At 47.5% G+C, this 144,179-nt stretch overlaps 1 protein-coding gene across 1 annotated transcript; it reads left to right on the forward strand.

Annotated features, from left to right (window-relative positions):
* Window positions 1-13,482: 13,482 nt before the first annotated feature.
* On the forward strand, window positions 13,483-86,407 carry GABPA (GA binding protein transcription factor subunit alpha). The gene is made up of 10 exons (XM_063956378.1): window positions 13,483-13,669; window positions 50,501-50,598; window positions 65,062-65,206; window positions 76,804-76,888; window positions 77,646-77,888; window positions 79,447-79,641; window positions 80,348-80,404; window positions 83,099-83,242; window positions 83,531-83,723; window positions 85,426-86,407. The coding sequence occupies exons 2-10, from the start codon at window positions 50,522-50,524 to the stop codon at window positions 85,652-85,654; spliced, it is 1,368 nt and encodes a 455-aa protein (XP_063812448.1). The 5' UTR covers window positions 13,483-13,669; window positions 50,501-50,521; the 3' UTR covers window positions 85,655-86,407.
* Window positions 86,408-144,179: the final 57,772 nt, after the last annotated feature.

Genomic DNA, 144,179 nt, shown 5'->3' on the forward strand with positions numbered 1-144,179 from the left:
TCCGACCACTTGTCCAAGAGGTCCCACTGAAAGGTTCTTGCATGGAACCTGCCGAATGGAATTTTGCTTCGTAAGAAGCTACCATTTTTCCCAGGACTCGTGTGCAGTGATGCACCGATACCTGTTTTGGTTTCAGGAGGTCTCTGACTAGAGATGACAGCTCCTTGGCTTTCTCCTGCGGGAGAAACACTTTTTTCTGTTCTGTGTCCAGAACCATCCCCAGGAACAGCAGGCGTGTGGTAGGAACCAGCTGTGACTTTGGAATGTATAGAATCCATCCGTGCTGTTGTAGCACTTCCCGAGATAGTGCTACTCCGACCAACAACTGCTCCATGGACCTCGCCTTTATAAGGAGATCGTCCAAGTACGGGATAATTAAAAACTCCCTTTTTTCGAAGGAGTATCATAATTTCTGCCATTACCTTGGTAAAGACCCTCGGTGCCGTGGACAGTCCAAACGGCAGTGTTTGGAATTGGTAATGGCAATCCTGTACCACAAATCTGAGGTACTCCTGGTGAGGATGGTAAATGGGGACATGTAGGTAAGCATCCTTGATGTCCAGGGATACCATGTAATCCCCCTCCTCCAGGCTTGCAATAACCGCCCTGAGCGATTCCATCTTGAACTTGAATTTTTTTATGTATGTGTTCAAGGACTTCAAATTTAAAATGGGTCTCACCGAACCGTCCGGTTTCGGTACCACAAACAGTGTGTTTTTTTACCTTGTTGAAGTAGGGGCACCTTGACTATCACCTGCTGGGAATACAGCTTGTGAATTGCCTCTAGCACAGCCTCCCTGCCTGAGGGAGTTGTCGGCAAGGCAGATTTGAGGAAACGGCGGGGGGGAGACGCCTCGAATTCCAGCCTGTACCCCTGAGATACTACTTGAAGGATCCAGGGATCCACCTGTGAGCGAGCCCACTGATCGCTGAAATTTTTGAGGCGGCCCCCCACCGTACCTGGCTACGCCTGTGGTGCCCCCGCGTCATGCGGTGGACTCAGAGGAAGCGGGGGAAGAATTTTGATTCTGGGAACTGGCTGACTGGTGCAGCTTTTTCTCTCTTCCCTCGTCTCTGTGCAGAAAGGAAGCGCCTTTGACCCGCTTGCTTTTCTGAAGCCGAAAGGACTGTACCTGATAATACAGTGCTTTCTTAGGCTGTGAGGAAACCTGAGGTAAAAAATTTTCTTCCCAGCTGTTGCTGTGGATACGAGGTCCCAGAGACCATCCCCAAACAATTCCTCACCCTTATAAGGCTCTATGTGCCTTTTAAAGTCAGCATCACCTGTCCAGTGTCGGGTCTCTAATACCCTCCTGACAGAATGGACATTGCATTAATTCTGGATGCCAGCCGGCAAAATATCCCTCTGTGCATCCCTCATATATAAGACGACGTCTTATGTTCGCAAAATAGTATCCCTGTTTGACAGGGTTACAGACCACGCTGCAGCAGCACTATCTGCAGGTCTCAGTCTAGTACCTGAGTGTGTAAATACAGACTTCAGGATAGCCTCCTGCTTTTTATCAGCAGGTACCTTCAAAGTGGCCGTATCCTAAGACGGCAGTGCCACCTTTTTTGACAAACATGTGAGCGCCTTATCCACCCTAGGGGATATCTCCCAGCGTAACTTATCCTCTGGCGGGAAAAGGTACGCCATCAGTAACTTTTTAGAAATTACCAGTTTCTTATCGGGGGAACCCACGCTTTTTCACACTTCATTCACTCATTTGATGGGGGAACAAAACACTGCCTGCTTTTTCTCCCCAAACATAAAACCCTTTTTTAGTGGTACTTGGGTTAATGTCAGAAATGTGTAACACATTTTTTATTGCCGGGATCATGTAACGGATGTTCCTAGTGGATTTTGTATATGTCTCAACCTCGTCGACACTGGAGTCAGACTCCGTGTCGACATCTGTGTCTGCCATCTGAGGGAGCGGGCGTTTTTGAGCCCCTGATGGCCTTTGAGATGCCTGGGCAGGCGCGGGCTGAGAAGCCGGCTGTCCCATAGCTGTTACGTCATCCAGCCTTTTATGTAAGGAGTTGACACTGTCGGTTAATACCTTCCACCTATCCATCCACTCTGGTGTCGGCCCACAGGGGGCGACATCCCATTTATCGGCATCTGCTCCGCCTCCACATAAGCCTCCTCATCAAACATGTCGACACAGCCGTACCGACACACCGCACACACACAGGGAATGCTCTGACTGAGGACAGGACCCCACACAGCCCTTTGGGGAGACAGAGAGAGAGAGTATGCCAGCACACACCAGAGCGCTATATAATGTAGGGATAAACACTGAGTGAATTTTCCCCAATAGCTGCTTGTATAAACAATATTGCGCCTAAATTTAGTGCCCCCCCTCTCTTTTTAACCCTTTGAGCCTGAAAACTACAGGGGAGAGCCTGGGGAGCTGTCTTCCAGCTACACTGTGAAGAGAAAATGGCGTCAGTGTGCCGAGGGAGATAGCTCCGCCCCTTTTTCGCAGACTTTTCTCCCGCTTTTTTATGGATTCTGGCAGGGGTAATTATCACATATATAGCCTCTGGGGCTATATATTGTGATTATTTTGCCAGCCAAGGTGTTTTTATTGCTGCTCTGGGCGCCCCCCCCCAGCGCCCTGCACTCTCAGTGACCGGAGTGTGAAGTGTGTATGAGGAGCAATGGTGCACAGCTGCAGTGCTGTGCGCTACCTTGGTGAAGACTGAAGTCTTCTGCCGACGATTTTCCGGACCATCTTCATGCTTCTGGGTCTGTAAGGGGGACGGCGGCGCGGCTCCGGGAACGAACACCAAGGACGGGTCCTGCGGTCGATCCCTCTGGAGCTAATGGTGTCCAGTAGCCTAAGAAGCCCAAGCTAGCTGCAAGCAGGTAGGTTCGCTTCTTCTCCCCTTAGTCCCTCGTTGCAGTGAACCTGTTGCCAGCAGGTCTCACTGTAAAATAAAAAACCTAACATATACTTTCTTTCTATGAGCTCAGGAGAGCCCCTAGTGTGCATCCAGTTCGGCCGGGCACAGAAATCTAACTGAGGTCTGGAGGAGGGGCATAGAGGGAGGAGCCAGTGCACACCAGATAGTACCTAATCTTGCTTTTAGAGTGCCCAGTCTCCTGCGGAGCCCGTCTATTCCCCATGGTCCTTACGGAGTTCACAGCATCCACTAGGACGTCAGAGAAATTAACAATAATATAAAAACAGGCAAAAAAAAAAGGGGCGGAGGCATCAAAAAGGGTCAGCAGTATTGAAGATACAATGCAATACACAACACCAAATGAAGGTTCTCTGTTCTAGCAGGAAGTGGTAAGAACTAGTAGATGGGACATAATGGGAAGCATAAATATTAAACCAAAGGCTCCATATTACAAAAGGTGTAAGAAGTGCGTGTTGAATACTTGAAGCCCTGAGTTTCCATGTTGTAACTATGTTGAATGAAAGACAAATCTTTAAGTTGGGAAGGAGGATCCAATCTCTTCCAATATTGGGTAATTGCGGCCCTAGTAGATATAAGAATATTGGCAGTAACATATTTGGTATGAGATGGGACAGAAGAGGGGACTTGATGTGATACGGCAATCTCTGGAAGGTGAGGTAGAGATACTTTACTGTATTTTTCTCTAACATCCATAAGGGATATTGGTGAATTAGTACGATGGGGTATAGACGGGGTCCAAAGGAGCCGGTGCACTTTAAATTTCTCTTACGTCCTAGGGTATACTGGGAATCCATTTAGTACCATGACACGGCTTCTAAACAGGGCGGTCTGCGTCTCTCAACTGTGTACGGACACAGTACCCAGACTGGCAACAAAGCCATAAAAGGAGTCTGTCTCCATTTCTCTTACTTCCTAGAGGATGCTGGGTTCCACATTAGTACCATGGGGTATAGATGGGTCCACTAGGAGCCATTGGCACTTTAAGAGTTTAATAGTGTGGGCTGGCTCCTCCCTCTATGCCCGTCCTACCAGACTCAGTTTAGAAAATGTGCCCGGAGGAGCCAGCCCCAGCTAGGGGAGCTCCAAGAGCTTCTTTAGTTTTATTTTTTTCTAAGAGTTAGTTAGGCACAGGGAGAGGCTGCTGGCAACAGCCTCCCTGCTTCGTGGGACTTAGGGCGGGGGTCGTATCCGCCCTGAGGGGTTCGAGCCACTATCTCCGCTGACAGGACACTGAGCTCCTGAGGGTTTTGATAGTTAGCCGCCCCCAGGCGACCGCTCACTCCGTCGGCATGCCGCCACCCCCTAACAGTGCCAGAAGATTCTGGTGGCGAGTGAGTCACCGGCCCCCACAGCAAGTGGGGAGCCGGTGTGAAGATGGCGGCCACAGGGTGGGAGCGCAGTACTAACTGTGCTCCGGAGGCTCAGCGGTACACAGTGTGGCGCTATGAGGGGCGCCGTGAGCCAGCGCCTATACACTACACTGGCCACCAAGGCTGTCAGGGACCACGGTAACGCTGCCAGCACATTTCCTCAGGCCAGTATAAAGAAGTGAAGAGTGGGAAGCAGCGCCATGTTCAGGGGGCGGTGCTTTTCCTCAGAGCGGACCCAGCAGCGTTCAGTGCCATTTTCCTGCCTGCAGATCCAGTACAGAGACACTGACAGGGAGAGCTGACCCTCCACGCAACTCCAGCTATCCTGTGCGGTATCAGGGGGTTGTAGAAGTGGGGGGAGGCTGTGTAAATACAGTGTAGTCTATTAAGGTACACAGTCAGCGCCAGGTAGTTGTATTATATCTTCCTAGGGAAGCACTGTGTGTGGGTTGGCTCCAAACTCTGTGTTTCTCTGTGGCATACTTGGGGAGAAACTGTGTCTGACATTTTCCTGTGTGTGTGGATGTTTGTTTCTCACATAGCCATGTCTAGGGGCTCTGGGGGTCATTCCGAGTTGATCACCAGCTGCCGTTGTTCGCTGCACAGCGATCAGGCTAAAAATCGCCATTTTTGCACATGCGTATGCACCGCAATGTGCACGCGCGATGTACGGGTACAAAGTCCTTTGTGGTTTTGCACAAGTTCTAGCGAAGCTTTCAGTCGCACGGCAGAACGCAGGAAGATTGACATGAAGTGGGCGTTTCTGGGTGGCAACCGACCGCTTTTAGGGAGTGCTTACAAAAACGCAGGCGTGTCGGGGGAAACGCAGGCGTGGCTGGGCGGGTGTGTGACATCAAAAGCCGTCCCTCCGTCGTTAGAATCAACGCACACGAAGAGTAACTACAGGGCTGGTCTTGTTTTGCACAAAATTATTTTGCAGCCGCTCTGCTGCACAAGCGTTTGCACTTCTGCAAACCGAAAACACACTCCCCGATGGGCGGCGACAATGCGTTTGCACGGCTGCTAAAAGTAGCTAGCGAGTGATCAACTCGGAATGACCCCCTCTGTGTCTTATGCTGCAGAGGACATTTCCTCGCAGGAGGAATCCATTCCATGTACACAGGAATGTAATGTTTTGTCTCAGATCCCTATTACTGAGCCTGAATGGTTGACCTCTATTAAGGGAATAATCTCTCACATCTCTGCTAGGATAACTCATACTGAGACTGAAAATCAGGTATTAAAGAAGTCTATAGCAGTTTGGTCAAGTTCTGTCCCTATTCCTTCAAAATCCCCTAGCATATACCCACAAAAAACGTGCACTTGCCCAGATTATGCAAGATGACACGGATACCGACTCTGACACGGCTGATGGTGATGGGGATGTGCTGAGGGGGGCGGCATCCTTGGCTAAGGGGGTGCAGCTCATGATTGAAGCTATTAGAGATGTGTTAAACATTTCTGATACAACACCTGAGCAGGTTGAGGCTTACTTCACAGATAAGAAAGCCTCGCTAACCTTCCCTGCGTCTAAAGAATTAAACGCTTTATTTGAAAAATCCTGGGAGAACCCGGAGAAAAAATTCCAGATCCCCAAAAGGGTTTTGGTTGCCTTTCCTTTCCCTGAGGATAGAAAAAATGGGAAAATCCACCCATAGTTGACGCATCTGTTTCCAGACTGTCAAAGAAGGTGGTTTTACCTGTCTCTGGGTCTACCACGTTAAAAGAACTGGTTGATCGTAAGATTGACACGATGCTCAAATCCATATACACTGCTTCAGGGGTGGCGTTGAGGCCCACTATTGCCTATGCATGGATTTCTAAAGCTATAGTAAAGTGGTCAGGCACGTTACTAGAGGATTTGGATTCAATGGATAGAAGTGACATTGAATTATTTTTACGTAACATACAGGATTCTGCAGGGTTCATGGTGGAATCCATGAAGGACCTGGCTACGCTGACTGCAAGGCTATCTTCCATGTCTATCTAAGCTCGCAGTGGTCTCTGGCTACACCAATGGTCTACAGGCGCGGAATCCAGGAGAAGTGTGGAGAACCTACCCTACACAGGTCAGGCTCTATTTGGGGAAGCATTGGATGCGTGAATTTCCATGGCAACCGCGGGTAAGTTGACTTTTTTTCCCTCAGCTACGCCTTCTACGAAGAAACCCTTTTCTTCATCTGCATCGCAGTCCTTTCGGACCGCTAAGACAAAAAAGTCTAAGCCTCCTACCACCTTCTTTAGAGGTGGTCGTGCTTAGACAGTTTTGCTGGCAGACGGGCTATCCTACAGGAAGCCAACCAAAGATTGGAAAAGTCACAGGTCATTGTTCCCGTTCCACCTCATATGCAAACCAAGGGGTATTATTCAAACCTTTTCGTGGTACCGAAACCGGATGGTTCGGTCAGACCGATTTTGAACTTGAAATCGTTAAACCCTTATCTGAGGGAGTTAAAATTCAAAATGGAGTCTCTGAGAGTGGTGATCTCAGGTCTGGAGGAGGGAGAGTTTCTGGTATCCCTGGATATCAAGGATGCGTACCTCCACATTCCGATTTGGCCGCCTTACCAGACTTATCTCAGATTTGCACTGTTGGACTGTCACTATCAGTTCCAGGCACTGTCATTCGGCCTCTCCACGGCACCAAGGGTGTTCACCAAGGTGATGGCAGAGATGATGGTTCTCCGCAGACAGGGGGTGAACATAATTCTATATCTGGACGACCTGCTGGTAAAGGCATCGTCCAGGGAGAAGTTGTTACAGTCCATTGCTCTGACGACTCATCTACTCAGGGAGCACGGTTGGATCCTGAACCTTCACATTTGGAGCCGACAAGGAGATTGTCGTTCCTGGGAATGATCGTCGACACAGAGGTGCAGAGGGTGTTTCTACCGGAGGAGAAAGCGTTGGTGATTCAAACAGTGGTCTGGGATGTCCTGAAACCAGCCTGGGTATCGGTTCATCAGTACATTCGCCTTCTGGGGAAGATGGTTGCCTCCTACGAGGCTCTACAGTACGAAAGATTTCATGCTCAGTGATTTCCAACTGGATCTCCTAGACAAGTGGTCGGGATCTCACCTACACATGCACCAGAGGATACGTCTGTCGCCGAAAGCAAGGATTTCACACCTCTGGTGGCTGCAACTGCCTTACCTTCTGGAGAGCCGCAGGTTCGGGGTTCAGATCTGGATCCTTCTAACCACGGATGCAAGTCTCAGAGGTTGGGGTGCAGTCACCCAAGGAGAAACCTTCCAAGGAAGGTGGTCATGTCAGGAATCCCTTCTTCCAATAAACATCCTGGAGCTAAGAGCCATGTACAACGGTCTTCTACAAGCAGCACAACTTCTGCAAGATCAGGCCATACAAGTGCAGTTGGACAATGTAACGATGGTGGCCTACATAAACCGACAGGGCGGAACGAAGAGCAGAGCTGCAATGTCAGAGGTAACAAAAATACTCCTCTTGGCACAAAGGCACGCAGTGGCGCTGTTGCCAATCTTCATCGCGGGAGTGGACAACTGGGAAGTGGACTTCCTCAGCAGGCACGATCTCCATCCAAGAGAATGGGGCCTCCATCCGGAGGTGTTCACGGAGGTGACCAGTCGTTGGGGCGTACCTCAAATAGACATGATGGCCTCGCGTCTCAACAAGAAACTTCAGAGGTACTGTTCCAGGTCGAGAGACCCACAAGCAGTGGCGGTGGATGCCCTGGTAACACCGTGGGTGTTCAAGTCAGTGTTTGTGTTCCCTCCACTTCCACTCATTCCAAGAATTCTAAAGCTTGTAAAAAGAACAAAAGTTCAGGCGATCCTCATTGCTCCGGACTGGCCAAGGAGGGCTTGGTACGCGGATCTGCTGGATCTACTGCTGGAAGATCCAAGGCCTCTTCCTCTTCAGGAGGATCTTCTACAACAGGGGCTGTTCGCTTATCAAGACTTACCATGGCTACATTTGACGGCATGGAGGTTGAACGCCAAATCTTAGCTCGGAAGGGCATTCCGAACAAGGTTATTCCTACCCTGATACAGGCTACGAAAGGAGTTACGTCTAAACATTACCATCACATTTGGAAAAAATGTGTCTTGGTGTGAATCCAAGAAGTTTCCTGCGGTGGAGTTTCAACTTGGACGGTTTCTCCTCTTTCTGCAAGCAGGTGTGGCTATGGGCTGCGTTTAGGATCCATAAAGGTACAGATTTCGGCTTTATCCATTTTCTTCCAGAAACAATTGGCTGCCCTCCCTGAGGTTCAGACCTTTTTGAAAGGGGTTCTGCACAGCCAGCCTCCCTTTGTGGCGCCGACGGCACCCTGGGATCTTAACGTGGTGTTGCAGTTCCTGCAGTCGGATTGGTTTGAGCCCTTACAGGAGGCTGAGGTCAAGTTTCTCACGTGGAAGGTTGTCATTTTGTTGGCCTTAGCTTCTGCTCGACGTGTGTCGGAATTGGGGGCTTTGTCCTGTAAAAGTCCCTACTTAAACTTCCATGAAGATAGAGCTGAGCTCAGGACGCGTCAGCAGTTTCTTCCAAAGGTTGTGTCGGCTTTTCATATCAACCAACCTATTGTGGTGCCAGTAACTACTGACTCCTCAATTGCATCAAAGTCCTTGGATGTTGTGAGGGCTTTGAAGATCTATGTGAAGAGGACGGCTCGTCACAGAAAATCGGACTCTCTTTGTCCTTTATGATCCCAAGAGAATTCGGTGTCCTGCTTCTAAGCAGACGATTTCTCGTTGGATCAGGTTCACTATCCAGCATGCATATTCTATGGCAGGATTGCCGTGTCCAACATCTGTTAAGGCCCACTCTACTCGTAAAGTGGGGTCTTCCTGGGCGGCTGCCCGGGGTGTCTCGGCTTTGCAGCGTTGGAGAGCGGCTACTTAGCCTGGGACGAAGTTCTACAAGTTCGATACTTTGGCCTCTGAGGACCTAAAATTTGGTCAATCAGTTCTGCAGGAGCCCCAGCACATACACAGCAACCAGCTCACCTCTTCCCCTGCACAGCACACAGAGTCACCGGCACTCACCTCCCCCTATCCACGCAGCACATAGTCACCGGCGCTCACACAGCAGCACATACACACACCTGCCAGCTGTTGGATCCCCCTTATAAGCAGCCAGAGCAGATACGCTGTTTTCCGCAGACTCCCTGGGAGTCTTGCACACTGTTCCAGGGAGCTGCGCCATCATGCAGGACCCTGTGAAGCCGCTGCATGTAACCAGGAGAGGAGCGGTAAGGCTCCACCTCCTCTATTTAAAGGGACAGGATCACTCTGATTGCTGCTGCAGAGCGCGTCCCGAGGGACCCTCCCATTTTAGATAAGCAAGTCCCAGGACCTCAAAAGCGGGTAAAATGCGCAATATAGCCCGTTTTTGCGATCACTGCAATGGCTGTCGGGATTATTACTGTCGGTATTGTGTCCGGCTGCAAATCATACTGAACCCGTTGATTCCTATGGAGAAATATACATGTAATGCAGGAAACTGCTCCGTGCAGTATTTTCTTACAGTGGATGTCTATTCTCATGTCTCGTGTATACTTCCGTATACAGATCATTGTACCTTGGCTTACCCTTGTATTATTGGCGGCCTCCAAGCTGATGGTATCAATAGGCAATTTGTATATTCTCAGCACTTGATCATTTTACGAATGCCACTTGAAACATGGATTGTTTGCCAATATCAAGAAGATTCTGTGAGTGGGCGCTGCAGAATGTACTCCTGCTGCTCTATATGCAAGTGCAGGAGGCACATACTTTCCATGCTTTTGAAAAAACATTTTAGAGATTGTTCAAAGTAGCACCTTGGAGCACTACTAAAGGGTGCATGTCCTGCTAAACCCAAGAAGCTCATCTAGCTCCACCAATGGGTGAATCTAGTGCTGCCCAATGCTAGATGGAACTTTGTGTGTGTCTGGCCAGAGGCTATAGAGTGTGGCAGGGCAAAATGGTGATTTTTTTTTTTTTTTTTTACAGTAACAGTGCTAAACAAGCTGCAGCAGCAGTGAAAACAAGATAAATAAAACAAAGGGAAAAGCCCTATCAGTACGATGTTTTATCACATTGATACAAGTTTGATAGATTTTTGATTGTTACAAAGTTGAAAGACTATCGAAAATCTAAAAAAAAAATATATGAAAAGAACAATAAAAATGAGTTGTAATACAAGACTTCATCATGTGAATAAGCCCGCAGTTCAGGAGGCACAGCAGGAAGACAAGCGGTTAACCTGCTTTCCTGTGAGGGAATCGGTACGGGATCCCAGCGTACGGGATGCCGAATGTCACTATACCGACATCGGCATCCTAGAATGCCGTTTGCGGGGCAAGCGCCAAGAGTCCCCTTGCGGACTGTGTCGTGGACACCCACAGAGGGAGAATTACCTACTTTAGCGGTATTCCGGAGGAGGGATAGTACCCCTGCCTGGATGACGGCGTCGGTATTTTGCCTGCCTGGGGGTAGTTTAACCACATACCCCTGTGAGGCAGGCTGGCCTCCCAATATTCCCGGAAAGTAGGCAGCTATGTCCTCATCCCACTTTCAACAGCATCATGAGGTCCTCTGCAGAAAAAAATTACCCCACTTCCATTAGACAAACTTCTGCCTCCAGAATTCTGTCCCAACTACACCTGGGGCCGGATGTAATGGCTTGCGAGACGGCCGGAGCTCCGAGACTCCAGCCGAACTAGTACGTTTTTTTTAAATAAGGCAAACCTGGTTGGTTTTGCCTTGTAAACGTTCGCCCGCAGTCTCGAAGCTCCAGCCGTCTTGCTGAAACCCTTTTTATTTACTAAATGCATAGCTTGTTACATATTTACATCAAAGTTTTTTTTGTTAAAAATTTTTAAGAAAATATATTCTATGTTCAATCAGTCTTAGTAGCCTGATGATACTGTATATGTGGTGGTGGTGATGAATATTCTTCCGCTACAATTTGACTACATTAAATGTACTGTATTAATTAATCTACATTATACACAATACTATACATTTGCCATTTATGAAGGAGTCAGAGTTAAAAGCTTGGCGTAACAACTCCATAGCCCTGCAGCAAATGTCACAAAACTTGCATTCATGTGACCGCCAGTGCCCAGTAGCAGCAGAAAAGCAATATGATAAACCGCCACCTCTCAGAGGCAGAGACACGATCCCATGCTCATCACAGCAACCTCCTCCTGTCTGACCTATCTTGGCCTGAATGTATCTTTAAGGCCTCGTCAATACAGCTCTCTATCACCACTCTACTTCTGCCTCCTCTCCTGCTATACCTATAATGGTTCCACATCCCAGTTACTGTAGTATCCAACTCAGACTCCACTTACAAAGCCTTCAGCCTCTTACCCACCCGTACATCTCCAACCTCAGCTCTGTCTGCGAACCATCCCACCTCTGCCCTACCAATGACCACCGAGTCACCTGCACACTGGTAGCCACGTTTCACTCCTGCCTAGGGATGGCCATGGACCATAGATGATTTAAAATCATTGATGGACTATGGCCGATGTTGAATACTTTAACAATAAATGGGGGAGAACAAGATCGTTTCCTGCCATCGATGAACAGATAAACTAGGTAGGTTTTTTGTTCCCCTTCTACATTGTGTAGGGACACAGAGCATAGCTCCACCCCCGACACTAGGAAAGCCACATCCCCAGTCACTGATTGGCCAGCAGCTTACTCCAGAGTAAAGGGATGGCCATCGGTGAGTGAAACCATTGACGGTTTCCTAGCAGATGGTTTCACACCATCAATGTTAGCCAAGGATAACCCATCAATGTCTATCCCTACTCCTGCCTCCAATACTTGTTCCATGCTGTCCCTCACTTAAAGAACCCGAAAACAATGCTTCAATCTCTGAAAACTCACATTTGCTAAAGCCTACCAGCCCTCCTCCACTAGCACTCCCACAACCCTCTTCATTTTGTGCCAAGCCATACCCTAGGGGTAGTCATCGGAAACCAATGGTTCGCAGCTATTAATGTTTTTGATCGGATGGTGAGGGTGGCATTTGATTGCAGTATTGTGATGGTTGCCAACATAGTAAGTTTCTTTCTGATGTGTGATGCAATACACCACAGGCAGAGCCCAATCAGTGTCAGTGCAAATCAGCGGTCTTTTATAGGTATGGAAATCAGAAACCGATGGTTAGCAACAATTGACGTTCTTGAGTCAATAAAAATTATTTTTCCATTGAATACAGGATTTACAATAGTTGCCAGCCATTGGATGATTCTTTCCAATGCCTGTCCTATGACTATTAGTTTGTTTTCAGCTGCAGACACCCAGACAAGGTTCCCGCCACACTTGCACGTATGTGAACCTCCAGCTTCTTCTCTGCATGCTCATAGTTTAACCATCAGTGGTTATACCATTGACTGTGAAAATGTGATGGTAACTAGCCATAGCATTACATGAGTCGATGTAGGAAGACCGACCACCATTCAATGCCACGCTTCCGATGTAAGGATGGACATTGAATTAAGCTGCCATGGAATGGTGTGGAAGTGGTGGCCATTGGATGTGGAAATACAGCTGAAGGTAGGTTGTTATTGCACATACGTGATTTTTTTTTTTTTTGGTGCTTACGTAACCCGTCGCCATGTTTTTTTCCATTGAATTCTTTTAATGCAATGGTTAGTTAACATTGCGTCCAAAGTTTCGATGATGGAAGCAATGCCATTATATGCTGGCGGGCTTCCAATGGCCATCTGTGCACTCACTAGGGATAAGACATTCTTGTCCCATACCTATCACTTTTTCCTACAATATGGCGCAGCGCAACATTACGTAGAAAGTGCACTACAATACGGCGCTGCACAACATTACGTGGAAACTGCGCATGTGCAGCGCTGCGTGCTATTACCGGGGAACAGCGTGCTCTTTTCTCCTATTCTAGCCTTTAACTGATCCACAAGAGCAATCAGTGTTGCCCACTGCTTATGTTCTATTACCCAGCTGTTATTCCCCTTCCCCATGTTATCCTCTCTATAGCCCCTATGCTTCCAGCCTATAGCTGCATCAGGCTGGGTAGCGTCTAGTTACCCTTCGTGGAGGGGACCTTTTCCACAAGCCCCTGGGGAACATAGACACAACGAAATCAGCAGCGCTAGAGAGCGCAGTGCATGCTGGGAGGATCCTAGCTCCGCCCCGTCTCATCCGCTCGCCGTTCCCGCCATCTCCTCCCCACCACACCAGATCCGGCGGAAGTGCGTCGCGCGTGACTTCCGTCTACGTAGCCTCCTCCTCTTTCCGTCCGGGCAGTGTTGTGTTTCCGTTGGGCGCGCTGCTGCGTGTTGACGCCGCGGTTCATTTCCGTGAGTGGAGGCCGGGGGCCGCCGGGAGAGTCACAGGGAGCGAGGCGGCGGGGGCGCGGTAAGAAGAGTGGGTCAGGCCTTCTGTGGGTGTTCTCTGTGTAGTACAGTCACTATGAGCCCGTGTACTGCCTGCGGGGGAGATGTACTAAGCCTTAGAGAGAGATGATGTACCAGCAAATCAGCTCCTCACTGTCATTTTTCGAACACAGCCTGTGACATGGAAGTTAGGAACTGATTGCTACTTTCTCTCTCTCCACTTTAGCTTTCTCCAGTGCTTAATGCATAGACACCTGTGTATCTCCCCTGTGTGTGTGTGTCTCCTCTAGGTATAAGTTTGCTGGCTGTTGGGATTCCGACGTTCAGGAGACCGACTCCGGAATCCTGACAGCTGGCAATGCTGGAACACCGGCGCAACAGGACTGTTCCTTCTCGTGGGTGTCCACGAGACCCTTAGAGTGGCTATAGAACTTGTGGCGAGCCACCGAGCCCACACACCGTGGTGAGCGCAGCGTGCCTGCAAAGGGACTCCATGCACTTGGCCAACTGGTGGCTGGGATGCTGCTGTCGGTAAATCATACTGAACCCTCTCATCTGTGTGTGTCTCCCGTGTGCTGTCTGTGTGACAAGTCCCAGCATGACTCCTGCCCATTTCATCACCATACTGAGTTCTTTTCCTTTGATGAGGTTTTGCATATTGCCATATGTGGTTTATATTACACACGTGTGTGTGTGTGTATGTATGTGTGTATATATATATATATATATATATATATATATATAGTCCCTATGACTACTTTTCATAAGGTTGACACCAGAATGTTGGATAAAACTTTGGGTACACTAATCCTAAATAGAGATGTAATTTAAACTAAATCTAGATAAATAGATATCCCAATATGCTGATGATAGACGTGTCATGGTTAAAATTGATTGTCGGCTGACACCACATGACATGCTGACCATATAAATGTTATGCTGCTATTAACATGGTAACTGACAGCGTATACCAAATCTTGATACAGTGCATGTGTATAGTGATGCAGCAGGGAAGGTGTTTCATATAATGGATAATAAGAGTTGCGCATTCCAGGTTTTCCATCCCTGAGTTGCTGTGTGCTTGCCGGGTCGGTCACGGGATCTCGACATCCTGACTGTCGGCAGGACAGAATCCTGTGACTCTTTAGTAAGAATGCTAACCCTCCCTACCTGTAGCCTAACCCCCTTTCGCAGCATTCTGACTGCCGGCATCCCAAGCAGAAGGATGCCAATTACATCCTGTGCTGATAATGTTTGTCCACCATTTCCCTTTTTATGTGATGGGGCATGGGTGCCATGAGACAGCAGTACTTTTCTTTTTGATAAAATGTAGCTGGCATGGTCAATGCTGTATGCAGTGTATGTAGGTGGCTGTTTAGGACAGTAGGAGTTTTCTTGATGTGTTGGGTTCGGTGCGTTTGTTACTGCAAAAGTCTTCATGTGCTGTTTGTGCTGTGTTTTAAGATATGCTATGAATACTCGGGATCTGTATGAAAAATCATCCGTCGATATAACGACAGCGGGATCACGGGCACCGGGGTGAGCGCTAGTAAGCACTTTGTTAGCACGGTGGCTCACTGCACTCGCCACAGGTTATGTTCTCCCTCCATGGGTGTCGTGGATACCCATAGAGGGAGAAAAGCCTGTAGAGCCGGTATTTCACTGCTAGTCTGGGTTCTGGTGTCGGCATTGTGATGTCAGGGATCCTGACTAGCGGTATTGTAACTGCTTCCCGTATACTCATGTACAGCTGTTTAAGTCTCCCCGCCCCCCCAGAATGTGTTAATTTAACTCTCGAGTCAGCCCCTATATGTGTATAAAAGTTTGCCAATAACGCCTTTGTATGTATACCATTTTTTTTATTTCTTTTATTTGCGTTTAATAGAATTGGAGAAAGACACCCTTTAAATCTGTGTAATATACCTCTGCAGTGTTCGCAAATACGCGCTATAGCGCGTATTTTACCCGATAATTGACAGCGGTGACTCAAAAAAACAAAAACGCAGGGTCCCACAGGACGCGCTCTGACCAATCAGCAGCGCTGTCCAAGCTGTCCGTCACTTTAACTTTCCAATGGCAGAGGAAGGGGAGGAAACCATGGAGAGCGTGATCTCCCGCCTTCCCCTCTCTGCTCTGTACGGGACCCGGCCGGAACATCCAGCCCGCTGTGTGTGGCTGGGGGCTGTCATCTCCGGCCGGGCATGAAGCTCTGCCACATCGGTCAGCGGAAGAAGCGGTTCGCAGGGATCAAGACCGGGAAAGATGCAGGTGGCTGGGGGCACTGGCGCACGTAGGGGAAATGTTGTTGTGTGCTCTGAGTACCTACCCCCCGCAAGTCCGATCCATGCTGCTGCTGCACCAATAAGATGCAGCCGCAGTGAGGCACTCGGGGCTTTAGAATCAGGGATCGCGGCAGGGGGGTAGCCATGGAGTTTTAGGAAAGCTGCTGCAGAGCAAACTGTAGCTTTTTACAGCGCAGCAGCTGACTGACTGTACTCCTCTCCTCAGCTCCGGACACAGGGTGAGAGTGCGGGGCCAGTGAGTGAAGCTGGTGGTGGTTGGTCTTGCTGTAGGGGTGACTGGGGGTCTGTGGTGGTGGCTGCAACTTGTAAGTGTTCTACCTGGCGCAATGTGTATAACGTGCTGTACCCAGCGCAATGTATATAACGTGTACCCAGCGCAATGTATATAACGTGCTGTACCTGGCGCAATGTATATAACGTGCTGTACCTGGCGCAATGTATATAACGTGCTGTACCTGGCGCAATGTATATAACGTGCTGTACCTGGCGCAATGTATATAACGTGCTGTACCTGGCGCAATGTATATAACGTGCTGTACCTGGTGCAATGTATATAATGTGTACCCGGCGCAATGTATATAACATGCTGTACCCAGCGCAATGTATATAACGTGTACCCGGCGCAATGTATATAATGTGCTGTACCCGGCGCAATGTATATAACGTGTACCTGGCGCAATGTGTATAACGTGCTGCATCCGGCGCAATGTGTATAACGTGCTGCACCCGGCGCAATGTGTATAACGTGTTCTACCTGGTACAATGTGTATAACGTGCTGTACCCGGCGCAAAGTGTATAACGTGTTGTACCCGGCGCAAAGTGTATAACGTGTTCTACCTGGTGCAATGTGTATAACGTGCTGCACCCGGCGCAATGTGTATAACGTGTTCTACCTGGTACAATGTGTATAACGTGCTGCACCCGGCGCAATGTGTATAACGTGTTCTACCTGGTGCAATGTGTATAACGTGCTCTGCCTGGTGCAATGTGTATAACGTGCTGTACCCGGCGCAATGTGTGTAACGTGCTGTACCCGGCGCAATGTGTGTAACGTGCTGTACCCGGCGCAATGTGTGTAACGTGCTGTACCCGGTGCAAAGTGTGTAACGTGCTGTACCCGGTGCAAAGTGTGTAACGTGCTGTACCCGGTGCAAAGTGTGTAACGTGCTGTACCCGGTGCAAAGTGTGTAACGTGCTCTACCTGTGTGGTGTAATGTGAATTGGTACTGTTATGTAGCCATGCTCTTTCCCCATGAAGCCACATCCCTAAATTTTTGGTGCGCGCCTTCGGCGCGCACTGTCCTTGATTTAAAGTATGGCGTGGGGGAGCACCAATTTACTTTCTCTCAAACAGCACTGAAATGTCTAGTTACAGCTCTGGTGCAGAGTGTCCTGTATGCTACACATCCCAGCAGCATTGTCACCCCCTCCTCCCCCTCGCAATACTTTTGTAGTGTCGAAATCAAGTCTGTTTTTATATTTGAATAATTAATAAGATTAATATGAACCTTCATTCCGATGGGACCCAGAAAAGGACAGGTAGGACCCCAATTTTTAAAAGGGAGGGGTCCGTGGGACCCACTTTTTTGGGGGCTCAGCGCAATCACTGCCTCTGGGTATGTACCACCTATTAAAGAGCCCTAATTTCCTTAGTGTTGGGTTTGAAGCATTTTATAATTTGTCACATTAGTTAATATTGTTCCGGACCTGTTAATGGGGGGGAATTCATTTTAATGCAATGGGGTCAATTCTATTCGGCAACTAAAGAATAGCGCCGGGAATTAGCTCCCGACGCTATTCAATTCAGCTAAAGTTAAGTCGGCGATGTCCCGTTCTCGCCGACTTAACAGGTAGTTTTGTCGGGAGAACGGGCATTCTCCGACTTAACTACCCGGCGCGAGGCTGATTCCCGACAGAATCAGCCTCGCGCCGGCCGCGAGGCAGCACTTTTGTCGGGTTTATTCTCTCATCCCCCGGGGATGAGAGAAGAATTCCCGACAATTGCGGGCAACTAGTAGCAGAATTGAATAGCGTCGGGAGCTAATTCCCGGCGCTATTCTTTAGTTGCCGAATAGAATTGACCCCAATGTTGTTTAGCTCTGGGAATAAGTTCCTGGAAATTATTCAGTAGTTTTATTGCAGTTTACCGTGCCTAATGCCCAAACTACAGTGCATTCGATTGAGTACACCCCCCCACCCCCCAAATCCCAATGTGATTTTAGTATTATATAGACATAAAATTTGCAAAATATGCTTTTTATCATGATTATGTAGGTAAGTAGGGTCTATGTAACATACACTGCAGTGTTTGCAAAAACACGATATAGTGATTTTACCCTGTTTTGGTGACCAGGGACTCGCATTTAAAAAATGGGAGGGTCCCTGGGACGCGCTTTGCTACAGCCAGTAGCTGGATGCTCTATGTGCTGGCTGCATGTTATAAAAATAGGAGGTGGAACCTTGGCAGTTCTCTTTGGCGTCCCATCTGGCTCGCATGCTTTGGGGTCCAGACTTGATGGTACAGCTCCTTAGAGCCATAGTGTAAAGGACCTGCATCAGTGAGTTTGTGCAGTGACTGTTAGAGAGCTGTGTGTGTAGCGCCCACGGGACTTTGCGCAGTGGCGGGAACTGAGTTCTCCCGCAGCAGGGGTTTTTCTCAGCGGTGGGGGCGGGTACGATCGTGTGCTGATCACCGCTCTGAACATAACGAGCGGCAGCTGTGTCAGTGCTGACTAGACCCAGGGAGTGCTCAGCGGGGGCCTGAGCAGAGAGACTGGTGCTGGCGGAGAGGCCGCCCCAGTCCCACACAGGTTATATTGGTGGGCGCCGGTTTGGCCCTGGCTGAGGAGCTTTTCCTGTCTGAGGAATAGAAGGCCCTTGGGCTCCCCTACCCTGCCACCCACTCCCTCCTCCCAGCCCGCGGATCTGTAGCAGTGTGTGACAGCGGAGCAGAAGCTGCAGAATGTGATGCAGAAGTTTTGGGGTACGGGCAGCACTGCGTGCGGGGCCTAGTACATGGGGGGCTGAGGAGGTAGACCCTGCAGGCAGCCGGGGGAAGGGTTAGGACTCATGGGTAACGGTATGACTGGTGGGGCGGGGTGGTTAGAGACAGATGGGTTACTTTGTGCTTGGATACATCCATACCTTCATTATAAAAAGACATGGCATGGATCACATGATTATCTGAGTACAACCCAAATAACGGGACTACAAATTCCAGAAATCCGCAGAGACAGTTATTGGATCAGAGGGACTAGAATTCAAATACAAAATTATATCACAATTTATATTTCTTGCAATTTTTTTAATTTTTTTCTCATTTTACAACATTTACATTCTGTGTACATTTTTGGAAGGGTCAGTCGCAGGGTGGAAAGCCTGTAATATTCCTCATACAGTAGGATGATAAAATCATTGCAGTACACGCACACCTATGTTACAGCGCCCCCTGACTATCCAAATCTGAGTGCAATCCTGAGCGTGCACAGAGCAGTCACTGGCGCTGCTCAGAGAGTAGCACATGTATTACATATGGTACAATCCCTCCATCACAGCACACCGGATGTATGTATATGTGTGTGTACATTACACACACACTAGCCCCATTACTGCCTGCCCCTAAAACCCCCTCCTTGCCCCCAACACTGCCCCAACTGTTATCTACCCTTTTTCTCCTCCCCAACACTGCCTGTCCCTAACCCTCTCCTTTCCCCCAACACTGCCCAGCTGGTATCTACCCTCACCCTCTACATTCCTTACTACTGCCTGCCTCTAACCCCTTCCTTTCCCCAAGTACTGCCCCAGCTGCTATATACTCTTACCCCCTCCCTAGCACTGCCAGCCCCTAACTCTCTCCTTTCCTCCAACACTGCCCAACTGGTATCTACCCTCACCCTCTACATTCCTTACTACTGCCTGCCTCTAACCCCTTCCTTTCCCCAAGTACTGCCCCAGCTGCTATATACTCTTACCCCCTCCCTAGCACTGCCTGTCCCTAACCCTCTCCTTTCCTCCAACACTGCCCAACTGGTATCTACCCTCACCCTCTACATACCTTACTACTGCCTGCCTCTAACCCCTTCCTTTCCCCAAGTACTGCCCCAGCTGCTATATACTCTTACCCCCTCCCTAGCACTGCCAGCCCCTAACCCTCTCCTTGTCCCCTAGCATGTCCCAACTACTGCCTGCCTTTACGCCATAATATGTGATGGAACCCAGAAATAGTGAAGTAGTACCCCAATTTTTTAAAATGAGGGGTCCTTGGGACACACAAATTTTTTCGCTCAGCGTGATCACTGATACACTATGTAGACAACATTGATTGGACACCCCAGCACAAGCAAAATGTTGTGCTTCTGCAGCAGACAGCTATTCCTGAATGTATATAAAACGGGTAAAGGGGCGCTAACTAGATAATTTGCTAATTAAATGGCTTGCCGGAAGGAGCTAACAGAGTTTGAAAAGGGGATCATTGTCTGTAGGAGTGTGAGGAGCATTGCGGATGTTAGGAAGGTTCCTAAATCCACTGTCTTTTGTCATTAATGCGTGGAAGAACGACTGTCATTGCAGCTCGCCCTGGAAGACCCCCGAAACTGCTAAACAGGGAGTTGGGAAAGAACAGAGGTTGTCCAATGCATACCATTTTACACGAGTTCCAAATGGCCACTAATGTGCTGGTTTAGATAAGAACACTTCGTAGGGAGGCCCATGCACTTGGATATAATGGGTGAGCAGCGGCTCATACACCTAATCACAAGAAAAATGCGGCCCAGCGCTTGCGATGGTGTAAAGAGCACAAAAACTGGACAGTGGAACAATGGCGGCGTGTGTCATGGTGTGACGTATCATGGTTTACACTTTTCAGATTAGATGGATGGGTTTGTGATTGGAGATTGCCAGGAGAACGCCTGATAGCAGAGTGTACAGTACCTACAGTTAAGCATGGAGGTGGTGGCGTTATGCTGTTGGGCTGTTTCAGATGGTTTGGCATGGGTCCACTAGTTGTAATGTATGGTCACATTAACTGAGAAGTATAAAGATGTTCTCGATAACTGTTCTCTATATTGTGGTAGTTCTGTGGAAACAAAGGATGTTTTTATCGCTGGACTGGTTTACTGTACAGAAAATTCTTTCCACTCTTTGGCGCCTCTTCTGGTCAGGCGCTCTTCATGGGGGCCGAGCATGATGTCAAAGCTCCCTGGCTAAGATAGCGTGATTAGAGCTCCACCGTGTACGCAACTGCCGGGGAGTTTCTCAGACTCTGCTGTGGCTGCTCTGAGGGGAGTTAGTCACTTGTGACAGTCATCTGGTCGTGTGCAACGGGGGTGATCGCGATATAGCTGCGGGTGAGTCTAATGCTGGGTACACACCTAAAGATATATCTGCAGATCAGTTGTTCTCCAGATATATCTAAAGCCAGATCCCGCAGTGTTGTGCATACACACTGCCCGATCCGTTGGGGACTGACGTCGCGAACTGGGAGGGCATTTACACATACCCGTCCAGTTCAGCTGTCAGTCACAGCTCCTGCTGCTTGTGTAAGGGCAGTCGGCTGACCGCCTGTAAACACACATCAGCGTGTCAATATATCTAATGCCGTTGACTGTGCAGCAGGGCCGACGCGATAGGTCTGTGGCTGACAGTTCACAGACCTATCGCTTGTACACATTGGCCGACGAACCCGCGATTCTATTGAACGGCCGATATATATCGGCCAGTGTGTACCCAGTTTAAGTGCTGTGGGGGTAAGCGGGTAACAAGCAGGTGTTTGGCCTTGCTGTGGAGGTGTTCGCGGCGTCTGGACGTGCTGATAGTGGTTGTGTTTTTCCTGCGGTTGGGGCTGATGAGATGGCTAGACCTGTTGTGACCACGGCTGGGTTTTCCACGGGGGATCAGTCTGGGGATGGTGGCTGGACCTGCTGTGAGCACGGCAGGGGTTCCCGCGGGAGTGGGGTAGGGATGATGTAGTTGGACTTGCTTGGTGAATGGGTGGTTCCTGCAAGGGGGGGTAGTTTGCTGACCATCTAGTACGGGCCTGGCCAACCTGTGACTCTCCAGATGTGTGACACTACACATCCCAGCATGCCCTGCCACAGTTTTAGCATTCCCTAATAGCAAAACTGTGGCAAAGCATGATGGGACTTGTCGTCTTACAACAGCTGGAGAGCCACAGGTTGGCCAGGCTTGATCTAGTAAATGGCTGAAGGCTAACAAGCTCTTTGTGGATCCATGGTGTGGAGGTTTAGCAATTGGTGGCTTCTCAGTGTTTTATAATTACCCGGCGCAGTGTGTAAGGGGCACTACCTGGCACAGTGTGTATAAGGGGCACCACTGTGATGTAATGTGAATTAGTACTATTATGTGGCCACATACCTTTCACATGAAGCCACGCCCCTAAACTTTCACTATCCCTTCTATGAATATGGAGTGTGGGGGCGCACAAATGTCTAATTACAGCTCTGGTGCCTAGTGTTCTGTATGCTATACAGCCCAGCGGCATTGTCATCACCTCACCTGTCGTCGTTCCCCTTCCCACCTTGCAACACTTTTTGTAGTGTCTAAACCAAGTCTGTGTTTTTTTATTTCTCTAACGTCCTAGTGGATGCTGGGGACTCCGAAAGGACCATGGGGAATAGCGGCTCCGCAGGAGACTGGGCACAAAGTAAAAGCTTTAGGACTAGCTGGTGTGCACTGGCTCCTCCCCCTATGACCCTCCTCCAAGCCTCAGTTAAGATTTTGTGCCCGAACGAGAAGGGTGCAATCTAGGTGGCTCTCCTGAGCTGCTTAGAGTAAAAGTTTTTAAATAGGTTTTTTATTTTCAGTGAGACCTGCTGGCAACAGGCTCACTGCATCGAGGGACTAAGGGGAGAAGAAGCGAACTCACCTGCGTGCAGAGTGGATTGGGCTTCTTAGGCTACTGGACATTAGCTCCAGAGGGACGATCACAGGCCCAGCCATGGATGGGTCCCGGAGCCGCGCCGCCGGCCCCCTTACAGATGCTGAAGCAAGAAGAGGTCCATAAATCGGCGGCAGAAGACTTTCCTGTCTTCATAAGGTAGCGCACAGCACTGCAGCTGTGCGCCATTGCTCTCAGCACACTTCACACTTCGGTCACTGAGGGTGCAGGACGCTGGGGGGGGGCGCCCTGGGAAGCAATGAATTTACCTTATTTGGCAAAAAATACACCACATATAGCTCCTGGGCTATATGGATGTATTTAACCCCTGCCAGTTTTCCAGAGAAAAGCGGGAGAAGAGCCCGCCGTGAAGGGGGCGGGGCCTATCTCCTCAGCACACAGTGCCATTTTTCCCACACAGCTCCGCTGGTAGGAAGGCTCCCAGAATCTCCCCTGCATCCTGCAACTACAGAAACAGGGTAAAAAAGAGAGGGGGGCACTTATTTGGCAAAATAACAGATATAAGCAGCTATAAGGGATAGACACTTATTGTAAGGTTGTCCCTATACATATATAGCTCTCTGGTGTGTGCTGGCAAACTCTCCCTCTGTCTCCCCAAGGGGCTAAGTGGGTCCTGTCCTCTATCAGAGCATTCCCTGTGTGTGTGCTGTGTGTCGGTACGTTTGTGTCGACATGTATCAGGAGAAAAATGATGTGGAGACGGAGCAGAGTGTCTGTAACAGTGATGTCACCCCCTAGGGGGTCGACACCTGAGTGGATGTACTGTTGAAAATTACGTGACAGTGTCAGCTCTATATAAAAAAAACAGTGGTTGACATGAGACAGCCGGCTACTCAGCTTGTGCCTGTCCAGACGTCTCATAGGCCGTCAGGCAGATGGCAGATACAGACGCCGACACGGATACTGACTCCTGTGTCGACGGTGAAGAGACAACCGTGATTTCCAGTAGGGCCACACGTTACATGATTGAGACAATGGAAAATGTTTTATACATTTCTGATAATACGAGTACCACCAAAAAAGGGGTATTATGTTCGGTGAGGGAAAAACTACCTGTAGTTTTCCTGAATCTGAGAAATAAAATGAGGTGTGTGATGATGCGTGGGTTTCCCCCCGATAACAATTAATAATTTCTTAAAAAGTATTGGCTGCATACCCTTTCCCGCCAGAGGTTAGGATGCATTGGGAAACACCCCCTAGGGGGGATAAGGCGCTCACACGCTTGTAAGAACAAGGGCTCTACCCTCTCATGAGATGGCCGCCCTTAAGGATCCTGCTGATAGAAAGCAGGAGGGTATCCAAAAAAGGTATTTACACACATACTGGTGTTATACTGCGACCAGCTATCGCCTCAGCCTGGAGGTGCAGTGCTGGGTTGGCATGGTCGGATTCCCTGATTGGAAATATTGATATCCTAGATAAGGATAGTATATTATTGCCTATAGAGCATTTAAAAGATGCATTTCTATATATGCATGATGCACAGCGGAATAATTGCCGACTGGCATCAAGTATAAGTGCGTTGTCCAATTCTACCAGTAAAATGGTCAGGTGATGCGGATTCCAAACGGCATTTGGAAGTATTGCCTTTGAAAGGGGACATTTGGGGTCGGTCTTTTAGACCTGGTGGCCACGGCAACAGCTGGGAAATCCACGTTTGTACCCCAGGTCGCCTCTCAAAATAAGACGCCGTACTATCAGGCGCAGTCCTTTGTTGGCAAGCGGACAAAAGGTTCCTCTTTTCTGCTCGTGACAGAGGGAGAGGAAAAAGGCTGCAGAGATCAGCCAGTTCCCAGGAACAGAAACCCTTTCCCGCCTCTGCCAAGCCCTCAGTATGACGCTAGGGCTTTACAAGCTCAGGCACGGTGGGGGCCCGTTCTCAATGAATTTCAGTGCGCAGTGGGCTCACTCGCAAGTAGACCCCTGGATCCTTCAGGTAATATCTCAGGGGTACATATTGGAATTCGAGACGTCTCCCCCTCGCCGTTTCCAAAAGTCGACTTTACCGACGTCTCCCTCGGACAGGGAGGCAGTTTTGGAAGCCATTCACAAGCTGTATTCCCAGCAGGTGATAATCAAGGTACCCCTCCTGCAACAGGGAACGGGGTATTATTCCACACTATTGTGGTACCGAAGCCAGACGGCTCGGTGAGACCGATTCTAAAATCTTTGAACACTTACATACAGAGGTTCAAATTCAAGATTGAGTCACTCAGAGCAGTGATTGCGAACCGGGAAGAAGGGGACTACATGATGTCTCGGGACATCAAGGATGCTTACCTTCATGTCAAAATTTACCCTTCTCACCAAGGGTACCTCAGGTTTATGGTACAGAACTGTCACTATCAGTTCAGACGCTGCCGTAGGGATGGTCCACGGCACCCCGGGTCTTTACCAAGGTAATGGCCGAAATGATGATATTCCTTCGAAGGAAGGGAATTTTAGTTATCCCTTACTTGGACGATTCCCTGATAAGGGTAAGATCCAGGGAACAGTTGGAGGTCGGTGTAGCACTATCTCAGGTAGTGTTGCGGCAGCACGATTGGATTCTCAATATTCCAAAATCGCAGCTGGTTCCGACGACTCTTCTTCTGTTCCTAGGGATGATCCTGGACACAGTCCAGAAAAAGGTGTTTCTCCCGGAGGAGAAAGCCAGGGAGTTATCCGAGCTAGTCAGGAACCTCCTCAAACCGAGCCAAGTCTCAGTGCATCAATGCACAAGGGTTCTGGGTAAAATGGTGGCTTCCTACGAAGCAATCCCATTCGGCAGATTCCACGCAAGAACTTTCCAGTGGGACCTGCTGGACAAATGGTCCGGGTCGCATCTTCAGATGCATCAGCGGATAACCCTGTCACCAAGGACAAGGGTGTCCCTCCTGTGGTGGTTGCAGAGTGCTCATCTTCTAGAGGGCCGCAGATTCGGCATTCAGGACTGGGTCCTGGTGACCACGGATGCCAGCCTGCGAGGCTGGGGAGCAGTCACACAGGGAAGGAATATCCAGGACTTATGGTCAAGCCTGGAGACATCACTTCACATAAATATCCTGAAGCTAAGGGACATTTACAATGCTCTAAGCTTAGCAAGACCTCTGCTTCAAGGACAGCCGGTGTTGATCCAGTCGGACAACATCACGGCAGTCACCCACGTAAACAGACAGGGTGGCACAAGAAGCAGAAGGGCAATGACAGAAGCTGCAAGGATTCTTCGCTGGGCGGAAAATCATGGGATAGCACTGTCAGCAGTATTCATTCCGGGAGTGGACAACTGGGAAGCAGACTTCCTCAGCACGACCTCCACCCGGGAGAGTGGGGACTTCACCCAGAAGTCTTCCACATGATTATAAACCGTTGGGAAAAAACTCGACAGGTATTGCGCCAGGTCAAGGGACCCTCAGGCAATAGCTGTAGACGCTCTGGTAACACTGTGGGTGTACCAGTCAGTCTATGTGTTCCCTCCTCTGCCTCTCATACCCAAGGTACTGAGATTGATAAGATGGAGAGGAGTAAGCACTATATTCGTGGCTCCGGATTGTCCAAGAAGGACTTGGTAACCGGAACTTCAAGAGATGCTCACGGAGGATCCGTGGCCTCTACCTCTAAGAAGGGACCTGCTCCAACAAGGACCCTGTCTGTTCCAAGACTTACCGTGGCTGCGTTTGACGGCATGGCGGTTGAACGCCGGATCCTGAAGGAAAAAAAGGCATTCCGGATGAAGTCATCCCTATCCTGATCATAGCCAGGAAGGATGTAACCGCAAAACATTGTCGCCGCATTTGGCGAAAATATGTTGCGTGGTGCGAGGCCAGTAAGGCCCGACGGAGGAAATTCAACTGGGTCGATTCCTACATTCCTGCAAACAGGAGTGTCTATGGGCCTGAAATTGGGGTCCATTAAGGTTCAAATTTCGGCCCTGTCAATTTTCTTCCAAAAGGAACTAGCTTCAGTCCCTGAAGTTCGAACGTTTGTAAAATGGGTACTGCATATACAGCCTCCTTTTGTGCCTCCAGTGGCACTTTGGGATCTCAATGTAGTTTTTTGGGTTCCAAAAGTCACATTGGTTTGAACCACTTAAATCTGTGGAGTTAAAATATCTCACATGGAAAGTGGTCATGCTGTTGGCCCTGGCCTGGGCCAGGCGCGTGTCAGAATTGGCGGCTTTATCCTGTAAAAGCCCTTATCTGATTTTCCATTCGGACAGGGCGGAATTGAGGACTCGTCCTCCAATTTATCCCTAAGGTGGTTTCAGCTTTTCACTTAAACCAACCTATTGTGGTGCCTGCGGCTACTAGGGACTTGGAGGATTCCAAGTTGCTGGACGTAGTCAGGGCCCTGAAAATATATGTTTCCAGGACGGCTGGAGTCAGAAAACCTGACTCGCTGTTTATCCTGTATGCACCCAACAAGCTGGGTGCTCCTGCTTCTAAGCAGACGATTGCTCGTTGGATTTGTAGTACAATTCAGCTTGCACATTCTGTGGCAGGCCTGCCACAGCCAAAATCTGTAAAAGCCCATTCCACACGGAAAGTGGGCTCATCTTGGGCGGCTGCCCGAGGGGTCTCGGCTTTACAACTTTGCCGAGCAGCTACTTGGTCAGGGGCAAACACGTTTGCTAAATTCTACAAATTTGATACCCTGGCTGAGGAGGACCTGGAGTTCTCTCATTCGGTGCTGCAGAGTCATCCGCACTCTCCCGCCCGTTTGGGAGCTTTGGTATAATCCCCATGGTCCTTTCGGAGTCCCCAGCATCCACTAGGACGTTAGAGAAAATAAGAATTTACTTACCGATAATTCTATTTCTCATAGTCCGTAGTGGATGCTGGGCGCCCATCCCAAGTGCGGATTGTCTGCAATACTTGTACATAGTTATTGTTACAAAAATCGGGTTATTATTGTTGTGAGCCATCTTTTCAGAGGCTCCTCTGTTATCATGCTGTTAACTGGGTTCAAATCACAAGTTGTACGGTGTGATTGGTGTGGCTGGTATGAGTCTTACCCGGGATTCAAAATCCTTCCTTATTGTGTACGCTCGTCCGGGCACAGTATCCTAACTGAGGCTTGGAGGAGGGTCATAGGGGGAGGAGCCAGTGCACACCAGCTAGTCCTAAAGCTTTTACTTTGTGCCCAGTCTCCTGCGGAGCCGCTATTCCCCATGGTCCTTTCGGAGTCCCCAGCATCCACTACGGACTATGAGAAATAGAATTATCGGTAAGTAAATTCTTATTTTTTGATTCATTAATAAGAACCTTCATTCCAATGGGACCCAGAAAAGGACAGGTAGGAACCCGATTTTTAAAAGTGAGGGGTCCCTGGGACTCACTTTTTTGGGGTGCACAGCGCGATCACTGAAATTTTTTTTTTATTTTTTTTTTATAGGAACATATAAACAGTAATACAGGTTGAGTATCCCTTATCCAAAATGCTTGGGACCAGAGGTATTTTGGATATCGGATTTTTCCGTATTTTGGAATAATTGCATACCATAATGAGATATCATGGTGATAGGACCTAAATCTAAGCACAGAATGCATTTATGTTACATATACACCTTATATACACAGCGTGAAGGTCACTTAATACAATATTTTTTATAACTTTGTGCATTAAACAAAGTGTGTCTACATTCACACAATTCATTTATGTTTCATATACACCTTATACACACAGCCTAAAGGTCATTTAATACAATATTTTTTATAACTTTGTGTATTAAACAAAGTTTGTGTACATTCAGCCATCAGAAAACAAAGGTTTCACTATCTCACTCACTCAAAAAAGTCCGTATTTCGGAATATTCCGTATTTCGGAATATTTGGATATGGGATACTCAACCTGTATAAAAAGATGACCCTTACTATTGTATAGTTTACCAGATTGTGTAGCAACTAAAGAATTATTGTCAGGGGGATGTTGGTATAAGCAGTAAAAAGTATTAGTAAGCCGCCACTGATACTGGATGTCTGTTGGGCTATGCCAAGAAGGGCAAAGTAAGGGGACTCATAAATGGCCAACATGGGCGAGAGCGAAAGCAACAACCCAATATTCAGAGCTCTTCCATACGCTGCACAAGTTTGGGGATGGTCTCCATTTACGGCATGAAGCTGGTCCAACTGGACAGGCTTGATAACCAAATGATCCAGACCTTTACAGCAGTTCTAACCAAGCGTTTGGGCGGCTGGTGTGCACAGTTATTATGTAGTGTATGGACATATTAGCTCGCCTGACCGGTTGTCAGTGTCTTCTGTCAAAAATGGGTCATTCTTCACTCTGGCCAAAATAACCCCAGCCTGAAGGTTCTTCTCAACTTTTCTGTATACATTTGAGTCCTTCAAGTAGATTTGCGAAACTGAAACTCTAGTTTCCTAATGAAATTTAAAAAAAATACGTAAGTATCGGTCACTTTCTGGGTATGTTCATCAACGCATCTTACGGTTTTAGCATGTTCCAGCAGTATAGAGATGGATTGGGAGAATGAGGGGACCTCCATTTTTTAAGTCATTTTCTAATAGCTGCGTTTCTAATGATGGTCATCCGACTTTGACAAAAACATAATAAAATTAATTAACCTTCCAATGCAGAGCTCATAGACACTGAACTAAGCAACATGTTATATGGTAGTGAAGGATGTGTAAATCACCATATGTCCTTCACCTAGCAAAACTTCTCTTACTTAATCCTAGGCAAAAGCCTGAACCAAACAAAGTGAGAGAGGCAATGACCTGTTGGGCGATATCCAGTCTTATGTATGTGTTAAGGGGGGTACTCACGGAGCGATCACTGCTTAAAATCTAAGCAATCTGACTAGATTGCTTTGATTTTAAGCCTGATCGCTCCGTATGTACCCCTATAGCGATGCGCAGCCCTGCGCATCGCTATCGGTGGTGCTAGATTGGCCTGCCGTGCAGGCTAATCTAGCGGGTCGCTCATTTCACCTGCTGGGTGAAATGAGCGCTCTCCCCCCGCACGCTCAGCACATATCGCGCTGTGTTGAGTGGCGGAAGAGATGTGTGCTGAGCAGTTCGCTCAGCACACATCTCTCCCGCATCGGCCAGTGAGTACTGGCCTTTACTCTGGGAAGTAAGCTTTTGAATAAAATGTGCCCTGGTCTACATGTGCAATGGTGATTTTGGTCCATACCTATATATGTTGTTTTGTATAGCAGGAGCTTGTATATTACTGAGCTAGTCTGTGTAGTGATCTGTATAGGGATAGTCTGTAAGAATGTTAATCTGGGAGATTTGAAAGTGCCTCCAATTTGCTAAAATCATCTGGACTATATTTAGAGTAGGTAGGGGTCATTTGTGAAGTACTTAAAGATTATCTGTCCAATCTGGTTGATTGGAAAGAAAATCTGACAATGTCTGAGAGCAAATGACAGTCAACCATTTGCTCCCTAAATCCTGAAAATGGACAAAACGGTTGTTCAGATAAATTGGTTTAATGAAACAAACTTAACCAATTTGTCTGAAAATCCATTTTTGTCTATTTTCCAGTGTTTGATAGCAAATGGTCAATTGTCATTTGCTCCCATACATTACCAGATTTCTCTAACGTCCTAGTGGATGCTGGGGACTCCGTAAGGACCATGGGGAATAGACGGGCTCTGCAGGTGATAGGGCACTTTAAGAAAGCTTTGGATTCTGGGTGTGCACTGGCTCCTCCCTCTATGTCCCTCCTCCAGACCTCAGTTAGATCCTGTGCCCAGAGGATGAAGGGTGCACTGCAGGGAGCACTCTTGAGTTCTTTGCTATAGAAAGCATTTTTGTTTTGGATTTTCACTTTTTTACAGGGAGCACTGCTGGCAACAGGCTCCCTGCATCGAGGGACTGAGGAGAGAGGGGCAGACCTACTTAACTGATAGTATCTGCTGCCTCGGCTACTGAACACCATTAGCTTCAGAGGGGGTGAACACAGGTTCGTCCTGGGCGTCCACCCCCGGAGCCGCGCCGCCTTTCTCCTCACAGAGCCAGAAGAGCAGAAGCAAGAAGACGTCTCAGGCGGCAGAAGCCTTCAGCTTCACAGAGGTAACGCACAGCACTGCAGCTGTGCGTCATTGCTCCACATCACCTCACACACTCCGGTCACTGTATGGGTGCAGGGCGCAGGGGGGGGGGGGGGCGCCCTGGGCAGCAATAGTAACACCTCTTGGATGGCAAATAGGTATATACATGTACAGCTGGGCACTGTACATGTATATAATTGAGCCCCCGCCATTTTTTCACGATTTTGAGCGGGATAGAAGCCCGCCGCCGAGGGGGCGGGGCTTCTCCCTCAGCACTCACCAGCGCCATTTCTCTCTCCACAGAACGCTGAGAGGAAGCTCCCCGGACTCTCCCCCTGCTTACACACGGTGAAGGGGGTTTAAAAAGAGAGGGGGGGGGGGCACATAATTGGCGGATACAATATAATACAGCGCTACTGGGGAAAAACATTCTGTGTTGGTCTCCAGGTTGTTGCGCTGGGGTGTGTGCTGGCATACTCTCTCTCTGTCTCTCCAAAGGGCCTTTCAGGGGATACTGTCTTCAGAAAAAGTTTCCCTGGGTGTGTGCAGTGTGTCGGTACGGGTGTGTCGACATGTTTGATGAGGAAGGCTCGCTAAATGTGGAGGGGGAGTGCTTGAATGTCAGGTCGCCGTCGGCAATGCCGACACCGGACTGGGTGGATATGCTAAATGTCTTGAATGCAAATGTAAATCTGCTGCATAAAAGATTAGACAAGGCTGAAGCTAGGGATCAGTCAGGTAGCCAGCCCGTGCCTGTCTCTGGGGAGCCAGGACCTTCAGGGTCTCAAAAGCGCCCCATATCCCGGGTCGCTGACACAGATACCGACACAGATACTGACTCTAGTGTCGACTATGAGGATGCAAAATTACAGCCGAAGGTGGCAAAATGTATTAGGTACATGATTATTGCCATAATGGAGGTTTTGCATATCACGGAGGAACCCCCTGTCCCTGACACGAGGGTTCACATGTATAAAGGGAAAAGGCCTGAGGTCACGTTTCCGTCCTCATTTGAGCTAAGCGAATTATGCGAAAAGGCTTGGGAATCTCCAGATCGGAGACTACAGGTTCCCAAAAGGATTCTCATGGCGTATCCCTTTCCACAGAAGGATCGGATACGATGGGAATCTGCGCCTAAAGTAGACAAGGCGCTGACACGCTTATCCAAGAAGGTGGCACTGCCTTCTCCGGATACAGCTTCCCTCAAGGATCCTGCTGATCGCAAGCAGGAAATCGCCCTGAAGCACATTTACACACATTCAGGAACTATAGTTAGGCCGGCCATGGCGTCGGCCTGGGTTTGTAGTGCTGTCGTGGCATGGGCAGACTCCTTATCTACGGAGATTGACACCTTAGATAGGGATACCATCCAAATGACCATGGAGCATATCAGAGATGCTGCCTTGTATATGAGGGATGCTCAGAGAGACATTTGTTTACTAAGCTCCAGAATAAACGCTATGTCTATTTCTGCTAGGTGGCTCTTGTGGACCCGACAGTGGACGGGAGACGCCGACTCGAAGCGGCATATGGAGTCATTGCCATACAAGGGGGAGGAGTTGTTTGGAGAAGGCCTCTCGGACCTAGTCTCTACTGCTACGGCTGGTAAATCGAATTTCTCTGACGTCCTAGTGGATGCTGGGAACTCCGTAAGGACCATGGGGAATAGCGGCTCCGCAGGAGACAGGGCACATCTAAAGAAAGCTTTAGGATCACCTGGTGTGCACTGGCTTCTCCCCCTATGACCCTCCTCCAAGCCTCAGTTAGATTTTCTGTGCCCGACGAGAAGGGTGCACACTAGGGGCTCTCCTGAGCTCTTTGTGAAAGTTTTAGTTTAGGTTTATTATTTTCAGTGAGACCTGCTGGCAACAGGCTCACTGCATCGAGGGACTAAGGGGAGAAGAAGCGAACTCACCTGCGTGCAGAGTGGATTGGGCTTCTTAGGCTACTGGACATTAGCTCCAGAGGGACGATCACAGGTTCAGCCTGGATGGGTCACCGGAGCCGCGCCGCCGGCCCCCTTACAGAGCCAGAAGAGCGAAGAGGTCCGGAAAAATCGGCGGCAGAAGACTTTCCTGTCTTCAGATAAAGGTAGGCGCACAGCACCGCAGCTGTGCGCCATTGCTCTCAGCACACTTCACACTCCGGTCACTGAGGGTGCAGGGCGCTGGGGGGGCAGCGCCCTGAGACGCAATAAATCGATAGAAAACCTTTTATGGCTAAAATAAATGCATCACATATAACTCCTGGGCTATATGGATGCATTTAACCCCTGCCAAAACATACAAGAAAACGGATGATAAGGACGCAGAGAAAGGGGCGGAGCCTATCTCCTCAGCACACTGGCGCCATTTTCCCTCACAGCTCAGTTGGAGGGAAGCTCCCTGGCTCTCCCCTGCAGTCACTACACTACAGAAAGGGGTTAAAAAAGAGAGGGGGGCACAAATTAGGCGCAGTATAAACAATACAGCAGCTATAAAGGGAAAAACACTTATATAAGGTTATCCCTGTATATATATATAGCGCTCTGGTGTGTGCTGGCAAACTCTCCCTCTGTCTCCCCAAAGGGCTAGTGGGGTCCTGTCCTCTATCAGAGCATTCCCCGTGTGTGTGCTGTGTGTCGGTACGTTTGTGTCGACATGTATGAGGAGAAAAATGATGAGACGGAGTAGAGTGTCTGTAATAGTGTTGTCACCCCCTGGGGGGTCGACACCTGAGTGGATGTACTGTTGAAATTGCGTGACAGTGTCAGCTTTGTATAAAAGACAGTGGTTGACATGAGACAGCCGGCTACTCAGCTTGTGCATGTCCAGACGTCTCATACAGGGGCTCTAAAGCGCCCGTTACCTCAGATACAGACGCCGACACGGATACTGACTCCTGTGTCGACGGTGAAGAGACAACCGTGATTTCCAATAGGGCCACACATTGCATGATTGAGGCAATGGAAAAAGTTTACACTCTTCTGATAATATAAATACCACCAAAAAAAAAGGGGGTATTATGTTTGGTGAGGAAAAACTTCCTGTAGTTTTCCTGAATCAGAGAAATAAAATGAGGTGTGTGATGATGCGTGGGTTTCCCCCCGATAACAATTGATGATTTCTAAAAAGTTATTGGCAGTATACCTTTTCCCGCCAGAGGTTAGGGTGCGTTGGGAAACACCCCCTAGGGGGGATAAGGCGCTCACACGCTTGTAAGAACAAGGGCTCTACCCTCTCTGGAGATGGCCGCCCTTAGGGATCCTGCTGATAGAAAGCAGGAGGGTATCCTAAAATGTATTTACACACATACTGGTGTTATACTGCGACCAGCAATCGCCTCAGCATGGATGTGCAGTGCTGGGTTGGCGTGGTCGGATTCCCTGACTGGAAATTTGATATCCTAGATAAGGACAGTATATTATTGCCTATAGAGCAATTAAAAGATGCATTTCTATATATGCATGATGCACAGCGGAATATTTGCCGACTGGCATCAAGTATAAGTGCGTTGTCCAATTATACCAGTAAAGTGGTCAGGTGATGCGGATTCCAAACGGCATTTGGAAGTATTGCCTTAACAAAAAAGGGGATGTACCCCAGGTCGCCTCTCAAAATAAGACGCCGTATTATCAGGCGCAGTCCTGGTTGGCAAGCGGACAAAAGGGTTCCTCTTTTCTGCTCGTGACAGAGGGAGAGGAAAATGGCTGCAGAGATCAGCCAGTTCCAAGGAACAGAAACTCTTTTCCGCCTCTGCCAAGCCCTCAGTATGACGCTAGGGCTTTACAAGTTCAGGCACGGTGGGGTCCCGTTCTCAATGAATTTCAGTGCGCAGTGGGCTCACTCGCAAGTAGACCCCTGGATCCTTCAGGTAATATTTCAGGGGTACAAATTGGAATTCGAGACGTATCCCCCTCGCCGTTTCCAAAGGTCTGTTTTACCGACGTCTCCCGCTGACAGGGAGGCAGTTTTGGAAACCATTCACAAGCTGTATTCCCAGCAGGTGATAATCAACATACCCCTCCTGCAACAGGGAACGGGGTATTATTCCACACTATTGTGGTACCGAAGCCAGACGGCTCGGTGAGACCGATTTTAAAATCTAAAATCTTTGAACACTTGCATACAGAGGTTCAAATTCAAAATTGAGTCACTCAGAGCAGTGATTGCAAACCTGGAAGAAGGGGACTACATGATGTCTCGGGACATCAAGGATGCTTACCTTCATGTCAAAATTTACCCTTCTCACCAAGGGTATTTCAGGTTATGGTACAGAACTGTCACTATCAGTTCGGACGCTGCCGTAGGGATGGTCCACGGCACCCCGGGTCTTTACCAAGGTAATGGCCGAAATGATATCCCTTCGAAGGAAGGAAATTTTAGTTATCCCTTACTTGGACGATTCCCTGATAAGGGTAAGATCCAGGGAACACTTGGAAGTTGGTGTAGCACTATCTCAGGTAGTGTTGCGGCAGCAAGATTGGATTCTCAATATTCCAAAATCGCAGCTGGTTCCGACGACTTGTCTTCTGTTCCTAGGGATGATCCTGGACACAGTCCAGAAAGAAGGTGTTTCTCCCGGAGGAGAAAGCCAGGGAGTTATCCGAGCTAGTCAGGAACCTCCTAAAACCGAACCAAGTCTCAGTGCATCAATGCACAAGGGTTCTGGGTAAAAATGGTGGCTTCCTACGAAGCAATCCCATTCGGCAGATTCCACGCAAGACTTTCCAGTGGAACCTACTGGACAAATGGTCCGGGTCGCATCTTCAGATGCTTCAGCGGATAACCCTGTCACCGGGGACAAGGGTATCCCTCCTGTGGTGGTTGCAGAGTGCTCATCTTCTAGAGGGCCGCAGATTCGGCATTCGGGACTGGGTCCTGGTGGCCACGGATGCCAGCCTGCGAGGCTGGGGAGCAGTCACACAGGGAAGGAATTTCCAGGGCTTATGGTCAAGCCTGGAGACATCTCTTCATATAAACATTCTGGAACTAAGGGCCATTTACAATGCCCTAAGTCAAGCGAAACCCCTGCTTCAGGGTCAGGCGGTATTGATCCAATCGGACAACATCACGTCAGTCGCCCACGTAAACAGACAGGGCGGCACGGGAAGCAGGGGGGCAATGGCAGAAGCTGCAAGGATTCTTCGCTGGGCGGAAGATCATGTGATAGCACTGTCAGCAGTGTTCATTCCGGGAGTGGACAACTGGGAAGCAGACTTCCTCAGCAGACACGATCTACACCCGGGAGAGTGGGGACTTCATCCAGAAGTCTTCCACATGATTGTGAACCGTTGGGAAAAACCAAAGGTGGATATGATGGCGTCCCGCCTCAACAAAAAACTGGACAGGTATTGCGCCAGGTCAAGAGACCCTCAGGCAATAGCTGTGGACGCTCTGGTAACACCGTGGGTGTTCCAGTCAGTGTATGTGTTCCCTCCTCTGCCTCTCATACCAAAAGTACTGAGAATTATACGGCAAAGGGGAGTAAGAACGATACTCGTGGCTCCGGATTGGCCAAGAAGAACTTGGTATCCGGAACTTCAAGAGATGCTCACGGACGAACCGTGGCCTCTACCTCTAAGAAAGGACCTGCTCCAGCAGGGGCCTTGTTTGTTCCAAGACTTACCGCGGCTGCGTTTGACGGCTTGGTGGTTGAACGCCGGATCCTGAAGGAAAAAGGCATTCCAGATGAAGTCATCCCTACCCTGGTCAAGGCCAGGAAGGACGTAACCGCAAAACATTATCACCGCATTTGGCGAAAATATGTTGCGTGGTGGGAGGCCAAGAAGGCCCCTACAGAGGAATTTCAACTGGGTCGTTTCCTCCATTTCCTGCAAACAGGACTGTCTATGGGCCTAAAATTAGGGTCCATTAAGGTTCAATTTTCGGCCCTGTCGATTTTCTTCCAAAAGGAACTGGCTTCAGTGCCTGAAGTTCAGACATTTGTAAAAGGGGTACTGCATATACAGCCTCCTTTTGTGCCTCCAGTGGCACCTTGGGATCTCAATGTTGTGTTGAGTTTCCTAAAGTCACATTGGTTTGAACCACTCACCACTGTGGACTTAAAATATCTCGCATGGAAGGTGACGATGCTGTTAGCCCTGGCTTCAGCCAGGCGTGTGTCAGAATTGGCGGCTTTATCATATAAAAGCCCTTATTTAATATTTCATTCTGACAGGGCAGAATTGAGGACTTGTCCTCAATTTCTACCTAAGGTGGTTTCTGCATTTCACATGAAGCAACCTATTGTGGTACCTGCGGCTACTAAGGACTTGGAGGATTCCAAGTTGCTTGACGTGGTCAGGGCCCTGTAAATATATGTTTCCAGGACGGCTGGAGTCAGAAAATCTGACTCGCTGTTTATCCTGTATGCACCCAACAAACTGGGTGCTCCTGCTTCTAAGCAGACGATTGCTCGTTGGATTTGTAGTACAATTCAGCTTGCACATTCTGTGGCAGGCCTGCCACAGCCAAAAATCTTAAAATGCCCACTCCACAAGGAAGGTGGGCTCATCTTGGGCAGCTGCCCGAGGGGTCTCGGCTTTACAACTTTGCCGAGCAGTTACTTGGTCAGGAGCAAATACGTTTGTAAAATTCTACAAATTTGATACCCTGGCTGAGGAGGACCTGGAGTTCTCTCATTCGGTGCTGCAGAGTCATCCGCACTCTCCCGCCCGTTTGGGAGCTTTGGTATAATCCCCATGGTCCTTACGGAGTTCCCAGCATCCACTAGGACGTCAGAGAAAATAAGAATTTACTTACCGATAATTCTATTTCTCGTAGTCCGTAGTGGATGCTGGGCGCCCATCCCAAGTGCGGATTGTCTGCAATACTGGTACATAATTATTGTTACCAAAAAATTCGGGTTATTGTTGTAGTGAGCCATCTTTTATAGAGGCTTCTCTATTATCATGCTGTTAACTGGGTTCAGATCACAAGTTGTACAGTGTGATTGGTGTGGCTGGTATGAGTCTTACCCGGGATTCAAAATCCTCCCTTATTGTGTACGCTCGTCCGGGCACAGTATCCTAACTGAGGCTTGGAGGAGGGTCATAGGGGGAGGAGCCAGTGCACACCAGGTGATCCTAAAGCTTTCTTTAGATGTGCCCTGTCTCCTGCGGAGCCGCTATTCCCCATGGTCCTTACGGAGTTCCCAGCATCCACTACGGACTACGAGAAATAGAATTATCGGTAAGTAAATTCTTATTTTTTTACCTTATGTTCCCCCGCAGCATTCTAAGAAGGTACCGCATTATCAAATGCAGTCCTTTCGTTCCAATAAAAACAAGAAGGTACGTGGATCGTCCTTCGTTGCCAGAGGTAAAGGCAAGGGAAAACGGCTGCACTCAGCTAGTTCCCAGGAGCAGAAGTTCTCCCCTGCTTCCGCAAAGTCCACAGCATGACGCTGGGGCTTTCCGGGGGGAAGGGGGGGGGGGTCGGATCAAGTGGGGGCACCTCTTAGTCTTTTCAGCCACGTCTGGGTTCAATCACAGGTGGATCCCTGGGCAATAGAGATTGTTTCCCAGGGATACAGACTGGAATTCGAAGACATGCCCCCTCGCCGGTTTTTCAAATCGGCTCTGCCAGCTTCCCCGTCAGAGAGGGAGCTAGTGTTAGCGGCAATTCACAAATTGTACATTCAACAGGTGATAATCAAGGTTCCTCATCTCCAGCAAGGAGAGGGTTATTATTCATCCCTGTTTGTGGTACCGAAACCGGACGGTTCGGTCAGACCCATTCTAAATCTACAATCCCTGAACCTGTACTTGAAGAGGTTCAAGATGGAATCGCTCAGAATGGTCATCGCCAGCCTGGAGGGAGGGGATTGGATGGTGTCCCTGGACATAAAGGATGCGTACCTTCATGTTCCGATTTTCCCCCCTCACCAGGCGTTTGAGATTTGCAGTACAGGATTGTCACTACCAATTTCAGACATTGCCGTTTGGTCTTTCCACGGCCCGAGAATTTTCACCAAGGTAATGGTGGAAATGATGGTGCTCCTGCGCAAGCAGGGAGTCACAATTATCCCGTACTTGGACGATCTCCTGATAAAGGCGAGATCTTGGGAGAAGTTGCTGGACAGCGTGTCTCTGTCCGTGAAGATGTTGCAGAGGCACGGTTGGATTCTCAATTTACCGAAATCCCAGCTAGTACCTGCAACGCGTCTGACCTCTTTTGGCCTGATTCTAGACACAGACCAAAAAAGAGTTTTTCTTCCGGTGGAGAAGGCTCAGGAGCTCATAGCCCTGGTCAGGAACCTTTTAAAGCCAAAAAAGGTTTCTGTGCATCATTGCACAAAAGTTCTGGGGAAGATGGTGGCTTCATACGAGGCCATCCCCTTCGGCAGGTTCCATGCGAGGACCTTCCAATGGGACCTATTGGACAAATGGTCCGGGTCCCATCTACATTTGCAGAAACAAATCACCCTGTCTCCCAGGGCCAGGGTATCTCTCCTGTGGTGGCTGCACAGTGCTCACCTCCTAGAGGGTCGCAGGTTCGGCATTCAGGACTGGATCCTGGTGACCACGGACGCGAGCCTCCGAGGTTGGGGAGCTGTCGCACTGGGAAGAAATTTCCAAGGTCTCTGGTCAAGCCTAGAGACTTGTCTCCACATCAATGTCCTGGAGTTAAGGGCCATTTACAACGCCCTACGCCAGGCGGAGGAATGGCTTCAGAACAAACCGGTTTTGATTCAGTCGGACAATGTCACGACAGTGGCTCATGTAAACCGCCAGGGCGGCACAAGGAGCAGAGTGGCCAGGATTCTGCGCTGGGCGGAAGGCTATGTAAGCGCGCTATCAGCAGTGTTCATCCCGGGGGTGGACAACTGGGAGGCGGACTTCCTCAGCAGGCACGACCTGCATCCGGGAGAGTGGGGACTTCATCAATAAGTCTTCACACAGATCGTGGATCAGTGGGAACTGCCTCAAATAGACATGATGGCGTCCCGTCTCAACAAAAAGCTAAAGAGGTATTGCGCCAGGTCAAGAGACCCTCAGGCGGTAGCGGTAGACGCTCTGGTGACACCATGGATGTTCAGATCGGTCTATGTGTTTCCTCCTCTGCCTCTCATACCCAAGGTGTTGAGATTAATAAGACTAAGAAGGGTCAGAGCAATTCTCATTGTTCCAGATTGGCCAAGGAGGACTTGGTATCCGGATCTGCAAGAGTTGCTCACCGAAGATCCGTGGCCTCTTCCTCTAAGGCAGGACCTGCTGCAGCAGGGGCCCTGTCTGTTCCAAGACTTACCGCGGCTGCGTTTGACGGCATGGCGGTTGAACGCCGGATCCTAGCGGAAAAAGGGATTCCGGAGGAGGTCATTCCTACCCTGATCAAGGCTAGGAAGGATGTGACATCGAAACATTATCACCGTATATGGCGGAAATATGTTTCTTGGTGTGAGGCCAGAGCTGCTCCTACGGAGGAGTTCCATTTGGGCCGTTTGCTTCACTTCCTTCAAACGGGAGTGAATTTGGGCCTAAAATTAGGGTCCATAAAGGTCCAAATTTCGGCCTTATCCATTTTCTTTCAAAGAGAATTGGCTTCTCTTCCTGAAGTACAGACTTTTGTGAAGGGCGTGCTGCATATTCAGCCTCCCTTTGTGCCTCCGGTGGCGCCTTGGGATCTTAACGTGGTATTAAGTTTCCTCAAGTCACCTTGGTTTGAACCACTCAAAACAGTGGAGTTGAAATACCTCACTTGGAAAGTGGTCATGTTGTTGGCCTTCGCTTCTGCAAGGCGTGTTTCAGAATTAGCGGCTTTATCATATAAAAGCCCATACCTAATTTTTCACGTGGATAGGGCAGAGTTGAGGACTCTGCCTCAATTTCTGCCCAAGGTGGTCTCATCTTTTCATATGAACCAACCTATTGTCGTGCCTGTGGCTACTCGGGACTTGGAGGACTCTGAGTCCCTGGATGTGGTCAGGGCTTTGAAGATTTATGTGACCAGAACAGCTAGGATCAGGAAGACGGAAGCTCTGTTTGTTCTGTATGCGGCCAACGAGGTTGGCGTTCCTGCTTCAAAGCAGACTATTGCTCGCTGGATCTGTAACACGATTCAGCAGGCGCATTCTACGGCAGGATTGCCATTACCTAATTCGGTTAAGGCCCATTCCACTAGGAAGGTGGGCTCTTCTTGGGCGGGTGCCCGAGGGGTCTCGGCATTACAGCTTTGCCGAGCGGTTACTTGGTCAGGTTCCAACACTTTTGCGAAGTTCTATAAGTTTGATACCCTGGCTGAGGAGGACCTTGTGTTTGCTCAATTGGTGCTGCAGAGTCATCCGCACTCTTCCGCCCGTTTGGGAGCTTTGGTATAATCCCCATGGTCCTTACGGAGTCCCCAGCATCCACTAGGACGTTAGAGAAAATAGGATTTTACTTACCGGTAAATCTATTTCTCGTAGTCCGTGCGGACTTCTTCTGCAAGACTTGTATATAGTTATTGCTTCAATAAGGGTTATATTATAGTTGGTCGGTCTTGAACCGAGGCTATGTTAATTGTTCATACTGTTAACTGGGTAGTTTATCACAAGTTATACGGTGTGATTGGTGTGGCTGGTATGAATCTCGCCCTTAGATTACAAAAATCCTTTCCTCGTACTGTTCATATCCTTTGGGCACAGTTTCTCTAACTGAGGTCTGGAGGAGGGACATAGAGGGAGGAGCCAGTGCACACCCAGAATCCAAAGCTTTCTTAAAGTGCCCTATCTCCTGTGGAGCCCGTCTATTCCCCATGGTCCTTACGGAGTCCCCAGCATCCACTACGGACTACGAGAAATAGATTTACCGGTAAGTAAAATCTTATTTTTTGTTCCAACCAGAATGATTGGACAGATAATCTTTGTGTGTAGGGCCCTTTACTGTTATGTGAAGTGTTGAGTTGTATTAAAACCCCAAATACATGATACATTTTGGTTTAAAACAAAAATGCTAGTATTCGCTGAAACCTCTATTTTGTGTGATGTCACAGTAAAGTTAACTGGTTCGTTTATCACAGAAGATCAGCAATTAGACTTAAACAGGACATGCTTCTCCCACCTCTTCCAATCTGTCAAAAGGCTGGTGCTGAGGAGAATAATCCGCCTCCTTCTCTTCTCGGGATTCTGATGCTGCCCTGCTCAGTGCTGTAAATGCTGGAATGACAGGCCAAGCTCTGCCCACTGCATACCTCCCAACATGACACTCTCCAGGAGGGACACAATGCTCTGCTTCTGGACTTCCCTCTTAACTTATGATTGATGGCACCTGTGTTGAATGAATAAGAAAGGTGTTTCACCACAGGTGATGGCAATCATACAGTAAGAGGTAAGTTCAGGAGCAGAGCATTGTGTCCCTCCTGGAGAGGGTCATGTTAGGAGGTATGCCACTGTATGTTAAATATGAAAGGTCTCCTTGCTTGGCTTCTCGCTCTGCTTATGGCTCCTCCTTTGAGGTAAAAAGGTAAAAGATTTTTGCACACTTAAGGTCACTGGGACATATTATTTTTCACCCCTTCTCAGCCCCCATGCTGATGGGGGGCTGAACTTGGACTGAAACGACATTGGGAGTGTCACTATTCATCTCGGCAACCCCGACAACTATGGATTTTTACATGTCACCCCCTTCCCACCCCCACCCCTAGGGGTGCTTGTGGTGTCTTACCTCCACAGTATTTTTTTCCAGACTGTAAGTCATATGTGTACTAAGTTTGTTGTAAATTGCTCCCAGCATTCCAGAATCATGCTGAAACATAGATAGATAGATAGATAGATAGATATATATATATATATATATCTATCTATCTATCTATATATCTATTAGATTAGTCCCCACATGTTGCATCCAAGTAGCAGATGGAGAGGAATCTTCATCGTAGGTGTACAGATCTGCATATAGTGTAACACTTTTATTTTCTTGTTCCTACTATTCCGTGTACGCTTTACTCAAGTTTTAGGTGAAGTTTTCAATTTGAAAAGTTGGAACTTTTTACCGAAGTTCTTTGGAAGGTAAACCAGCACAATAGGACGTCCCAGTGGTTCACAGACTTCTGTGGCCTTTGGTGATTTTATTATCATTTGTATAGCGATTATCGTTTTGGGCAGACATATAAATTCCATACATATATGGTCCAGTGCTGTGACAATGACTGCTGTGCTATTATGCTGCCCATATATTTACTAGGTCCTACATTTTGTTTTAGGTGGTATCTGCATTCAGTCTGTTGGTTAGTGTGCTCAAGCAGCCATCTGTGATGTGGCTCAATCTTTGGGGCAGATGTATTAAGCCTGGAGAAGTGATAAAGCAGCGATACGTGGAAGGTGATAACACACCAGCCAATCAGCTCCTAACTGTAAATTTACATATTGGAGCTGACTGGCTGGTGCATTATCACCTCCCACTTATCACTGCTTTATCACTTCTCCAGGCTTAATACATGGGATACGGTCGTTAGGTCGACCACTGAAGGTCAACATTGCCCTTAGGTTGACATGCATTAGGTCGACAGGTCAAAAGGTCGACATGAGATTTTCAAAAAAAAATTTCTTCATTTCTCTGACGTCCTAGTGGATGCTGGGAACTCCGTAAGGACCATGGGGAATAGCGGCTCCGCAGGAGACTGGGCACATCTAAAGAAAGCTTTAGGACTATCTGGTGTGCACTGGCTCCTCCCCCTATGACCCTCCTCCAAGCCTCAGTTAGATTTTTGTGCCCGACCGAGCAGGGTGCAATCTAGGAGGCTCTCCTGAGCTTCTTAGAAAAAGTTAGTTTTAGGTTTTTTATTTTCAGTGAGACCTGCTGGCAACAGGCTCACTGCATCGAGGGACTAAAGGTGGGTACACACTATTAGATATATCTGCAGATCAATTGATCTGCAGATATATCTATGTACGGATCGGGCAGTGTGCTGTGCATACACACAGCCCGATCCGTCGGGGGACTGACGTCATGAACTGGGCGGGCGCTCGCGCCCGCTCAGTTCACCTGTCAATCACCGCCGGCCGCCGCAGCATGTGTACGGGCTGTCGGACGACCGCCCCGTACACACACAGCGACGCGCCAATATATCGTTAGATATATTGGCTGTCGGCTGTGCTGCGCGGCCGACGCGATACGTCTGTGAACGACGGAGTTCACAGACGTATCGCCCGTACACACTGGCCGACGGTCCCGCGATGTATCGGCCGTTCAAGAGAACGGCCGATACATCGACCAGTGTGTGTACGGGCCTTAAGGGGAGAAGAAGCGAACCTGCCTGCTTGCAGCCAGCTTGGGCTTCTTAGGCTACTGGACACCATTAGCTCCAGAGGGACCGAACACAGGCCCAGCCTCGGAGTCCGGTCCCAGAGCCGCGCCGCCGGCCCCCTTACAGAGCCAGAAGCAAGAAGAGGTCCTGAAAATCGGCGGCAGAAGACATCAGTCTACACCAAGGTAGCGCACAGCACTGCAGCTGTGCGCCATTGCTCCTCATGCACACCACACACTCCGGTCACTGAGGGTGCAGGGCGCTGGGGGGGGGGCGCCCTGAGCAGCAATATAAACACCTTGGCTGGCAAAAATACATCACATATAACCCCCAGGGCTATATGGATGTATATTAACCCCTGCCAGATTCCATAAAAATGCGGGAAAAAAGTCCCCGAAAAAGGGGCGGAGCTATCTCCAGCACACTGGCGCCATTTTTCCCTCACAGCTCCGTTGGAGGGAAGCTCCCTGGCTCTCCCCTGCAGTTAATACACTACAGAAAGGGTTAAAAAGAGAGGGGGGGGGGCACAATTTAGGCGCAGTATACAACATATATGCAGCTATAAGGGAAAACACTTTTTTATAGGTGCTATCCCTGTGATATATAGCGCCCTGGTGTGTGCTGGCATACTCTCCCTCTGTCTCCCCAAAGGGCTTTGTGGGGTCCTGTCCTCTATCAGAGCATTCCCTGTGTGTGTGCTGTGTGTCGGTACGGCTGTGTCGACAGGTATGTGGAGGATAATGAGGTGGAGGCGGAGCGAATGCCTGTAAATATGTTGTCACCCCCTGCGGGGTCGACACCGGTGTGGTTGAACTTATGGAAGGATTACGTGAAAGTGTCAACTCCTTACATAAAAGGTCGACGACACGGAACAGCCGGCTACTCAGCTTGTGCCTGTTCCAGCGTCTCAAATGTCATGGGGGGCTCTAAAATCGCCCGCTACCTCAGATAACAGACACAGATGTCGACACGGATACTGACTCCAGTGTCGACATCGATGAGACTGGTGTACCCTCCAAATAGGTCCACCCGTTACAGGATTGAGACAATGAAAAATGTATTACACATTTATGATTATACCCCAGGTACCACATAAAAGGGTATTGTGTTTGGTGAGAGAAAACTATTAGTAGTTTTTCCTGCATCTGAGAAATTAAATGAGGTGTGTGAGGAAGAGTGGTCTTCCCCCGGTAAGAAATTGATAATTTCTACAACGGTTATTGGCAGCGTACCCTTTCCCGCCAGAGGATAGGTCACACGGGGAAACACCCCATATGGTAGATACAGCGCTTACACGCTTATCAGAAAAGGTGGCACTACCGTCTTCGGGTACGGCCGCCCTGAAGGAACCTGCTGATAGAAAGCAGGAGGTTACCCTATAAGATATGGTCACACACTAGGGCATTATATTGCGACCAGCCGTTGCTTCGGCATGGATGTGCAGTGCTCCCGCTGCGTGGTCAGATTCCCTGTCGGAAAATAACTATGGATAGGGACAATATTTTGCTGAAAATAGAGCATATAAAAGACGTGGTCTTATACATGCGTGATGCACAGAGGGATATTTGCCGGCTGGCATCAAAAATAAGCGCTAGGTCCATTGCCGCCAGACGGGGGTTATGGACTTGGCAATGGTCAGTCGATGCCGACTCGAATCGGCACATGGAAGTTGCCCTATAAGGGGGTAAAACTGTTTGGGGATAGTTTTTCAGACCTCGTTTCCACAGCTACTGCTGGGAAATTAATTTTTTTGCCACAGGCTACCCCACAACAAAAGAAAGCACCGTATCATCAAGTACAGTCCTTTCGGCCCCAGAAAAACAAGTGGGCTAGAGGCTCATCCTTTCTGCCGAGAGGCAAAGGTAGAGGAAAAAAGCTGCAACACACAGCTAGTTCCCAAGAGCAGAAGTCCTCCCTGCGTCCGGTAGGTCCACAGCATGGTGCTGGGGCTGCTCAGGCGGACCCGGGTACGGTGGGGGCCCGTCTCAGATATTTCAGCGGACAGTGGGCTCTCTCACATGGATCCCTGGGTCCTTCAAGTAGTATCTCAGGGGTACAGGCTGGAGTTCGAGACGTTCTTCCCCCCGCCGTTTCCTAAAATCTGCTTTACCGGCACCTCCCTCTGCCAGGGAGACGGTGTTGGTGGATATTCAACACTACAATCACAACAAGTGATTGTCAAGGTGCCCCTCCTTCAGCAAGGAAGGGGTTACTATTCCACAGTGGTGGTGGTACCTCAACGGTTCGGTGAGACCCATCTTGAAATTAAAATACTTGAACTTTTACATCAGAAGATTCAAGTTCAAGATGGAATCGCTCAGGGCGCATATTACGAGCCTGGACGAGGGGGATTACAGGGTCTCCCAGGACATCAAGGATGCGTACCTGCATGTCCCCATTCTCCCCCCCCCCCCCACCCCCCCTCACCAGGAGTACCTCAGATATGTGGTACAGGACTGTCACTATCGGTTCCAGACGCGGCCGTTGGAGTTGACCACGGCACCGAAGGTCTTTACCTAGGTAATGGCCGAAGTGATGATACTCCTTCGCAAGAAGGAAGTTTTTATTATCCCGTACTTGGACGATCTCCTGATAAAGGCGAGGTCCAAAGAACAGTTGGTAGTGGGGGTAGCACTCTCTCGGGAATTGCTACAACAGCACGACTGGATTCTCAATATTCCAAAGTCACAGCTGGTCCCGACGACACGTCTTCTTCTGTTCCTGGAAATGTTTCTGAACGCAGACCAGAAAAGAGTGTTTCTTCCAGTGGAAAAAGCCGAGGAGTTGTCATCTCTAGTCAGAGACATCCTAAAACCAGGACAGGTGTCGGTACATCAATGCACACGAGTCCTGGGAAAAATGGTAGCTTCGTACGAAGCATAATTCCATTCGGAAGACTCCACGCAAGGACGTTCCAGTGGGACCTGTGGGACTAATGGTCTGGGTCCCATCTACAGATACAACAGCGGATAACCCTGTCAGCAAGAAACAGGGTGTCGCTGCTGTGGTGGCTGCAGAGGGCTCATCTACTAGAGGGCCGCAGATTCGGAATACAGGACTGGGTCCTGGTGACCACGGATGCCAGCCTTCGGGGCTGGGGTGCAGTCACACAGGGAAGAAATTTCCAAGGAGATTTCGCTTCACATAAATATTCTGCAGCTAAGGGCCATTTACAATGCCCTAAGACAAGCAAGGCCCCTGCTTCAGAACCAGCCGGTACTGATCCAATCAGACGACATCACGGCGGTCGCCCATGTAAACAGACAGGGCGGCACAAGAAGCAGGATGGCGATGGCAGAAGCCACAAGGATTCTCCGATGGGCGACCTACACCCAGGAGAATGGGGACTTCATCCAGAAGTTTTCCAAATGCGGGTAAACCGTTGGGAATGACCACGGGTGGACATGATGGCGTCCCGCCTCAACAAGAAGTTGAAAAGATATTGCGCCAGGTCAAGGGACCCTCAGGCGATCGCTGGGGACGCTCTAGTGACACCGTGGGTGTACCAGTCTGTTTATGTGTCTCCTCCTCTACCCCTCATACCCAAGGTACTGAGAATAATAAGAAGGCGAGGAGTGAAAACCATACTCGGGGTTCCGGATTGGCCATGAAGAGCTTGGTACCCGGAACTTCAAGAGATGCTGGCAGAAGACCCTTGGCCTCTGCCGCTTAGACAAGACCTGCTGCAGCAGGGACCCTGTCTGTTCCAAGACTTACCGCGGCTGCGTTTGACGGCATGGCGGTAGAACACCGGATCCTAAAGGAAAAGGGTATTCCGAAGGAAGTCATCCCTACCCTGATCATAGCCAGGAAGGATGTCACCGCAAGACATTATCGTTTGGCGAAAATTTGTTGCTTGGTGGGAGGCCATGAAGGCCCCGACGAAGGAATTTCAACTATGTCGATTCCTGCACTTCCTGCAAGCAGGGGTGACGTTTGGGCCTCAAATTGGGGTCCATCAAGGTCCAGATTTCGGCTCTGTCGATTTTCTTCCAGAAAGAACTGGCTTCACTGCCTGAAGTTCAGACTTTGGTTAAAGGAGTACTACATATTCAGCCTCCTTTTGTGCCTCCTGTGGCACCTTTTGGATCTCAACGTGGTGTTGGATTTCCTAATGTCGCATTGGTTGAGCCACTTAAAACCATGGAGCTAAAGTATCTCGCGTGGAAAGTGGTCATGCTGTTGGCCTTGGCCAGGCGTGTCAGAATTGGCGGCTTTGTCATGTAAAAGGCCTTATCTGATTTTCTGTATGGATAGGGCAGAGTTGAGGACTCGTCCTCAGTTTCTCCCGAAGGTGGTCTCAGGTTTTCACTTGAACCAACCTATTGTGGTGCCTGCGGCTACTGGGGACTTGGAGGACTCCAAGTTGCTGGACGTAGTCAGGGCCCTGAAAATTTTATTTTTCCAGGACGGCTGGAGTCAGGAAAACTGACTCGCTGTTTATCCCGATGGCACCCAACAAGCTGGGTGCTCCTGCTTCTAAGCAGTCTATTTAGCGCTAGATTTGTAGCACTATTCAGCTGGCGCATTCTGCGGTAGGATTACCGCAGCCTAAATCAATAAAAGCCCATTCCACAAGGACGGTGGGCTCATCTTGGGCGGCTGCCCGAGGGGTCTCGGCTTTACAACTTTGCCGAGCAGCTACTTGGTCAGGGGCAAACACGTTTGCAAAATTCTACGAATTTGATACCCTGGCTGAGGAGGACCTGGAGTTCTCTCATTCGGTGCTGCAGAGTCATACGCACTCTCCCGCCCGTTTGGGAGCTTTGGTATAACCCCCATGGTCCTTACGGAGTTCCCAGCATCCACTAGGACGTCAGAGAAAATAAGAATTTACTTACCGATAATTCTATTTCTCGTAGTCCGTAGTGGATGCTGGGCGCCCATCCCAATTGCGGATTGTCTGCAATACTTGTATATAGTTATTGTTAACTAATCGGGTTCTTGTTGTGAGCCATCTATTCAGAGGCTCCTCTGTTATCATGCTGTTAACTGGGTTTCATATCACAAGTTGTACGGTGTGATTGGTGTGGCTGGTATGAGTCTTACCCGGGATTCAAAATCCTTCCTTATTGTGTACGCTCGTCCGGGCACAGTATCCTAACTGAGGCTTGGAGGAGGGTCATAGGGGGAGGAGCCAGTGCACACCAGATAGTCCTAAAGCTTTCTTTAGATGTGCCCAGTCTCCTGCGGAGCCGCTATTCCCCATGGTCCTTACGGAGTTCCCAGCATCCACTACGGACTACGAGAAATAGAATTATCGGAAAGTAAATTCTTATTTTTTTCCCCCCGTACTTAACGATCCACGTGGACTACGATGGGAACGGTAATCTGTGCCAATAGCAGCGAGGCACCTTGCCCGAAGCATGGCGAGGGGACACGGTGCATTGATTTGGGTTCCCAGTCACTTTACGGAGAAAACGACACCAAAAACTGTCAAATTCATGTTGACATTTTGACCTGTCAACCTAGCACATGTCGACCTAATGGCCATGTCTACGTTCAGTGGTCGACAAAACGACCCATACCCTAATACATCTGCCCCATATTTCTATTTGAATATAATTGCTACATCTCCTTTTATTTAGATACTTTACTTGAGTGTACTGAATGTAAAATTTAAAGGAGGAAGCGGAAATGGGAAGCATTGACAGCCCAAACTGATTTAATTTTTTCTTTCTCTTTTTTTTTTCTCTTTTTTTATTATTTTTTTGTAGTTAATTTTAATATTTTTATGTACATGTCCACACTCTGTAGTGGTAACAACACTGATTTCTCAGCTGCAGAATCCCACATTTGGGTTTAAAGTTCCTTTACAAACACTGTTCTGTAGTGCACCACGCTGAATCCTTTTTTTATTTTGTCTGTTTCCTGAGTATTGTTCAGTGTCCTTCCTGTGCTAGCTACATCCGGAATCACGTGTTACTTGGTTTATCTGGTGTCTTTTGGTTTTCTGTTTGTGTTTTGCTTTCTAAATCCTTACAGTACAGTATGTGTTTTTATATGACCTTTTTGTTGAGTGTTTGTCACCATTTTCATGACCATTTTCTGTTCTAAATGTATCTCTTTCATTTATCTTTAATATTTCTGGAGAAGCTGGCGCCAGAATTTGAAGTACCCAGAAATGTTGTCTTTTACACGTGGCCAGGCCCATTTTTTTTTTTTTTTTTTTTTTTTTAAATCAAACTCAAATATGTCTGTGAATTGTCCATACTGAAGAGCTTCTGGCTTTAGCCCGTGTGTTAATGATGCGGGGTCTTTTCTCCGTGTAGGTAAGACTCCTAGTTTTGTGTTAAAGGGACGGCGTTGCCCATATGCTTGCAGAACACAGCTGGAAACCACTGTGATATAGTGATGACTGTTGTGCTGTAACTATGAAGAATTAGTTGCCTATATATTCTGTTTATCAGCTATCCACTGTCATTGTAGGTCTGCGTCTAAGCTTCAGCCATGACAAAGAGGGAGGCTGAGGAGTTGATAGAGATAGAAATTGATGGCACGGAGAAGACGGAATGCACAGAAGAAAGGTGAGTGTCCCGGTACTACTGCTGTAGGTCATTCAGGGAACACAGAACAATACAAATAGTGCTGCTACCCGACAGAAGGGGTGTCGGTTCCCTTTACAGTAAGCTAACAATAACAGAACCAGGAAGGAGCGCGAATGGAAGTTGTACATTTAATACAGGTAATAAACTATAACTTGCGCTTTATGCATGAAGATAATAGACATATGCGCACGTTAAATTATTAGTACAATGATCCAGTTGACAAGAAAAAGCTAAAAAAGTAACACAATTAGCATAAGAACCAAGTAGCTATTTTCTGCTTAGTGTGAGATACAATGGGGTCGATTCAATTCACTGACAGTTGAGTAGCGCCGGGATTTAGCTCCTGACACTATTCAGTACAGCGCCAAGTGACACTCAATAGTCGGGAATTCTTCTCTCACCCCCGGGGGATGAGAGAAGAAATCCGACAAAAGTGCTGCCGCGCGGCAAGCGCGAGGCTGATTCTGTGGGGAATCAGCATGGCGGCGGGGAGTTAAGTCGGAGAATGCCCGTTCTCCCGACAAATCAACCTGTTAAGTCCGAGAGAACGGGCATTCGCCGACTTAACTTGAGCTGTATTGAATAGCGCCGGGAGCTAATTCCCGGCGCTATTCAACTGTCTGTGAATTGAATCGACCCCATTGTATCAAATCCTTGTGTGTGCTTACTCAGCGGGTCGTGGTTTGAAGGGTTGACAGTAAGTAGGACGACAGGAACTCTAGACCGACATGTAGTAGGTCGACATGACATAAGGTTGACATGAGTTTTTTTTTCACTTTTTTTTGTGTCGTTTTCTACGTAAAGTGACCCTAATTAGTGCATCGTGTCCCCTCGCCATGCTTCGGGGAAGGTGCCTCTGTTACCGTTCCCAATCGTAGTCCACGTGGATCGTAAAGTATGAAAGTTTAAAAAAAAAATTGGGAAAAAAAAATGTGAAAAAACCCTGTCGACCTAGAAACCATGTCGACCTACTTACTGTCGACCAATAGTGGTCAACTTAAGTCTTTTTGACCTAGAGACCGGATACCACTCAGAAAATTGGTCTTGCTGATATTTAGCTTAATTTCAATACAAGTTGTGCCCCAAATAGAAAAAGTAATGAGTCGGGAATAGTCAATATTGACCCATCCAAGCTGATGGAGGCAATTAACTAGTGAACCAAACCACAGTAATAAAAAATGTAAAAGGATTTATTCCACACCAGCTCAGCACAGGCTTCAGACTGACTGTTGCAGATTGTGATAAAATTTGGTATAAGTGCTAGCATGGGTGTATAATATATAACAGCAGTATGTTTCCATAGAAATGGAAAATTAAAAAAATGTAAACAGAATTTTTAATTTCTCAAAAAGCCAATATTTAAAATTTTTGATAAAAAAAAATCTCAAAAAATATTTCATACTGTTAATAAATACCCAAAGTTTTTTCTCTAACGTCCTAGAGGATGCTGGGGACTCCGTAAGGACCATGCTGGGGACTCCGTAAGGACCATGGGGATAGACGGGCTCCGCAGGAGACATGGGCACTTTGTGAAAGAATTTAGTTCCTGGTGTGCACTGGCTCCTCCCTCTGTGCCCCTCCTCCAGACCTCAGTTTGATACTGTGCCCAGAGGAGCTGGATGCTTTTCAGTGAGCTCTCCTGAGTTTACTGATAGTATTTTGTTAGGTTTTTTATTTTCAGGGAGCTCTGCTGGCAACAGACTCCCTGCATCGAGGGACTGTGGGGAGAGAAGCAGCCCTACTCTCTGAAGCTAGGTCCTGCTTCTTAGGCTACTGGACACCATTAGCTCCAGAGGGATTGGTACGCAGGATCTCACCATCGCCGTCCGTCCCGGAGCCGCGCCGCCGTCCCCCTCGCAGAGCCGGAAGATAGAAGCCGGGTGAGTATGAAAAGAAAAGAAGACTTCATGATCTTCACTAGAGGTAACGCACAGCACTGCAGCTGTGCGCCATTGCTCCACACACCTCACATACTCCGGTCACTGTAAGGGTGCAGGGCGCAGGGGGGGCGCGCCCTGGGCAGCATTTGGGACCTCACGTTGGCAAAAGTACACATATATACAGCTGGGCACTGTATATATGTATGAGCCCCCGCCAAAATTACTGTATAAGCGGGACAGAAGCCTGCCGTCGAGGGGGCGGGGCTTCTCCTCAGCACTCGCCAGCGCCATTTTTTCTCCACAGCACCGCTGAGAAGAAGCTCCCCAGGCTCTCCCCTGCTGATACACGGTAGAAGAGGATTGAAAAGAGAGGGGGGGCACATAATTATGCGCAAAAACTATTATACAGCAGCTACTGGGTTAACATTAAGTTACTGTGTTTTCTCTAACGTCCTTGAGGATGCTGGGACTCCGTAAGGACCATGGGGAATAGACGGGCTCCGCAGGATATAGGGCACTTTAAGAAAGCTTTGGATTCTGGGTGTGCACTGGCTCCTCCCTCTATGCCCCTCCTCCAGACCTCAGTTTTACACTGTGCCCAGAGCAAGATGGGTGCACTGTAGAGAGCTCTCCAGAGTTCTCTGCCTGAAAGCATTTTTGTTTGGATTTTTCTTCTACTTTTTACTACTTTTTCACAGGGAGCACTGCTGGCAACAGGCTCCCTGCATCGAGGGACTGAGGAGAGAGGAGCAGACCTTCTTGTCAAAGATTGGCTCTGCTTCCTCGGCTACTGGACACCATTAGCTCCAGAGGGGGTGAACGTAGGTTCTTACTGGGTGTCCACCCCCGGAGCCGCGCCGCCGTTCTCCTCACAGAGACAGAAGTCAGAAGACGTCTCAGGCGGCAGAAGCCTTCAGCTTCACTGAGGTAACGCACAGCACTGCAGCTGTGCGTCATTGCTCCCATACACCTCACACACTCCGGTCACTGTAAGGGTGCAGGGCGCAGGGGGGGGCGCCCTGGGCAGCAATATAAACCTCTTATTTGGCAAAAGGAGCATATATACAGCTGGACACTGTATATATGCATGAGCCCCCGCCAATTTTACACTTTTAGCGGGACAGAAGCCCGCCGTCGAGGGGGGCTGGGCTTCTCCCTCAGCACTCACCAGCGCCATGTTTTTTCTCCACAGCACCGCTGAGAGGAAGCTCCCCGGTCTCTCCCCTGCTTATACCACGGTAGAAGAGAGGGTTTTAAAGAAGAGGGGGGGCACATAATTCGGCGCAGATAACAGCGCTACTGGGTAAACATAAAATTGCTGTGTTTTTTCCTGGGTCATATAGCGCTGGGGTGTGTGCTGGCATACTCTCTCTCTCTCTCTCTCTCTCTCTCTCTCTCTCTCTCTCTCTCTCTCTCTCTCTCTCTCTCTCTCTCTCTCTCTCTCTCTCTCTCTCTCTCTCTCTCTCTCTCTCTCTCTCTCTCTCTCTCTCTCTCTCTCCAAAGGGCCTTGTGGGGGAACTGTCTTCAGATGAGCATTCCCTGAGTGTGTGGTGTGTCTGTACGTGTGTGTCGACATGTCTGAGGTAAAAGGCTCTCCTAGGGCGGAGATGGAGCAAGTGTGTGTGTGTGTGTGAGTGGTTTCTCCGTCGACAACGCTGACACCTGATTGAATATGTGAAATAAAGTGCTGAGGTAAATTTATTGCACAAAAGATTAGAGAACAGACAGTGAATCTACACAGGTCTGTCCCTATGTCGCAGAGACCTTCAGAGTCTCAAGGCTCACTATCCAAAATAATAGACACTGATATCGACACGGAGTCTGACTCCAGTGTCGACTACGATAATGCAAAGTTACAGCCAAAACTGGCAGAAAAATATTCAATATATGATTATTGTAATAAAAGATGTTTTGCATATCACTGATGACTCATCTGTCTCTGACACGAGAGTACACATGTTTAAGGGGAAGAAAGCTGAGGTAAAATTCCCTCCTCTCATGAAGAAAAAGAGCGGGAATCTCCAGACAAGAAGCTGCAGCTTCCCGAAAAGAATTCTCAGGGAGTATCCTTTCCCTACTAGGGCCAAGATACGATGGGAATCTTCCCCTATGGTGGACAAAGCTTTGTCACGTTTACCCAAAAGATAGCGCTGACTTAACAGCTATCCTCAGGGATCCTGCAGATAGCTTGCAGTAAAAGTACTTTGAAGTCCATTTACACACATTCTGGTACACTACTCAGACCGGCGATTGTGTCGGCATGGGTTTATAGAGCTGTAGCAGCGTGGACAGATACCTTATCAGCGGAGATTGAAACCCTAGATAAGCATACCATGGTATTGACCCTAGTATATGTATATAGATCTATCTATCTATCTATCTCTCTATCTCATGCCCAAAGAGACATTACTCTACCGGTTTCTAGAGTTAAAGCTATGTCGATTTCTGCTAGAAGTGTCCTGTGTAACATGCAATGGACAGGTGATGCCGACTAAAAGAGGCAAATGGAAGGTTTACCTTACAAGGCTGAGGAATTGTGTGCAGAAGGGCTCTCGGGTCTGGTCTCCACAGCTATAGCTGGTAATTCTGATCTTTTGCCTTATATTCCCTCACAGCCTAAGAAAGCACGACATTATCAAATGCAGTCTTTTCAGGTCGCAGAATAACAAGACAGTACGAGGAGCGTCCATTCTTACCAAAGGTAAGGGTACAAGGCACAGCTAGTTCTCAGGAACAGAAGTCCTCCCCGGCCTCTACTACATCCACCGCAGGATGCGGGAGCTCCGCTAAGGGAGTCCGTCCCGGGGGGAGCACGTCTTCGACTCTTCAGCCACATCTGAGTTCACTCACAGGTGGATCCCGGGCAATAAAAATTGTTCTCAGGGTTACCAGGGAATTCGAAAGGTGCCTCCTCACCGGTTTTTCCTTATGGGACCCTACCGGCTTCTCCTCCAGAAGGGGAGTTATATTAAATACAATTCACACATTGTATCTCCAACAGGTGGTGCTCAAGGTTCTCCTCCTGCAACAAGGAAGGGGCTATTACTCATCCTTGGCTGTAGTCCCGAATACGTACGGTTCGGTCAGACCTATTTAAAATTAAAACCTCTGAACCTATTCTAGAAAAGGGTCAAAATTAAAGGGGAATCGCTCAGAGCGATCATGGCCAGCCTGGAAAGGGGGGAATTGATTGTGTATCTAGACATAAAGGCTGCATACCTTCATGTTCCCATTTATCCACCCCATCAGGCGTACCTGAGAATTGCGGTACAGTATTGTCATTACCAATTTCAGGGTAATTGGCGGAAATGATGGTGCTCCTACGCAAGCAAGGAGTCACAGTTATCCCATACTTGGACGATATCCTATAAGGCGAGATTAAAAGAGCAGTTGTTGAACAGCGTGTCACTTTCGCTGAAGGTGTCACAGCAACACTGCTAGTTGCTCAATATCCCGAAGTCAGTTTGTTCCTATGACTAGTCTGCCCTTCTTGGGTATGATTCTGGATACGGACCAGAAGGGGGTTTACCTTCAGATAGAGAAGGCCCAGGAACTCATGACTCTGGTCAGGAACCTTTTGAAACCAAGACAGGTGTCGGCATCGCTGCACCCGAGTCTGGGGAAAATCATTCCCTTCGGCAGGTTCCATGCGAGGTCTTTCAAATGGGACCTAAGGGACAACATCTACAGATTCATCAGTTGATCACCATCTCCCCCAGGGCCAAGGTATCTCTCCTGGGGTGGCTGCAGGATGCTCACCTTCTGTAGGGCCGCAGGTTCGACATTCAGGACTGGATCCTGGTGTCCACGGACGCGAGCCTCCGAGGTTGGGGAGCAGACACACAGGGAAAAATAAAATGTCAAGAGACTTGTCTTCACTTCTTGGAACTAAGGGCCATATACAACGCCCTACGTCAGGCGGAGACCTTACTTCGCGACAACCGGTTCTGATCCAGTCAGACAACGTCACCGCAGTAGCTCATGTAAACCGCCAAGGCGGCACAAGGAGCAGAGTGGCGATGGCGGAAGCCACCAGAATTCTTCGCTGGGCGGAGAATCATGTAGGCGCACTGTCATCAGTGTTCATTCCGGGAGTGGACGACTGGGAAGCAGACTTCCTCAGCGGACACGACCTACGTCCTGGAGAGTGGGGACTTCATCAGGAAGTCTTAGCACAGATTGCAATTCCGTGGAGACTGCCACTGATGGACAGGATGGTGTCCCGCCTCAACACAAAGCCGCAGAGTTATTGCGCCAGGTCAGGAGACCCTCAGCCAGTAAGCTGTGGACGCCCTAGTGACACCGTGGGTGTTCCGGTCAGTTTCTGTGTTTACTCCTCTTCCTCTCATACCCATGGTGTTGAGGATAATAAGAAAAAGAGGAGTGAGACCAATTCTCATTGTTCCAGATTGGACACGGAGGACCTCGTATCCAGATCTGCAGGAAATGCTCAGAGAATCCGTGGCCTCTTCCCCTAAGACCGGACCTGCTGCAGCAGGGGCCCTGTCTGTTCCCAGACTTACCGCGGCTGCGTTTGACGGCATGGCGGTTCAACGCAGGATCCTAACGGTAATGGGTATTCTGGAGGAGGTCATTCCTACCCTAATTCAGGCTAGGAAGGAAGTGACATTGAAACATTATCACCGAATATGGCGAAAATGTTTCCTGATGTGAGGCCGGGAATGCTCCTACGGAGGAATTCCTTTTGGGCCATCTGCTTCACTTCCTTAAAACTGGAATGAATTTGGACCTAAAATTAGGATCGATAAAGGTTCAAATTTCGGCCTTATCCATTTTCTTCCAAAATGAATTGGCTTCTCTTCCTGAATTACAAACGTTTGTGTAGGGAGTACTGCATTTTTAGCCTCCCTTTGTACCACCGGTGGCGCCTTGGGACATTAACGTGGTGTTACGGTTCCTTTAGTGGTGTTGAAATATTTCACCTGGAAGGTGGTCATGTTAGCCTTGGCTTCGGCTAGGCGAGTTTCGGAATTGGAGGCTTTTTATCACTAAAAGCCGTATCTGATTGTCCATATGGATAGAGCGAAATTGCGGACCCGTCCTCAATTCCTGCCAAAGGTGGTGTCATCCTCTCATATGAACCAACCTATTGTCGTGCCTGTGGCTACGCGTGGCTATGAGGATTCCGAGTCCCTTGATGTGGTCAGGGCTTTGTAAATGTATGTGGCCAGAACGGCTAGGATCTGCAAAACAGAAGCACTGTTTGTCTTGTATACAGCCAACAAGGTTGGCGGCCCTGCTTCAAAGCAGACTATTGCTTGCTGGATCTGTAACACGATTCAGCAGGCGCATTCTACGGCAGGATTGCCGTTACCTAAATCGGTTTAGGCCCATTCCACTAGGAAGGTGGGCTCTTCTTGGGCGGCTGCCCGAGGGGTCTCGGCACTACAGCTGTGCCGAGCTGCTACTTGGTCGGGGTCAAATACCTTTGCAAAGTTCTGTAAGTTTGATACCCTGGCTGAGGAGGACCTTGTGTTTGCTCAATTCGGTGCTGCAGAGTCATCCGCACTCTCCCGCCCGTTTGGGAGCTTTGGTATAATCCCCATGGTCCTTACGGAGTCCCAGCATCCTCAAGGACGTTAGAGAAAATAAGATTTTACTTACCGGTAAATCTATTTCTCGTAGTCCGTAGAGGATGCTGGGCGCCCGTCCCAAGTGCGGACTTCTTCTGCAAGACTTGTATATAGTTATTGCTAACATAAGGGTTATGTTATAGTTTATCGGTTGAACCGAGGCTATGTTGCTCATACTGTTAACTGGGTAGTTTATCACAAGTTATACGGCGTGATTGGTGTGGCTGGTATGGATCTCGCCCTTAGATTTACAAAAATCCTTCCTCGTACTGTCCATCTTCTCTGGGCACAGTTTCCATAACTGAGGTCTGGAGGAGGGGCATAGAGGGAGGAGCCAGTGCACACCCAGAATCCAAAGCTTTCTTAAAGTGCCCTATCTCCTGCGGAGCCCGTCTATTCCCCATGGTCCTTACAGAGTCCCAGCATCCTCTACGGACTACGAGAAATAGATTTACCGGTAAGTAAAATCTTATTCCTGGGATATTATAGCGCTGTGGTGTGTGCTGGCATACTCTCTCTCTGTCTCTCCAAAGGGCCTTGTGGGGGAACTGTCTTCAGAAAAGGACATTCCCTGTGTATGTGGTGTCGGTACGCTTGTGTCGACATGTCTGATGAGGAAGGCTATGTGGGAGAGGAGCGGGAGCAAATGATTGTGGTGTCTCCGCCGACGGCGCCGACACCTGATTGGATGGATATGTGGAAGGTTTTAAATGATAATGTTAATTCCTTGCATAAAAGATTTGACAAGGCTGATGCATTGGGACAGTCAGGGTCTCAACCCGTGCCTGACCCTATGTCGCAGGGACCGTCAGGGTCTCATAAGCGCCCACTATCCCAAATTGTTGACACATATACCGACATGGACTCTGACTCCAGTGTCTATTACGATGATGTAAAGTTGCAGCCAAAATTGGCTAAATCCCTTCGATATATGATTATAGCAATAAAGGATGTTTTGCACATCACAGAGGAAACCCCTGTCCCTGACACGAGGGTGTATATGTATAAGGGAAAGAAGCCTGAGGTAACTTTTCCTCCCTCACACGAACTGAATGAGTTATGTGAAAAAGCTTGGGAATCTCCAGATAAAAAAATGCAGTTTTCCAAACGGATTCTTATGGCGTATCCTTACCCGCCAACGGATAGGCTACGTTGGGAATCCTCACTTAGGGTGGACAAAGCTTTAACACGCTTATCCAAAAAGGTAGCCCTGCCGTCCCAGGATACGGCTACCCTCAAAGATGCTGCTGATCGCAAACAAGAGGTTACCCTGAAGTCCATTTATATACATTCGGGTACCTTACTAAGACCGGCAATTGCGTCGGCCTGGGTGTGTAGTGCTGTAGCGGCATGGACGGATACCTTATCTGAGGAATTGGATACCCTAGATAAGGATACTGTATTATTGACCCTGGGGCATATTAAAGACGCTGTCCTATATATGAGAGATGCTCAAAGAGACATTAGTCTACTGGGTTCTAGAATAAACGCTATGTCGATTTCTGCCAGAAGAGTCCTGTGGACTCGGCAATGGACAGGTGATGCCGACTCAAAAAGGCATGTGGAGGTTTTACCTTACAGGGGTGAGGAATTGTTTGGAGAAGGTCTCTTGGACGTGCTGGAAAGTCAAATTTTTTGCCTTATGTTCCCTCACAGCCTAAGAGAGCACTGCATTATCAAATGCAGTCCTTTCGTTCACAAAGAAACAAGAAAGTCCGAGATGCGTCCTTTCTTGCCAGAGGTAGGGGCAGAGGAAAGAAGCTGCACAACGCAGCTAGTTCCCAGGAACAGAAGTCCTCCCCGGCCTCTACGAAATCCACCGCATGACGCTGGGGCTCCACTGGCGGAGTCAGGCCCAGTGGGGGCACGTCTTCAGAATTTCAGCCACATGTGGGTTCATTCCCAGGTGGATCCCTGGGCAATAGAGATTGTGTCTCAGGGTTACAAGCTGGAATTTGAAGAGGTGCCTCCTCACCGGTATTTCAAATCTGCCCTACCGGCTCCCCCCCCAAGAGAGGGAGATAGTGTTAAACGCAATACAAAAATTGTATCTTCAGCAGGTGGTGGTCAAGGTTTCCCTCCTTCAACAGGGAAAGGGTTATTATTCGACCATGTTTGTAGTCCCGAAACCGGACGGTTCGGTCAGACCCATATTGAATTTTAAATCTCTGAACCTATACTTGAAAAGGTTCAAGTTCAAGATGGAATCGCTAAGAGCGGTCATCGCAAGCCTGGAAGGAGGGGATGTTATGGTGTCACTGGACATAAAGGATGCGTACCCTCATGTCCCCATTTATCCACCTCATCAGGCGTACCTAAGATTTGCGGTACAGGATTGTCATTACCAATTTCAGACGTTGCCGTTTGGTCTCTCAACGGCCCCGAGAATTTTCACCAAGGTTATGGCGGAAATGATGGTGCTCCTGCGGAAGCAAGGTGTCACAATTATCCCGTACTTGGACGATCTCCTCATAAAAGCGAGATCAAGAGAGCAGTTGCTGAACAGCGTATCTCTTTCACTGAAAGTGTTACAGCAACACGGCTGGAATCTCAATATTCCAAAGTCGCAGTTGGTTCCTACGACTCGTCTGCCCTTTTTGGGCATGATTGTGGACACGGACAAGAAGAGGGTTTATCTCCCGATAGAGAAGGCCCAGGAACTCATGACTCTGGTCAAGAACCTATTGAAACCAAAACAGGTGTCAGTGCATCATTGCACTCGAGTCCTGGGAAAGATGGTGGCGTCATACGAGGTCATTCTCTTCGGCAGGTTCCATGCGAGGACTTTCCAATGGGACCTACTGGACAAGTGGTCCGGGTCACATCTACAGATGCATCGCTTGATCACCCTGTCCCCCAGGGCCAGGGTGTCACTCCTGTGGTGGCTGCAGAGTGCTCACCTTCTCGAGGGACGCAGATTCGGCATTCAGGATTGGATCCTGGTGACCACGGACGCAAGCCTCCGAGGTTGGGGAGCAGTCACACTAGGAAGAAATTTCCAGGGTCTTTGGTCAAGTCAAGAGACTTGTCTTCACATCAACATCCTGGAGCTAAGGGCCATATACAACGCCCTACGTCAAGCGGAGACCTTACTTCGCGACCGACCAGTTCTGATCCAGTCAGACAACATAACCGCAGTGGCTCATGTAAACCGCCAAGGCGGCACAAGGAGCAGAGTGGCAATGGCGGAAGCCACCAGAATTCTTCGCTGGGCGGAGAATCATGTAAGCGCACTGTCAGCAGTGTTCTTTCTGGGAGTGGACAACTGGGAAGCAGACTTCCTCAGCAGACACGACCTACACCTGGGGGAGTGGGGACTTCATCACAAAGTCTTCACACAGATTGCAAATCGGTGGGAACTGCCACAGGTGAACATGATGGCATCCCGCCTCAACAAAAAGCTACAGAGGTACTGCGCCAGGTCAAGAGACCCTCAGGCAGTAGCTGTAGACGCCCTGGTGACACCGTGGGTGTTCCAGTCAGTCTGTGTTTCCTCCTCTTCCTCTCATACCCAAGGTGTTGAGGATTATAAGAAAGAGGAGTGAGAACAATCCTCTTTGTTCCAGATTGACCACGAAGGACCTGGTACCCAGATCTGCAAGAAATGCTCACATAAGATCAATGGCCACTTCCTGTAAGACAGGACCTGTTACAACAGGGACCCTGTCTGTTCCAAGACTTACCGCGGCTGCGTTTGACGGCATGGCGGTTGAACGCCGGATCCTAGCAGAGAAAGGCATTCCGGATGAGGTCATTCCTACGCTGATAAAGGCTAGGAAGGATGTGACACTTAAACATTATCACCGTATTTGGCGAAAATATGTTTCTTGGTGTGAGGCCAGGAATGCTCCTACGGAAGAATTCCAGCTGGGCCGTTTTCTTCACTTCCTACAGTCTGGAGTGAATTTGGGCCTAAAGTTAGGCTCCATTAAGGTCCAGATTTCGGCCCTATCCATTTTCTTTCAAAAAGAGTTGGCTTCTCTACCAGAAGTTCAGACGGTTGTAAAAGGAGTGCTGCATATTCAACCTCCTTTTGTGCCTCCGGTGGCACCTTGGGATCTTAACGTGGTGTTAAGTTTCCTATAGTCACACTGGTTTGAACCACTTAAAACGGTAGAGTTAAAATATCTCACGTGGAAGGTGGTCATGTTATTAGCCTTGGCTTCGGCTAGGCGTGTGTCAGAATTAGGGGCTTTTATGTGACAGCCGCTATCTGGTTTTCCATATGGATAGAGCAGAATTGCGGACCCGTTCGCAATTTCTGCCGAAAGTGGTATCATCTTTTCATATGAACCAACCTATTGTGGTGCCTGTGGCTACTCGTGACTTGGAGGATTCCGAGTTACTTGATGTGGTCAGGGCTTTGAAAATTTACGTGACCAGAACGGCTAGAGTCAGGAAAACTGAAGCGTATTAGGACATCTACACGTGGGAACTACCAACATCCTCCCACTTGATTTGGTACAGACGGACTCGGTTGGATAAGCTTAGGAGCCAGTGCATGGTGAAGTCTGGACCACCCTGCAGTTTATACCACCTGCGGCTCCTTAGCTACCTTCTGGGTATGCTTTTGTTTTATCTTTATTTTTACCATATTGTTTGTGGACTCACATTTCTTATGTGTTTCATAGATTAATAAATTGTATATGTTTTTTATACATCGTAAGCAATTGGCATGTTATTATAGCCATCCATTTTCTATTTGCAAGTAAACCATTGCTTTGGTTATTATATTGAGCCACTGATAAGGGGGCGCCCAAGGCACACCATTTTCACATTTAGGGGTAAATGTACTAAAGGTTCTAAAATTAAAAAGTGGTGATTTTGCCCATAGCAACCGATCGGATTGTGTCTTATTTCTCTGTTACATCCAAGATGATGACAGAATCTGAAAAAACCCTTTCAGTGTAGGAGGTAACCAGTTCACTGGATTAGAATTCTCATGGCTAGATGTACTAATATAATTCTTTTTTTTTTTTTTTTTTTTTTTTTTTCCAAAGGGGGGGGGGCTAGTTTTTGTCTTCATGTCCTCCCCTTCTTAAAGACAACACTATGGTTTTTAGGCAGACCCTGATCAAGGTTATTATCCAGCTGTAATAACGCTCCCCAACCCAACAAAACCTTCACAGCACCCTCCCCCCCGGTTGCACTGAAATATTAAGCAGCATAAAACATTTTCGGGGGAGAACACTGGACGTGTCTGAATTCCCCCTGGATTTGGTACTGAATTTCTGTTAAAACTGCGCTATTGTCGAGTAAAAGGATTTTTACTGATGTACCCCCAGTCTGTGTCAGAGGCGGTTGTGTGCAGACATTTTTTTTTCTCCGCAGTTCTCCTACATTCTGGATGAACATATAATGGAGGGTCAGTCAAAAGTTGCTGTCACGTGATTGCAGCCTGTGATTTACCCACACGCTTACCCCCTCTGGTACAGTTTAATCTGGGAATCTTAATTGTTTTGCTGGTACCGTTGGTGAGGTGATCTCGCCGAGTACACAAAAAAAAAGTGGGTCCCAGGGACCCCTCATTTTAAAAAATTGGGGTCCTCCCTATCCTTTTTTGGGTCCCATCGGAATGAAGGTTTTTATTAATCTGATTATAAAAATATAAAAACACACTTGATTTGGACACTATAAAGTGTTGAAAAGGGGAGGATGGGTTGACGATGCTGTTGGGCTGTGTAGTATACAGGACACTGCACCAGAGCTGTAACTAGACATTTTGGCGCCCTAAGGCAGAAAGAGAATTGGTGCTCCCCTTCGTACATGCTAAAGCATGGACAGTGCCCGCCGAAGACGCGCAGCAAAAATTTAGGGTTGTTTCTTCGTGGGGAAGGGGTATGGCCACATAATAGTGGCAATTCACATTACACCACACAGTAGTGCAGCTTATACACATTGCACCAGGTAGAACCCCATATACACACTGCACGAGGCAGGGCACCTTGTACTCTTTGCGCCAGGCAGGGCACCTTGTACTCTTTGCGCCAGGCAGGGCACCTTGTACTCTTTGCGCCAGGCAGGGCACCTTGTACTCTTTGCGCCAGGCAAAGCACTGAGACGCATTGCAGTAACCTCCTCAGACCTCTGTTCAACACCCCCACCCCCATGTCGACCACCCTACAGCCTGCTGCAGTAAGGGCACACATGCCGCTGTGGGGCGGGGGGATGTACACCGGGCTGGGGGCAGATGTGGAGCGGCTTTCACCGTTGTGGAGGAGGACGCTGTGCCGGGTGAGCACTTGATGTTGGCGGCAGAGGCAGGGTCAACGAGCAGCAGGGAGGAGGTGGAGCAGAGCCGGGTCAGTCTGCCAGCGCTGCAGCACAGATTCATGGTGCTGGCGGCAGAGCCCAGCACAGGTCAGCGCTGCGGTGAGGGGGTATTTGAACCGTGCGGAACTGGAGGGAGACATCACAGGCTATGATTGGCTGCTCCTGCACGCTGACCCTGTCTCCGATACCGCTGCAGGAGTTGATCGGCTGAGGAAACAGCCAGTCACCTCCTGTGTCCTCCGACTGGCTAGCACAGTGCCGCACACAGATTCAGATGAGCACATCCTGAGGGACCCGCTCATCTTTTAAACGTTATTCCCAGGTAGCCATTTCTGGGTAAAATTCGCGCCATAGCGCATTTTTGCAATCACTGACTGGAGTACAGAACTGCAAAGCTCTGACGAAAATGTAGGCTTGTAGCAAACCTCAGTTATCTGGTGAGCAGATCCTAGTAACATATTTTATTTCAGTGGTAATGTAGCTTTAATACACTGGAATGCCTCCACTAGATTGCGGATATTTGTTGAAAGCAATAATGGGGTTCTGCTGTTCACAAGCTCGCAGGAAAGTAACTTTTCTGGTTCTGCTGCAAGTTTTCTGTCTCGCTACCTATCCATGCACCGATCAGCAGTAGATTGCTTACACTGTACTCTGTGCTCGGTAATGAGAAGTGACCTCTACAAATTGTCTTCTAGCATCATAGAACAGACCTACACCACAGCAGAGTTTGTCAGCCAGTCCATTGACATAAATGAACCCATTGGCAATCTTAAGAAGCTGCTAGAGCCCAGACTTCAGTGCTCGCTGGATGCCCATGAAATCTGCTTGCAAGACATCCAGGTATGACATTCACATGTATTTGTTTACTTTATACGTTAATGGAACACGTAGTGGGGGCTCCCTAACTTAGTAATATAGTGTAATTGTTTATTAATCGCCTAGTAGGATGTCAGGAATAGAAATCGTACTGTAACTATTACACGGAGGTATAGGCACTTCAGATGGGATCCGGACTATGAGTCTACATGGGCAAAAGGTCAACATGTTTATATGGTCAACTCTCAGTGCCCGAAGCTTGGCGATCAAATGCGTTTCAACAAATGGTGGTCCCAGATGGAAAAACTATCCACACTAACCCCAAAAATGCAAAAAATAGGATTTTGGTACTTACCAGGTAAATCCTTTTCTTTGAATCCATAAGGGGCACTGGAGTACTCTTGGGATATGGATGGCTTTAGCAGAACAAGGCATTGAATATTTAAATTTAGTAACTCTCCTCCCCTCCATATTCCCAGAGTACCTCAGTGTTTTTTACTGAGCCGAACAGGAGCGACAGAGGATGACAACGGAGAATTACATATAATATAACGGACAACAATAAAGTTGACACATAACGTTACTGACAACTAAACAGTTGACACCATAACCAATAGAACTTGAAAATTTGAACCAGTCGGTGAGAATGTGTTACCATAAGATCCACTGAACTTGCCACAAACCAGGTAAAACTGCTCTGGGTGGGCGTCCAGTGCCCCCTATGGATTCAAAGAAAAGGATTTACCTGGTAAGTACCAAAATCCTATTTTCTTTTTCATCCACTAGGGGTCACTGGAGTACTCTTGGGACGTACCAAAGCTTACCCCGTGGGCGGGAGAGCTGTTTGGCACCTGTAACACTAGGCGGCCAAAGCTAGATGCTGATGCCGCAAACGTATCAAACTTGTAAAAGCGCACAAACGTGTGCACTGATGACCATGTAGCCGCACGGCAAAGCTGCGTCGTAGAAGCCCCACGACCAGCTGCCCATGAAGTTCACACAGAACGTGTGGAATGAGCTGTTACTGATATAGGCGGCTGTAACCTAGCATGAAGGTAAGCCTGACGTATGGTCCGTTTAATCCATCTGGATAAGGTCTGCTTAGAAGCTGGCCAACCCATCTTGGCAGCATCATAGAGAACAAATAACATATCCATCTTACGAACTGTAGACGTTCGGGATACATAAACTCGTAGAGCGCGTACCACATCCAAAGTTCCAGAATCTTCTGTTAACACAGGAACTACTATTGGTTGATTGATGTGAAAAGATGACACTACCTTTGGCAAGAAAGCGGGATTTGTCCGAAGTTCCGCTCTGTCATCATGAAACACCAAATACGGTGGCTTGCATGACAAGGCACCCAAATCTGAAACACACCATGCCGAAGCTAAGGCTAAGAGAAAAATAGTTTTCCAAGTGAGAAACTTAATATCCACTTGTTGTAAGGGTTCAAAATATGAAGACTGTAAAAAATCTAAAAAGCAGATTCAAGTCCCATGGCGCTGTAGGTGGAATGAATGGTGGCTGTACTCTGAGGACACCTTGCAGAAAGGTGTGTACAGACGGCAATAGAGCCAATCGTCTTTGGAAGTAAATTGTCAAAGCAGATACCTGCACCTTTAGTGTAGATAAACGCAGTCCTCCATCTAACCCCATCTGTAGAAATAACAAAAGACGGGATAACTTGAAAGATGATGTCGGAAACTTCCGAGCTTCACACCAACCTATATAGGCACGCCAAATTCTGTAATAATGAGCTTCCGTAACTGGCTTCCTAGCACGTAACATGGTTGGTATAACCGAATCTGGAATGCCCTCTCTTCTTAAGAGGGCGGTCTCAACAGCCACCCCGTCAAACGCAGCCGCGCTAAATCGGGGTAAAGGAACGGACCCTGTGTAACAGGTCCGGACGAAGCGGGAGCGGCCAAGGATAGTTTGCGAGTAGTCCGCGGATATCCGAGAACCAAGCTCTCCGAGGCCAATGAGGCGCCACTAGTATGACTGTGGCGGACTCTATTTTGATCCGTTTTAGCAACAGAGGGAGCAGTGAAAACAGATACACAAGGCTGTACGGCCACGCGATTGTGAGAGCATCCACCGCCACTGCCTTTGGATCTCGCGTTCTGGACACATACTGGGGCGTTCGGTGATTGTGGTGAGATGCCATCAGGTCCACTTGAGGGTAACCCCACCTCTGGACCAACATGTGAAACGCTTCTGGATTTAATGCCCATTCTCCTGGATGAAAATCCAGACGGCGGAGATAATCCACCTCCCAGTTGTCCACTCCCGGAATGAACACTGCCGACAATATCACTTGGTGATGCTCTGCCCAGTTGAGGATTCGAGCTACTTCCCGCATGGCCATGCGGCTTCTCGTTCCTCCTTGTTTGTTGATGTACGCGACCGCCGTCGCGTTGTCTGACTGCACCTGGACAGTCTGAGACTGAAGCATGTGCACTGCTTGTCGTAGCGTATTGTAAATTGCCCGGAGTTCCAGGACATTTATAGATGGCAATCTTTCGTTATCCGCCCAGAGACCCTGGAGCTGACAATTTTGAACTACAGCTCCCCAACCTCTGAGACTCGCGTCCGTCGTTAGAATTATCCAATTCCAGGCTCCGAACCGTTTCCCTGCGGTTAGATTGTGTACTTTGAGCTACCAGAGTAGAGATACTCTGGCCCGTGGAGACAACCTCACCCTCTGGTGAATCTGTAGATGCGAGCCCGACCACTGTGCGAGCACATCCAGGTGAAAAGGACGTGAGTGAAATCTTCCGAACTGAAGCGCTTCGAAAGCCGCCACCATTGTGCCTAACAGGCGAATGCACAAATGTACCGAGACTGTGCGTGGCTTGAGCACTAATTGTACCAGATGACGAATAATCTGTACTTTCTGTTCTGGTAGGTAAATTCTTTGATCTACCGTATCGAGAATCATACCTAGGAATTGAAGTCGTTGAGACAGAATCAGATGTTATTTCTTGAAGTTGACAATCCAACCGTGCTGAACTAGTACATTGTACGTTAGCAACGCATGTTGGAGGAGCATCTGTTGAGACGGAGCTTTGATGAGCAGATCGTCCAAGTACGGAACTATTATCACTCCCAGACATCACTTTGGTGAATACCCGAGGCGCTGATGAGAGGCCAAACGGTAGAGCCTGAAACTGATAATGGTTCTGCCGTATCGCAAAACGCAAGAACCTCTGATGAGGTGGCCAAATCGGAATGTGTAAGTACGCATCCTTGAGATCCAGCACAATCATGAATTCCTGTGGCTCTAAAGCTGCAATTACTGACCGCAGAGATTCCATCTTGAATCTGTAGTAAGTGACGTACTGATTGAGACCCTTTAAGTTCAATATTGGCCTGACCGAGCCATCCGACTTTAGTACCACAAACAGACTGGAATAATAACCCTGACCTTGTTGGTGTACAGGGACCGGCATCAAAACTGCGGAATCCAGCAGAGACTGAATGCAATTTGCAGAACCGCCCTCTTGTCGTCCGACACAGGCAGTCCTGTCTTGAAAAACCGCAGTGGCGGGAGACAGTCGAACTCTATCTAGTAACCTTTCTCTATCGTCCTAGTGGATGCTGGGGTTCCTGAAAGGACCATGGGGAATAGCGGCTCCGCAGGAGACAGGGCACAAAAAGTAAAGCTTTAGGATCAGGTGGTGTGCACTGGCTCCTCCCCCTATGACCCTCCTCCAAGCCAGTTAGATTTTGTGCCCGGCCGAGAAGGGTGCAATCTAGGTGGCTCTCCTAAAGAGCTGCTTAGGAAAGTTTAGCTTAGGTTTTTTATTTTACAGTGAGTCCTGCTGGCAACAGGATCACTGCAACGAGGGACTTAGGGGAGAAGAAGTGAACTCACCTGCGTGCAGGATGGATTGGCTTCTTGGCTACTGGACATCAGCTCCAGAGGGACGATCACAGGTACAGCCTGGATGGTCACCGGAGCCTTGCCGCCGGCCCCCTTGCAGATGCTGAAGTAAGAAGAGGTCCAGAATCGGCGGCAGAAGACTCCTCAGTCTTCTAAAGGTAGCGCACAGCACTGCAGCTGTGCGCCATTTTCCTCTCAGCACACTTCACACGGCAGTCACTGAGGGTGCAGGGCGCTGGGAGGGGGGCGCCCTGGGAGGCAAATGAATACCTATTTTGGCTAAAAATACCTCACATATAGCCTCCGGAGGCTATATGGAGATATTTAACCCCTGCCAGAATCCGTTAAGAGCGGGAGACGAGGCCGCCCGAAAAAGGGGCGGGGCCTATCTCCTCAGCACACAGCGCCATTTTCCCTCACAGAAAGGCTGGAGGGAAGGCTCCCAGGCTCTCCCCTGCACTGCACTACAGAAACAGGGTTAAAACAGAGAGGGGGGGCACTAATTTGGCGATATGCTTATATATATATTAAGATGCTATAAGGGAAAACACTTATATAAGGTTGTCCCTATATAATTATAGCGTTTTTGGTGTGTGCTGGCAAACTCTCCCTCTGTCTCTCCAAAGGGCTAGTGGGTCCTGTCCTCTATCAGAGCATTCCCTGTGTGTGTGCTGTGTGTCGGTACGTGTGTGTCGACAGGTAGGAGGACGATGTTGGTGAGGAGGCGGAGCAATTGCCTGTAATGGTGATGTCACTCTCTAGGGAGTCGACACCGGAATGGATGGCTTATTTAGGAAATTACGTGATAATGTCAACACGCTGCAAGGTCGGTTGACGACATGAGACGGCCGACAAACAATTAGTACGGTCCAGACGTCTCAAAAACACCGTCAAGGGTTTTTAAAACGCCCGTTTACTTTAGTCGGTCGACACAGACACAGACAGGGACACTGAATCCAGTGTCGACGGTGAATAAACAAACGTATTCCTTATTAGGGCCACACGTTAAAGGCAATGAAGGAGGTGTTACGTATTTCTGATACTACAAGTACCACAAAAGAGGGTATTATGTGGGATGTGAAAAAACTACCATAGTTTTTCCTGAATCAGATAAATTAAATAAAGTGTGTGATGATGCGTGGGTTCCCCCCGATAGAAAATTATGGGCGGTATACCCTTTCCCGCCAGAAGTTAGGGCGCGTTGGGAAACACCCCTTAAGGTGGATAAGGCGCTCACACGCTTATCAAAACAAGTGGCGGTACCGTCTATAGATAGGGCCGTCCTCAAGGACCAGCTGACAAGGCTGGAAAATATAATAAAAAGTATATACACACATACTGGTGTTATACTGCGGCCAGCGATCGCCTCAGCCTGGATGTGCAGAGCTAGGGTGGCTTGGTCGGATTCCCTGACTAAAAATATTGATACCCTTGACAGGGACAGTATTTTATTGACTATAGAGCATTTCTATATATGCGAGATGCACAGAGGGATATTTGCACTCTGGCATCATGAATAAACGCGATGTCCATAACTGCCAGAAGATGTTATGGACACGACAGTGGTCAGGTGATGCAGATTCCAAACGGCACAGTATGGCCGTATAAAGGAAGAGGACTTGTTTGGGGTCGGTCCATCGGACCTGGTGGTCACGGCAACTGCTGGAAAATCCACCGTTTTTTACCCTAAGTCACATCTCTGCAGAAAAAGACACCGTCTTTTCAGCCTCAGTCCTCTCGTCCCTATAAGATCATATCTGCCCAGGGATAGAGGAAAGGGAAGAAGACTGCAACAGGCAGCCTATTCCCAGGAACAGAAGCGTTCCACCGCGTCTGACAAGTTCTCAGCATGGCGCTGAGACCGTACAGGACCCCTGGATCCTACAAGTAGTATCCCGGGGGTACAGATGGGAATGTCGAGACGTTTCCCCTTCGCAGGCTCCTGAAGTCTGCTTTACCAAGTCTCCCTCCGACAAGGAGGTAGTATGGGAAAAAATTCACAAGCTGTGTTCCCAGCAGGTGACAATTAAATTACCCCTCCTACTACAGAAAAGGGGTATTATTCCACACTATATTGTGGTACTGAAGCCAGAAGGCTAGGTGAGACTTATTCTAAAAAAAAAAATTTTTTTTTGAACACTTACAAAGGTTCAAATTAAGATGAAGTCACTCAGAGCAGTGATAACGAACCAGGAAGAAGGGGACTATATAGTGTCCCGGGACATCAGGGATGCTTACCTCTATGTCCCAAATTTGCCCTTCTCACTAAGGGTACCTCAGGTTCGTGGTGCAGAACTGTCACTATCAGTTTCAGACGCTGCCGTTTGGATTGTCCACGGCACCCCGGGGTCTTTACCAAGGTAATGGCCGAATTGATGATTCTTCTTCGAAGAAAAGGCGTCTTAATTATCCCTTACTTGGACGATCTCCTGATAGGGGCATAGTCCAGGGAACAGTTGGAGGTCGGAGTAGCACTATCTCGGATACTGCTACAATCAGCACGGGTGGATTCTAAATATTCCAAAATCGCAGCTGATCCCGACGACACGTCTGCTGTGCCTAGGGATGATTCTGGACACTGTCCAGAAAAAGGTGTTTCTCCCGGAAGAGAAAGCCAGGGAGTTATCCGAGTAAGTCAGGAACCTCCTAAAAACAGTGCATCATTGCACAAGGGTCCTGGTAAAAATGGTGGCTTCCTACGAAGCAATTCCATTCGGCAGATTTCACGTAAGAACTTTTCAGTGGGATCTGCTGGACAAATGGTCCGGATCGCATCTTCAGATGCATCAGCGGATAACCCAATATCCAAGGACAAGGGTGTCTCTCCTGTGGTGGTTATAGAGTGCTCATCTTCTAGAGGGCCGCAGATTCGGCATTCAGGATTGGATGCTGGTAACCACGGAGCCCAGCCTGAGAGGCTGGGGAGCAGTCACACAAGGGAAAGATTTCCAGGGAGTGTGATCAAGTATGGAGACTTTTCTCCACATAAATATACTGGAGCTAAGGGTAAATTTATAATGCTCTAAGCTTAGCAAGACCTCTGCTTCAAGGTCAGCCGGTATTGATCCAGTGGGAAAAACATCACGGCAGTCGCCCACGTAAACAGACAGGGCGACACAAGAAGCAGGAGGGCAATGGCAGAAACTGCAAGGACTTTTCGCTGGGCGGAAAATCATGTGATAACACTGTCAGCAGTTTTTCATCCCGGGAATGGAAACTGGGAAGCAGACTTCCTCAGCACGACCTCCACCCGGGAGAGTGGAAACTTCATTGAGAAGTTTTTTCCACATGATTGTAAACCGTTGGGAAATACCAAAGGTGGACATGATGGCGTCCCGTCTGAACAAAAAACGGGACAGGTATTGCGCCAGGTCAAGGGACCCTCAGGCAATAGATGTGGACGTTCTGGTAACACCGTGGGTGTACCAGTCGGTGTATGTGTTCCCTCCTCTGCTTCTCATACCTAAGGTGCTGAGAATTATAAGACGTAGAGGAGTAAGAACTATACTCATGGCTCCGGATTGGCCAAGAAGGACTTGGTACCCGGAACTTCAAGAGATGCTTACAGAGGTCTTATGGCCTCTGCCGCTAAGAAGGGACTTGCTTCAGCAAGTACCATGTCTGTTCCAAGACTTACCGCAGCTGCGTTTGTCGGCATGGCGATGGAAAGCCGGATCCTAAGGGAAAAAAGGCATTCCGGAAGAGGTCATTCCTACCCTGGTCAAAGCCAGAAAGGAGGTGACCGCACAACATTATCACCACGTGTGGCGAAAATTTGTTGCGTGGTGTGAGGCCAGGAAGGCCCCACAAAGAAATTTCAACTCGGTCGTTTCCTGCATTTCCTGCAAACAGGAGTGTCTATGGGCCTCAAATTGGGGTCCATTAAGGTTCAAATTCGGCCCTGTAAATTTTCTTCCAGAAAGAATTGGCTTCAGTTCCTGAAGTCCAGAAGTTTGTCAAGGGAGTATTGCATATACAAACCCCTTTTTTGTGCCTCCAGTGGCACTGTGGGATCTCAACGTAGTTCTGGGATTTCTCAAATCACATTGGTTTAAAACCAGTCAAATATGTGGATTTGCAGCATCTCACATAAAAAGTGACCATGCTCTTGGCCCTGGCCTGGACCAGGCGAGTGTCAACTTGGTGGTTTTTTCTCAAAAAAAGCCCATATCTGTTTGTCCATTCGGACAGGGCAGAGCTGCGGACTCGTCCCCAGTTCTCTCCCTAAGGTGGTGTCAGTGTTTCACCTGAACCAGCTTATTGTGGTGCCTTGCACCTACTAGGGACTTGGAGGACTCCAAGTTGCTAGAAGTTGTCAGGGCCCTGAAAATATATTCCAGGACAGCTGGAGTCAGAAAATCTGACTCGCTGTTTATACTGTATGCACCCAACAAGTTGGGTGCGCCTGCTTCTAAGCAGTCGATTGCTCGTTGGATTTGTAACACAATTCAACTTGCACATTCTGAGGCAGGCCTGCCACAGTCTAAATCGGTTAAGGCCCATTCCACAAGGAAGGTGGGCTCATCTTGGGCGGCTGCCCGAGAGGTCTCGGCATTACAACTCTGCCGAGCAGCTACGTGGTCAGGGGAGAACACGTTTGTAAAATTCTACAAATTTGATATCCTGGCAAAAGAGGACCTGGAGTTCTCTCATTCGGTGCTGCAGAGTCATCCGCACTCTCCCGCCCGTTTGGGAGCTTTGGTATAATCCCCATGGTCCTTTCAGGAACCCCAGCATCCACTAGGACGATAGAGAAAATAAGAATTTACTTACCGATAATTCTATTTCTCGGAGTCCGTAGTGGATGCTGGGCGCCCATCCCAAGTGCGGATTATCTGCAATACTTGTACATAGTTACAAAAATCGGGTTATTATTGTTGTGAGCCATCTTTTCAGAGGCTCCGCTGTTATCATACTGTTAACTGGGTTTAGATCACAAGTTGTACGGTGTGATTGGTGTGGCTGGTATGAGTCTTACCCGGGATTCAAAATTCCTCCCTTATTGTGTACGCTCGTCCGGGCACAGTACCTAACTGGCTTGGAGGAGGGTCATAGGGGGAGGAGCCAGTGCACACCACCTGATCCTAAAGCTTTACTTTTTGTGCCCTGTCTCCTGCGGAGCCGCTATTCCCCATGGTCCTTTCAGGAACCCCAGCATCCACTACGGACTCCGAGAAATAGAATTATCGGTAAGTAAATTCTTATTTTTAACACTAAATTGCGGATCCACCCATCTGTGGATGTCTGGAACCACGCCAAATGGAACGTCTGAAGATATGCTCCCACAACTGGAGATGGGCTGGGAGCCCGTCATGCCACTGGCTTGTCGGTGACCTTAGCGTCCCGACGACTGGTGTTGGTTTGTTGAAAACCACATCCTCGACCTCGTCTACCAGGCGTGGCTGTACCTCTACCACGGCCTCGAAAGGGCTGAGGTCTAAAGGATTTGAACGCCTGGCCAGAGTATTTCCGTCTAGGTACCGTTGGAGGCAATAGTAGGAAAACAGACTTCCCTCCCGTGGCCTCAGAAATCCATTTGTCCAATTCAGGACCAAACAACTTCTCGCCACCATAAGGTAACGCCTCTATACCTCTCAACCTCTGCCTCCGCTTGCCAAAACCGCAGCCAGAGTGCTCGTCGTGCCGTAACTAGCGACGATGAAAGGCGAGAAGTGAGCTGACAGACGTCAGTAGAAGCTGTACATAGATACTCAGCAGCTTCACAGATTTGATCAGCGAGAAGTATAAGGTGATCGTCATGTAGGCCAGACTTGAGTTCTGTTATCCATACCATTTGCGCCTTAGTTACCCAAATGCCAACCAACCCAGGTCTAAGCAACACTCCTGCTGCTATATACATGGACTTTAGCATAGCTTCTATTTTCCGGTCTGAAGGGTCTTTAAGCGTAGTAGCCGTTGGTACTGGTATGGTTAATTTTTTTGTTAGTTTTGACACCGACGAATCCACCATTGCCGGATTTTCCCATGTAGATGTCACAGACTCTGGAAATGGGTAACTAGACTTAAACCGGCGAGGTATAGAAAACTGTTTATCCGGATTCTTCCGTGTTTCTACTAACCTCTTATTAAGAAATTCCGAAACAGGAAAACACATTGGAGATCTTTGTCGTTTAGTAAATACGACTTCATCATTTGTCAGAGGCTCCTCAGTCTCTGTAAACTTGAGAGACTGACGCACTGCCCTGATGAGATTATCAATGCCTGGGCTGTCAAATTCTTCACTATCTGACTGCTGGTCTAATTCGCTCTCCTCACCCTCCTCTTGCGCAGTGAGGTCTGGCATGGCATCGTCAGAATGCAACATAGCAGAAACCGGTAAATCGTAAGACAAATTAAATTTATCCCTTCTACCCAAAGTGGACTTGGACCTTTGGCAAGGCTGAGACCCCTCCGGTAGTTCTGGCGGTCTCACCCGAGACTCGGATCTTGCCGCTTCCCGCTCGTGTCGAGCGGCGGACAATTCTGATTGCAACCCAGCCATTACATCTGCTAGCATTGCCCATGGAGGGTCCGGGGATGAAACCGGCTTTGAAACCGGAGCGGAAATTGTATTTGTAGCTGAATTCACAAAACATACTGTACATGTGGTAGATCCATCCGGTAACGCACTCTTACAGACATTGCAGTGAAACTGCTTTTTTGTTTTTGCTGGTGCCTTACTCATTATGCAGAAAGACAGACAACTTGCACGACTCAGTAAAATTGTTACTATATGAAACCTGATCCAAAATTCCAACTAACACCCCTGCGCCATCCGGTGGAGTAGTGTTGTAGGACAGGAACGTTCTGGAATCACAAACTGGAAGAAACAGGAAGCATGGTTAAAATGGCCGCCATGCTTAGTCATAATCACAGTGCAGGTTATAAATCGTGTGAAAGACATATATAACCTGGAAATATCCTGTTAATAACAAACCCTTTAATAAAGGCTTAATAGCCCATGCTATTCTTACAACCCATGCAGCCTTTTCTGCTGCTGCTGCTATGGGCATCATACACTTATCTCTCTCTCTCTCTCTCCCCCCCCCCCCCCCCCCCCCCCCCCCCCTGCCTGAGAAGACTTCTCTCCACCCCCCTATGCGGTGCACATAAAGTGTTCCCCACACAGCGGGGCGGCAGCGTGAGCTGACCGCCCCATCACCCAACATATCTGGACGCCTGTGGTGAGGGGCTATGACGGGGCTTTCTTCTGTAAGCTCCGTCCAGCCTTCCTGCGGGTAGTTCTGCTCTTGGATGTGAGGGTGCTCTGTAGTGAGGACCGACATGCAAGCAGCTGCTTGTAGCAGCTTCCACTATCCCGGACCCACGCCTTTTGGTAAGGGAGGAAGGGATGTGCAATAAAGTTTAGAAAAAAATAAAAGATAAAATAAGTAGAGTGCTGCAGAGCTAGCACTCGTGCTTGTTCTACTGTGAGCACAGAAAAAAACACTGAGGTACTCTGGGAATATGGAGGGGAGGAGAGTTACTAAATTTAAATATTCAGTGCCTTGTTCTGCTAAAGCCGTCCATATCCCAAGAGTACTCCAGTGACTCCTAGTGGATGAAAAAGAAAGAGCATGTTTACCATTTTTTTGTGTCTACCATTGACCTTTTGACTGTAGACCTAATGCATGTAGAACTTGTATTCCGCACCCACTTCAGATCACCGTCCACTGTCATCCACTACATTAGTGTGTTCTGTTAACTGATTTCTTGTTGGTCTCTCCATCAGCTTGACCCAGATCGGAGTTTGTTCGACCAAGGAGTTAAAACAGATGGATCTGTACAGCTCAGTGTGCAGGTTATATCACAGCAAGGTTAGTATTGGTACAAAACTAACAACTTTTACTTTTCTTTTATTTATTTTTTATTTTTTTAAGTGGTCAAACAAAACCATTTCTACAGGAAAAAGTAACTAAAGAGAAACTTGGTCTCATTACACGGTAGGAGGCATAGGAAACATTGCAGCATGATTGAGTATTGATGAGAGAAATAGAGAAGTTGAAAGTGAAATGAGTGGGTGTACTACAAGGTAAACAAAGTAGTTCCCTCCCTCAACTCCTTCCGTATGTCCTCATCTCATAGGTTTCTCTCCCACTGTCTCTCATGACCACTTTGCATACATTTGAGTCATCTGTTTAGTATTAAAATCGTATGTCTGTATGCAGGGAGATCGGATACAGATTTGTTCAAAAGATGACACCTTTGCTTTTGTGGGAGAGGCTGAGAAACATTTAATCTGTATGTATTCAAATGGGTAAGAGGTCAGCTGGATATCATGGAGGGGTATACAGTCACTTCCTTCTAGCATGTTTATGTGTGAAGTCCTGCAGGGATCTACTGGGGATAGTCAGTCATACACAGGGAGGAGGAAGGGGGGGCGGGTGCAGTTTTGGGATGTGAAGAGGAAATATTGGAAGAGCAGGAAGGTACCACATTTCTTGTGATAACTGTTTTGTTGGAGACGGATTGGATTGATGAGGTCTGAGTTGGTTTTGAAGCAAATAAAAAAAAATTCTTGATCTGGGTAGATTTGTGGTTCTTAGTTTTTTTTTTTCTGTGTAAATGTTTTAGGACTTGAGCCAAAGCTGAACATACTTGAGATTGTAAAACCTGTAGAGACCGTTGAAGTGGTGATTGACCCAGATGCTCATCATGGTGGGATGGAGGCCCAGCTTGTAGAAGAGGCCCAGGTAATAACTCTGGATGATACAAAACATGTCACCATTTCTGATGAAACCTCAGAGCAAGTGACCCGATGGGCCGCAGCATTAGAAGGCTACAGGAAGGAGCAGGAGCGACTAGGCATACCCTATGGTAAGGGGCATACTAATCACAGATAAGTACCTTATATTGGATATTTAGTCTTTTATCTAACGGAGAATCCTTAATGTGTCCTCATGCACTGTGGCTTCAGTCATGCCAAACAGCCCCTCTCTGTGCCACTTGGATGCGCCGAGCGTCTTTCACTCAAATTGTGTTTTATTGCAGAACTAAAACTGGAAGTGACATAACTACATTTGTAGAATGCACTGATCCATGTGATGGGTGACATTTGTACTGTATGCTACTGAATCTGTATATGAGGTGCTACATTGGAGCGGCAACGGCTTTTTGTGGCATTATGTTCCGTTGTGCATCATCTGCGACTTTGTACTTGTTAAACATTCCTGCAAGGTTATAGTCACAGCCCAGCGCCTGTAGTTCACCGTGAGCTGTGCTTTGCTGCATCTGTAATGCTTAGAAGTGTGAAGAAAAGTCTACACTACACATCCCTTGCGCAGCAGTCGTGCCGAGCGTCTTGCGCCATATGGCGTATTGTCGCTAGATGTAGGACGACACATCTGTAGTGGTTTCATGTTTTGCAGTGTCTATAACGGGCTCTGTCATTACTTACCTATAGGATCATTTTTGTATAAATTTTAAAAATTTGTGTACCAAGCCTCTGGTGTATGTGGGCCGGTTACATGGTTAGACCCTCATTAAGTTTTATAAGGAAGATCAATAGGGTTTTATAATAGCTGAATATCTGTGTGCTGTTTTTTTCCCCTAAGATATTTGCTCTAGACCAGTGCTATAATAAAGGTTGCTAAAATATTGCCTCTAGTAGTTTAGAGGATGTCCTTTCACAGAGTGAGAGTGATAAACGGGAATGCGTATAGGGGGTAAACCTTTTCCCAGCTCAATTGGCATTGCACCCTTCGCTGGAAATTGAATACCCCCTCCCCTCTCCCCCACCCCCCACCAAGTAGTGTTGGTTGATCTAAACTTTATATTCTGGAATTAGGGATAAGAACTGCTGACATAGGATAAATGGAGTGGCAGGCTTCTGTCTGTGATATTGTAGGCTGAGCCAGTTTTTCTGTGGCAGGCAATAATATGGCCTGCAGTATGTGCTAATACTAATTTAAAGTAGCCTTTGCATTTAAAATCCCCTTTCGTTGTCTCGAGTTTCGATATTGCCTTAAGTATTTTTTACATAATCATTTTGTGTATTGTGTGTATGTATGTGTGTGTGTGTATATATGTGTATAAATATATATATATATATATATATGTGTGTGTGTGTGTCTATATATATATATATATATATATATATATATATATATATTGTATGTGAAATTTGTTTTATTGTGTGCCCTTTAATATCTAACCCTAGAAATATTGCACACAGCCTGAGTACTTACGATGCTACCCACCACTAAATTCTGTTGGTTCATCTAATTCGGATGTTAACTTTATTTATATTTTTAAATGTCTTCATGTACAGATAAGAGGTTTCAGTATCCCGGTCACTCTAACAGCCCGATATTCAATATTGTGTCTCAACACTGCTATGTTCTATGTAAATGGTTTCACCTATCTCTGTTTCCAGATCCGCTGCAGTGGTCTACAGACCAAGTCCTGCACTGGGTGCTATGGGTGATGAAGGAATTCGGCATGACCGATATCAATGTGAACGCCCTGAGTATTCCCGGGAGGGAGCTGTGTCAGATCAGCCAGGAAGACTTCTTTCAGAGAGTCCCCAGAGGAGAGATTCTGTGGAGTCACTTGGAACTGCTCAGAAAGTGTAAGCGGAACATGTGTAATCGCTCTCCCCTCAGACGTGCTTAGACTAATGTACATGAGCATTAGCTTCTTTGTTAGTAAAAACCAAATGCAGAAGCCTGTTCAAGGGAATGCACATTGAAGGTACTACCCTAAACGTTATGGGCTTTCATTTGTCTCTAAGGCTCGCTCAGGTGAGTTAATGTGCATTCAGTAACTTGCTCGTGCGATGATAATGATGAAACGTGACCAAGCCATTATGATGGATTGAATCACTTACACGTATCTGCTGTTCAGGCAGCACTAGAAGTACTGGTGTTTCCGAGAAGCTGGGATTTCAGGCTGGTTTCCATCTGTTTTTACACTTGAAAGCATCGGGATCAATGATATCTGCAATAATTAGTCATTTATTGTTTATATAGTTTACCAATGTTATGTTCTGGCCTGGTTGCTGTACAAGGAAATTCTTCCTAAATGCTCACTAACTGCTAATTTAATTGGATACTTATAATATAATGTGCACGTTTTGGAGCCAAAGGGAAGATCTAGTGATTACACAAGAAGGTATGCGTTATCCGTATGTTTAAGTGCCTTAGCGATCTGGGGTTTGAGTTGTCTTTCCTGTGTTGTGTTTTAACTTTCTTATTATCTTGTTCTGTACCTAATCAGCAGTCTATGTAATGTTGCATTTGGGCAAGTTGTTCATTGTAATGTTTTATTTTCTTCAGATGTTTTGGCGAGCCAAGAACATGGAGGTGAAATTGCCACAGTCACCATTGATCAGCGTAAGTTGATACGTTTGTGTATTCTATTGTGGACATTTCTGGTTTGTGTCTTGAATAATTTTGGGCCTTTTAAGGCTTGTAAATTTATTTTTGTTGATTTTGTGGGGGAAACAGGAGACATATAACAGACTTAGAAGATTGTCATAATAAATGTAGCCATAAAGAACTAACATAAATCTGCACACTTGATTTCTATATTTAAATTTCTCATTTTATTAGAATATGAACCCCAATACAGATATTTGAAAATTCCTATTAGCTGGGGGTGCTACCTAGGACAACCATATGAACATCAGGAGGTATTGGAAAAAAAGACTGGGGTTGTACTGTTGAGGTGCTCACTATATGTATTTAAATATAACTTTTATTTCTATATTAAGAGGCCATTAATTGGCCAACCTGAAAGCGAAATATATGTTAAAACCAATTCAGAATTCAAATGGATGTGCTGAAAGATAGAAAAGGTGAGAAGAATTAAAAATGACTGCTCCGTTGACTGCAACAATAGAATTTTTTTTATTTAATATATATGTGTGTGTGTGTGTGTGTGTGTGTATATATATATGTATGTGTATATATATATATATATATATATATATATATATATATATATTCTAGAAACTTCTTGTATCCTATTAAATGAATCTGTGTGTGTGTGTGCTTTGAATTGAATAAATCCACCTATGGTGTTAAAATTCTGCTTATTGTTGTCCCTATAATTAGTATCTATATATTTAAGATACAATCTTGCGATTCTGTATGAGCCTATATATGCTGATTGAGTTAATAGCGCTGCAGCCCTTGGATAATTATGCAATTATCAGCATATATAGGATCATACAGAATCACAAGATTGTATCTTAAGCATAGCCTGATTCATCAAAATCAGGCCCCTTATTAAGAGGCTGATACATTGTGGCACAATACTGTGTTCTACTGTTTTATTACACTGTATCAAGATTTTCCTCGATACAATTGATGTACTCAGTGCTCATGCACTGACAAATAAGAACACACAACTCATACATGAGAACTCACAATGATTTATTCTATCATCATTTAAGTTGGAAGGATATATAGATAATAATTATAGGGACAGCAATAAGCAGGAATAATTAAAATTTTCACACCATAGGTGGATTTATTCAATTCAAAGCACACACAGATTCATTTAATAGGATACAAGAAGTTTCTAGAATATTATAAATATATATAATAAAAAAAAATTCTATTGTTGCAGTCAACAGAGCAGTCATTTTTAATTATTCTCACCTTTTCTATCTTTCAGCACATTAATTTGAATTCTGAATTGGTTTTAACATATATTTTGCTTTCAGGTTAGCCAATTAATGACCTCTTAATATAATAAAAGTTATATTTTAATACACATAGTGTGCACCTTAACAGTACAACCCCATTCTTTTTTTTCCAATACCTTTTGACATAATAAATTTAGACATGGAAACAAGGGTAGGGTAGACCATAGGTCCTCAGGACCCCACACAGGGCATGTTTTGCAGGTAACCCAGCTGGTGCACAGGTCTATTAATTACTCACACACACACACACATTTTAAAAGGTCCACTGGTGGAACTAATTATTTCACTTGTGATTCTGTGAGGAGACCTGTAAAACATGCACCGTGTGGGGCCCTGAGGACCGAGTTTGAGAACCTGTGGGGTAGACTAATAGATGGGGTTTCAGGGGGTATTTAAAGATTTTACGGCTGTGGAAGAATTTTTATTGTGTGTGGTAGGGAATTCCATAAGTGTCACCATAGAAGTCACGTAGGTGGTAGTAAAAGGTGTTCAGCAGCGATGAGGTGCAGGACAGAGCTAGGTTTTGGGGGGTATAGAAGGGGGGGGATGGGTTCTTTGTAGGTGAGTGAAGGTAATTGTATATTTGTGCAGCTTGTAGTTGATCTATGAGAGAGGCCTCTAAGACTGACTGATGTATTGAGAGAGTGGATAATTGGTTTGGTTGCATTTTGCACCGGAAAAGGGAATTTTCTAGCAATATTTTTAAGGTAGCGGTTACAGGACTGGGAAAGTCTGAATGTGCAGAATAAAACAGAGGATAGATAGGTCAAAAGTTACAATAAGGCAAGATTGGGTCAACTGGTTCTCTCTAGAATTGCTGACATGAGTTCATACTTAATATTAGAAGGGAATGTCAGTGGACGTAGGTGGCAAAATCATGGTGTGAGTAAGTTTAAATTGGAAAGTTTCCGTTCCCCTAGTGGTGCTAAGCAGTGCAGGCAGTATTCCTGTGTGCTGTGCCGTGGCTGGGGCTTAGACTATTGCACTCTGTATGTAGTGGCCAGAAATCGCAGTGTCCGTTGCATTATGGCATAGGGACGTCCATTCCATTGTCCTTAATGGTGCTCGCATAGCAAAATAGGTTAGTCCTTATTTGCCAAGAATCTGCTGTGTCTCTCGAGTCAATGCAATATTATAGCACGGTCTGTACTTTACAGTTGAAAATATTTACTACATTATATAAAGCTAAAATACTGCAAGGGAAATACATAAAATGTCAACCAATCGGCTTCTTTCTATCATTTTATAGAATGTAAATGATAGCTATGGTTTGATTGGTTGCTATGGGCGACATCTCCACTTTTCCTCTTTAGAATCGTTGTGTGAAATCTAAGGCACAAAAGCACCCAACAGAAATTGTTCTGCTTCCTTCCAGCTGTACAGATAATCCCAGGGTCATTGGCCAACAGCACTCCCACAACAACTATAAAGGTGATAAACACACAAACCAAAGTAGCAAAAGTGCAGCGAGCGCCGCGCATATCAGGCGAAGACAGAAGTTCTCCTGGAAACAGAACAGGTACAATGTTTGCTCTTTGTGGGTGGCGGATTATTTATGTCATAGTTACTGTGGCTCTGATTTGTTTTTATTTTTTTTACACCGCTTTTGAATTGTCTGCTACATACACATCTGTTTTTTTATTTTGTATTCTGTCCTGGAAAAACTAGTAATTGTATGAAACCCACAAGTCAAACCCTTCTCTACGTAACCTGTCCATGGGATGCTGGTAATTTAATAAGGCGATTCCTTTCTGAAATATGTCATCAGTGCTTCCCTCAGAGACCTTGATGTGATTATTCCTTGCAGGCAACAATGGGCAGATCCAGCTCTGGCAGTTCCTCCTGGAGCTACTCACTGACAAAGACTCCAGAGACTGTATATCCTGGGTGGGAGATGAAGGAGAGTTCAAGCTAAATCAGCCAGAGCTTGTTGCTCAGAAGTGGGGACAACGTAAGAATAAACCCACTATGAACTATGAGAAGCTCAGCCGGGCACTTCGGTAAGAGGGGTTCACTCTAATTAATAATTATACTGAGCAAAAAAAAAAAAACCGTACTTGGAAGTGTGAGTTGCATTGAATGTAGTTTCCTCATTGTTTGCGTACAAAGGAATATGATGCAGTCACTTAGTGGCCTAACCATGAAGGTGAACAGGCTCGTTACACATGCAGAAACACTAGCCTGATGTCTGATCTTAACTGCAGGAACAGACCTCTTCAGATTGCGTTAGCCCGCTGGGCCCTATTACTTCCTAATGGAACGAGATCTGGACTGTGATTAATTAATTAGGATCCCTTCACCACCTCCAGCCTCGCTGTGTGCATGCATGAACAAAGAGTTGGATACATACTAATCGAATAGGGCAGATAAGGAATGTAAAATCACCTATTCTGGTTTTCCTTGCTGTGTGTGCACACTTTGTTTGTATAAAATGTAACTTCACTACTTTGATATTTTTAGTTTTGAATGAGGCATACTTGGTTCTATTGAATTGGTGCCACGGCTGAGGAACTTTCTTACTAGAGCTGGGTTGTTTCAGGGTATGAAACAACACTGTTCACTTCTAGTGTGATCTCTACATCTGCTTGGGTACAAAGGTCATGTTGAGGGGACATCATCAACAAAGCGACCTGCTTAATATAGTGCAAGTGGTAGGAGAGAGGTCAGCACTGGACTGCTAAAATATTTCACTTGATTGTTGTCCCCCATATGTGTAGTATTGTGTATTATAAAATTACTTGCTGAACTTCACCCAGGCTTGAATTTAACTTTTATTTTCTAGTATAAGGCAAGATTCAAATGTTTTTACCCCCGGTAGCCACTAGATGGCGTCGAACTAAGCTATTCGAATGTAGCTCAATTCGGTATTATACTACTGATATGCTTGGAGGTATAGATTTGCCATATTTTATTGATAAAGGCGGGAATAGCAGGTGGGTCCAGCTGCTTCCAGTGGACTGCTATAAGGTGTCTCGCTGCAAGTATGATGTGACCAATACGTTTCTGAGTATGTCTGGGCGCATCAGGAATCAGACGAGAGAGCAGAACAGCGGCTAAATGTAATACCCCCTGAGTTCCGGAGGTGCAGGACTTTTGTGCCAGTCTGCCCGTTTTGTTTTTTCTACATGTAAATGATATGTGCGAGTCTGCCCAGGTTTTTTTTTTTTTTTTTTTTTTTTTAAAGCCGCAAAGTCCTGTACCTTCAGAACGCTGAGGCGATTACATGTAGCTGCATATGAGATGTTAGCTGGGTGGGGGGTGATGTGTGTCAGTGTAGTAATAATGTCAAAAACTTGACAACAATACAACTGAATGTTGGGACAGGTCCAACAAATGTCAGAGAGGATGCCCTGCAATCCACAATCTCGCCAACAACGGACGGAGGATGTAGGCTTATCAAATGTAACCGGTATGGGTCATAATACCATCTAAACATAAGCGTATTGTCACTCATCTTAGAGGGGGGTTCTGCTTAAAACAATGTAATGAAGTTCACCATTGTTTAAAAACTATTCAGGTGTATTGTTGGCCATATAGAGAACACTGAATTAGGTGCATGAATGTAATGTTGGCTATTGCAGATCACTTTTTATTCTTAGTCTGTTAGTCCGATACAATAAATGATTGATTTAAAAAAAAAATGCAGCATTTCTCAAATTTATTGATTTTTTTTATTTTTTATTCCCCCCCCCCCGCTATCAGATATTACTACGACGGTGATATGATCTGTAAAGTTCAAGGCAAGAGGTTCGTCTACAAGTTTGTATGTGACCTGAAGACTCTGATTGGTTACAGCGCAGCCGAGTTGAGCCGCTTGGTGTCAGAGTGTGAGCAGAAAAAGATGGCCAAGCTGCAGCTGCACGGCCTAGGACAGCCGGTCACAGCCGTAGCCCTGGCTACCGCCTCACTACAGTCGGAAAAAGACAACTAAGGCACTTGGGGAAGCCAGACTTGGGAGTTCACAGCCTTCCTTTCACTGTGCAAGGTCCCCGTCTCTTAGAACCCCAAGCACATTTATTTTCAGACTGTATGGTGCTTGGCACTCTTTTCTACAGAGGACTATAATAAATTTTGGAACTTGTTACTTTTCGTATTACAAGTTTCTTTGCAAGAGCCCTCATTGAAGGGAGCATGATATATTTTATATATTTTGAATATGAACATTTAAAAATGATTTAAACTTTTTAGTAAGAATGCAGTCCGGTCCCACCGGATGGATATATCGCTCATCCATCATTTCATTTAATAGTCCTGCCCTAAAATATGAATTGGTGTTTTTGTTTTGTTTTTCTTTTTGTTTTTTATTTCAAGGATCCAAAATTATTTTTTTTATGTGCTTTACACACTATACAATATAAGTTTTGTATTGTTTTACGGCTTATATTATGTTTAAGTTTTATATTTTACTGGCCTTGGCAAAAAAAAAATAATTGCAGTCTTGCTGTTCGCGGTCTGAAGGTGGTTTCTCATACCTCCAGACGTTTGGTGACTTACCGACCTCTTGAAGCAGACGTTCTGCCTATGCTAGTCAGGATGGGCAATTTTGCTTCTTACTCTGATCTTTTATATTAAAGGATTTAGTTTACGTAACAGTTTGTTATCCCCTATACACTATGTACATGTTTTGGCTTTTCTCTTACACTGACTGCAAAAAACCACAAGCAGTAAAACTCCTTACGTTTAACATTGTGGATGTCTATTTACTAGGTGATGGCATGTGTGAGTTATTCTGACCACATGTTAAAATACATTCCATGTCCATAGCTCTCTATATTTTACAGAACACTCTCGTGCCACAATGTAACTACGGACACTTATCCCACCAGGGTATCCGGTCTCTAGATCGGCCACACTTGGGTCAACAGTCATTAGGTTAACCACTATTGGTCGACATGGTCACTAGGTCAACATTACAAAAGGTCGACATGAGTTTTTCACAATTTTTTCCTTTTTTTTTTAAACTATTTCATACTTTTATGAGCCACCTGGACTACGATTGGGAATGGTAACCTGTGCATTGCAATGCGAGGGGACACAGTACACTAATTGGGGTTCCTGGTCACTCTGCGAAGAAAACGATACCAATTATTTTTTTTCAACACCATTTTTTTTAACCCTCATGTCGACCTTTTGTCATGTCGACCTAATGCTTGTGTCGACCTATTTTAGGTGTCGACCTAAGTGTGGTTTACCCTATTCACCCCGCCCCCCCCACCAGTAAATCTTTAAATTTGTGAGATTATTCATACTCCCCACAGACCCCTCCAGAAGGACCAAAATTAGATTAATAGACTAAAATGGTTTTTGCTACAGAGTAATACAGTGTACGGGCACGAAACGGACTATATATTCCATCAAGCAGATTCTTTGGAGGAGTTCCATGGGATTTGGTTATTTATATGATGCCTCCTTTAGCGGAATCACATATTTAAATATTTATGCCCTACAGATTTACCCGTCTGTGGTAGAAAGGAAGAGTAGGAACTATCTTGCCATTAACTATTTTATTTTCTCTGCTGTAAAGACTATAATTATATCTGCCCCATTATATATTTTGCTATGTGATATACTTGGTAACTTGTCTCCCTCACATAAAACTACATTATCTTTTAAACCTCCAATTTGACCTTGTCTGACTGTTGTAATGACCGGTTTCCAGACTCAAACGTGGTGATCGAAAACATTCTGATGGGGGGATTCGGTGTTCTGTGCTACAGATGACTTGCATTTCCGTGTAGTTTGTACATGACCTCCTGTAACATCCTTTCATTTGTTTTTTCTCCTCTTTATAAATTCATTCGTCTCCTCTTGGCATTGAGTTTACCTGGCCAGGTTGTCATAGCGTAGCACAATGCATCTGATGTAATCATTCTTGGAGAGTCCATTTATGTTGTAACTGAGGTCATCTGGAATAAACCATTTGTAGCCACCTACATAAAAAGTTATATAAATTCCCTAAAAAGCATAGTCTGATGCGAGCAAGAACATGGTGGGGGCAATTTCAATTGTTTTCCTCCCGCGGCTACCACTAGGGGCCGTAACACGGAGCAGTTTAATTGTTGACCCATTTAGACAACCGTTAGCTGCGGGGGTGACATTTTTTCTTGCAGCCTCCTGAGGTACGAGAAGAAATGTGTGCAAAGTAATAAAATGTGTGGTTTAACCAGGACTTTAGAGACTATATGAGATACTAAACCCTGTTTTATTTGGGCGCGTATAAAGCAGTGGGCGTCTGATTAGGGCAACAGTTGAATTGCTTTGATAGGCGGATAAAGTAATGAAAAATCACTCCCAGTATGTTTATTAACCTTTGTAGGAGGTTGCTTACAAGGCATGAAATTGGTAATCTAAAATGTGTGGGGGTAATGAGGAAGTATTCAACTTAATTATTATGAAGTCACGTTACAGACTCTGAAAGTTTTATATATGACCATAGTGCAGGCCTGGCCAACCTGTAGCTATCCAGCTGTTCTGAAACTACAGGTTCTAGCAATGCCCAGCCACAGTTTTGCTATTGGGGAGTGCTAACACTGTGGCAGGGCATGGTGGGATGTGTAATTTTAAAACAGCTGGACAGCTACAGATTTGCCATGCATTCTCTAGTGCCGTGGTTCTCAAACTCTGCCCTCAGGACCTCACGCAGTTCACGTTTTGGAAGGTCACCCTGCAGGTGCACAGGTGTATTTATTACTCACTGACATTTGAAAACAACCACAGGTGGAGCTCATTATTTCACTTGCGATTCTGTGAGGAGACCTGGAAAACATGAACTGTTTGGGGCCCTGAGAACTGAGCCTGAGAACCTAGGCTCTAGTGTCTCAGTTTTTGTGCCTTCTGTGAGTAGAACATTTAGTCGCTTTCAGTTACTTCACTTTATTTTACTTTGTTCTATAAATTGTTACTAAGGGGTATATTCAATAAGAGTCGGATCCATTCCGACATGCATTTGTTGGAATGGATTCAACAACTCCTATTCAGTAGTGGCCAAATCCGACTGTCGGCTTTGTGCCTAATCCGAGTGTCAGATTTGGCCGGTGTCCATGCGCCTGTCAGCAGCTCCCCGTGTGTGGTAACACAAGGAACTGTTGGAGCGGTGCCTGGCCATGGGAAGACTGTCAAGGTACCTGACAGCCCCGCACCGCTCCCCGTCTCCACCTCAATCCGAGTTTTTTTTAAAGTCTGATTGAGATTGTCTGAGAGGGGGCCAAAACCTATCCGATTTGGCCCTATTTCTGCAAGAAGCATGCAATAAGCAGCGATTCCGCTGATCCACGTGTTTTCTGACTTGTCGGGAAAAAAACTGCCCTATTGAATAGGTCGGAACCCCTTCTGACCGAAATCTGTTGGAAGCTGCTGTCTTTACGACAAGACGGCAGCTTCCGGCAGCTATGGAATACACCCCTAAGAAGTAAAACAAAAACCTAATGTTTAGCAGCCCATCTGCGTATGTGTCATCAGACTATTCATAAATCCGTACCCACCACCTAAACTGATCGGTTTGACCAGTTTAGTTCTGAAAATCGGATTAACCTAACGTTGCCATAGGTGGTCTTTGTGTGGTTCTGTACTGTAAGTCAGGTAAGTAGCTAACACCACATGTGGCAATGAGGGATATTGGGTCATCAGGTAGTACATAGTGCCCCTTACCTCAGAGCCTTAGTAATTGACTTTCTGCAGAGGGGTTCACTGGTATTCCACAGGAAATAACATTGGGGTGTAGAGTTGGATCTTGATCCGAGGCACCAACAGGCTAAAGCTTTGACTGTTCCCAGAATGCACTGCACCTCTGCCTCAGGCACTGGAGCTCAATTTGTAAGTTGGTGCCTAACAGGTGGGGCTGCGGTAGGCAGTCCTGAAAAGAGCTTTTTAGAAGACTTCAAGGGCTGCAGCACTTTCTATGTCTTTATGACATGCTGTGATGCAGCTCCATCACCTCTCTTAGCGGCGTTGCATACTCCTGCGGCCTGGTTCCCGGGTACTTGAAACGGGGGGACACCGGTTTTTCAGGCAAACCACCGCTGTCATTCTCCAGGATCGCGTGGCTAAAGGGAGGAGGTAAGAGGGTCTCCCAGTCGGGAACCGCCGGTAAATCGTGATCCGGTCGCGGTCCCAGGAGATGGGCTGCGCCGCTGTCGTGGACACTGTTGCACAGGGACCCCACTATATCCACCAGGGCAAGGAGCACAGGTCTGATTTATTAAAATACGTTTGTAAAAGGCTCCACAGTACTCAGTGGTGAAGTCCAGCAGTGGGGATAAGGTGCTGACCTGTAGCCCCTCCCCCAGCTCCGGGCGCCATCTACTGCTGGTGTTCTGCCCTGGAGCTGCATCTATCTCCCTGAAGAGATTTTGGCGCTATTACATAGCTGTGCTGATCTCTGGGCATGGTCTCCTCTGTAAATCCGCCTGTATCATCAGCGCTGTGTATTTTCAGACACTTTAGTATTCTACATGTCATTTTAGACAGTGTTAAGAACAAGTGTACTGCTATGTGAATATTTAGTACAAGTATTCTGTGATTATACATCCAGTGTTTACTGTGCATTGTTATATCTGTATACATATGTATATGTAATTACTAGTCCAGTTTTATTGTTTATATGTAATAATTCCTGCATTGTGCCTGTAGCTGCTGTGTGGGTTCCATTCTTGTGTATCACACGTTTGCTATCACTATATTCTGTACCCTGGTGTACTAGGTGCATCAGGGTCTCATATAATATATAGTGCTACCCAGGGTATACAGTTTATATTTCTCACTGTGTTTTTCAGTCACCCCACACCACTTATATCCTCTGTTTGTGCTCTGTATTTATTGTCACAAAACACAGAGAATTATTTGCTGGTTTTTGTGTTGTCTGGCTATATTGTACTGTTACATCCTAAGTCTACATCCGATACAACATCTGCTACACAGGGCGGGACATCCGCGGATGCTCCTGCATCATGCCGTACCGTCATCACGGATTCACCAGTGGGGGAATTGTTAGCTGTTGGTTCAGGTGTTGAGTGTCCTACATCTCCCAGTCTGTCTGTGGCACCTGTGGTCAAGCAGGACCCACCTTGGGAAGCTTTTTTAAATATGCTGACTACGCTTGTATCGCATCTCACGCCCCCTGTGGGGCCTCCTGTGCCATTACAGCCACATATTGTACCTGTAGGTACTTTGCCATGGGTGGATACTTTGTCTACCCAGTTACAGCAATTAAATCGGACTGTGGTTAGACAAAAGTCCACCCCATGTCCCTCTGGGGTCATTTAAGCGGGCCATTTCTTCCTCACAATCCACTAATATTTAGGATAATTCTGATGAAAATGGGAAATATACTGATCCGTCAGACACTTATACAGTTGCTTCTAATGAGGAATCTACAACCCAGGTTGTTGATCCTGACCTTGTGGCGGCTGTCAAGCGGATTCTCCAAATTGATGATGGCATCGAGCCTCCTGTTACATCGAAGAAACCTGATAAGTTTAAACGTCAGAAGGTTGCTACAGTAGTTTACCACAATCTGACCTTTTAAATGACATACCTCAGGAATCCTGGTCATCTCCAGGAAATACTTTTTCTCTGACGTCCTAGTGGATGCTGGGAACTCCGAAAGGACCATGGGGAATAGCGGGCTCCGAAGGAGGCTGGGCACTCTAGAAAGATTTATGACTACCTGGTGTGCACTGGCTCCTCCCACTATGACCCTCCTCCAAGCCTCAGATTTTGTGCCCGGCCGAGGTTGGATGCACACTAGGGGCTCTCCTGAGCTCTTAGAAAGAAAGATAGACTTAGGTTTTTTATTTTCAGTGAGACCTGCTGGCAACAGGCTCACTGCAGCGAGGGACTAAGGGGAGAAGAAGCGAACTCGCCTGCTTGCAGCCGGATTGGGCTTCTTAGGCTACTGGACACCATTAGCTCCAGAGGGATCGACCGCAGGCACAGCCTTGATGTTCGGTCCCGGAGCCGCGCCGCCGCCCCCCTTACAGAGCCAGAAGCAAGAAGAGGTCCGGAAAATCGGCGGCATGAAGACTCTGTCTTCACCAAGGTAGCGCACAGCACTGCAGCTGTGCGCCATTGCTCCTCTCACACACCACACTCCGGTCACTGAGGGTGCAGGGCGCTGGGGGGGGGGGGTGCCCTGAGGCAGCAATAAAAACACCTTGGCTGGCAAAAATACCACAATATATAGCCCCAGAGGCTATATATGTGGTAAATACCCCTGCCAGATTCCATAAAAAAGCGGGAGAATAGTCCGCGGAAAAGGGGTGGAGCTATCTCCTTTCAGCACACTGGCGCCATTTTTCCCTCACAGCTCCGCTGGAAGGAAGCTCCCTGACTCTCCCCTGCAGTCTGCAACCACAGTAACGGTAAAAAAGAGAGGGGGGGGCACTAAATTTAGGCGCAATATATATATTATACATAAAAGCAGCTATAGGGGACATAACTCAGTTAGTCCCTGCATTATATAGCGCTCTGGTGTGTGCTGGCATACTCTCACTCTGTCCCCCCAAAGGGCTTTTGTGGGTCCTGTCCTCGTTTAGAGCATTCCCTGTGTGTCTGCGGTGTGTCGGTACGGCTGTGTCGACATGTTTGATGAGGATAATGATGTGGAGGCGGAGCAGATGCCTTTGCAAGGGATGTCACCCCCTGCGGGGCAGACACCCGAGTGGATGAGCTTATGGAAAGAAATGAGTGCACGTATAGACTCCTTACATAAAAAATTTGACGAAATGCCTAATGTGGGACAGCCGAGTTCTCAGCTCGTGCCTGTTCAGGTGTCTCAAAGGTCTTCAGGGGCTGTAAAACGCCCGTTACCTCAGACAGATGTCGACACTGATACTGACACCAGTGTCGGCGACGATGAGTCTAATCTGATGCCCACTAAGGCCATTCACTGTATGATTGAGGCAATGAAAGAGGTGTTAAACATTTCTGATTTACATCCAGGTACCACTAAAAAGGGTATTATGTTTGGGGAGAAAAAACTACCCGTAGTTTTTCCCCCATCAGAGGAATTAAATGAAGTGTGTGAAGAAGCGTGGCTTTCCCCTGATAAAAAAATTGGTAATTCCTAAAAAGATACTAATGGCGTTCCCTTTCCCGCCAGAGGATAGGTCACGTTGGGAAACACCCCCTAGGGTGGATAAAGCGCTCACACGTTTGTCTAAAAAGGTGGCACTACTGTCTCAGGATACGGCCGCCCTTAAGGAACCTGCTGATAGAAGGCAGGAGGCAATCCTGAAGTCTGTATACACACACTCAGGCATTATACTTAGACCAGTTATTGCGTCAGCATGGATGTGCAGTGCTGCCGCTGCGTGGTCAGATAAACTCAGAAAATATTGACACACTAGACAGAGACACGATTCTGCTAACCATAGACCATATCAAAGACTCAGTCTTATATATGAGAGATGCACAGAGGGAGATCTGCCGGCTGGCATCTAAAGTAAGTGCATTGTCCATTTCGGCTAGGAGATGTTTATGGACTCGCCAGTGGACTGGAGATGCAGATTCCAAAAGGCACATGGAAGTTTTGCCTTATAAAGGGGAGGAATTATTTGGGGATGGTCTCTCGGACCTAGTTTCCACAGCAACGTCTGGGAAGTCAGCATTTTTACCCCATGTCCCCTCACAGCCTAAGAAGGCGCCATTTTATCAGGTTCAGTCCTTTCGGACCCAGAAAAACAAGCGTGGAAAAGGAGGGTCTTTTCTGTCTAGAGGCAGAGGTAGGGGAAAAAGGCTGCAACAAACAGCAGGTTCCCAGGAGCAAAAGTCCTCCCCCGCTTCTTCTTCCAAGTCCGCCGCATGACGGTGGGGCTCCACGGGCGGAGCCAGGTACAGTGGGGGCCCGCCTCAAGAATTTCAGCGATCAGTGGGCTCGCTCACAGGTGGATCCCTGGATCCTTCAAATTGTATCTCAGGGGTACAAACTGGAATTCGAGGCGGCTCCACCCCACCGGTTCCTAAAATCTGCCTTGCCGATTGCTCTCTCAGACAGGGAGGCGGTGCTAGCGGCAATTCACAAGCTGTATTCCCAGCAGGTGATAATCAAGGTACCCCTACTTCAACAAGGCCGGGGTTACTATTCCACACTATTTGTGGTGCCGAAACCGGACGGTTCGGTAAGACCCATTTTAAATTTGAAATCCTTGAACACATACATAAAAAAATTCAAGTTCAAGATGGAATCGCTCAGGGCGGTTATTGCAAGCCTGGACGAGGGGGATTACATGGTATCCCTGGACATCAAGGATGCTTACCTGCATGTCCCCATTTATCATCCTCACCAGGAGTACCTCAGATTTGTGGTACAGGATTGCCATTACCAATTCCGGACGCTGCCGTTTGGAATATCCACGGCACCGAGGGTATTTACCAAGGTTATGGCGGAAATGATGATACTCCTTCGGAAAAAGGGAGTTTTAATTATCCCGTACTTGGACGATCTCCTAATAAAGGCACGGTCCAAGGAACAGTTGTTGGTGGGAGTAGCACTATCTCAGGAAGTGCTGCACCAGCACGGCTGGATTCTGAATATCCCAAAGTCACAGCTGGTTCCGACGACACGTCTAATGTTCCTGGGGATGATTCTGGACACAGTCCAAAAAAAAGTGTTTCTCCCGGAGGAGAAAGCCAGGGAGTTGTCTTCGCTAGTCAGAGACCTTCTGAGACCAAAACAGGTATCGGTGCATCACTGCACGCGGGTCCTGGGAAAGATGGTAGCTTCTTACGAAGCAATTCCATTTGGCAGGTTCCATGCCAGAATTTTTCAGTGGGACCTGTTGGACAAGTGGTCCGGATCGCATCTTCAGATGCATCGCTTGATAACCCTGTCTTCAAGAACCAGGGTGTCTCTTCTGTGGTGGCTGCAGAGTGCTCATCTTCTGGAGGGCCGCAGATTCGGCATACAGGACTGGGTCCTGGTGACCACGGATGCCAGCCTTCGAGGCTGGGGGGCAGTCACATGGGGAAGAAACTTCCAAGGACTGTGGTCAAGTCAGGAGACTTCCCTTCACATAAATATTCTGGAACTAAGGGCCATTTACAACGCCCTAAGTCAAGCAAAATCCCTGCTCCTACACCAGCCGGTGCTGATCCAGTCAGACAACATCACGGCAGTCGCCCATGTGAATCGACAGGGCGGCACAAGAAGCAGGATGGCAATGGCAGAAGCCACAAGAATTCTCCGATGGGCGGAAAATCATCTACTAGCACTGTCAGCAGTGTTCATTCCGGGAGTGGACAACTGGGAAGCAGACTTTCTCAGCAGGCACGACCTCCACCCGGGAGAGTGGGTACTTCATCCAGAAGTTTTTCAAATGATTGTAAATCAGTGGGATTGTCCACAGGTGCACATGATGGCGTCCCGCCTAAACAAAAAACTAGAGAGGTATTGCGCCAGGTCAAGAGACCCTCAGGCAATAGCTGTGGACGCTCTAGTGACACCGTGGGTGTATCAGTCAGTTTATGTGTTCCCTCCTCTGCCTCTCATACCAAAGGTATTGAGAATAATAAGAAGGCGAGGAGTAAACACAATTCTCGTGGTTCCGGATTGGCCAAGACGAGCGTGGTACCCGGAACTTCAAGAGATGATCTCAGAGGACCCATGGCCTCTGCCGCTCAGACAAGACCTGCTACAGCAAGGGCCCTGTCTGTTCCAAGACTTACCGCGGCTGCGTTTGACGGCATGGCGGTTGAACGCCGGATCCTAAAGGAAAAGGGCATTCCGGAAGAAGTCATTCCTACGCTTATTAAAGCCAGGAAAGAGGTTACAGCAAATCATTATCACCGCATATGGCGGAAATATGTTGCATGGTGTGAGGCCGAAAGGGCCCCAACAGAGGAATTTCAACTAGGTCGATTTCTGCATTTCCTGCAAGCAGGAGTGAATATGGGCCTAAAATTAGGTTCCATTAAGGTACAGATCTCGGCTCTGTCGATTTTCTTTCAAAAAGAACTAGCTTCAGTACCTGAAGTTCAGACATTTGTAAAAGGAGTGCTGCATATTCAGCCCCCATTTGTGCCTCCTGTGGCACCTTGGGATCTCAACGTGGTGTTGAGTTTCTTAAAATCACATTGGTTTGAGCCACTAAAGACCGTGGATCTGAAATATCTCACGTGGAAAGTGGTCATGTTATTGGCCTTGGCTTCGGCCAGGCGAGTATCAGAATTGGCGGCTTTATCATGTAAAAGCCCTTATCTAATTTTCCATACGGATAGGGCAGAATTGAGGACTCGTCCCCAGTTTCTCCCTAAGGTGGTGTCAGCGTTTCACCTGAACCAGCCTATTGTGGTGCCTGCGGCTACTAAGGACTTGGAGGACTCCAAGTTGCTAGACGTTGTCAGGGCCCTGAAAATATGTTTCCAGGACAGCTGGAGTCAGAAAATCTGACTCGCTGTTTATTTTATATGCACCCAACAAGCTGGGTGCTCCTGCTTCTAAGCAGACTATTGCTCGTTGGATTTGTAGTACAATTCAGCTTGCACATTCTGTGGCAGGCCTGCCACAGCCAAAATCTGTCAATGCCCATTCCACAAGGAAGATGGGCTCATCTTGGGCGGCTGCCCGAGGGGTCTCGGCTTTACAACTTTGCCGAGCAGCTACTTGGTCAGGGGCAAACACGTTTGCAAAATTCTACAAATTTGATACCCTGGCTAAGGAGGACCTGGAGTTCTCTCATTCGGTGCTGCAGAGTCATCCGCACTCTCCCGCCCGTTTGGGAGCTTTGGTATAATCCCCATGGTCCTTTCGGAGTTCCCAGCATCCACTAGGACGTCAGAGAAAATAAGAATTTACTAACCGGTAATTCTATTTCTCGTAGTCCGTAGTGGATTGCGGTTTATCTGCAATACTTGTACATAGTTATTGTTAACTAAATCGGGTTATTGTTGAGCCATCTGTTGAGAGGCTCAGTTGTTTCATACTGTTAACTGGGTATAATATCACGAGTTATACGGTGTGATTGGTGTGGCTGGTATGAGTCTTACCCGCGATTCAAAATCCTTCCTTATTGTGTACGCTCGTCCGGGCACAGTGTCCTAACTGAGGCTTGGAGGAGGGTCATAGTGGGAGAAGCCAGTGCACACCAGGTAGTCATAAATCTTTCTAGAGTGCCCAGCCTCCTTCGGAGCCCGCTATTCCCCATGGTCCTTTCGGAGTTCCCAGCATCCACTACGGACTACGAGAAATAGAATTACCGGTGAGTAAATTCTTATTTTCTCTGTCTAATAAGATGCTAGCTCGTTATCCTATACCTGCGGAGTTGAGTAACAAGTGGGAAACTCCACCGCTGGTGGACTCTCATGTAGCCCGTCTTGTGGTGTCATCTACTCTGCCTGTCACCACTGTCACCTCACTAAAGGAACCGACGGATAAGTGTGTGGAGGGATGCCTGAAGTCTATTTACACTCTTACCGGTGCTGTACATAGACCCACTATCTCTGCATCTTGGGCTGCAAAAGGAATTAAAGCATGGGTTCAGGCAATTGAGGATGTGTTACCTCAGGATTTTTCTGACACTGCTGGACAATATCTGTCGTATATTACCACAGCCTCTCACTATATTCAGGATTTGGCCTCTGATGCAGGGGTCATGGCGGCCAAGGCATCTACTACGTCTATCTTGGCTCCCTGAATTCTGTGGTTGAGGTCCTGGAAAGTGGACCTGGACTCTAAATAAAGACTTGGAGGTACTTCCTTTCAAGGGAGACATACTTTTTGGGGAGGATCTGAACAAGATTGTGACTAACTTGGCGAGGGCCAAGACTGCGTTTCTCTCAAGTACTAATCCTTCTGCTCAGAAGGCCAAGAGTACCACTTTTCGTTCCTTTCAACCTCCAAGTAAAGCAAAAGGTCAGGCGTACCCGAGACAGGCTCGTACTTCCAAAACCACTAAGCCCAAATCTATACAATCCTCGGCCACGCGTCAGTCTCCTTCCAAACAAGACAAGCCTGCGGCATGATGGGGTGGGCCTCCCCCAACGTGGGAGGCCGACTTCTGCAGTTCGCCCCGGCCTGGTTAAAAACCACTTCAGACGCCTGTGTGCGGGAAGTTGTCTCACGGGTACGCAATCTTTCAAGAGACGTCCCCCTCGCCAGTTCTATTCAACGGTTATTTCTTTGGATCCATTGAAAGTGAAAGCTCTACACCTGGTTGTACAATCTCTCTTGGAAACGGGTGGTAGTGCCGGTACCTCTGTACCAGAGATGCAGAGGATACTCTTCGACCATGTTTCTAATTCCGAAATCGAATGGGTGTTTCCGACCTATCCTCAACCTCAAATCATTGAACAAGTTTGTAAGAGTTTCCAAATTCCATATGGAAACTTTGCGCTCTATTGTGCTGGCCATGGAACCCGTGGACTACATGGTATCCCTGGACATACAGGATGCTTACGTCACAATGTCCTATAGGTTTCTGTTTTATATCCGAAGAACCAATTTAAAATCCAAATTCCTCGTTTCATCCGACCCAAAATTAAATCTACATCCGTGTCCTGCTTTGTTTATCGACCCAATCTCTCGCCTGATGGGATAATAGCTCCATATTTAAGCCAAACTTAAAAGAGATGGGGTATATATAGTGAAGTACAATTTTTATTCCAGAAAAAGTTAAAATATATCAATATACATAGAAATCCACCATGTATCCAACTCTATACCCCAATGTTATTTTCTGTGGAATCCAGTGTACCTCGCAGAAAAAGATTTAACAATGGTAAGTCTAACTAAATCTCCTTTTTATGCTTCAACATAATGCGGAATATTCCTGATTATATGAATGATTGTGTTTCCCTGGGCCAGCTGAAATGTAGGCGTTTCCCACTTTGCCCACTTGGTGTCACTGTTGCAGTCTTGCGTGAAGAGAGAATTTATGGGAAAATAAATCTGAGCTATACAGTAATGTATTTTCAGCAGGATCTGTGCGCAGCATCTGCGTAAGTGAAAAATCTATATTACATTTCAGATTAGGGTTTCCACACAGGTAGCAGCTGTTCCTTCCATGTACTGCATCTTTGTGAGTCAGCGCAGTGATGGAAGATGACTTACACTGATTTCCTAACATCCAGGGTATATGACTTTGGCACATCTACAAATGCCATCCACAGCTCTTAAAGTACAGTCCATTAGTCAGGAAGTTTAGCCAGTTTCTTAAGGTTCAGCGATTAGACACAAGAGGTGGACAGCAGAACATATAACATAGTTTCCACATATGTAAGTGTGTTTAGCAGCTTCATATATGTGTGCATGCAGTTTCTGGTTGTGCGCAAAATAAGCTGCGCAAAGCGCTCTGCAACAGACACCAAGGGCCAGGTGTAATGCAAAACGATGTGGCCGGAGCTCCAGCCAAATTCATAAAATAATATTTTAAAGCAGCAATAAAAAAATAAAATAAAGTGCGAATTCGGATGGAATTTTGAAGCACCGGTCTTCTCGCACTGCGTTAAATCAGGCCCCATGTATCTTTTAAAATGAAAGTTCAGAACTTAATGAAATGCAAATAGGAGTATCACTAGCGACAGACTTCACATTACTTTGCTACATTTTGGTTGTTTGTTATATTAAAAAACAAAACAAAAAAAACATACTGCAAAATGTTAATGATCCCTTAATTAAAATTATAAATCATAAAAATTATCCTACTGCTCAGTGTTTACCATACTTTATTGCATAGCAGAAAATGCAGTCTGTGTACAGATCTGCATTTGGGAGTTAATCACAAAAATGACAACAGTTTGCTGGTGTTTCATTTATATCTTTAATGAGATTTGCCTTCCTTTAATGTCTAGTGCGGGCCACAAGTAGGACTCATCCTTACCTACCGTACATCACAAATGGATAGAAAGAGCTGCACTCTCCATTCTGATGCGGAAAATAAAAAAACAAGTTTGCGTCATGATGAAACATTTATGTCCTACAATCATCATACGGTGTTTATTAAATGGAAGTTTATTGCAAAGCACTGTGTGTGTGTATACACACACACACACACACACACCACACCACACACACTGGAGGCTTGTATATAGCAAAAAACGAAGTTGTATTGAAGGCAGACGTTTTCGGAGCTCACGCCCCGTCCTCGGTAACAAATACAGTAACATCACATAATGACAAAACAAACATTTAAATACCTGCACCAATACAACTTCTTTTTTGCTATATACAAGCCTCCAGTGCCGTTTGTTGTGGATCTGCATGCTGCGTAGTATCCAGGCACGGGGTGAAGCTGCTGATATTGATGGGAATGCCGGCTGTTGTGGACTAATATATATATATATATATATATATATATATATATAGCTCAAAAAAATAAAGGGAACACTTAAACAACACATCCTAGATCTGAATGAAAGAAATATTCTTATTAAATACTTTGTTCTTTACATAGTTGAATGTGCTGACAACGAAATCACACAAATTTATTAACCCATGGAGGTCTGGATTTGGAGTCACACTCAAAATTAAAGTGGAAAAACACACTACAGGCTGATCCAACTTTGATGTAATGTCCTTAAAACAAGTCAAAATGAGGCTCAGTAGTGTGTGTGGCCTCCACGTGCCTGTATGACCTCCCTACAACGCCTGGGCATGCTCCTGATGAGGTGGCGGATGGCCTCCTGAGGGATCTCCTCCCAGACCTGGACTTAAAGCATCCGCCAACTCCTGGACAGTCTGTGGGGCAATGTGGCGTTGGTGGATGGAGCGAGACATGATGTCCCAGATGTGCTCAATTGGATTCAGGTCTGGGGAACGGGCGGGCCAGTCCATAGCATCAATGCCTTCGTCTTGCAGGAACTGCTGACACTCCAGCCACATGAGGTCTAGCATTGTCTTGCATTAGGAGGAACCCAGGGCCAACCGCACCAGCATATGGTCTCACAAGGGGTCTGAGGATCTCATCTCGGTACCTAATGGCAGACAGGCTACCTCTGGCAAGCACATGGAGGGCTGTGCGGCCCCCCAAAGAAATGCCACCCCACCCCATTACTTACCCACTGCCAAACCGGTCATGCTGGAGGATGTTGCAGGCAGCAGAACGTTCTCCTTGGCGTCTCCAGACTCTCACGTGCTCAGTGAGAACCTGCTTTCATCTGTGAAGAGCACAGGGCGCCAGTGGCGAATTTGCCAATCTTGGTGTTCTCTGGCAAATGCCAAATGTCCTGCACGGTGTTGGGCTGTAAGCACAACCCCCACCTGTGGACGTCGGGCCCTCATACCACCCTCATGGAGTCTGTTTCTGATTGTTTGAGTAGACACATGCACATTTGTGGCTTGCTGGAGGTCATTTTGCAGGGCTCTGGCAGTGCTCCTCCTGTTCCTCCTTGCACAACGGCAGAGATAGCGGTCCTGCTGCTGGGTTGTTGACCTCCTACGGCCTCCTCCACATCTCCTGATGTACTGGCCTGTCTCCTGGTAGCGCCTCCATGCTCTGGACCCTACGCTGACAGACACAGCAAACCTTCTTGCCACAGCTCGCATTGATGTGCCATCCTGGATGAGCTGCACTACCTGAGCCACTTGTGTGGGTTGTAGACTCCGTCTCATGCTACCACTAGAGTGAAAGCACCGCCAGCTTTCAAAAGTGACCAAAACATCAGCCAGAAAGCATAGGAGCTGAGAAGTGGTCTGTGGTCACCACCTACAGAACAACTCCTTTATTGGGGGTGTCTTGCTAATTGCCTATAATTTCCACCTGTTGTCTATTCCATTTGCACAACAGCATATGAAATTGATTGTCAATCAGTGTTGCTTCCTAAGTGGACAGTTTGATTTCACAGAAGTGTGATTGACTTGGAGTTACATTGTGTTGTTTAAGTGTTCCCTTTATTTTTTTGAGCAGTGTACATAGATAGATAGATAGATAGATAGATAGATAGATATATGTAGATATATATAAAAATTTCTCTGGGCTGGCAACCTGAGGAGATGTGCAGCACCTCAGCTCTCCCTGAACGGCTCTCATAAAGCCTCCTTACCCCCTATTTCGGCATCTCCATCTGGCCAAAAATCACCCCATAGGCTTACCTGACCCTGCTGCTGACACCTGGGGAGCCCGCGGAGTCGGGGAGCGCTTATAAGCGCTCCTGCGGATTGCGGCCTACCTCCCCAACAGAAACCGGGGCCTGGAGTGGAGCGGAGGCCGGACGGATCCGCCCGGCGCACACGGGCATCCTGATGAGACCGGACATCCCTCCCTGCATCCATCGGGATCAGCTTACAAGACCTGGAGACGGATCCTACCTGCAGCGGTGAGTTTGCCCCATAGCCGGAGCAAGCCCTGCGGTCGTCACCCCTGCCGCTCACACTGACCCGCCGCCTCCCGCTCGCAGCTCCGAGACGCGTAGGCCTCACATGCCCGGACCGCCAGGCCGCCGGACCATCATTAGGAGGAGACGCGTCACCTCCTCTTGCCACACGCCGCGCGGGCCTCGGGACCCGCTGCACCCCCGGGCGCCTGCTCTGGCCGGACAAACGAGAGTACACACTCTCTCCCCATCACCTCACTTCTGCTTAACTGCTAGGGGGGATTTAAACACACTGCTTCTGGGGTCGGTTTCTTGGAGCTAGAAGAGACCCCCACCCCCTTCCTGCAGGCTGCGGCCTGGTTCACATCCAGGGTCCAGGGACTCCCTTCGGCCACATTGCCCGGCAGACATCAGGGCTCATCAAACCACAGGCCCCACAGCAAAACTCCAGCCAAGGGCTCCCCCTAGTGGTTAACCTGAGATAATTTAAAGGTGGAAAATATCTCTATCTACATAAAAGATATTACATGGTCCCACCTCGATATTTCAGAGCCTATGACGTTATAAGATATGCGCCTGAACCAGCTGCCGTGGCCATTAATGCCGTAATGTGCTGTTGAAGCCAACCCACGGGGAGCCATACCGCTGAAGGCACTCTCCTACTGAACATGTGATCAAGCGTTACCTCGTCAACTCGACATAGGGAAATTAGGCTATTTAAGCAATGCCCAAGAATAAGAAATCTTCTCAGAAGACAAGCAAACCAACTCCCCGGGGGAACATGTCGCAATCTGCAATGAGACCCTTTCTACAACCTACCTCTCCCGCCCCAACTGATAACCCCCCTGCAGCAACTCCCCCATCTTTCTCACCAACCCTTCACCCATCTCCCCTAAACGCAGATGCACCGCAAGCTCTTTCATCGGGTAGCAAGGATCTGCAAGATATATTGGCTTACATGAAGACCCTACCCACTAAACAAGATTTACAAGATACGGTGAGACGCGAACTAGCTGCCATGAGACAGGACATCACACACATATCTGAACGAGTATCGAGCCTGGAAGATCACCAAACCTCCTCAGATACATTCCTGCAATCACTGACGACTGTTATCGAAACCCAATCATCGGAGATCCGCGCCCTACAGCTGCGGTTGACAGATTTGGACAACAGAGGGAGGCGAAACAATATCCGCGTACGAGGCTTACCGGAAGAGGTTCCTCCAACTGGGCTGATCGATGCCCTTACGAAGATCTTCAACGAGATCCTGGGCAACGATCCCAATGATAACATCACCTTTGACAGGGCCCACCGTGCCCTGAAACCAAGAGGCCTCTCCGCGGATAGACCACGCGATGTCATATGCAGGTTGCATTATTTCTCCCAAAAAGAGGATATCATGCGCAAAGTCCGTCAACTTGATGGGGTGGACTTCAATGGCTCTGTGATACAAATTTACCAAGATTTGTCCTGGCACACACTACAACAACGGAAAGCCCTCAAACCCCTGACGGAAGAATTCCGCAAACGTCAATTGAAATACCGGTGGGGCTTCCCCTTCAGCCTACAGGTCTCCTCTTCTGGAAAAACCCACACTCTCAACTCCTACTCGGACCTACCAGAGTTCTGCACGGGACTTGGCATACCAAAACCCGATCTACGCGATTGGGACTTCCCTATTCCAGAGTTACCATCCTTCCAACCCCTGAACCTGGGACCGCCTTGGCAGGAGGTGCGGAGAGGTGGAGGAAAGAACGTTAAAAGTCCTTCCCCCAACAAGGAACCACCTGTCCCCTGAATGGTTAACCTAGACCCTCTGTTTGTCCGAGTCCTACTTTAGATGCCATTACAGGTCACACAGTGTTACTGTTCATAGACCACAGCACAATCTCATTACACGCCACTGAAGAACCTGCACGTGACCTCCGGCTGTAACAGAGGTTCCGGCCTCACTTCCCCCACACGTTTTGGGCCATTTGACTATTGTTACTATTCTCTGTTCAATTAATGCGAGATTTATTACAGTTTCCACTATTTGAAAATTTCCTCTTGTTGACGAGGTATAAGGTTTACAGTTTATCATGTACACTCAGTTCAGCTTATATAAGTATTTTGCTTAATAAGATGTCTTCTTTCATATTTCTCATGCCTTTGGCGGCGGCTCCCTTGCTCGCCCCACACCCGCCCCTGGCTGTTTAGCCTTTTGGATACCCAACCCTTAGACGGAATGGTTATCCCAATGCGGGTTTTTTTTTGAATGTTTTTTGAATGTTCTCATTGATCTCTTTTTTTCCATGCCCTGTCCTCCTTTTCTTCTTTCCTTTCCCTCTCTCTTCCCTTTCCCTGACCATTCTGGACTCAACGCATTCCACCGTAGCACTTATCCCCCATGACGTCCGCAGGCAAACTTAAAGTTGCCTCAATCAATGCAAAGGGCCTCAATGTACCGGAGAAAAGATCATCCTTTTTAAGGTCCCTATGGGCTGATAGAGTAGATGTTGCAATGGTACAGGAGACGCATTTTAAAATCTCAGCTAAGAACCCCCCTTTGACTAACTACCGGTATCCCCAGGCTTTTTACAATAACAACCCAGACTCTAAATCAAAGGGTGTGGCGATAGTGTTCTCCAGGACCCTCCAGCTGTCAGATGTGTCAGTCCATAAACTGATCCCGGGCCGTCTTCTGATGGTGCGTTGTAAAATATGCTCCTGTCCATACACATTTATTGCAATTTACGCCCCAAACAAAGATCAGGTCTCATTCTTCCACAATGCACTCTCCCGAATTGAATCACTCCTTTCAGGTGTGACCGTCCTCGGCGGAGACCTGAACTGGATAATGGATCCATCATTGGACTCATCTTCTAACGCCCCCCGGACCTCCCAGCGCCAATACCGACAGGTTAGACGACTGTTTCATGACCTCCAACTAGCTGACTCCTGGCGGGTTCTTCACCCCTCAACTAGAGACTACTCCTTCTACTCCCCCCCACACAAAGTATATTCCCGCCTCGATTATTTATTTCTAGATCACAGACATCTCCCCTTATTGATAGACTCCTCTATAGGCCCGATAACCTGGTCCGACCATGCCCCTGTATACCTGACACTCTCAACCCCACAGGCGACCCCAGGTCAATGGACCTGGCGTCTCAATGAATCACTGCTGCAAGACCAGTATTGCAGGGGCGAAATAGAAAAAGCCCTGACCGAATTCTTCACCATTAACGACACAGCAGATGTCTCAAAAATTACCCTATGGGAAGCACACAAATGTACCATACGAGGTAAACTTATACAGTTGGGGACATTTGTGAAGAAACAGAAATCCGCACTGCTCACCAAATTACTAGCTAATCTACACCACCTTGAGTCCCTACATAAATCGTCCCTTTCGGAGTCTGATTACCTAGCTCTCCTAGAAACGCGGGCCCAAATAAAGAAAACCCTTACTGATAGTATCCAATTATCCGTCCGAAAATGTAACTCTAAATACTACCAGTGGGGTAATAAACCTGGTCGCCTATTGGCCCAAGCCCTTAAGGCCCAACGTACCTCCCTGTTTATTAACAACGTCAAAGACCATGGGAACATTCTCCGATTCAAAACCCCAGAAATAGCGGCAAGCTTCAAACAATACTACTCCCTTTTATATAATCTAGAAAATCGACCGGATAAAACCGCCTCTCTGTGCGACTTGTCGCGGGCAAAGGTGTACCTAGAAAAGGTGTCCTACCCTGTCCTGTCCCCTTCGGATAGGGAGGCTCTGGAATTACCTTTTACCCAACAAGAACTGGAGAATGCCCTGGCCATGACCCCGTCTGGCAAGAGCCCAGGACCGGATGGCTTCACCCTCACCTACTATAAACAATTCAGGGACCTCACATCCCCTTATCTCCTCCAGGCCTTTAATTCGATATCCGCAAGCACCCACTTCTCCAGCCAATCCTTGGAGGCGCATATCTCCGTGCTGCCTAAGCCTGGCAAGGACCGCTCGTTGTGCTCCAGCTACAGACCCATATCGCTCCTAAATGTCGATGTCAAGCTCTTTGCAAAATTAATGGCAAACAGACTGAACGCATTCCTGCCTTCCTTGATCCACAGCGATCAGGTGGGATTCGTCCCGGGTAGCGAGGCCAAAGATAACACCACCAAGGTGCTGAGCTTGATTCATATTGCGTCCCGGGGCGGCCAGCCCACAGTGTTATTGTCCACTGACGCCGAAAAGGCTTTTGATCGAGTTGGCTGGGGCTTTATGAGGTCTGTGCTGGAGCATATTGGACTGGGTCCCCAGATGTTCAACAGGATAATGAGCCTTTATAGATCCCCCACAGCACGGGTACGAGTAAACGGATCATTGTCTGATCCTTTTCCCATAGGTAATGGGACACGACAAGGATGCCCACTATCCCCTCTATTGTTTGTTCTCTGTATCGAGGCTTTCGCCAGAGCCATTAGGGCCAATAACGGTATTACGGGCTTGAAGATTGGCGATACAGAACACAAACTTTCCCTATTCGCAGACGACCTGCTAGCCACAATAACGCACCCGATCTCCTCCCTTCCCCACTTTATGCGAGAGCTCTCCCACTTCGGTTCACTCTCCAACTTTAAAATCAACATGTCCAAATCATGCGCCTTGAATATCTCCTCTCCCCCCGAAACCGTAGCCGAACTTAAAAGATCCTTCCCCTTTCATTGGAACACTTCCCATCTGTCTTACCTTGGAATACAGTTGCCAAATGACCTATCTCACCTATACACCTTAAACTTTACTCCCCTCCTTAGAACACTTAGAGCTGACTACAGCAGATGGTACCTCAAACCACTCTCTTGGTTGGGAAGGGTGAACGTTGTAAAGATGAATACCCTCCCCAAACTACTCTACAAATTACAGGCCCTTCCCATACAGATTCCGGACTCCTGGTTCAGATCCATCCAACTGTTAATACAGCAATTTATTTGGTCCCGGAGAAGGCCAAGAATAAGCCGATCCATCATGATCCGCTCTACCCGAAATGGTGGTTTCCAATTGCCTGACATAAGAGGCTACTATTGGGCAATAATGCTCAATAGGATTCTGGACTGGACGAGGAGTCGGGAAATGAAGCAATGGGTGGATATAGAGGGGCTATATATGCAACAATTCCCAGAGATCTTTCCCTGGCTCCCATCCCTGCCTAAACCCCCTTCCCCCCACCCAACTATCACGGCGACCCTATCGTTTTGGAAAAAGGCGCGCCGCTGGCCCTTTCTCTCTTCCGATTTTGGCCCTTTGACCTCTTTTTTAGCAAATCCCGATTTTCAGCCCGGTTTGAATCCCTCCCACTTCCGTGAATGGGCCCTTGAGGGCCTCTTTAGAGTGGGTCAGATGACAACCTCCACAGGAGTCAAACAATTCTCAGACATACGATTAAAATGGGAAGTTCCACAACGTGACTTTTGGAAATACCTACAGCTTAGACACTTTTTGCATTCAGAGCGTAGGTATCTCCGAGCCTCACGCGAGTTAACTCAGTTTGAGAGGATGTGTGTCGCCGCATGCCCCCCCCCCAGCACACTATCTCCTCACTTTATAAACTACTACAGACCCCAGACACCCATACCCTTCAAGCGGGCCTGGGAAAGAGATCTCGGGATCTCCCTGACAGACAAAGACTGGCAGGCGATATTTATCAAATCCCACAAAAGCTCAGTTTGCATACAAGTTAGGGAAACCCAGTACAAACTCTTAATGAGATGGTATAGGCACCCCTCTCTCCTCCACTTCATGTACCCTGGAGTGACTGACAGATGCTGGAGATGTCTCAGCGCTACAGGCTCCCTGATGCACATCTGGTGGGACTGTCCCCTACTAAAACCATTCTGGAAGGATATTATATCCACTTCCCAAGCTATACTTCATACACCCGTCCCCACAGACTCAGCATTCTGGCTACTCTCCCATTCTTCTATCTCACTGGCTCAACACAACACGTCGTTACTTCGGCACCTGTCTAATGCAGCGAGGGCGATCATCCCCACACTATGGAGATCACAATTCCCACCCACCAGGAAACTGTGGTTTAACAGAATCAACCATTACATGAATATGGAAAACATTCTCCTGGTCTCCAGAGACAAACTAACAGAGTTTATGACCATGTGGATGCCCTGGATAGAGTATGTGTCCTCCAAGGACTATAAGGACTATGTCTACGCTGCCAAATGATCTCAACGCACAATTGATCGGACGAATAGTCTGCACCCCACCCCCTCCTCAACTCAACTGTCCCCCCTAGTTTGGTCACACTCTGTTTTCTCTCTACTATTTCCCTCATTTCTTCGCTCTCCTTTCTCTATAGTTTCTATACAATGCTATTGGAGATTGCGATTATAATATAGTATGGACAGGGGACGAAAGGACACCAGACGAATGTTACATAAACACTTACTTACGCTAATGCCTATACTAACCCCCCAGCGATGGGGATGTTATGCCTCTCTACTTTTCAAGGCTATGATGTATTAGACCTTCGTTTGTGCCCTGATGTCTTTCTTCCTCATCTGTTAAAATGTGCCGCAATCTTTATATTGCTATGTTGTACCTAAATAAAAACAGATTATACAAAAAAAAAAATTTCTCTTATGTTCTAGGGGATACTGGGAATCCACTTAGTACCATAGGGTATAGATGGGTCCACTAGGTGCCATGGGCACTTTAAGAATTGATAGTTTGCGCTGGCTCCTCCCTCTATGCCCCTCCTACCAGACTCCATTTACAAAATGTGCCCGGAGGAGCCGGTCACGTCTCTGGAAGCTCCTGAAGAGTTTTCTGCATTTATTTTCTGAGTGTGGTTTCAGGCAGGACTGGATGGCACCAGCCTGCCTGCTTCGCGGGATTTAGGAGGGGGAGGGGACGTCCCAACCTCTCTCAGGGTTAATGGTCCCGTACTCCGCTGACAGGGCACTAGCTCCTGAGGGAACTATTCGCAAGCCCCATTCGCAAGCAGCACGCCGCCAGCTCTAACAGAGCCAGAAGAAAGAAGAGTGGTGAGTACTAAGCCGGCGTCCTGGTTAGCGGCATGAGGGTACGGAGATGCACGGCTTCTAAACGAGGCAGACTGCGTCTCCTGCTGTGTAAGGACACAGCCACTGAACAGCGGACACAGTACCCAGACTGGCAACATAGCAATAAAAGGAGTCTGTCTCCATTGTTATGCACTAATTTAGACACATACAGCCAGTATAAAAAAGATTTATGGGTAGACTTACCATGGTTAAATCTCTTTCTGCAAGGTACAGTGGGTTCCACAGGGAATACATTGGGGTGTAGAGATGGCTCTTGATCCAGAGGCACCAACAGAATGCATTGCACTGCCTCCTCTATAACCCCGTCGCCTCCAGGCACTGCGAGCTCAGTTTTGTTAACCAGTCCAATGCAGAAACAGGTAAAAGAGAAGGCAGATGTTAGTCACATAGAACCACGTTCTCACGGCAGGAGACGGGACCAGCGGCTAATGCCATAAAAACCCCAAGAAGCTTAGTGCGTCAGAGTGGGCGGCCTGTGGAACCCAGTGTACTTTGCAGAAAGAGATTTAACTATGGTAAGTCTACCATAAATCTCCTTTTCTGCAGCGGGGTACACTGGTGTTCCACAGGGAATAACATCGGGGATGTTCTAAAGCAGTTCCTCAAGGGAGGGGACGCACCTTAGCGGGCATGAGAACCCGACATCCAAAGGAAGCATCCTGGGAGGCAGAAGTATCAAAGGAATAGAACCTAATAAATGTGTTCACTAAGGACCACGTGGCCGCCTTGCACAATTGTTCTTTGGACGCACCACGACCGGCCGCCCAAGAGGGTCCAACAGACCGAGTAGAATGGGCTTTAATAGCAGCAGGAGCAGAGAGTCTAGCCTACGCATAAGCTTGTGCAATCACCATTCTAATTCATCTAGCCAAGGTTTGCTTATTCGCAGGCCAGCCACGTTTGTGGAAACCAAATAGTACAAAGAGGGTATCTGACCTCTTGATAGAGGCAGTCCTCTCCACATATATACTGAGAGCCCGTACCACATCCAAAGACCGTTCTTTGGAAGAGATGAAGGCTGGAACCACAATCTCTTAATTAAGATGAAAAGATGACACCACCTAAGGTAAATAACCAGGGCGAGTTCTAAGAACTGCTCGGTCACGATGAAATATCAAAAAGGGTGGACGACAGGACAAAGCGCCGAAGTCTGACACCCTTCTAGCAGAGGCATTAGCCAGCAGAAACAGGACCTTGGCTGTGAGCCATTTAAGGTCTGACTCAAGAGGTTCAAATGGAGACTCTTGCAGGGCATTCAGAACAACAAACAAATCCCATGTAGCCACAGGAGGGACATAGGGAGGTTGAATCCGCAGTATGCCCTGAGTGAATGTATGAACGTCAGGTATAGATGCAATTTTTCTCTGAAACCACACCGACAAGACAGATATGTGACCCTTGAGGGAGGCCAGACGAAGTCCTAAATCCAGGCCTTGTTGCAAAAAAGCCAGAAGTCTGAAAGTAGTGAATTTGTAAGCATCATAATTCTTAGCAGCACACCAGGTGAAGTAAGAATTCTAGACCCTATAATAAATCCGCGCAGATGCTGGTTTGTGGGCCTTCAGCATAGTTTAAATGACCGCGTCAGAGAATCCTTTGGCCCTCAGGAGTAAAGCTTCAAGAGCCACATTGTCAAAGCCAGTCTGGCCAGGTCTGGATAGACACAAGGGCCCTGAACGAGGAGGTCTGGGCGTTGAGGAAGTACAAGAGGACGCTCTATTGATAGACCCTGCAGGTCTGAGAACCAATGCCGTCTGGGCCATGCTGGAGCAACTAGAAGTAGTATTCCTCCTTATTGTTTGAACTTCCGTAGTACCCTGGGCAGGAGTGACACTGGAGGGAACACGTATGCAGCCGAAAGTTCCATGGAATTGCCATAGCGTCCACGAACTCTGCTTGAGGATCCCTGGTTCTTAATCCGAGGACTGGAACTTTGTGATAGTGTCGGGACGCCATCAGGTCTATATCTGGTAGGCCCCATTTGTTCACTAGGAGTTAAAAGACTTCCACTCTCTGGCGTGCACGTCCTGACGACTGAGGAAATCACCTTCCCATTTGAGGACTCCCGGAATGAACACTGCCGATATTGCCGGCATAAGGCATTCCGCCCAACTAAGGATTTTTGACACTTCCATCATTGCCATGTGGCTCCGAGTGTCGCCCTGATGGTTTATGTACGCCACAGTGATGGCGTGGCCTGACCGTACTTGAACAGGCCTGTTCTGTATCAGAAGCAGGGCGAGAGACAAAGTATTGAACACTGCCTGCAATTCCAGAATGTTTATCGGGAGGAGTGATTCCTCCATGGTCCACTGACCCTGGAAAGATTGTTGCACCAACACCGTGCCCCCAACCCTTCAGACGCGTCCGTATTCAGGAGGACCCAGTTGGGGGTCCAGAAGAAATGGCCCCTGCTCTGGTGGTCCTGTAGCCACCAGGTCAGTGACAGAAGAACCTCCGGAGTCAAGGAGATCATGTGAGACCTGATCCAATGAGGTAGGCCGTCCCACTTGGAAAGGATTAACCTCTGTAGAGGGCAGGAATGGAATTGAGCGTACTCTACCATGTCGTAAGCAAACACCTTGAGGCCTAGTACGTACATCACCGAGTGTACCGAAACTCTTGGGCAAGAAAGGAAGTATCTAATCCTGTCCTGAAGTTTCAGGACCTTCTCTGGAGACAGAAACAGTCGTTGACTGTGTATGTCCTGTAGTGCCCCCAGGTGCACCATGCTCCGAGCAGGGACCAGCGAGGACTTCTTCCAGTTGATGAGACACCCGTGGGCTTGTAGGAAGTTTACCATCAGTTGTAGATGACTAAGGAGGACATCATGGGAGTTTGCCAGAATCAGCAGATCGTCCAGATACGGCAGGAACCTGACTCCTTGGCGACGGAGATGAGCCATCACCACGGCCATAACCTTGGTGAAGACCCGAGGGGCCGTGGCAAGTCCAAACGGCAGAGCCTGAGATTGATAGTGAAGGTTGCCAATAGCAAACCGCAGGCATTGCTGATGCGATATGGCAATAGGCATATGCAGGTAAGCATCTTGTATAACCAGGGATACCATATAGTCTCCGGGTCTATGGCCAGTACAATTGAGCGCAGTGTTTCCATACGTAACTTGGACACTCTCACAAACTTGTTCAGGGATTTGAGGTTGCGAATAAGCCGGAAAGACTCCTCAAGTTTCGGGACTAGAAACAGGGTCGAGTAGTATCCTCTGCCTCTCTGGGACAGAGGTACCGGCACTACCACTCCTGTATCCAGGAGGGAACACACAACCATCAGTAGAGCTTGCACCTTTAACGGATCCGAAGGGATAACCGATGTGCAGAACTGGCGAGGGGGACGTCTCGGGGAAGAGACTGCGTACTCGTGAGACACAACTTCTTGCACCAATGCATCTGAAGTGGTCATTAACCAGACCTGGATGAATCGTAGAAGTCAGCCCCCCACCCTGGGATACCCCAGGGGGAGGCCAGTCCCGTCATAGAGCAGGCTTGTCATGAGAAGCAGGCTTATGAACAGCTCAGGAACGTTAGGCCTTGGGCTTAGTGGTTGTTGGGAGCATGAGACAATCTCTGGTATGCCTGGTCTTCGCTTTCCCTCATGGCTGAAAGCAAAGAAAAGTGGTACCTTTTGCCTTCTGTGCAAAAGGAGTCATAGTAGCCGCCGATTCAGACCCCATTTTTAATTAGGTCTTCCCCAAATAAGATTTCCCCAGTAAAAGGGGAACACCTCCAAGGACTTTTGGAGTCCAGGTCAATCATCCACAACCTCAACCACAGAATACAGCGAGCCAGGACAGACGTATTTGGCGCCTTGGCAGACAATACACCCGCCTCAGGGGACACCTCCTGGTGAAGAAAAAGGTGGCGGTGGTATTGTGAGACAGGGAATGTCTTGCATTGTCCGATATATCCTCGGGCAGCTCTTCCTCTAATGTCTGATCCAGTCATCAATCTATTTTGCAGCCCCAAGAGGATGCAATCATGGTTTATGTACAACACCCGTAAGGGAGTAATAGACTTCAGGCATCCCTCCACACGCTTACATGTCGGTTCCTACAGTGAGGGGACAGTGGTGAGAGGCAGAGTGGACGACACCCGATGGCTGACACATGAGTTCACTAGCAGTGAATTACCTACTCTTTATAAAACTCTGCAGGGGGAGGATATTGAGCTAATGCCAGTTGTAGACAGGGGCAATGTCTTCCCTGGATTAGACCAGGAGTCTTGTCTGATGTACACTTAATGGTCAGATTGTGCTAACAGTTTTAATTACCCTCTGACGTGTGAACATATCAGTTTGCTTAACCACAGTAGGGGAAGTGATTTGTAGGATTTGTTACCCAGTAACCATAAGGGCAGTGGTATCATTTAGCAATGGAAAATCCTTGTCAGGAACACCTAATATAGGGGCAGACAGGACAGCATGATCCCCCTCTCTTTAGGTAAAATATCAGAGATTATTGGATAGAGAGGAAGAAGCAGCATGCTCAGATGACCCAGAGACATGAGAATAACCTAGAATAGGGTTTTGCCTGACCAAGGAATGAGTCATACGCTACAATCCGTGAGGCAAAATTTTCTCGCCCAAAGCGGAGTAACCATGGGGACATCAGAGACTGTAATGTTACAGGTGGTCCCATAGGGGGAATAAAGCATTCAACTAGAGAATCCAGTAGGTTTGAGAATGCAGCTCAGGTTGGCTCCTGATTGATTACAGGAGTTGTGGACTGACTGTTGGTGGATGTATGAGACATAGCATACAGACCATCACACAAAACTTCCCCCTCAGGTAGATCCGTTGCGCATGCTCTGCAGGATGCAGGAGCGTCCCCAGATTTACTGCTCTACATGTTAAACATTATACACAAATGCAACAGAGAGCAGTTTAGTACGATGAAGCCAGACAGAGTACAATACCTGCAAATAAATCCATTAGCATGTGACTGAGTACCCAGTACACAACACCTGCAAATAAATCCGGTATTATGTGACTGAGTACAAAGTAGAATACACGTAATAGGTAAATACTGTGATGCACTATATATGGACCCAGACACACCTAGTCCCCAGGGTACAGTATACAGTGATATATATATATATCTGGAATACACTGCAGTGAAATCACATAGCAGATACAGGCACACACAGTCACGTTTGCTAAGCAGATAATTATTTTCATGACAAAATTGCATTGGATTATTATATAAACACACACGTGTATGTATATATATATATATATATATATATATAAAAATAAATAAATAAAACAATGCACGGTCTGAGACCGGATGTATATATCAGAATACTCGTACAATATATTCTGGCACAGGTACACTTGTTCTTAACTAACGCTGTCTTATTATCGACATGTAGAATACTTAAGTGTTTCTAAAACCACGGCACTGATGTACAGGCGGGTTTACAAAAGAGACCTTGCCCTGCGGTCCCGGAGACCAGTCGCATTTATTTTAGAAGATTGCACCCAGCATTTCAGTCATTTTGTGAGGGAGAGTGTGAGGCAGTTCCAGGGCGGGAACACCAGCAGTAGAGGGCGACCGGAGCTGGGGGAAGGGCTACAGGTCAAGCGCCTTCTCCCCTATGCTGGTCCTCACCACCGGGTACTATGTAGCCTTATTAAAGTGGATATTTTACTATCTGACCTGTGCTCCCATGCCCTGGTGGATATAGTGGAGTCCCTGCTCTGTCACAGTGTCCATGCCAGAGTTGCGGTTCATCTCCTTAAACTGCGACCGGAACTCGATTTAACGGTGGGTTCTGCCTGGGGGACCCTCTTACCTCCTCCCTTAGTAGCAGCCACGTGAACCAGGAGAGCGTCTGCGGTGGTGTGCCTAGGAACCGGAGCGCCTCCGCCGCAAGTACCCGGGAACAGAGCCAGCGGGAGTATGCGACGCCGCTGGGGAGGTGATGGAGCCGCAGCACAGTATTTCACACTGACATATGAAGTGCTTCAGCCCTTGAAGTCTTCTAAAAAGCTTTTTCAGGGCTGCCTAGCACAGCTTCCCTGTTAAGTGACCTGCTTCATCCAGGCACCAACTCTAAAACTGAGCTCACAGTGCCTGGAGGCAGGGTTATAGAGGAGGCCCCGCAATGCATTCTGGGACAGTCTACAGCTTTAGCCTGTTGGTGCCTCTTGATCAAGATCCATCTCTACACCCTGATGTATTCCCTGTGGAACACAGTGTACTCCGCTGCAGAAAGAGCGGGAAGACCGTGCGCCATCGAAGGGGCGGGGCTTCACTATGAGCGGATCCAGCAGCTCACCAGTGCCATTTTCCCTCTGCAGCTGACACAGATGCTGACTGACAGCGATGCGCAGCTCCTCCAGAGAGACTCCAGATTACCTCAGCGGTACCAGGGGGTCATAGCAGGGTGGGGGAGCGATTATTAGTATACTAAGTCCCTACATACTTAGGGGGTCATTCTGAGTTGATAGCTCGCTGCCGGTTTTTGCAGCGCAGCGAACAGGTTACTACTGCGCATGTGTATGCACCGCAATGCACAGGCACGTTGTACGGGTACAAAGCGGATTGTTGCTGGGTGATGGATTTAACGAAGAATCCATTTGCACGGCCGATCTCAAGGAGATTAACAGGAAGAGGGCATTTGTGGGTGTCAACTGACGTTTTCAGGGAGTGTTTGCAAAAACGCATACGTGTCCAAGCGTTTGCAGGGGTAGGTGTCTGACGGTAATTCCGGGACCAAAAAGACTGAAGTGATCGCAAGGGCTGAGTAAGTCCAGAGCTACTCAGAAACTGCAAAAACTTCGTCCCGCTCGGCTACACAGGCGTTCGCACACTTGCAAAGCGAATATACACTCCCTCGTGGGCGGTGACTATGTGTTTGCACGGCTGCTAAAAGTAGCTAGCGAGCGATCAACTCGGACTGAGGGCCTTAGTCTGCGACCTGGCTAAGTTTGGCATTAGCGTTAATGTGCTGGTTCCATACTCCCTCTGTGTCTCCCTTGAAGGGCTCTTTGTGGGTTAATTGTGCATTTAACCTTTTCCTGTGTGTGTGCTGTCACTATTACAGTGAGGGTCATTCCGAGTTGATCGCTCGATGGCTAGTTTTAGCAGCCGTGCAAACGCTATGCCGCCGCCCACTGGGAAGTGTATTTTAGCTTAGCAGAAGTGCGAACGAAAGGATCACAGAGCAGCGACAACGTTTTTTTGTGCAGTTTTAGAGTAGCTCAAAACCTACTCAGCGCTTGTGATCACTTCAGCCTATTCGTGTCCGGATTTGACGTCATACACCCGCCCAGCCACGCCTGCGTTTTTTTTGCAAACCCTCCCTGAAAACGGTCAGTTGACACCCAGAAACGCCCCCTTTCTGTCAATCTTCTTGCGGCCATCAGTGCGACTGAAAACTTTGCTTGAACCTGTGCACAACCACAACGGGCTTTGTACCCGTACACCGCGCGTGCGCATTGCGGGGCATACGCATGCACAGAAATGCAATTTTTTTAGCCTGATCGCTGCGCTGCGAACAATGGAAGCTAGCGATCAACTCGGAATGACCCCCAGTATGTCAGGCAAAGAGTGTATTTCATGTAAGGCACAGTGTTCCTCTTCCCCAGGGGGTTCACTAAGGTGTACTCAATGTAGTGTCCCTTCCCAGGCTAGTGGGGCAGAACCAGCATGGCTGGACTCCATTAGGGGAATGATTTCCACAATCTCCACTAAGTTATCTCGGAATGAGAAAGAGACACAATACTTTAGACAATCTATGACTGAGTTTATGAATAGAGACTCAGTACCCAAACCAGCGTCTCAGTCTCCTGCCATTTGTCCGCAGAAACACACTTTAGCCCATATCCTGCAGTCTGACTCGGATGCTGAGGGGTAAGAAATGGAGGAGGGTGAGGTGGACTCAGAGGTGGGGTAGGGTACTCCGTCACAGGGAATAGAGGCTCTCATAGAAGCTGTCAGAGCAGTTCTAAATATCCACGATAAGGTGAGAGGAGAGTGAGGAATCTTATTTTAATATAAAAAAGAAATCCTCAGCCACTTTCCCTGTGTCAAAGGAAATAAATACCCTGTTTGAAGAACCGTGAGTTAATCCTGATAGGAAGTTTCAAATCCCTAAACGGTTGTTATCATCCTTTCCTTTTCCTCCTGAGGATAGTAGAAAATGGGAAAATCCACCGATAATGGATGTATCAGTATCCAGAATTTCACAAAAAATTGTATTGCCTGTCCCGGGTGCAGCCTCCCTAAAAGAGGCAGCTGATCGTAAGATTGAGAGTACGCTCAAATCCTTGTATACAGCTGCTGGGGTGGCCCAGAGAACCACTATAGCATGTGGGTAGATAACAAAAGCCATTGCCAAATGGTCGGGTAACCTGATTGAAGGGTTAGACACCTTGTCTCAGGAGGAGGTTATCGTGTTTCTGCAGCATATGCAGGACTCTGCAAATTTTATGGTGGAAGCCATAAAAGAAATAGGCTTGCTTAATGCATGCACTACGGCTATGGCAGTGTCTGCACGCAGGGATCTATGGCTACGCCAGTGGACTGCAGATGCAGACTCCAGGAAGGGCGTGGAAGGCTTCCCTTTCACAGGCGAGGCCTTATTTGGAGATGAACTAGACCATGTCCAAACTGCGGCCCTCCAGCCAGGGCCGTAACTACGTGTGTGCCAAGGGGGCTTGGCACACAGCGCAGTTGCCCTGGGGGCGCACGGCCAGCGGCATGTAATGAGTCAAATTGACTCATTACATGCCGCCTCTGTGACTGCGCCGTGCGCCGCGCTGGAGGAGAGAAGACAGGAGCGCCGGGCAGCGGAGGAGGAGGGAGGGGGAGCAGAGAGCCGCAGCAGCGCTATTTGATTGGTAGTAAGCGCTGCTGCAGCATCCCCCTCTCCTTCTGTATTGGCTGCCTGGCGCTGCTGTGGATGCATCCCAGCATCCACAGCAGCACCAGGCAGCCAATACAGAAGGAGAGGGGGATGCTGCAGCAGCGCTTACTACCAATCAAATAGCGCTGCTGCGGCTCTCTGCTCCCCCTCCCTCCTCCTCCTTCTCAACTGACTTCACACTGCACGGAGAGGAAGCTGCATGAGGAGCCTGTCAGCGGGGAGAAGGTAAGTATATCTCACTCTCTCTCTCTCTCTCTCTCTCTCTCCAATGTGTAAAAAGTGGGACTGGCTGCCGCAATGTGTAAAAAGGGGGACTGGCTGCCGTAATGTGTAAAAAGGGGTCCTGGCTGCCGCAATGTGTAAAAAGGGGGACTGGCTGCCGCAATGTGTAAAAAGGGGGACTGGCTGCCGCAATGTGTAAAAAGGGGGACGCTGTCTATTGTAATGTATAAAAGGGGCTCTACCTGGTGTAGTGGCGCTACTGTGCAGCGTAATTTGAATAATGGAGACTACTGTGCACCGTAGTGTGAATTGCTATTATTTTGTTGCCACGCCCCTTCCCGTGAAGCCACGCCCCTATATATTTTTCGCGCGCCTACGACGCGCACTGCGCCTATCTTGTACGGGGGGGCGCCAATGTCAGTTCTTGCACACAGCGCTAAAATGCCTAGTTACGGCACTGCCTCCAGCTGTTGTGAAACTGCATATCCCAGCATGCCCTGACACAGAATTGCTGTCAGAGAATGCTAAAGCTGTGTCAGGGCATGCTGGGATGTGTAGTTTCTCAACAGCTGGAGGGCCACAGTTTGGACATGCCTGAACTAGACAAATGAATCTCCAAAGCTACTGCGGGTAAGTCCACATACCTTCATTCTGCAGCTCCCCCAGCTAGGAAGGCCTACTCTGGTCCTAATTTACAGTCCTTTCGGACTGCCAAGTTTAGGGGCAAACCCAGAGGTTACATAGTTACATAGTATCTAAGGTTGAAAAAAAGACAATTGTCCATCGAGTTCAACCTATTTGTGGTCTCCTATGCAGGATTATTTTATCTATAAAAAAAAAAAAAATTTGACTGATGCTGAAGTCAGTCGTAGCATTATATCTCTTTTTAGAGTAACTATAGTGCGTGACTATGCACCATAACCCTAGATATCCTTATCCATTAGGAATTTATCTAACCCATTCTTAAAGGTGTTGACAGAGTCCGACATTACAACTCCCTCAGGCAGGGAATTCCATACACGTACTGTCCTTACCATGAAAAAGCCTTTACGCCGTATTGTGCGGAATCTCCTCTGCTCTAACCTGAGCGAGTGTCCATGAGTCCTCTGTGTTGATCTAACCAAAAACAGGTCCCGCGCAAGCTCTGTGTATTGTCCCCTTATATATTTGTAGATGTTGATCATGTCCCCTCTTAGTCTCCTCTTCTCCAATGAAAACATGCCTAGTCTTTCAAGCCTTTCCTCGTATTCCAGCGTCTCCATGCCCTTAATTAGTTTGGTCGCCCGCCTCTGAACCTTTTCTAGCTTCAGGATGTCCTTTTTGTAGTAAGGTGCCCAGAATTGTACACAGTATTCACGCCTCACCAGTGATTTATATAACGGGAGTATAACACCCTCGTCCCTTGCATCAATTCCCCGTTTTATGCATGCTAATATCTTTTCTCTAACGTCCTAGTGGATGCTGGGGACTCCGTAAGGACCATGGGGAATAGCGGGCTCCGCAGGAGACTGGGCACTCTAAAGAAAGATTTAGTACTATCTGGTGTGCACTGGCTCCTCCCTCTATGCCCCTCCTCCAGACCTCAGTTAGAATCTGTGCCCGGCCGAGCTGGGTGCTCCTAGTGGGCTCTCCTGAGCTTGCTAGAAAAGAAAGTATTTTGTTAGGTTTTTTATTTTCAGAGAGCTTCTGCTGGCAACAGACTCTCTGCTACGAGGGACTGAGGGGAGAGAAGCAAACCTACTCACGGCAGCTAGGTAGCGCTTCTTAGACTACTGGACACCATTAGATCCAGAGGGATCGAACACAGGTACCTAACCTTGATCGTTCGTTCCCGAAGCCGCGCCGCCGTCCCCCTCGCAGAGCCAGAAGAACAGAAGCAGCAGAAGCAAGAAGACATCGAAATCGGCGGCTGAAGACTCCTGTCTTCACTTAAGGTAGCGCACAGCACTGCAGCTGTGCGCCATTGCTCCCACAGCACACCGAACACTCCGGTCACTGTAGGGTGCAGGGCGCAGGGGGGGGGGCGCCCTGGGCAGCAATTAAGTACCTTTTTGGCAAAAAGAGGCATATATACAGTCTGGGACTGTATATATGCCCGAGCCCCCGCCATTTTTTACACATTAAAGCGGGACAGAAGCCCGCCGCTGAGGGGGCGGGGCCTTCTTCCTCAGCACACCAGCGCCATTTTCTCTTCACAGCTCCGCTGGAAGGACGCTCCCCAGGCTCTCCCCTGCAGTATACAGGTGCATTAAAGGGTAAAAAAGAGAGGGGGGGCACATAAATTTAGGCGCAGTATATATATATATATTAACAGCAGCTACAGGTAAACACTAAGGTACAGTGTAATCCCTGGGTTATATAGCGCTGGGGTGTGTGCTGGCATACTCTCTCTCTGTCTCCCCAAAAGCCTTTGTGGGGTCCTGTCCTCAGTCAGAGCATTCCCTGTGTGTGTGCGGTGTGTCGGTACGAAACCTGTGTCGACATGTTTGATGAGGAAGGATACGTGGAGGCAGAACAAGTGCAGCTGAGTGTGGTGTCGCCGCCGACGGTGCCGACACCTGATTGGATGGATATGTGGAAGGTGTTAAATGATAATGTAAACTCCTTGCACAACAGATTGGATAAAACTGTAACCAGGGGACAGTCAGGGTCTCAACCCATGCCTGATCCTACAGCGCAGAGGCCGTCAGGGTCTCAAAAGCGCACACTATCCCAGATAGTTGACACAGATGTCGACACGGAATCTGACTCCAGTGTCGATGACGATGAGGCAAAGTTGCAGCCTAAAATGACTAAAGCCATCCGCTACATGATTGTAGCAATGAAGGATGTATTACACATTTCTGAGGAAAATCCTGTCCCTGACAAGAGGATTTATATGTATGGGGAGAAAAAGCATGAAGTGACTTTTCCCCCTTCCCATGAATGAAATTAATTATGTGAAAAAGCGTGGGATTCCCCTGACAGGAAGGTGATAGTTTCCAAGAGATTACTTATGGCGTATCCTTTCCCGCCAACGGACAGGTTACGCTGGGAATCCTCCCCTAGGGTAGACAAGGCGTTGACACGCTTGTCCAAGAAGGTGGCCCTGCCGTCTCCGGATACGGCCGCCCTAAAGGATCCTGCGGATAGAAAGCAGGAAGCTATCCAGAAGTCGGTTTATACACATTCTGGCACACTGCTGAGGCCAGCAATTGCTTCGGCCTGGATGTGTAGTGCGGTAGCTGCATGGACGGATTCTCTGTCTGAGGAGTTAGATACCCTGGACAGGGACACTGTTCTACTGACCCTGGCACATATCAAGGACGCGGTCCTATATATGCGGGATGCCCAGAGGGACATTTGCCTGCTGGGCTCTAGAGTTAACGCAATGTCCATTTCTGCCAGAAGGGTCTTATGGACTCGGCAATGGACAGGGGATACCGACTCTAAAAAACACATGGAGGTTTTACCTTATACGGGTGAGGAATTGTTTGCGGACGGTCTCTCGGACCTAGTTTCCACAGCTACGGCTGGGAAGTCAAATTTCTTGCCTTATGTCCTTCCACAACCTAAGAAAGCACCGTATTACCAAATGCAGTCCTTTCGTTCTCAGAGGAGCAAGAAGGTCAGAGGTGTGTCCTTTCTTGCCAGAGGCAGGGGTAGAGGAAAAAAGCTGCACCATGCAGTTAGTTCCCAGGAACAAAAGTCTTCCCCGGCTTCCACTAAATCCACCGCATGATGCTGGGGCTCCACAGGCGGAGCCAGGAGCCGTGGGGGCGCGTCTCCGACTTTTCAGCCACCAGTGGGTTTGCTCACAGGTGGATCCTTGGGCTATACAAATTGTGTCTCAGGAATACAGGCTGGAATTCGAGGTGATGCCCCCTCACCGTTACCTAAAATCGGCCTTACCAACTTCCCCCATGGAAAGGGAGATAGTGTTGGAGACAATTCACAAACTTTTTCTCCAGCAGGTGGTGGTAGAGGTTCCCCCCCTTCAAAGGGGAAGGGGCTACTATTCCACTATGTTTGTGGTACCGAAACCGGACGGTTCGGTCAGACCCATTTTAAATTTAAAATCCCTGAACATTTATCTGAAGAAATTCAAGTTCAAAATGGAATCGCTCAGAGCGGTCATTGCAAGCCTGGAGGAAGGGGATTTTATGGTGTCTCTGGACATCAAGGATGCTTACTTGCACGTCCCCATTTATCCGCCTCATCAGGAGTACCTCAGGATTGTGGTACGGGACTGTCATTACCAATTCCAGACGTTGCCGTTTGGCCTGTCCACAGCACCGAGAGTTTTTACCAAAGTGATGGCGGAAATGATGGTGCTCCTTCGGAAGCAAGGGGTTACAATTATCCCATACTTGGACGATCTCCTCATAAAGGCGAGGTCCAGGGAGCAGTTGCTGATCAGCGTAGCACACTCTCAGGAAGTGTTGCGTCAGCACGGTTGGATTCTGAACATTCCAAAGTCGCAGCTGATTCCTGCGACGCGTCTGCCCTTCCTGGGCATGATTCTGGACACAGACCAGAAGAAGGTGTTTCTCCCGGAGGAGAAGGCTCAGGAGCTCGTGACTCTGGTCAGAGACCTCCTAAAGCCAAAACAGGTGTCGGTGCATCGCTGCACGCGAGTCCTGGGAAAGATGGTGGCGTCATACGAAGCCATTCCCTTCGGCAGGTTCCATGCGAGGATCTTTCAGTGGGATCTGCTGGACAAGTGGTCCGGATCGCATTTTCAGATGCATCGGATGATCACCCTGTCCCCCAGGGCCAGGGTGTCTCTTCTGTGGTGGTTACAAGGTGCTCACCTCCTCGAGGGCCGCAGATTCGGCATACAGGACTGGGTCCTGGTGACCACGGATGCAAGCCTCCGAGTGTGGGGGGCAGTCACTCAAGGAAGAAACTTCCAAGGATTGTGGTCAAGTCAGGAGACTTGTCTGCACATCAATATCCTGGAACTAAGGGCCATATACAACGCCCTGAGTCAAGCGGAGCCTCTACTTCGAAACCAACCAGTGCTGATTCAGTCAGACAACATCACGGCAGTGGCCCATGTAAACCGCCAGGGCGGCACAAGAAGCAGGGTGGCAATGGCAGAAGCCACCAGGATTCTTCGGTGGGCGGAGAATCACGTACTAGCACTGTCAGCAGTGTTCATTCCGGGAGTGGACAACTGGGAAGCAGACTTCCTCAGCAGACACGACCTCCACCCGGGAGAGTGGGGACTTCATCAAGAAGTCTTCACGCAGATTGCAAATCGATGGGAACTGCCACAGGTGGACATGATGGCGTCCCATCTCAACAAAAGCTAAAAAGATATTGCGCCAGGTCAAGGGTACCTCAGGCGATAGCTGTGGATGCATTAGTAACACCGTGGGTGTTCCAGTCGGTCTACGTGTTTCCTCCTCTTCCTCTCATACCAAAGGTGCTGAGAATTGTAAGAAAAAGAGGAGTGAGAACAATACTCATTGTTCCGGATTGGCCAAGAAGGACTTGGTACCCGGAATTGCAAAAAATGCTCACAGAGGACCCATGGCCTCTGCCTCTCAGACAGGACCTGTTACAACAAGGGCCCTGTCTGTTCCAAGACTTACCGCGGCTGCGTTTGACGGCATGGCAGTTGAACACCGGATCCTAGCAGAAAAGGGCATTTCCGGAAGCAGTTATTCCTACGCTGATAAAGGCTAGGAAGGACGTGACAGCAAAACATTATCACCGTATATGGCGAAAATATGTTGCTTGGTGTGAGGCCAGGAAGGCCCCTACAGAGGAATTCCAGCTGGGTCGATTCCTGCACTTCCTACAGTCAGGTGTGACTATGGGCCTAAAATTAGGGTCCATAAAGGTCCAGATTTTGGCCCTATCCATTTTCTTTCAAAAAGAACTGGCTTCACTGCCTGAGGTTCAGACGTTTGTTAAGGGAGTGCTGCATATTCAGCCTCCTTTTGTGCCACCAGTGGCACCTTGGGATCTTAACGTGATCTTGGCTTTCCTGAAATCCCACTGGTTTGAGCCACTTAAGACGGTGGAGCTAAAGTATCTCACGTGGAAAGTGGTCATGCTGTTGGCCCTAGCCTCAGCTAGGCGTGTGTCAGAATTGGCGGCTTTGTCATGTAAAAGCCCCTATCTGGTTTTCCATATGGACAGGGCAGGGCAGGGCACTCGTCCGCAGTTTCTGCCAAAGGTGGTGTCATCTTTTCATCTGAACCAACCCATTGTGGTGCCTGCGGCTACTCGTGACTTGGAGGATTCCAAGTTGCTCGATGTAGTCAAGGCTTTGAAGATCTATGTTGCCAGGACGGCTGGTGTCAGGAAGACTGACTCGCTGTTTATCCTGTATGCATCCAACAAGCTGGGTGCTCCTGCTTCAAAGCAAACCATTGCTCGCTGGATCTGTAACACGATTCAGCAGGCTCATTCTGCGGCTGGATTGCCGCATCCAAAATCAGTAAAAGCCCATTCCACAAGGAAGGTGGGCTCTTCTTGGGCGGCTGCCCGAGGGGTCTCGGCATTACAGCTTTGCCGAGCTGCTACTTGGTCGGGTTCAAACACATTTGCAAAGTTCTACAAGTTTGATACCCTGGCTGAGGAAGACTTGGTGTTTGCCCATTCGGTGCTGCAGAGTCATCCGCACTCTCCCGCCCATTTGGGAGCTATGGTATAATCCCCATGGTCCTTACGGAGTCCCCAGCATCCACTAGGACGTTAGAGAAAATAAGAATTTACTTACCGGTAATTCTATTTCTCGTAGTCCGTAGTGGATGCTGGGTGCCCGTCCCAAGTGCGGACTTTCTGCAATACGTGTATATAGTTATTGCTTAAGAAAGGGTTATGTTATGTTGGCATCCATTGGTTGATGCTCTGTTGGTTATTCATACTGTTAACTGGGTAAGTTTATCACAAGTTATACGGTGTGATTGGTTTGGCTGGTATGAGTCTTACCCGGGATTCCAAAATCCTTTCCCTGTACTGTCAGCTCTTCCGGGCACAGTTTCCTTAACTGAGGTCTGGAGGAGGGGCATAGAGGGAGGAGCCAGTGCACACCAGATAGTACTAAATCTTTCTTTAGAGTGCCCAGTCTCCTGCGGAGCCCGCTATTCCCCATGGTCCTTACGGAGTCCCCAGCATCCACTACGGACTACGAGAAATAGAATTACCGGTAAGTAAATTCTTATTATTAGCCTTCTTTGCTGCAATCCTACTTTGGGTACTGCTGCCTAGCTTGCTATCTATGAGAACACCTAAGTTCTTTTCCAGTACAGTATCCCCTAATTTTACCCCATTCAGTATGTAGGTGTTATTTTTGTTCCTGCTACCACAGTGCATTACCTTACACTTGTCTGTGTTGAAACGCATTCTCCATTTGGCTGCCCATGCTTCTAATTTAACTAAGTCGCTCTGAAGGGACTCAGCATCCTCCTCTGTATTTATAGCCTTACACAATTTGGTATCATCTGCAAAAATTGACACCATGCTCTCTAGACCTTCTGTTAGGTCGTTAATGAAAATGTTGAACAATAGCGGTCCTAATACCAAGCCTTGTGGCACACCACTTAATACTTCAGTCCAATTTGAAAGAGATCCATTAACCACAACGCACTGCTCCCTATTGTCTAACCAATTTTTGACCCAAGTGCATATTGCGCTTCCTAGCCCTATTTCTTGTAGCTTGTAGATAAGTCGCATGTGTGGTACTGTGTCGAAAGCTTTGGCAAAGTCTAAAAAGATTACATCCACCTCTTTACCCTGATCGAGGTTTGCACTTACTGTTTCATAAAAAACAAGTAAGTTGGTTTGACAGGAGCTGTCCTTCACAAATCCATGTTGATTCCTTTTAATGACCTTATTGGCTTCAAGGAACTTCTGAATACTATCCCTTAGAATACCTTCCAGTACTTTCCTCGCTATAGATGTAAGACTAACTGGTCTATAATTACCCGGTTCAGCTTTACGTCCCTTTTTGAATATAGGCACTACTTCCGCTATACGCCAGTCTTTGGGAACCATACCTGATATAACTGAATCCTTAAAGATTATAAATAGGGGTTTTGCAAGTTCAGAGTGAAGCTCCATTAGAACCCTTGGATGAATTAAATCGGGCCCCGGTGACTTATTAATCTTTAAATGTTTTAATCGGTCACAGACTACCTCCTCACTTAAATAAGTACCTATCAGTGGGATATTCTCATTATTGAGATTGTGTGTTAGTCCCTGAATTTGGTCCTCTCTAGTAAATACTGTTGAAAAAAACTCATTTAGTGTGTCTGCCATGTCATTATCGTTTTTGATTAAGACTCCCAGCTTGTCTTTTAAAGGGCCTATACTCTCCTTCTTTAATCTCTTGCTATTAATGTATTTAAATTATTTTTTGGGATTCGCTTTGCATTCCTTTGCTACTGGTTTTTCAGTTTCTACTTTTGCCGCTCTTATTTCTTTTTTGCGTATTTTGTTACAGTCCTTATAGTGCTGAAATCATTCCGCATTCCCATCAGATTTGTATTTTTTAATTGCTCGCCTTTTCTTGCCCATAAGTTCCTTTATCTTTATATTAAGCCACATCGGTTTATGATTTTTAATCCTTTTTTTTGCTGCTCATGGGAATAAATTTGAGAGTATTTTTAGCTAGCAGTGATTTTAATACATCCCATTTCTCTGTGGTATTTTTTCCTAGAAACAAACCTTCCTATTCAGTATTCCTTAAAGATTCCCTCATCCTTTCAAAGTTGGCTTTGCTAAAGTTTAGAGTCCTAGTTGAGCCAGTATAGGACTGTTTTTTAAAACTTATATTGAATGTGACCATATTGTGGTCGCTGTTACCTATGGGCTCCCCTACTATAATATCTAATACCAATTCCCCATTGTTTGTTAATACTAGGTCTAAGATTGCATTGCACCTGGTTGGTTCCTCAATTAGTTGAGGCGCTAGAGGTAAACCACGCAAACCAGCAACTGCCGGTTCACAGGAACAGGGCTCAAGCTCTGCTTCCTCAAAACCTTCAGCATGACGGTGGACTGCAATGCCTGGAAGACTGGCAGGTGGGAGCCCGGCTACAATTCTTTGGTCACCTCTGGACAAGTTTGTGCCAGGATCCCTGGGTCATAGATCTTATTTCCCAGGGCTAAAGACTGGAGTTCCAGGAGCTCCCATCTAACAGACTCTTCAGATCAGGCTTACTAGTTTCCCAAGAGGCAAGTATAACTTTACAGGACGCCATTCAAAAGCTGGTACAGACCCAGGTCATTGTTCCAGTTCCACCTCACCTGCAAAACAAGGGGTACTATTCCAACTTGTTTGTAGTACTGAAACCGGACGGTTCAGTAAGACCAATTCTGAACCTCAAGTCATTGAACCCGTACTTACGAGTGTTCAAATTCAAGATGGAGTCTCTGAGAGCGGTGATCTCAGGTCTGGAGGAGGGGGAATTCCTAGTGTCTCTGGATATCAAGGGTGCATACCATCACATTCCGATCTGGTCGCCTCATGCGGCTTATCTGCGGTTTGCACTGCAGGACTGAACCTACCAAAATCTCACCTAGAACCAACACAGGGGCTTCCTTTTCTGGGAATGATACTGGACACAGAGTTTTAGAAGGTGTTCCTTCCCTTGGAAAAGGCAATGGTAATCCAGTCGATGGAGCGGGCTGTCCTGAAGCCAACCTGGATCTCGGTGCATCTGTGCATTCGCCTTCTTGGGAAAATAATGGCCTCTTATGAGGCGCTTCAGTACAGAAGGTTTCATGCAAGGCCCTTCCAGCTAGATCTGTTGGACAAATGGTCTGGATCGCATCTTCACATGCACCAGAGGATCCGTCTGTCGCCAAAAGCCAGGATCTCCCTTTTGTGGTGGCTACAGTCTTCTCACATTGTCGAGGGTAGGAGGTTCGGGATTCAGAATTGGATTCTGCTAAACATAGACGCAAGCCTCAGAGGTTGGGGAGCAGTCACCCAGAGGGTGCAGTTTCAGGGAAGTTGGTCAAGTCAGAAATTAATCCTTCCAATAAACATCCTGGAACTCAGGGCTATATACAACGCCCTTCTGCAGGCCTCATCTCATCTTTAGAATCAGGCCATTCAGGTCCAGTCAGACAATGTGATGGCAGTAATGTACATAAACCGACAGGGCGATACGAAAAGCAGAGCCGCAATGTCAGAGGTGTCAAGAATTCTCCTCTGGGCGGAAAAACATGCCATGGCGTTGTCGGTAGTCTTCATTCCGAGAGTAGACAACTGGGAAGCAGACTCTCTCAGCAGATACGACCTGCACCTGGAGGAGTGGAGCCTTCAACCGGAGGTGTCCCGGTGGTTGACACTTAGGTGGGGATATCCACAAATCGACATGATTGCCTCTCGACTCAACAAGAAGCTCAAGCGGTATTGTTCCAGGTTGAGAGACCCACAAGCAGAGGCGGTAGACGCTCGGACAACTCCGTGGGTCTACCAGCTGGTGTACGTGTTCCCTCCACTTCCCCTGATCCCAAGAATTCTCAAAAGAATTAAAATGGGAACCGGTTCAAGCAATCCTCATTGCTCCGGCCTGGCCATGAAAGGCCTGTTATGCAGATCTTCTCGAGATGCTGCTCAAAGATCCGTGGCCTCTACCTCTTCGCGAGGATCTTCTGCAACAGGGCCCATTTGTCTATCAAGACTTATCGTGGCTACGTTTAGCGGCATGAAAGTTGAACTGCTGATTCTAGCCAGGAGAGGGATTCCTGACAAGGTCATCCCAACTATGATCAAGCCAGGAAGGGGGTAACGTATAAACATTACCACCGTATCTGTAAGAAATATGTCTCTTGGTGTGAGAGCAGACAATATTCTGTGGTAGAATTCCATCTGGGACGTTTCCTGCTTTTTCTGTAGTCGCGAGTGGATGTGGGCCTATGTCTAGGATCCATAAAAGTCCAGATTTCGGCCTTGTCTATTTTCTTTCAGAAACAATTGGCTTCTCTTCCTGAGGTCCAGACATTCTTGAAAGGTGTTTTGCACATCCAACCTCCCTTTGTGACTCCCACGGCACCTTGGGATCTCAATTTGGTGCTGCAGTTCCTCCAATCGGACTGGTTTGAACCGTTACATGAGGTAGACGTAAAGTACCTTACGTGGAAGACCATCACACTGTTGGCCTTGGCTTCAGCATGACGTGTATCGGAGTTGGGGGCGTTGTCTTACAAGAGCCCCTACCTAATTTTCCATGAGGACAGAGCTGAACTCAGAACTCGTCAGCAATTTCTTCCTAAGGTGGTGTCCGCATTTTCACATCAACCAACCTATTGTGGTTCCGGTTGTTATGGACACCTTTACTACTTCAAAGTCCTTGGATGTTGTGAGGGCTTTGAAAGTGTATGTAAAGAGGACGGCTCGTCACAGGAAATCGGACTCGCTGTTCATTCTCTATGATCCCAATAAAATTGGGTGTCCTGCTTCAAAGCAGTCTATTGCACGCTGGATCAGGCTCACTATCCAGCATGCTTATTCCACGGCAGACTTGACGGTTCCAAAATCTGTACAGGCCCACTCTACTAGGTTGGTGGGTTCTTCTTGGGTCTCTGCTTTACAGCTCTGCCAAGCAGCTATTTGGTCAGGATCGAACACGTTTGCTAAGTTTTACAAGTTTGATACTTTGGCCTCTGAGGACTTTCAGTTTGGTCAATCTGTTCTGCAGGAAGCTCAGCACTCTCCCACCCAGTTTGGGAGCTTTGGTACTTCCCCATGGTACTAAATGGATTCCCAGTATCCCCTAGGACGTAATAGAAAATAGGATTTGAATTACCTACCGGTAAATCCTTTTTCTCGTAGTCCATAGGGGATACTGGGCACCGTCCTGATGCTTCGTTCTTCCTGCACTGTTACTTGGTTAAATATTCTGGTTGGCTCTGCTGTTGCTATTCCTGTTTCATGTTTGGTTAGCATGGCTTTCCTCTTGTTCTGTGTGTGCCGGTTCGTAATCTCGCCGCTTTCCTTATCTATCCTTCTCTCAAAGTATGTCCCTCTCCTCAGGCATAATTTCCTAGACTGAGTCTGGTAGGAGGGGCATAGAGGGAGTAGCCAGCACACACTATCAATATCTTAAAGTACACATGGCTCCTAGTGGACCCGTCTATACCCCATGATACTAAATGGATTCCAAGTATCCCATACAGACTACGAGAAAAGGATTTACCGGTAGGTAATTAATATTCTATTATATATATATATATATTTTTTTTTTATATTTTATATATATATATATATATATATATATATATAAAATGTTAATTAGAAAAACAGATGCCTAAAGTAAACTGTAGATAATGTAAAAATCCAATATTAATATTAACCTCCTTTATTTGCATAATCCATCTTGACCATTTTAACAGAGCTATATAATACTTTGTAAATGAATTTGACACTAACTAGTCTCCTCTCCAATCAAGGGGAAAAAAACGATCATTAGTCTTTGTAACTCACCCAATGTTTCCTATCATGCTCTGCAGCCAAGGAAGGATCATAGGTAACTTAACTTTTACATTTTCTTATTATTCAAAGCTGCAGAAAAGCACTAGAGCCAAATCATAAGTGGGAACAATTATAATGGCCATTTTGTTGAAGCCAAAATGCATTAAGTCAGAAGCAGATTTAAAAGCAAAGTTTAAACTAGAGATGAGCGCCGGAAATTTTTCGGGTTTTGTGTTTTGGTTTTGGGTTCGGTTCCGCGGCCGTGTTTTGGGTTCGACCGCGTTTTGGCAAAACCTCACCGAATTTTTTTTGTCGGATTCGGGTGTGTTTTGGATTCGGGTGTTTTTTCAAAAAACCCTAAAAAACAGCTTAAATCATAGAATTTGGGGGTCATTTTGATCCCAAAGTATTATTAACCTCAAAAACCATAATTTACACTCATTTTCAGTCTATTCTGAATACCTCACACCTCACAATATTATTTTTAGTCCTAAAATTTGCACCGAGGTCGCTGTGTGAGTAAGATAAGCGACCCTAGTGGCCGACACAAACACCGGGCCCATCTAGGAGTGGCACTGCAGTGTCACGCAGGATGTCCCTTCCAAAAAACCCTCCCCAAACAGCACATGACGCAAAGAAAAAAAGAGGCGCAATGAGGTAGCTGTGTGAGTAAGATAAGCGACCCTAGTGGCCGACACAAACACCGGGCCCATCTAGGAGTGGCACTGCAGTGTCACGCAGGATGTCCCTTCCAAAAAACCCTCCCCAAACAGCACATGACGCAAAGAAAAAAAGAGGCGCAATGAGGTAGCTGACTGTGTGAGTAAGATAAGCGACCCTAGTGGCCGACACAAACACCGGGCCCATCTAGGAGTGGCACTGCAGTGTCACGCAGGATGGCCCTTCCAAAAAACCCTCCCCAAACAGCACATGACGCAAAGAAAAAAAGAGGCGCAATGAGGTAGCTGACTGTGTGAGTAAGATAAGCGACCCTAGTGGCCGACACAAACACCGGGCCCATCTAGGAGTGGCACTGCAGTGTCACGCAGGATGGCCCTTCCAAAAAACCCTCCCCAAACAGCACATGACGCAAAGAAAAATAAAAGAAAAAAGAGGTGCAAGATGGAATTGTCCTTGGGCCCTCCCACCCACCCTTATGTTGTATAAACAGGACATGCACACTTTAACCAACCCATCATTTCAGTGACAGGGTCTGCCACACGACTGTGACTGATATGACGGGTTGGTTTGGACCCCCCCAAAAAAAGAAGCAATTAATCTCTCCTTGCACAAACTGGCTCTACAGAGGCAAGATGTCCACCTCATCATCATCCTCCGATATATCACCGTGTACATCCCCCTCCTCACAGATTATCAATTCGTCCCCACTGGAATCCACCATCTCAGCTCCCTGTGTACTTTGAGGAGGCAATTGCTGCTGGTCAATGTCTCCGCGGAGGAATTGATTATAATTCATTTTAATGAACATCATCTTCTCCACATTTTCTGGATGTAACCTCGTACGCCGATTGCTGACAAGGTGAGCGGCGGCACTAAACACTCTTTCGGAGTACACACTTGTGGGAGGGCAACTTAGGTAGAATAAAGCCAGTTTGTGCAAGGGCCTCCAAATTGCCTCTTTTTCCTGCCAGTATAAGTACGGACTGTGTGACGTGCCTACTTGGATGCGGTCACTCATATAATCCTCCACCATTCTTTCAATGTTGAGAGAATCATATGCAGTGACAGTAGACGACATGTCCGTAATCGTTGTCAGGTCCTTCAGTCCGGACCAGATGTCAGCATCAGCAGTCGCTCCAGACTGCCCTGCATCACCGCCAGCGGGTGGGCTCGGAATTCTGAGCCTTTTCCTCGCACCCCCAGTTGCGGGAGAATGTGAAGGAGGAGATGTTGACAGGTCGCGTTCCGCTTGACTTGACAATTTTCTCACCAGCAGGTCTTTCAACCCCAGCAGACTTGTGTCTGCCGGAAAGAGAGATCCAAGGTAGGTTTTAAATCTAGGATCGAGCACGGTGGCCAAAATGTAGTGCTCTGATTTCAACAGATTGACCACCTGTGAATCCTTGTTAAGCGAATTAAGGGCTCCATCCACAAGTCCCACATGCCTAGCGGAATCGCTCCGTGTTAGCTCCTCCTTCAATGTCTCCAGCTTCTTCTGCAAAAGCCTGATGAGGGGAATGACCTGACTCAGGCTGGCAGTGTCTGAACTGACTTCACGTGTGGCAAGTTCAAAGGGCATCAGAACCTTGCACAACGTTGAAATCATTCTCCACTGCGCTTGAGACAGGTGCATTCCACCTCCTATATCGTGCTCAATTGTATAGGCTTGAATGGCCTTTTGCTGCTCCTCCAACCTCTGAAGCATATAGAGGGTTGAATTCCACCTCGTTACCACTTCTTGCTTCAGATGATGGCAGGGCAGGTTCAGTAGTTTTTGGTGGTGCTCCAGTCTTCTGTACGTGGTGCCTGTACGCCGAAAGTGTCCCGCAATTCTTCTGGCCACCGACAGCATCTCTTGCACGCCCCTGTCGTTTTTTAAAAAATTCTGCACCACCAAATTCAAGGTATGTGCAAAACATGGGACGTGCTGGAATTTGCCCATATTTAATGCACACACAATATTGCTGGCGTTGTCCGATGCCACAAATCCACAGGAGAGTCCAATTGGGGTAAGCCATTCTGCGATGATCTTCCTCAGTTGCCGTAAGAGGTTTTTAGCTGTGTGCGTATTCTGGAAAGCGGTGATACAAAGCGTAGCCTGCCTAGGAAAGAGTTGGCGTTTGCGAGATGCTGCTACTGGTGCCGCCGCTGCTGTTCTTGCGGCGGGAGTCCATACATCTACCCAGTGGGCTGTCACAGTCATATAGTCCTGACCCTGCCCTGCTCCACTTGTCCACATGTCCGTGGTTAAGTGGACATTGGGTACAACTGCATTTTTTAGGACACTGGTGAGTCTTTTTCTGACGTCCGTGTACATTCTCGGTATCGCCTGCCTACAGAAGTGGAACCTAGATGGTATTTGGTAACGGAGGCACACTGCCTCAATAAATTGTCTAGTTCCCTGTGAACTAACGGCGGATACCGGACGCACGTCTAACACCAACATAGTTGTCAAGGCCTCAGTTATCCGCTTTGCAGCAGGATGACTGCTGTGATATTTCATCTTCCTCGCAAAGGACTGTTGGACAGTCAATTGCTTACTGGAAGTAGTACAAGTGGGCTTACGACTTCCCCTCTGGGATGACCATCGACTCCCAGCAGCAACAACAGCAGCGCCAGCAGCAGTAGGCGTTACACGCAAGGATGCATCGGAGGAATCCCAGGCAGGAGAGGATTTGTCAGAATTGCCAGTGACATGGCCTGCAGGACTATTGGCATTCCTGGGGAAGGAGGAAATTGACACTGAGGGAGTTGGTGGGGTGGTTTGCGTGAGCTTGGTTACAAGAGGAAGGGATTTACTGGTCAGTGGACTGCTTCCGCTGTCGCCCAAAGTTTTTGAACTTGTCACTGACTTATTATGAATGCGCTGCAGGTGACGTATAAGGGAGGATGTTCCGAGGTGGTTAACGTCCTTACCCCTACTTATTACAGCTTGACAAAGGGAACACACGGCTTGACAAATGTTGTCCGCATTTCTGGTGAAATACTTCCACACCGAAGAGCTGATTTTTTTGGTATTTTCACCAGGCATGTCAACGGCCATATTCCTCCCACGGACAACAGGTGTCTCCCCGGGTGCCTGACTTAAACAAACCACCTCACCATCAGAATCCTCCTGGTCAATTTTCTCCCCAGCGCCAGCAACACCCATATCCTCCTCATCCTGGTGTACTTCAACACTGACATCTTCAATCTGACTATCAGGAACTGGACTGCGGGTGCTCCTTCCAGCACTTGCAGGGGGCGTGCAAATGGTGGAAGGCGCATGCTCTTCACGTCCAGTGTTGGGAAGGTCAGGCATCGCAACCGACACAATTGGACTCTCCTTGTGGATTTGGGATTTCGAAGAACGCACAGTTCTTTGCGGTGCTTTTGCCAGCTTGAGTCTTTTCAGTTTTCTAGCGAGAGGCTGAGTGCTTCCATCCTCATGTGAAGCTGAACCACTAGCCATGAACATAGGCCAAGGCCTCAGCCGTTCCTTGCCACTCCGTGTGGTAAATGGCATATTGGCAAGTTTACGCTTCTCCTCCGACAATTTTATTTTAGGTTTTGGAGTCCTTTTTTTACTGATATTTGGTGTTTTGGATTTGACATGCTCTGTACTATGACATTGGGCATCGGCCTTGGCAGACGACGTTGCTGGCATTTCATCGTCTCGGCCATGACTAGTGGCAGCAGCTTCAGCACGAGGTGGAAGTGGATCTTGATCTTTCCCTAATTTTGGAACCTCAACATTTTTGTTCTCCATATTTTAATAGGCACAACTAAAAGGCACCTCAGGTAAACAATGGAGATGGATGGATACTAGTATACAATTATGGATGGACTGCCGAGTGCCGACACAGAGGTAGCTACAGCCGTGGACTATTGTACTGTACTGTGTCTGCTGCTAATATAGACTGGATGATAATGAGATGTAGTATGTATGTATAAAGAAGAAAGAAAAAAAAACCACGGGTAGGTGGTATACAATTATGGATGGACTGCCGAGTGCCGACACAGAGGTAGCTACAGCCGTGGACTACTGTACTGTGTCTGCTGCTAATATAGACTGGTTGATAAAGAGATGTAGTATGTATGTATAAAGAAGAAAGAAAAAAAAAACCACTGGTAGGTGGTATACAATTATGGATGGACTGCCGAGTGCCGACACAGAGGTAGCTACAGCCGTGGACTACCATACTGTGTCTGCTGCTAATATAGACTGGTTGATAATGAGATGTAGTATGTATAAAGAAGAAAGAAAAAAAAAACACGGGTAGGTGGTATACAATTATGGACGGACTGCCGAGTGCCGACACAGAGGTAGATACAGCCGTGGACTACCGTACTGTGTCTGCTGCTAATATAGACTGGTTGATAATGAGATGTAGTATGTATAAAGAAGAAAGAAAAAAAAACCACGGGAAGGTGGTATACAATTATGGATGGACTGCCGAGTGCCGACACAGAGGTAGCTACAGCCGTGGACTACTGTACTGTGTCTGCTGCTAATATAGACTGGTTGATAAAGAGATGTAGTATGTATGTATAAAGAAGAAAGAAAAAAAAACCACGGGTAGGTGGTATACAATTATGGACGGACTGCCGAGTGCCGACACAGAGGTAGCTACAGCCGTGGACTACCGTACTGTGTCTGCTGCTAATATAGACTGGTTGATAATGAGATGTAGTATGTATAAAGAAGAAAGAAAAAAAAAACCACGGGTAGGTGGTATACAATTATGGATGGACTGCCGAGTGCCGACACAGAGGTAGCTACAGCCGTGGACTACTGTACTGTGTCTGCTGCTAATATAGACTGGTTGATAAAGAGATGTAGTATGTATGTATAAAGAAGAAAGAAAAAAAAACCACGGGTAGGTGGTATACAATTATGGACGGACTGCCGAGTGCCGACACAGAGGTAGCTACAGCCGTGGACTACCGTACTGTACTGTGTCTGCTGCTAATATAGACTGGTTGATAAAGAGATGTAGTATGTATGTATAAAGAAGAAAGAAAAAAAAACCACGGGTAGGTGGTATACAATTATGGATGGACTGCTGAGTGCCGACACAGAGGTAGCTACAGCCGTGGACTACTGTACTGTGTCTGCTGCTAATATAGACTGGTTGATAAAGAGATGTAGTATGTATGTATAAAGAAGAAAGAAAAAAAAACCACGGGTAGGTGGTATACAATTATGGACGGACTGCCGAGTGCCGACACAGAGGTAGCTACAGCCGTGGACTACCGTACTGTACTGTGTCTGCTGCTAATATAGACTGGTTGATAAAGAGATGTAGTATGTATGTATAAAGAAGAAAGAAAAAAAACCACGGGTAGGTGGTATACAATTATGGATGGACTGCCGAGTGCCGACACAGAGGTAGCTACAGCCGTGGACTACTGTACTGTGTCTGCTGCTAATATAGACTGGTTGATAAAGAGATGTAGTATGTATGTATAAAGAAGAAAGAAAAAAAAACCACGGGTAGGTGGTATACAATTATGGATGGACTGCCGAGTGCCGACACAGAGGTAGCTACAGCCGTGAACTACCGTACTGTGTCTGCTGCGACTGGATGATAAATAATGATATAAAAAATATATATATATCACTACTGCAGCCGGACAGGTATATATTATATAATGACGGACCTGCTGGACACTGTCTGTCAGCAGAATGAGTTTTTTATAGAATAAAAAAAAAAACACCACACAAGTCACACGACGAGTGTTTAACTTTTTCAGGCAATCACAATATAGTATACTACTAACTATACTGGTGGTCAGTGTGGTCAGGTCACTGGTCAGTCACACTGGCAGTGGCACTCCTGCAGCAAAAGTGTGCACTGTTTAATTTTAATAATATGTACTCCTGGCTCCTGCTATAACCTATAACTGGCACTGCTCCCCAGTCTCCCCCACAATTATAAGCTGTGTGAGCACAGTCAGATATATACATAGATGATGCAGCACACTGGGCTGAGCAGTGCACACAGATATGGTATGTGACTGAGTCACTGTGTATCGTTTTTTTCAGGCAGAGAACGGATTATATTAAATAAAACTGCACTGTCTGGTGGTCACTGTGGTCAGTCACTACTAAACTCTGCACTCTCTACAGTACTCCTAAGCTCCAGTAAATCAAGTGTCTCTGTCTCAAATCAATCTCACTCTCTCTCTTCTAATCTAAATGGAGAGGACGCCAGCCACGTCCTCTCCCTATCAATCTCAATGCACGTGTGAAAATGGCGGCGACGCGCGGCTCCTTATATAGAATCCGAGTCTCGCGAGAATCCGACAGCGTCATGATGACGTTCGGGCGCGCTCGGGTTAACCGAGCAAGGCGGGAAGATCCGAGTCGCTCGGACCCGTGAAAAAAAACATGAAGTTCGGGCGGGTTCGGATTCCGAGGAACCGAACCCGCTCATCTCTAGTTTAAACCCCCCTCCCCATAGAAAAAAAAAAAACAAGCTGCCCCTTCCCTCCATGTTCGAGCAGTTACTTTTACAATAAACCCCTTTTAGACTGCAGCCAGAGTGAATGATGCAGACTGAGGACTGCACCAGTCAGATAGTGTATCTTCCATGAAATTGCTCTCAGCATTCCTAGAAAAGTTGGCGCACACATGTCTCCAGCCGCTTGGAATGAACTTATGCCCCTGTTCTTGTTACAAGCTGGTTCTCATGGAGTGGAGCTTCAGCGTATCAATGTTTCATACGGCTCACCAGCCAGTGTGTGCATGAGCCACTACATAGTATATCCCACTATAACGTTTCTTGCCTAGTTCCAAGATGGCTCTGCACGTGCTCTGAGATCTTTGTGGCCATCCTGGGATAGGGCATGAAGCCCCGGTGGCACCTAGATCCCCTTTGCCGAAAGGACCTTTCCCATCATGCACTGGCTCAATGTCATCTTCTATTGGCCCGAATCATGGCGAATGAAGCGGGCACGCGAGAGTACAATGGGGCATAAATAAAAGAACATAACCTACCACAAACCTAGGTTTGAGGAAATAGTGTAAACTGTTAAAGGCATAACGCAACTTCTGCCCTCACCTTATGTCATATCCGGGTACTATTGGCGAATGGGAGAAAAATTCAACCATGAAGCCTAGCTGGAGATAAGGAAGACTTGAGTCTGTACAGTAACGCACTCCTCTTTCAACAATAATAACATAGTTGAGTGTGGGGTGTAAGCCTGGTGCAAATAATGATCTTTGCACATGACTGCCATGGTAGTAAACCCCATTTGTGCCTACAAATTAGGGTGCAACACTTGGTGTAAGCGTCAAAGTGTTATAGTGTTATTTAATTATTGATCTGTATTGGAAAATAGGGACATCCCACAGAGCATTCTTCAAAACCTGGGACTGCTTGTACATTATTTACAGATGGTATTTGACATATTAGGGTGTTGGAGTCTCCTTATTGTCACCTCCTCTCTGTAGCTCCAAGTGTTTCCTGGAGTCCTGGCCTTACAATGCTGATGAGATTTATCAAATCTTCTAAAGAAGACAAGCATGCTTCCTATAGCAACCAATCGGGTTCTGGCTATTATTTTATAGAATGCACTAGATAAATGATAACAGCCAATCAGATTCTGGCTAAGGGCGACACCTCCACTTGGAGTTGTATATTAATATGGCAGCATACATTGAGCAATTTCAGAATAAAGAATTGTTCTTCCACTACTGGAATATACAGGTCAGCCTATGACACTTTTATGAAGGAAAATTAAAAAAGATATATAATTAGGTGAGAGAAAACGTGGCTATATATTTGCCTCATATTAGACACAAATTGTCCAAGCAATTCCCTAATTTGTTTTGTCTGCCCAATTTGGGCAACCTGATACTCCTTTTGGATACCAAAACTTGGGTTTGCCCCGAAATAACAGGGACTGCTGACAGGTATGGAAAAACAGCAATGAGTGGTAATAAGATGATAGTCTGACGCTTCTAAAAGAATATAAGTAGAGACTGGCCAGCGGTTATTACTGTAACGTCAGCAAACTCTAATATAGGGGTATATTCTCTATTCAATGCCGGGCCAAACCCAACAGGTTTGGCTCGTTCCCGACAGTGGGGGTAATTCTGAGTTGATCGCAGCAGCAAGTTTGTTATCAATTGGGCAAAACCATGTACACTGCAGGGGGGGGGGCAGATGTAACATGTGCAGAGAGAGTTAGATTTGGGTGGGTTATTTTGTTTCTGTGCAGGGTAAATACTGGCTGCTTTATTTTACACTGCAATTTAGATTTCAGTTTACACCCCACCCAAATCTAACTCTCTCTGCACATGTTTTATCTGCCCCTCCTGCAGTGCACATGGTTTTGCCCAACTGCTAACAAATTTGCTACTGCGATCAACTCAGAATTAGGCCCTGTGTCATGTCAATCTGACTTTTTTAAAAGTCGGATTGATATTGTCGGAAACTGGGCTAAAACCTGTCGGGTTTGTCCCCGCTTCCTATAAAACACGTGGCTCGGCGGCTGAAGCCGCCAATCTGCATGTATTCCGACAAGTTGGAAAAAAATTAGGCTTGATTGAATAGGTCGAAACCCATTCCGACCTACTACAGTAGGAAACTGCCGTCTTGTCGGAAAGACAGCAGTTTCCGACTGATTGAGGTCGGAAGGGGATCCGACCTATTCAATCCAGGACCATTTTTTCTGACAAGTCAAGAAATCCAACTTGTCGGAAGACTGTCAAAAATGCAGGCGGATTGGCGGCCACCAGCATTGTTGGAAGTGCGGCCAAACCCGGCAGGATTTAGACCCGTTTCCGACAATGTCAATCCGACTTTAAAAAAAGTCAGATTGACACTGTCGGGAACGGGCCAACCTGTCAGGTTTGGCCCGTCATTGAACAGAGTGCTATCGGGTCCTTTCCGTCGGAAAGGGGTGGGAGTCAGTATCACGGCTGTTAGGATCCCGGCGCTCAGTATACCAGCGCCGGAATCTCGACACCCGTCATACCGACAACTTTTCTCCCTCTTGGGGGTCCACGAACCCACTGGAGGGAGAATACCGTGCCCGCAGCGCAGCAAGCCCGCAAGGGGCTCATTTGTTCTCACCCAGCTGCCTGCATGCCGGCGGTCGGGATCCCGGCCGCCGGCATAACATACTACACCCGTCGGAAAGGACCCGACAGCAATTGAATATACCCCATAGTCTACTTACATCAGGCCCAAGCAGACGCTCTCTGAGTGACAGCTGTCAATCTTCATGGCTGCAGAGTCAGCATTGCTGCATGATCGGATTCCACAGTAGCTGTTAGAGAACATTTTCCGCTTACAGTAAAGACTTATCTGACAGCGGCAGTGACCCCAGTCCTGAATACATATTAATGTGCTCCGGTACATATAAATATTTTGCTTGCACACATATTTTCTTGCAATTTTTCAAAGCTGCCCTCTAAGAGAAAGAAATGCAAATGAGTTCCGGATTTCTAATTAATCAATTAAAATTCTGAATGAGTTCTGCCTTAAGCAAGCTGAGATTTGTAACTTGTTAAAGGAGGAAGAAAAACTTGCTGACTTGTCACATACTACATGGGAAATAATACAGTGCAGTTTTCTAGTGATGAGCAAGGTGTACAGTCTGGATACAGGATCGTTATTCAGAGAAATAGCAAGATTATTGAATGACTGCGCATGCGTAGCGTTTACATTGTGCATGCGTAAGGGGTAATAGCGACAGAAAATGCATACACATCGTAATCGCAATGTAGCCGCTGTTTGACTGACAGGAAGCCGCGTTTCTGGGTGGAAACCTGCCATTTTCTGGGTGTGTCAGAAAAAACACAGGCGTGCCCAGGCGTTTATGGGGAGGGTCTGTGACGTCAGTGCAGACCGCTTCCAGGCCGTCTCAGTCGCAGATTACTGGCAGCCTCAGACCTCACATTTGCTCAGACAGCAAATATTCTTTAATATTTCAGGAATTGCGTATGCATCTGCCAGTAGATAGCGATCTGCGATGCATTCGCAATTTTGCATGAGGCGTTTTTCTTCCTGTCAGGGCGGCGCCTTTCTACCCGCAGACAACTGTAATTTCTATGAATAGCGATCCATGCTGAATTAAGCCCATAGTTACCCACAGTGGTGGATTTCCCATTGACATTTGCTGAAAGGGGGAGGCACAGCACACTCTCTCGGTGTAGAGCCCTGCTAGGCCGATGTGGTGTGGTGTGGCAACTGGTGCGAGAGGAGGGAGAAGTGGTGATGAGGGGGGGGGGGGGGGGGGGGTGCGAGGTTGGTGCTGTGGTAGTCATGAGATCCCAACATGTAGGGGGCTGGGACGTGATCAGGGGCGACCCATAATGTTGTGTCTAGGGGTGTCCTGACCGCTGAATTAGCCCCTGGCTAACTATGCTTAGCAAATCTCCCTGTAGCCTGCATGAGAATTTTGCCATGAGTCATCCAGAAGTGAAAACTCACCCATTTCCTTTATGGCTGCATGTAATAGGGGCATAATGGGACTAAACCCATGTGGGAACCTCTAGTATTTTCTGCTTCCTTCACGTTGCTATTGGTAACATATCTACTTTTGTAAATCTGCACCTTCGCAAATTTACCCCCAGATCATATAGAAGTGACCAAGTTAATGATAATAAGGGTAAGAGGGAGGGGAATAAAGAGGGTGTGACTTTTATATGAACACAGACTTTTTGCAGTGTGTATGGGAGTGGTAGCACCAGATAACTGCTTTTATTACATACAGCAGGGCCCCGCTCATATGCTTAGGTTCTCACCGTTCTGGCTCACCGATGAATATCAAAATCCCACCAAAAGCAGAGCTTTCACTTTTTTCAATGATCAGATAATTGCCCAGACCCAATAATTGATTGGGGGGAGTTTCTATCTCTTTAATAAGCCTATGCGCTAGCAGATTTAAACCCGTAGTTTGTGTTTAAAATCTGTGCGATACCTGGCGGCAAAGGATGCAGAGCAATACTCAGGTTTTTGTGAGTCAGGTTAGGGCAGGCCTGGCCAACGTATGGCTGGCCAGATGTTGTGAAACTACACATCCCAGCATGTCCTGCCACAGTTATAATATTCCCTGATCGTAAAACTGTGGTAGTGCATGCTGGGATGTGCAGTTTCACAACAGCTGGAGAGCCACAGGTTGGCCAGGTCTGGTATAGAGAATGGCCAGAAGGGAAGACTTTGACGAAGTTGGTTGGCTTGACAAAACGTTGAAATATTGTAGAACAAACCTTTCCCTGAATTCATCTGAAATACAAAATTAAATTAAGTGCAGGACATGTACTGTATGAATTTTCTATTTATTTAAATTGTGTGATCACATGCCCCGGGCACTGCATATAGTTGAGTTCCGTGGTTAAAGCCTACTGGGGCAGATGTATTAACCTAAAGGAGGAATAAGGAAGTGAGAAACCAGAGATAAGTGCAAGGTGATAAAGGCACCAGCCAATCAGATCCTAACTGGTAATTTACATATTGGAGCTGATTGGCTGGTGCCTTTATCACCTTGCACATATCACTGGTTTATCACTTCCTTATGCCTTCTCCAGGTTAATACATCTGCTCCAACTGTCTGTATGTATGTACATATTAGAGATGTGCGGGCTTCAGATTTACTCGGTTCTACTCAGATCTCAAAAATGCCATATTGTTGGTTATTGACTATTGTATTTTGGATAGCCACTAATATAAATACAAACTTGCGCTGTTTGCCAAAAAGAACCAAGTAAATACAAACCCGCATATCTCTGGTTTATATGTCTATGTATGTATGTACTGTATACATAGTGACAAACAAGGTAGTTTGTCCCAGGGGATCTATGTACTAAGCCTTGGAGGAAGTGGAGAGAAATAAAGTAGCTTCTAAATACCATTACAGGCTGTGCTTGAAAAATGACTGTTAGGAGTTGTTATTTTGTACTTTGGGGGTCATTCCGAGTTGATCGCTCGCTAGCAACTTTTTGCAGTGCTGCGATCAGGTTAAATCTCGGCAAAACTGCGCATGCGTATGCACTGCAATGCGCAGGCGCATCATACGGGTACAAAGCGGATCGGTGCTGGGCGATGGATTTAACAAAGAATCCATTCGCGCAACCGATCGCAAGGTGATTGACAGAAAGAGGGCGTTTGTGGGTGTCAACTAACCGTTTTCTGGGAGTGCTTGGAAAAAGCGTTTGCAGGGCGGGTATCTGACGTCAATTCTGGGACCAAAAAGACTGAAGTGATTGCAGCAGCTGAGTAAGTCCAGAGCTACTCAGAAACTGCAAAAAACTTTTTTGTACTGCTCGGCTGCAAAAGCGTTCGCACACTTGCAAAGCGAAAATACACTCTCCCAAAGGCGGCGACTATCTGATCGCAGCCCATACAAAAAGTTGCTAGCGATCAACTCGGAATGACCCCCTAAGGGGTCATTCCGAGTTGATCGCACGTAGCAACTTTTTGCTGCCCGTGCAATCAACTAGACGGCGCCTATGGGGGAGGGCTTTTTTGCATAGCAGGGCTGCGATCACTTGTGCAGCCCTGCTATGCAAAAAAAGTTTTGTGCAGAAGTAGACTGGGGTAAGACTTACTTACCCTGTGCGATAGATCCAGCGATGCAGGTCCCGGAATTGACGTCAGACATCCGCCCTCCAAACGCCTGGACACGTCTGCGTTGATCTCACCACTCCCGGTAAACGTCCCCGGAACGCCTTCCTGCTGTCAATCTTCTTGCGATTGCGCTAGCAATCGATTTCTTCGGCCTTCTAGTCGTTGCCCGGCTACGTCCGTTGCTGGGCAACGATGCACATGTGCATTGCGGCCGCCACGCAGGTGCAGACCCGTTCGCACCACTGTGACAACCAGCAGCGTGCGAACGGGTTGGAATGACCCCCTTTATCTCCATCCACTTTATCTGTCTCTACGGCTTAGGACATAGAGGGAGATGTACTAAGCAGTGATAAAAGTGGAGAA

This window comes from Pseudophryne corroboree, chromosome 2 (genome assembly GCF_028390025.1).
Source record: "Pseudophryne corroboree isolate aPseCor3 chromosome 2, aPseCor3.hap2, whole genome shotgun sequence".
Classification (NCBI taxonomy): Eukaryota; Metazoa; Chordata; class Amphibia; order Anura; family Myobatrachidae; genus Pseudophryne; species Pseudophryne corroboree.

Coding starts and splice junctions, on each gene's coding strand:
- GABPA (XM_063956378.1), top strand. CDS start 50,522: ATGACAAAGAGGGAGGCTGAGGAGTTGATAGAGATAGAAATTGATGGC. Junction 80,405..83,098: donor CACAGTCACCATTGATCAGC/GTAAGTTGATAC, acceptor GCTTCCTTCCAG/CTGTACAGATAATCCCAGGG. Junction 83,243..83,530: donor TTCTCCTGGAAACAGAACAG/GTACAATGTTTG, acceptor TATTCCTTGCAG/GCAACAATGGGCAGATCCAG.